Raw genomic sequence first — 144,179 nt, 5'->3', positions numbered from 1 at the left:
AAAGAGAGAGAGTGTGTGTCTGTAAATCACAGTCGCTGCCAATCACACCTGTATCCATCACTCAGTGGGACTTCAAAGCCTTGTTATTTATACACCTGTCTGTCTGTCTGTCTGTCTGTCCGTCCGTCCGTCCGTCCTCCTTCACTCCCCTCCATCCGGTTTAAATCCCGTTTATTGGCCCGCGGTCGTGAAAGTGATGACGCCTACGTGCTCGTAGGTTAAATGGGTGTTTTTACGCCTTTTTACAGCCAGCGGTTACAAATCAAAATGTGTGTGTGTGTGTGTGTGTGTGTGTGTGTGTGTGTGTGTGTGTGTGTGTGCGTGTGTGTGTGTGTGCGTGCGCGTGCGTGCGTGCGAGCTAATATCTTTGACGAGGCATAAAACCTCAACGTTTACAACCTTTGGCAGGCCGAGTTTCTGCACCGGGGGTTAAAGGAGCAATGCAACCATTTCTTGTCGTCTCACTCGCTTCGGTGCTTTTGCCTCCTGGTGATTGTGTGTCAATCAAAAAGCGATGCGTGTATTTTTTTGCGATTGTATTTTTTGATGACTCGTTGTAAATACGACCAAATCCCTCCGTCGAGCTCAACGTGGTCAGTTTGGGTACTTGTGTGACTTCCTGTCCGAAATTGGATGGGATCACCTGATAGCCGTCCGGGGATGAGAGCTGCTGCCCAGGAGCTCCGACACACATTTCTTAAAACTCAAATGTTGGATCTCTTCTTTGTGTGTTTTTTTTAAATTAAATGAATCAAACGTGGAAGCATTGACTCTAAATCCCAGAATTAATTAGCACTTTTGGACACCTCCACACGTGAACAGAACTTCAAAATAAACTTGATTTGCACGTGATTTGTTTTCTGATCTTAAAAATGTTTGATTCCACCTATTTTTTTTTGGTTCTCCCTGGGAAACCGACACGTTTGCTTTTAAACCGACGTGACATTTCTTTTCCGTAGGAGCGAGGTCGCCCCACCGAACGCACCAGATGAGCCGAGGCTAATATTTTACCAGCGTGTGTCCCGCGGCCGGTTGTGTCCTGTGCAGCAGGACGGGGGTGACCGACGTTAAGTCGGCCTGAGCTTCCCAGAGTCAATCTCTCTCCGAACGGAGCCAGACCGATCAATGATTACCACTGAGAGGTTTCAGACACCGAGTGCACCGTTCAGCGGCTCCAGTCGTCCGGGGCAAAGACACCGACGGGGTTTTTTGGGGTTTTTTTTCAAACATGTAACATGAACTTTGTGTTCGGAGGGATCCTGCACGGGTTTCAAAAACTCACCAGTCACTTCAACAGAAGTCCATCTGAGAGGTTCTGTTCAGCTTGTTTTGGTTTTTTTTTTTGACAAAACTATTTCCAGATTTACATCAACGTCTCTGCAAGTGGTTCGAGTTAATCGAATTCCTTCTCGGATCCGATCGGCTGACGTGACCCTGAACCGTCCCTTAGTTATGATGCTGTAGGCCTCCGTCATCCACAGAAAAAAAGAGCAAAACGTCGGCCGGCCGGTGCGACTCGTGGTCCACGACTTCTCCAACGTCAAAGACTCGGTGACTTTGACGTTGAACGCTAGAAAAAAAAAAATTTAAGGAAAAAGAAATCGAAGCGAAGGTCGACGAGGAGTCTATTGTCTGCTAACAGTTTCAAATGTTAATAGGAAGGTGATGGTGTCATTTAAGGAGATCCATCATACAATCAGGCCTGACCTTTTCAGCATGAATTTTGAATGTGAATAAACTGAGCAGCGCCGCTGAGCGAGTGCAGATATTTTTTAACAGCGATTCACAAATCATGAAAAAAAAAAAAAAAAAAAACTGCAAATCAGGAGCGTCCTAATCACCCCCCCCCCCCAAAAAAATAAAATTAGCTGAGACAGATTCAAAGAATTTCCCTAATTCCTCACGCAATCAGCGCAATTGATTCGAAATACGTGATAAACTGCCTCTGAAACGTGGGCGGAAAGAAAAAAGGGATTAAGAACGTGTGTGAATGAGATAAAACACAGGAAGAGGAAGTGAGTTGAATTACTGTGAACTCGTTGTGCCATATGTGAGCGGAGACGGCATGTACAAAAAAAAAAGAGAAAGGAGAGCGGAGGAAGCAGTCACATGTTAGGAGAGGGGAGGAGGCGGGGTGGAGGGGGACTGCCCATCCCCTCGGCAAACGTCACGGTAACGCCTCCCCTCTCCTCCCCTCTCCTCCCCTCCCCTCCCCCTCCCCACCCTCCCTCCACTACAACTCACATGACTGCAGCAGCCCTGTTCTGTAACTCCAGTCACGAGGATAGAGTAGTATTACAATAACCAGCCGACAGGGGCGTGCAACACACACACACACACACACACACACACACACACACACACACTGAGAGAGAGAGAGAGGAAAGCCACCAGCCAGCCCTAATAACCCTCAGTAAATATTAACATATTAACGCTCGCCTCTGTAGAGGAGATAAACCTTATCGTGCACCGCACCAGAAACAAGCGAAGCGGTGATACAGTGTTCGATTTGATTTGTTTTCTCTGTTCCAAGTTGCACTTTATCTTTCCCCTTCTGTGTCACTCAAGGACTTTGAAGCAAGCGGGGCATTACGAGGCCTCTGAGGAAAGAGCTGCAAAGGTTTTACAGCAGAACAACAGCGTGGCACGCGTGCATGTGGCTGCGCTGCTCTGAAATGTTCCATTTAAAACGATCTTACATGTGTTCTGCACGCACCTTAATAATATCATTGCATTTTGTTTTGAGGGGCGCATCTTTAAAAATGCAAATGTTCCTACATGCACTAAAATCCTTTGAAACTCTGACATCTCTGCTGTTGTGACCGACGTGTGGCTGCATGTGTCTGAACTGATACACATTTTATCCTCTTTTGGGATGATTAAATTTGGAAACTGATACCAGAAGCGATTACAAAGCCACAAAAAAAAAAAACTCCAGAGGCATGCTACATACATTATGCTTGAGTGACGTCATAAGGAGGACACATGGTGTGCCACTGTGTTGCCGTCACTTCCTACTTTTAAGGGATGTTTTTGGTGCATTGCTTTCCTCATGATTGGCTTTCATAAGTACATTGAGGAGGAGGGGGGGGGGGGCAGGCGGCTGCGGCGGGTGGGGGTGGGGGGGAATCACATCATGTCTGCACTATATGCGTGTTATGTGATAACATATGTCACTGCTGCAGCTTATAGTTTCACCGGAACCCTTCAGACACTGAATTAACCTGCTTTAAACTGGCAATCAGCTGTGACGGATCCCCCCCCCTCCTCCTCCTCCTCTTCCTCCCCCCACACACACATGCACCACCACGACCATCCTCCCCTATGTCCGTGCAATCAGACAAACGATCAAACCCGGTGCACTCATGTCACACCGTGATGCAGCAACCGCCACCGGGGTGCCCTTTTATATTCCAATGACCGCCGCGCGCGTCGTGGGTTTTTACGTGGACGGGGATAATCCGTGCGTCTTTACGGGGAGCGCGACTCCGTGCAAACCAGCAGGGAGACTGAGATTAGACCTGATAAATTCCCTGGTGTCGCGAGAGAATTAGAATTTTTCACAAAATCCAATTCGGAAATCTGCTAATTTAAGAGTTTTCTGTCATCTACACAACAAAGCACATGTCATATTACGCAGCCAGTGAGATACCGCTATTAAATACTTCATCCTAAAATATTCGGCATACATTTTATGTTAAATGCATGACTTCATTTCGGTGAAATCTCAACTTCTATAACTGGTAAACACCCTCTCTCCCGCCCTGCGCCGGGTGCTTTTGTAAGAGATTATTTTGGGATGTATAAGAGAACCAGTTACACAAGTTTCTACATAATAATAGCAGATACTACTTGGCGTGTTTACTGTATACCGAGCTCAAGTAAACATCGTGTAGATTCATTTAAACTATTAAATAATGTTTTAGGTGTTATGCATGTTGGCCCACGAGACAGGAATCCCTAAATTTCCGTGATTTCCGAACGCACTTCGGCATCTTGACGCTTCCTCGAGAATACAGTGCAAAAATCGCACCCCTGCGACCCCCAGTCCCCCCCCACCCTCCCCCCTGCAACACGGTCAGTTAACAGGTTGTCATTCATCATCACCCCTTCCGACACACAGCCCGAGGATCCACCGTTTTCGGTTTACCAAAGCAAACAACCGTGTGAACCAGACGGACGTTTTGTAACTGTTGCCAAGCGATTACGCAAACGATTACGAAAACGTAAAATTGCACCAACTTTCTCAGCTGACCCAAAAAAAAAAAATAAATACTGTCTGATTGATATGTCAGTGTTCTGCAAAATATGATTTCATAAGTTCATCGTAAATTGATCAACTCGGGGGGGTGGGGGGGGGGGGGTTGGAGGGGTGGAGGGGTTTCTCGGCTTTGAAGCGCCTCGAACAGCCTGCATGTACCCAACACAGAGATCCAGAGATCCCCAGTTAAGCCCGCGGTGCTGTGGCAAGCAGCTTATAATGAAGTGGATAAATAACATTACACAGCACTGATGTATTGCAGAGCTGCAGCAAACAGACAATTTATTAAACATCCGCTTCAATTCCGCGAAAAAAGAAATAATACATAAAACAATGTCCAACCGTATGAGTAACGCATCAAACTAAAAAAAAAGACACACGAAACGGTTTTTTTTTTTAAATTATTATTATTATTATTCTGTGTACAAATTTCCAAAGCCTTCGTATCAGAATCTCTCAGTATCATATTAGTCCTCAGGCTAAGTCCATGCGTTCAGGGGCGCACCACGTGTCCAAGTCTCCGGCACTGAAATTAAAACTTCCCTCAAGAATGCGTCAAAAGTTTCCAAAGCGCCCCTCTGCATACCAAATAATCCTCCCCGAGCAGCAGCACACCGGCTGCTCTCCGCTTCCAGCAACCACCACAAACATATATTCGGGGTTTTTTTTTTTTCATCCGTTAAAATTCCGGATAGCTGATGACAATTCCTCCAAAAAAAAAAAAAAAAAAACACGTGAAAGCCAGACGTCAAGACATTCACACGCACACACATGAAGCCGGACCGAGGCGCCGGTTCGCACCGTGCCGGGGAGATGCTGCTTGACAGGCGGGGAGAAAAGGCTCACACTCAACCGGGCATAGCGTGCGCCACGGCCGGCGACGTGCAAAGACGCGCCGCGGTCCGCGAAGCCCAAAGTCCCGCGCGTCCGAAGAGACCCGGGTCTTACCTGGCTGCCGGAGTTTTCTGTCAGGTAATTGAAGACAAAGGACGAGAGTTCCTCATCTAATAGTGGAGCGCAGTCCGCCATCTTCTAGTGAATGAGGTGCCGTGGAGTCAGAGAGTGGAGTATAGGAGGAGGAGGAGGAGGAGGAGCAGTGGGAGAAGCCGCCTGCAGGGGGCGCATCTGTTTACACACAGACAAACCAACATAAAAAGACATGCGGTTCTTTAAAGTGGGTTTTGGGGATCTCCGTTGGGGGGGGGTGGGAGGGGGGGTTGGAGCCCCACAAAAAAATTAAATAGGATGACTTTACTTTCATTGTCTATTATTTTTGCATTGCATTTAATTACAGTGATTTATTAATAAGCACAATTTTAATAAATACATTGAATTGCAGGTGTTTATTTTAGAGCACCAAAAAGTATTCAAAGTTGACAAGGGAATTGTTTCTACAAGTTTTTTCTAATATAATATCACAGGTGTTATTAATTATTTGCATTAATTACGTGTTTACTTGTAAGTAAAGACATTCAATCTGATATTCGGATCAATTTTACCATTAGTATAAACACCGATTTTGGTAGCCTCAATCTAAAAAAAAAAAAAAAAACATTTTAGAGGCTCACAAATTCAGTTTAGAGTCTAATTTCTCCACTTTCATTTGGGAAAAAAGAGTCTATATGATTCATTATTATTATTTACCCTCCAGCGAACACAAAACAAAACCGGTTCTCCAGTCGGAAGCTGCAACTTCAGTCATCATCGCAACGACCTGAAAACGGCCCGTTGCGCCGCTGCCTTTTGTTTCCGACAGGAACAGACGCTAGAGTGTCTGCAGCATCCTGTCAGCTGTTGCCAGGCAACCGCAAACTCAAACCGCTGTCAGTCATTTAGCTTCCAGAGTTGATGACGCGAGCTGATGTCGCCGTAACTAGAGATCTCCGATTCAGTCGAGGCTCTGCAAGCTGATGCAGCTTTGAGTGAGGGGATCAGTTTATTTGAGTTTTAAATTGTTTATTTTCCTCCACATCAAACTTTTCGTTCTCTTTTATTTAATTTATGCCTTTAGAAATAACACACTCGGTGCGGTTTAACTATCGACCTGACACAAAACAACACGTCGTTTTCATAATTCGAACACACAGAAGATAACTGTTAACCCTCCTGCGCTGTTCGTTTATTCGGTGCAGCAATGATGAATATTTAATCATCCAAAAGTTGTCAGAAACCAAAAAAAATCTCAATAAATATAGTTTGTACTTCATCACCAACACCATTACTAACAATTCAATCGGAGTTATTCACCCCTCCATGGATCACAGTTCAATGAGGATAACTCACTCGTTTTTCATGAAAAATACATGTTCAAACTATTTTTTTAGGTACACTGTAAAAACCTAGATATAAATTGCACTAGTCAACCATAACATGTATTTTTTTCCCAAATGTTATTTGCATTTTGAAACTTTCTTTTTTTCCATGGGGTGATGTAGATAAAAAGAGATGAGACACCTCCTGATGAAGGCTGATGAAGGATGATGAAGGATGTTCTCCAGAGCCTCCAGGGCGGTCATCCTTTAGTTTCTGTTGCTCATGTTGTCCTACGATGAGCTGCTGAGTTGTATCTGCAGAGTGTATAGTTGGTGGGGCTCCTAAAACACCATTTTGTATGTTTTGGCCATCTCCTGCTAAGTATGGGTGGAGTTTTCCCGCGGGAAATAAAAAAGGTTCCCGTCAAAATAGTATCTGTATTTCTTGCACAAGTGGTAGTTAGAAAGCCTTTTTTTTTTTTAATATAAACCTGCAGGGAGGGGTTGCAAATACATTATTTTTTTTTATTATTTTACATTGATTACACTAATTAAGGCAAGCAGAAGAAGTTTGATGCAGAAAAAGTACTTTAAAATATTTTTTTCTAGATTTTCAAACTTCGAAACGGGTCAATTTGACCTGCAACGTAACAGGAAGGTTAACTATCAACCTGAAACAAAACAACATGTCATTTTCATAACCAGAGCTGATTGGCTTTATTTGTGCATGCCTATCTGGCATATTTGCGAAACCAAAATTTTTGCAGCCTTTTTCACCAAAAAATAATTTTGTTGTGTAAAACTAAGTGTGTCTGACCACTTTCGTGCTACTGAGCATCAGGGCATGCAATGGATGTTAAAACGAGCGTTGGAGCTATTCATCATAGTTTTTGTTTGAGGAATATCGATGAATTTGTTCGTTACTTTAATTAATTTGAGTGATTGTTAATGCTTTTATTTTGAAGGCACTCAGGTGAATCTAAATATATGTGTGTATATATATATGGATGTGCAGGTAAGGCACCGGGGAGAGTTAATGGGTTTTTAACAGGGCTATTGTATTTATTTGTTTGTTTGTTTATTTTTTTTTTTTTTTCAGAAATGGTAAAATAGATTTTATGAAACGTTACACTTGCCTGGACGATTGACTCTTTTCCCTGAGTAAGATTGGTTTCTTGGTGCCTCAGTTTCTGCTTCAATTTGAACGTTTAATTTTGTATTTTATTTTTTCATTGTTAAGTCTAAGGACAAGTTTTATTCATGTAACTGTAGTTTGGTTAATTATTCCAAAAATGAATTCCACCCTAGTTTTGATCTCATTATGACACCGTGCTCCAACGTTAGTACATGATGTAATCTCAACTCTTATAATAATGGAGGCTTCATGACTTTTATGGCACTATGTGCTGTTACGCAATTATAGCTGCTGCAGATTTCAGACCAGGAGGGAAGCTGTAGCATTAAAACATACTTGCAGGCAGTAATGATAGTAATTCTGTCCCTGCAGAGCTACAGGGTTTTTTTCTTCTCTATATAAGTGTGTGTTTCATGTTGTTGTTGGTCAGCAATATTTGCCAGACACGACTGCTACCTTGGGGCAGTTCCTCTGTCTCACTTCTGTAGTTCTGACGATCATTTCATCTGCAACGGTATTATTTGCACAGAAAGAGGATCACAAAGAGTTCAGAAAACAAGCAGTCTGTTTATCAGACCGGTTTTTCAAGGAAAGAAAATGAAGAAATGAAGAGGATCGTTGACCAACCTGTCTGCTGGAAGCATCCGACTGAGTCTGCACACTGACGCTTGGTTCACATCGATCTGCAGTGTTTATCGCAGCTGTGTGCGATGATGAATTATTGATAACATTTTGAATGTGCTCTCCTTCAGATATATACCTCTCACCGCAGTACAGAGAAGTCTGAATGAGCTGTTGCCTGATTGTGTGACTGATCATGTTTCCTGCCAATATCTGATGGTGAAGTTGGCCAAAATGATGAAAAAGTTATGATGAAACGTAATTAAACTTTAATGTTAGGGTTATAGGTATGAATTAACCCAACGAGAGTCCTCAAGTGTAAAAAAAAATAATACAGAAGATAGACAGACTGATCATGTGTGCATGTTTTGCATACTACTGAATATAAAAGAGAGGAAGTGTTTATGTGGGAACAAGAGAGAAAAAGGGAAATATGTACATGTATTATATTATATTTGTGTGTGTGTGAATATATTTGTGTGAGCAAAAAACAAAATCAATGTGCTTTCATTGAGACCAAATGCATTCAACATACGAATTTTTTTGATAAATACAGCTTCAATTTAAAAAACACAACTGATGATCTCAAAAATGTGTCCGAATTTGCAGTCGAAGATAAACAACGTAAGTTCGGTCGCAACTTATCAAGTTAGTTCCCAAGAAAACAGATGTGGAAAATGTGATGTTTTCAGCAGCTAAAAAGAAGTTTATCAAATTCTTCCACCAGAGGAGCAGGAAATAGACGTGAATAAACTGCAGTCGTATTTAGTTTCGAGGAACTGACAAATTTTGGCTTTTTCGCGCTGCCTATTGCGCAACCGCACGCCGAACAGCCGGCAACAGTTCAACTTTAATGCGACTCATTACTCATTACTCATCACTCATGTTGATTTCAAAACTTGACTGGCTCTCATGTTGCACAACACACCATAACAGGAACAATGACTTCAAATAATCAATGTTGACGAGCATAAAATCTAAAAATCTTGACATTTGCATGTTTATATTTTTACTAGATTGAATTAAAATCAGATTTTTAATAAGATTGATGTTAATTACTAACTAGCTCTGAGCAAAAACAGGTGTTGGACTCCTACTGACCATTGCTGCCACACCCAATCTACTGGATTGGTAACTGCAAACCTGCAAGTACTCACAAGTAAAGTTTATACAGCTGGCATTGTGTGATTGCTTCAGTAGATTTACTTTAAGCCCGACAAACCAACCAAATATGCAAATATATGTAAATACGCACCACATAAACGTCATGTAACCTGAAGAACCAAACTGTCAAACCAGTATTTCCCACTGATCAAGAAGACAGCAGGTAAAGATTTACCACCTGAAGACCGTCAGTATTTCAGCATATGTTGCGCGTCCGGGGTCGATGTCCCCAAACAAATCCAATTTACCAAAACTAATTGCTTTGCGGGGGAACCCGGTGCCTTCAAGGACCCCCGAGGGTGTCGGACTCCGGGGCTGCAGACTGGTTCTTAATCTAGTCTGTTATCAAAAGCAACACCTTTTTGTATGTGTAAGACGAAATCAGAAACTGTGGTCACAAACATGTCGCCACAAGACGTAGCAACTGGTAAGAACAGTAGTAACCGCGGTTTGCCGAGCGGGAAGAAGAAGCCTAAATTATTGAAATGCCAACAAACGTTTCCAAGCTGTGTTCAAGTGATGTCCTCTTCTTGGGTTACTACATGTCCTGCAAACATTTCGGGCCTTCAGCCAGTCCCAGACTCTCGCCAGCGAGGTCAACCAGGGGAGAAACCTTCAACTTCTAACTGACCCGCATCGCTGGAAAATCATCAGAAGGTGGTCAGACGTGAGATACAGCCGGACGCTTTTCAAAACAGAACAGAACTAAGTGGTCTTTTAATATCCTCACTCCTTGGGGAAACTTTTGTTTATCTCTGTGTACGAACATTAAAGACTAAATGAGAAAAAAAAGAAAGAAAAAAAACACAAAATGCGCCGGAGACACGAGGAAACGGTGGGAGGCTTACAAAACAAATGTCCCTCGACCGAAAAACGAAAAACTCCACTGGGGATGACAAACAGTGCTGTGAGCTGCAGGCAGCCGGGGCGGCGTTACTGCCTCCGTATATCACCGAGCTGCAGCGGACCTCCGCTAAAACACTCCAAAACAATCCAGGTCTTAACTGTAAACCCGAGATGAAATGTGTATTAGAGGCGTCCGGACCGTCGGAGCTGACATTTCAATAATGTTCAGTCCTCGGGACGCGGCCGCCGCTAAGCAGGGTGTGTCAGAAGGGTCTTTAAGGCGTGTAGTATTTCATTGATGTGGATATTTCCAATAAAGATTCCTCTCATACCTGATTTGTTTAAAAAGTAAACTCTGCTATCACGCAACGGTCAGCTCGACCTCAGATTCCTTTAGAGATAACCGGACCGTCACACCTTCACGCTGGAAGGTGATGACATGTTGGAGTGATTTCTTTTTAAATGTGGTGCCAACACTTTTGCATAAAGCGTTTCTGAGTTTTTGCCAGAAGCAATCATTTCCAACGTGTTTTACTATCTTGTACCGTCATTTTTAATTGATATCTTCTTAAAGGATCACTTCTCCGAGCGCTTGGAGCTGTGCGAGGAAACCACAGCCCTGGAGCACCTTTTCTTTTCTTGTGAATAAAAATGTTCTCAAGTTTCCTTTTTTTAAATTTTTTTATTGGAAATACCTAAAATATTTGTAAAGAGACATTCAGGATTAGAAATCAAGATTTTGATGAATTGTTTTTTTTAAGTCGAGAACGTAACCGGTAATTGTGCACAGCAGCAAGTAGATGATCAACATTTTTTTTGTCGCAATGCAGCAGGTGAAATTTTTGCAAAGTTTTTGCACCGTTCGTTGCTCGGCGCGCTAAATATCCCAAAATAGTCATCGTCTGGAAACATCTTCAACTGTTGCCATGGGAATATAGTCCCTCTACAAAACAGGACAACCTGTTTAAACAAAACTACATACAACAAGGTACGTATCGATAAAAAAGATGAAAGTTGAATTTGGTTCAAATCTTCCTACAAGAAGAGATTCACGAAGGCAAAATATCATCTGACATCACACAAAATATTGGAGGGAATCATCAGGAAAGATTGTGCTTCGCTTACGGATTTAGAAAAAAATCTGGCACGACTCAAGAAAGGGAACAATACAAATCAGCCTCCTGGAGATACCAGTCCGGCCGGTAACTGTGGATTATCAAACCTCCCGTCCAACCGACCTTCACAGACCGCTTTCAGTCAAACAGAAATTTTGTAATTTTGTAAAAAAAAAAACAACAAAGTCCGTTTCCACCTCGGGTCACGTCGGGGTCCTCGGGTCAAGTCGTGGTCCTCGGGTCAAGTCGGGGTCCTCGGGTCAAGTCGGGGTCCTCGGGTCAAGTCGTGGTCCTCAGGTCAAGTCGGGGTCCTCGGGTCAAGTCGGGGTCCTCGGGTCAAGTCGGGGTCCTCGGGTCAAGTCGGGGTCCTCGGGTCAAGTCATGGTCCTCGGGTCAAGTCGGGGTCCTCGGGTCAAGTCGGGGTCCTCGGGTCAAGTCGTGGTCCTCGGGTCAAGTCGGGGTCCTCGGATCAGCGAGTGCCTGAGAAGAATTCAGTCATGTAGGGATGTTCCAAATATAACCGTCCAGCACGGGGAACACATTGGTACATTCTAATCTAGACAGGCAGCTCGCCAGTCAGTCAGCGAGGCCGTCAGTTATGCAGCCGGTCAGCCAGGAGGTCACGATGCCAGACACCATGTTCTCGCTGGAAGACAGATGTATTTAGTTTCACCCGTGCAAAATTGACCGACTAACAGTTAGTGCCGTTCATCGGGAAACGAGGATTTTTTTTTTTTTTTTTTTTTTTTTTACGTGTTTTTCTCGTTAAATGTATTTAACTTACTCGCGAATCCTTCGCTGAGATGATTGGTACGATATTTAAATCGAGAAGCGATCATTTCTTGTTAAAGAAGAGCACGGTTTTGGTTTAATATTCACCGCTTCGTTAAAGTTGAGGAACCTCGGTTGTCATGGTGACAATAAGAACCAAGATCAAAGCCAAAGTTCACTATATCGATATACAGAATACTTACAATTAAAACATACCCAGAAACACTCAAAACATCATTGTAGTCATATTTCATGCGACAATTTTAGTCAACAAACGGGCCGAATGTGACATCAGAGGGAGGGATAACGTCCTCTTCACTCCCACCACATTTAGTTGTAGTTATTTACTGCCATTATTGTTTTATCGGGTCAAATATTGTTCCTGAGCCCAAACATTTCACAGTATGAATGATTGGGCTCAAATATCTGTTTTCAGTATTCGGTATTTCACTGCTAATACTTTTGAGTTAATTAACAGTAAAACTTTTTGGGAACGTATTTCCCACCCTGTCATTGCTACGGTCGCCTAAATTAAGAATTTGTGTACTTGTAAACTTGAAATAGACGGCCGGTCAGGCGCTCCGAAGGCAGCCGGCCGACAGCCGGAACAGTGAAACACATTTAACTGTGAAATAGGCCAATAAAATATGTAATGTGTGCATTAGCGTAACACTTAAGAGGATCAAATATTTCCATAAGGAGCCAATAAATCACAGTAAACAGTTGTAGATGACTGATTCTAAGGAGAATCCATTTGGGCGCAAGTAATGGAGCATTGATTATGTAGAGCTGAACAGGAACTCACGTGAACGACACTCCAATCCAAGCGAAATCCAGACATGCAAATTTCTCAGGCAGTTTTTAGAAATTCAGATTTAAAGATGAATATCAAGGAAAGGTCAGTTTCCTCTTTTTAGCACGTGTTGCCTCAGTGCTAAAAAAATATTTAAAAAAAAGAAAGAAGCAACATCAGCTGTGTGACTCACCACCTCCCTCCACCTCCCTGTTGTCGGGGTCCTCGCCGTGAATTCATTTACATTTCTCATCCTTAAGGGAATCCTGCGGAGGACATTACTGAATCAAAAAGCCATCTGATTTATGGGAGTATTTAATGCAAGGAAGCGCAGGAATCACTGACACGTAACCGAGGGAATTCATTACTTGGTTGGCCGATCTGGTGAAGAGCTGCGGGGAAAAAAATATAAGTGTGCGTGGAGGGAGTGGGAGTGATCCAGGCTTTAATTCAGCCCGGGTGGCGTGTTCTTCGCTCGTGGTCGTGCTCGTTCAGTCATTTGCTTACTCACTCTTCCCTCGGAGGCCTCGCCAGCAGGCTGACCTTGACTCTCCGACTATCTCCGACAGCGGAAGAGGCCGACAGTCCACTCGTATGCTTCCTAACGTGTTTCATGTTGAGTACGAGGTGTACGTTTCACGCGTCTAAAAAGGTAAAGGCCGCACTTCGTCGTGTTGTCCGTTGCGACAGAAATAATTCCCCTCCTCACCTTTAATATTAAATGCCGAGTCAGCAGGGCCGAGCTGTGTTGTGGTGCCGACTCACAAACAAGCGGCCGTTGTCACGGCGGGAATAAACAAACTCCACTTACCGGCTCGCAAGTTGCAACCGTGCCAATCCGTGTCTGTCGCCTTCACAATTTTCGGGGATGGACGCGCGTGGTCGCGGTGACCTTGACCTTTGACCCCTGAAATCAAATCAGTTTATCCTTCAGAGAAGGTTTGGGCCAATTTTGACGAAAAGTAGACACGAAAAACGTGAGACAGCTACGCTTGGATATGCCGAGGCGTGACAGTTACACGTTTCGCTGTCGTCGTCGACCGGCGTGTCCATTGCACGCTTTGCAGGCGTGAAACCTACACGCGCGTAAATGTAACGTGATTACGAAAAGTAAGCTAATAGAGACACTTTTTTTTTTGCGTTCTCGGTGTAGCTGCTGTATATACTATGAGATATCGGTTTGACATTTACCTGTTGACACAGATGTTATCTCCGAGCTCTATTATGATGAGGTTGCCTTTCACATTGCCTGTTGGCAGCAGCTTGCGGCCTCTCGCGTATCTTTGATGTGATTTATGATATAGATAAATACATCGCGACACGATCATCGCTAACACGCTTACGAAAGGTCTGCGTGTAAACAGACACGAGAATAGATTTTATTTGGGTATGTAGTGACCCTTTAAAGACCACGGCCGTATTAATAGTCCATCGTTTGATGTTTGGCGACGGGTGTATCTGTGGTCTCTCTGTCGGTGTTCACACTACAGTCCCGAGTAATTTAAAATGGTGAAGCAGCTCTCCGGTTGCTGATTCTGATGGATGACGCTTCACGCACAGACACCTGTTATAAAAAAACACATCAGAAGGAAAACGTGCTGCCGGGTGCATCGAGGCAGCAGCTGTCCTCCATTAGAGTCCATCCCAGAGAGGCGCTGAACATTGAATATTTGGGCAAAAGAAAAATAGTTTTTGAAAAAAATGACTGTGGTTCTCTGTTTTATCATTGTGTGATATGTTCAGGCTTTTTGTTAAATGTTCATCCTTTTAGCTGCTTTTACAGACTTTTATTGCTCTTATCTATTCTATCTAATCTTTTATCCCAGCTCCTATTTAACTCGAACTTATTAGTATCATTGTAAAAAAAAACCAATTATTACATCTTTTATCTTTTTATTGCACTCATTTTTATTCTTGTTTTATTTAGTTTCAAGCTCTTATTATTGTTATTGTAGATTTTAATCTATCTTCTATCGCATTGGACTCAAAGTGCTTTTTTTAATGGCTTATTTTTTCCTTCGAATTGGTTTTAAATTTTGTTTTTTAAATTGCTCCTTAAATTTATTTTATTTTTCCGGTCTACGACTGTCTGTCTTATTGTTGTCAAGCACTTTGAACTGCACCAAAATGTACGCAAAGTGTTATAGAAACAAAGTTTGATATCTATTATGGAAATAATCTCCTCAAAGCCTCTTAAATAGCGTTAAATCAATCAGAACTTTACTTATATAAAGAGATGGAAGCATATATGAGATTTGACCCTGTGACTGAATATACCTTAGAGATATAATATACAGCCAGGTCGTTTGAACCGAGGTGACGTTTGGTTTTATCAGTTTTCCCAAACCAACCGACATCTTGTGTTTTTCCAAAAACATGAATTAAAACAGCTTTTTGCTCTTTTTAAATCACTCACAGTCAAGAAAGTATAAACTTTTTCAGCTTCCTTGATTCAATAGTTGGGATTTCAGGCTAACTTGATTCAGTTTTAATTTGTATTCTTAAGTGTGAATTTGTAATTTTTTTTTTGGGTATAATTATTAATACATTAAATGATTGTTTGTGTGTGATGAGAGTACACATTTGTGCTAAATGTCTGCAGTTGGGCTTTTAAAAAAAAATTAAAAAAAAATAAAAAATTTGTGTATATTAACCGATAAGTGTTTTAAATACACAACTGCTTTCATGTTTCTCCGTCACACACATAATGGTGCAAAAACCTTCCAAACAAGCTGTTTTGTCACTGACATTAGCAAATATTTTCAGGACATGAGTGTGCTGCTGCCTTCAAGTGCTGTTGTAAATACAATTGGCGGACAAGTGGACATGAACAGCCTTTCAGAGTGGCGCACACCACCAGGAAAAAACCCCAAAACAAACAGGCCGTTTTAAATGGTGATTGAATTGTAATGCGCTGAGAAGATGTAGGACAAGATAACATGGTGTGTTAAGATGGCCGCCATGCATCTTAGCCAATGAATCAATTACTGCATCAATGACATTGCTGATGTTCATATTAATACATGCTGCAGCACTGAGGGGTTTTGCTCTGCAGGGAGGAGGTGAATCACAAACACTGTTCGGTCCTTCAAGCTGAATGGTAAATATATATATATATATATATATATATATATATATATATATGTTACATGGAGATCGAAAATATACGAAAATACGAAATCAGTTGTTTTTTTTATTTACTTGCAGAATAAACAACAACTTTTCAACAATTTTCAGCTAAAGAAGCGAATAACGGCTTCCTGCAGCACCCAAGATGCAGCATTAAAATAGAAACAACAGTCTGACCTTCAATACCATCCTCACAAGCCACGCCTCTTTTCCCTTATTTACGCCCCCCCCCCCCCCCCCCCCCCCACCACCATGCAGATTTTAATTTACTTCAGCGACAGACTGCAGTGACTACGTGTGCTGTTGTAAACATGGTGTGAAAAACGTTCCCAAAAAAATCAAAACATCCCAACTTGTAGCATCTGGTCTGCGGTGGCCGTATTTTTCTCATCTGATTGGACAATAAATGGTGAATCCCCGGTCCGGGACGAGCTTACTTTGCCCAAGGCGGCGTACAATTATACATGAGGCACAATACAGTATATCTCCAAGTGTGTATATGGAGAATAAATACACCCACACATGCACACAGAGCCCCCGGGTTATTAGTTACTTGTTAGTATCTGCTGAGTTGACACTAAGCGTATATGCCTTTTATCTTTTTTCACACTTTCCCTTTAGCAGCTCATTCTTTAAAGGGTTATAACACACGGCCAGTTACACACAAACACGGCGACATGGAGGCTCGTGTTGTGCCAACACAGTAGCTGAAGGGGAAACGAAGTCGACCTCCATTTAAAGGCAAATCAACCGATTTAGTGTCGCGGAGACACGTGAGAATGAATGACTCATTTAATTTGATAAAAAAAAAAAAACAACAACAACATTGTGATAGATAATACACAGTACATATACCCATACATGCAAGTATACTGCTGTACTTTTACTGCAAACATGGTGGACAGCACTTAGGCATTGTGTTATATATAAACTCTACACGACTAAAATTACAACATATTAACTTTAACATCCAATGAAACATATACTTCCATGGCGTTTGACATTTCCGTAAACGTCAGCAAACAACGTCACAACTCGTGAACTCGAGGTTTGTAGAAAGTTTTGAGTTCCGACTGTCGTGAGTACCACAAGAGGGCGCCGTTCGTACGGGCTCTCCTCGTGCACGCGGGGAATACGACCCAATTTAAACGCACCCGAGAGCTGAAACGTGCAAAACAAAGAACAAAAAAGGGGACCGACCGAAAAGAAAAGGTTTGAATGTACACCAAAAAATGTAAAGCGACCGTTGGGTTGGCTCAGACATTTTGTAAAGTCGTCTTAAAGTTATTTTTTTTTAGACGCGATGTTTAATATTTACTGTTATAACCTCCATTATGTAATCCTGTCAAGCCCTCAAAGAAAACACGCATGTTTTTTGCCGAAAAGTTTAGGAAATCGTCTGAAAATTTGAAGCGGGAACATAAATATGAAATCTTTCCCGGTTTGTGATGCATCAAATCAAACGCAGGTCATAATTTACTTGCTGAGCTCAACCCCCCCATCACCCTCCTCCCTCACCGTCTGTCTGTCTTCCACCTCGTCTCATTAAAAATGTCTCGTCCATGCTTTTCGCTCACACCGGGAAGCGGCGATAATGATGCAATTGAATTTTACACCCAAAACAACATTATACTCCCGTCGCAGCTGCAGTATGTAACCGCAGCGATGCCTACAAAGCCGAGGATGCTCAGGAATACGGACGTCTTGAACTTGATCTGACATAAAATTAAGAAAACAAACTCTTTTAAAGTGATTATTTCGTTTGCAGGCGGTCCTTAAAACACTGAAACTGCCCCTTCAAAATCCTGCAGACTACACGCATTAAATCTCGCCGCCTCATTTGTCGATTCAAGTTCAAAGCCCTCCATCAACACCAGTGTTATCGATCCCCAATGCTATCAATCAAACTTTAATAAAAACGACATCATCGCGTCCTCGTGTAACGCCGGGTTCTCATAAAGCTGTCCGGAGACCTCACGGCAACAACACGCAGGCAGACGACCAAATCCATCCACGGTTTATTAGAGGAAGCCATGTCTTGTTTCTAGTTATCAATCAGTGGCCGTGGCCTATTTCATAGACGGGTCATGTGTTCATTGATCTGGTTGTGTTCGTTCAGCCCCGTCCGTGTCAAAGCAGGAGATCAATGAAACTCACACACAGTTTCCGTAGCGACCGAGGCTTTAGCTTCATCACCAACGAAGTGATTTGGATTTCAAAAGTTAATTCAGATAGTCCTCCCCCCCCCCCCCCCCCCCCCCCCCGACCTGTAAAGGTCAACTATTATTGCAGGCGACACTCATACAAGGAAGAAACCATGAAAAAAACAACAACAACCAAAGCCTTATTTTTCTGAGTGTATCTTTATTTCCATTTCTCCCTCTTCCTCCCTCCTGTAACTTCCCACCAGAACCTCCTTTTTTCTTTCCTCTTCATCTCCGTCTCTCTTCATCCACCCTCGCCATCCTCCTCCTCTGCTGTCATCGCCGACATCACCCCCCCCCTCCCCATCTCCCAGGTGACAAACTCAGGTGTAAAACGTGGAGCATTTACAAATGTCCTCATTTTTATGCTGTCTCACTGAGGCCATTTAAATTCCCGATAAAAGAGAGGAGTTTTATTTATTTTTTTAGTTCCTTCATCGTATCGGCAAATTCGACAACTCCCACAACAAACTCCTGTTTCTAATCACCTTTCGTTCCACCATTTCATCGTTTCAGCACTGCGGTCCTCTGACGCCATTAATGTAGCTGGAGGGAAGTGTTTTGAAATGTCATTTACAAAAGTTAAAAAAGTATTTGCATTAAAGAGCTCAACAAGAGCAAACAAAGACAAACCTTTAAATGTAGACACGTAACTGATCTAATAGTTGTATCAAACTTAGGATGGTATTCATGTTGCGTCCCAAATGAAAGCAATTTACTGTTTTACGAGGTGTTTTCTGGTTTCTGGATTTAGTCCAGTACATCACCAGCGATCCACGAAACGCGCTGCAAACACTCATTTTAACGATGAATTAAAAATAACCCGCAACCGTCCAGTTTTGAGCCTTTTCAGCGAGCTGCGAGTTCACTGACGTCTCAACTTTTCACGCATAGACAGTGGAAAGCGTGGCTATCACACGTTTTGCACGTAGCGGACCGGCGTGTCTATTTCACGCTCTGCGATGATACCCGGGTTGCGTGAACGGCAATTTTCCGTTAGAATAGAATAGTTGCTGTTCAGCTTAAGTTGGATTCTTGTGTCTCAGGCTGGTATTAGTGTGCATGGAAGTTGCAGGGAGGATTGAAGGGAAGTGAATCCATCGCACTGTCATCTCTGTCCGTCAGAGAACCATTACTCAACTGACTTCTGATTTATTTTTTTTTGTAAGTCTTGCATGTCAGCGGTTTTGAAAACTACGTCTTTTTTTTTTTTTCTTTCCATGAAAAAGTAATCGGAGATAATTTGATCTGAATTTCCCCGCAGCATGGACCACACCTCAAACCACACCTCACCCTTCTACGTCTACAAATACCAAACCATCCCGCACACCTTTCTGTTCTCATTCTCCGTGCCCCACCGCCCTCCCTCGTTGTCCTCCTCTCCCCCTCATAGGTATCAAAGGGAGCTACGCAGTGTATTCCCAATCAAGCCTTCCCCAAACTGCAGTCTCTTATCCAGCTTCATTGCCTTTTTACAATATCATAATCCATAAACAAGTTTATCACTCAATCCAGGTGGTGGTCCTGGCTTGTGTTTGACATTAGTGTCTGAATCCAATCCTGGATCGGAAGACCAGAAGTTTATTTAGTTGGCAAAATACGTTTCCGTGTACATTGTTCCCAATTACATGAGAGACAAATCCCAAACACATAACAAACATTAAAGTGTTCTCGTAGTGCAGCAAGCAGACCGAATCCGCCGCTACTGGCGGGGGTCACAGATGTGCAAGGTACATCGAGGTTGACGAACAGCAAATGATGCGTAAATAACAGATGTGCAAAATGCAGCCAAATATACAAATAGTCTAAAGAGCTTATATTAGGGTCCATGTGCAGATTACTGGAGTGTATTTGGTCTTTTAAATCTGGGCGCTGATCGAGCGTGCTCGTATATCAGAGGAACGCACGAAAGCTCGCGGAGGATGTCGTGTTTTTGACCACCAGGATTTAATTTGACAGATTTATATACGGCTTGAGGCTAAAGGTGTTTCTGTGGCGGCAAAACTGTGGAAAAGTGAGTCGGTTCTGATGTTAAAAATTCCACATTTACGGTGCGCAATTACCAGTCAGTGAAAGATTGATTAACGGGTCAAGGTTTAATTTACGACTAACATGCACCCATGTTCCCATACATCTTTTCTTCTTATTTATTTCTATTGCTTCAATTTAGGAAAACCACACGAGACGGAGATTTATGGCAGTAAACGTTGGAGGAAAAAATAAATGGAGTGAGATTCTAACCCTTGGCTCCATTTGGAGACCAGCAGCCATGTTTTATGCCGATGCAGTAACGCTGCGCCCCCGCTGCAGTAAATCAGAGGCCGTCTGCACTGATGTAAACACGACGTCTTCGACTCGCGCGAGTAGATGTAACGTGTCATTTTTCTCTTTAAGTATTCTAAGAAAATTAAACTAATCCTTCTCCGTTTGTATTTCCTCCCACAATGTGCTACTGCATTTCCATTTAAAAACTTTTTTTTTTTAATTTTTTTTATCCAATTGGTCAAATTCGTTTTTAACTATTGAATAATGCCATCTGGTCTGTTACTTCCTGTGGACTTTTAATAATCTGTTATTTCTACTTGAGCTTCTAGGATTTAGTCTTTGCCTTCAAGTTAGCACGATAACTGGACAGAAAAATTTGGTATTTGACGGTGGGAATAAAAATTACCCGTAAGCCCTTTTAGCTCGACAGGAACTCATTATCCTTGTTAGGGCTTATGGTGTTTACATTCAACATACTGATTACACTGCAAAGTCACAGCTGTCAGCCTGCACACACACACACACACACACACACACACACACACACGCACACACACACACACACACACACACACACACACACACACACACACACACACACACACACCACATTGAGCTTTCCTCTTCCTGCCCTCCACTCATTACGTCACGCAACATTACGCAGTAAATCTATCGTATGTGTGTGTATTGATTCCACGCGGGTTGCTCAATGATCTCCAAACAAAACAAATGTAAACACACACACACACACACACACACACACACACACACACACACACGTATTAGGTAACAACTACAGATGCATCCGGATCAAAGCCACACAAACTGCATGTTTTTTTTTTTTTTTATTTGCCCGGACACAGCTAAGGCTTCTCAGGTCATGGCTATACCCCCCCCACCACCACCACCACCACCACCACCACCACACACACACACCACACACACACACACACACACACACACACACACACACACACACACACCACCACCCTCACTTTCTCTCCTTCCATCTGCCACATACTGATAGAAAGGCTTAGCAAGCATCGCATTTAACCTAGTCATCCCGGTGTGTGTGTGTGTGTGTGTGTGTGTGTGTGTGTGTGTGTGTCAGCTTTTCCCTGAATATAGGGAGAGATTTAAAAAAAAAAAAAAGGCAGGAGATGAGAAGCGTTTACATTTACTCATCATGTAAGACAAAAAAAAAAAAAAAAAAAAAAGTCCATTTGCGAAGGATTTTATAGCCACAGAGATTTAAAACATCATTTTTCCAGCATGTCGGGAGTTTTTAAAATGATTCATACTTGCAAATGCGATGCTAGCTAACGTTACCGTTCTTGTCAGCGTAGCTGCGAACTCGGTCACGGTTTAGTAAAAACAACTCACTCACTCTCGCTAGCCTTTTGCGATGCGTGTCCACAAATTTGGGGGCGGAGCTTCTGAAGGAGCAAAGAAGGGGAGGGGCGTATTTACGTGGCAGCGTATTTACTGTCAAATATAAAGTCCAGACTCCACCTGAGCTGCTTATGAGGGAACTTATTTTGTAAGGAGATATTTTATGTTATTTAAAAACATCCTAACGATGCAAAATATGTCAGTGAGATTTGGGTAATGTGTTGAAATGACGCACCGAGACGACTCACTCCGTTCGTGGAGTGAGATGGAGTGAGAAGAATCGAGAGAGTGTGTCAAGAGAAAAGAGTGACACAGTCAGAGAGAGAGAGGGAGAGAGAGAGAGAAGTGGAGACGGATGGGAGAGCGGACGCTGCCTCCTGATTGGCTGAGAGGACCTCTTGTATCTGAGTGGAAGTAGCGAGAGCGAGGAAGAGGGAGTATAGACGTTGCCGGGCCGACACGTGATGCTCCGTCACATGACTCAACACTGTCTCCCTCCATCAGCCTCTCTCTCTCTCTCTCTGTTGATGCTGTGGCCTTTTCCCTCTTTCTTTTTTCCACTCTGCCCTGCTTCCATTTTCCCCTTATTCATCCACGTCGCATTTTTTTCTCCGTCCCCCCCCCCCCGTCCTCCCTCCTCACCCCTCCGCCGTCTTCACGATATATCTCTAACGAGATGAATTTGCATCGTTTATATAAGGGTGCGGTCTCTGCAAACGAACCGGAAAAAACAAAAAACAGATGTAAATCTAGGAAATGCATTAACGAACACGCCGCCGTTGTCTTTACATCCTCGAATCTCCAAATGTCTCTTCAAAATGCTAATTTTCAGATTAAAATATGCTTCAGTGACTCGGCAGTAATCAAGTAGAGCCTCGTCTACAAACTCTCGTCTTTGCTCTTTATTTATCGGTTGTGTTTCCTGTCTTTCTCCGTTCATCTGTCTTTGAGTCCCCCTCCTCCCCCCGCCCTCCTCCCTCCTCCCTCCTCCCTCCTCCTCCCTCCTCCTCCCTCCTCCCTCCGACTCTCTCGGTGTCACTCGTCCAGGTTCAGCTGCTAAATCTGGTTGGCAGTTTGGTTTGTTGAGCCTCTCCTCTGTGGCCTCCTCAGATGAACCCAACACTCCTTTGTGCCAGCTCACTAGCCCAAATACAAACACGCAACACAAACCCACCGACAGGCTCTCCGTACTGTGAAGACGGATATTGAAGAGGGTGTATTGGTTTTCTTTTCATTTAATTTTTCTTTGTCATTTTTTTTTTTTTTCCAAAGTTAATCTCTGCAGCTTCGTTCAAATTCTGCTCTTTGAAATAAACTCGAGTGCGAGTGAACAGAAACTTATCGAGCAGCTGATCTTTAAGTGTACGAGTCAGTAACTAAATGTGATAGCGACAAGTATATATTTTACATTCCTGTCTCGTACACTTGTCGCTCTGTTCTCAAAGGTTCTGAAGAAGTAACTGAGGCATGCTGGGAAATGTCAACGAAGCTGCACGGTAAACACCTGAGAGAAGTGTTGAATCGTGCTCCTCAACAACCGGCGAACGAACCCCGAGATTCAGACGAGCGAAGTTAAAAAAATTAAGAATACTCGAAAAGAACAGTATTGTTTAATTAAACGATGAGGCAGAAAAATGAAGTCATTTCACACCTATTAACCATCAATTATCTCACTTTTCTCTGCACAGTGTGAACCTCCTGTACTGACTTTAAAAGCCGGCGTTAAATATAAAATATGTTCCGCACAATTATGAAAGCGGGTCGTAAAAAAGGAAGTGGGAACTGGTGTTATATATTTGGATGACCTGAGGGAGGAGCGAGCGCTCGATCTAAATCGATCTGATTGGAAACCATGACGATACTACGTCCCGCCCACCGATAGCCGTAACCCGACTGCACCACAGGGCCTGTCAATCACACAGACACGCCCCCCCCCCCCCAAAAAAACAGGTCTTTCTGAATCTTGTATTTTTAATTAATGACGGGATTATTTTCAGATGGACCTCCAGAAAACTAATAACAAGGAGTGACTTTAGCTAACAACACCGAGATAACTTGTGTAAAAAATTGTATAGACATCGTATTTGATGAGAGAAGTTGAGTGTATGGAGCCGGAAGGCTTTTTGGAGCCGACCTCTAGTGGCAGTCGGTGGTATCGCAGCTTAAGGCGCTCCTGCTTGGGCTTAATCTTTCAGACCCGGAAGCTGCGGACACTTTTATGTACAGCAAGTGATTTAAAAGGGTGTTTATGACTGCAGCTTTTTATTTTTTGGGGGGGGGCAGAAAAGCCAGAAATCACAGGTTTAATAGTCGATTTTCCGACTCGCGTGATAAACAGGGAGGGTGGCCAGAGTCTCGTCGTCCCTTTGGTTTTGTATTTATGCATGAGGAAGACCTAAGACGGTCCACACCTTCGCTGAAATCAATCCACGGCACCGCCGAGGACGCGGTTTGCATGGATTGTGCACGTCGTACGGAAAAATAAGAGGAAAGAAGAGTTTCTCCGATATGAGCTCTTCGGTCAACACAACGGGCCGACGGCAGCGGCGCTGATCCATATTCGGCTGTTTGCTTCTGTCACGGCTGTCAGAGGGGAGGAACGTGAGCCGAATGGCGGCGATGCCCGTAAGGAGTATTGATTGGGAGTCGACACACCTGCGAGTCAGAGCCCTCCGCTCGACACGCGAATGCCTCCGCCGCATACGTTAGCGGCGAGGGAATAAAAAAAAAAAAAAAAAAACCCGACCGTCAATGTAACCGGAGACCCGTAGTAACGAGGACGGGCTGAGACGGTTGTTAACTCGAGGCGTCTCCGAGGTGAGACGACGACACGAACGCTTCCAACTAAAATACGTACAAATACTTTCAACTTTTGTTTGTAGGATTCACAAAAATGTAAAACTCTAAATAACTTTCAACCTTGAAGTCTGAACTGAAGTTCAACAAGACTCTGAAATCGAATCTAAAATACAAAAAAACCCAAAAAATAAAAACGTTTTTTACAGCCACAATCAGAATAGAGTTTATTGTGATGTTGGTCAAAAAGTTTTGTGTATCCAACATTTCACAAAGGAAGAATATATTCATGACAACGTACTTTGTTTTTTGTTGTTGTTGCTTTAGTCTATCCAACCACTGGACTGTAGACGTTACAGAACAGATATTAATAATATTTGGAATTAAAATTGAGATAATTAGATAGATTGAAAAGTTTTGAGCATTTTCACAGCTGGTTTTTTTTGTCTCAAATGTTTGAGTGTGTGTGTGTGTGTGTGTGTGTGTGTGTGTGTGTGTAACCAGGGTGTTACAGTGTTGACTAAGAGTGTGTGTGGGGGGGGTGAAGGGGGGAGTGTGTGTGTGTGTGTGTGTGTGTGTGTGTGTGTGTGTGTGTGTGTGTGTGTGTGTGTGTGTGTGTGTGTGTGTGTAACCAGGGTGTTACAGTGTTGACTAAGAGTGTGTGTGGGGGGGTGAAGGGGGGAGTGTGTGTGTGTGTGTGTGTGTGTGTGTGTGTGTGTGTGTGTGTGTGTGTGTGTGTGTGTGCATTACGAGAAAACATGAGTGTTTAGGTCTTTGTATGAGAAAGAATGTGCAGACACTGATTCATCTGAATTCTTCTGTGTGTGTGTAAGAACAAGAAATACAAGAGTTAACCGTAATGTGTGTGTGTGTGTGTGTGTGTGTGTGTGTGTGTGTGTGTTGGGGGGGGGGGGGGGGCGCGTATTTGTGTCTACGTGTGTAGGTCAGTGTGTGTTTGTGTGTGTGTGTGTGTGTGTGTGTAAGAACAAGAAAGACAGGAGTTAACCGTAATGTGTGTGTGTGTGTGTGTGTGTGTTGGGGGGGGGGGGGGGGGGGGGGGGGGGGGGCGCGTATTTGTGTCTACGTGTGTAGGTCAGTGTGTGTTTGTGTGTGTGTGTGTGTGTGTGTGTGTGTGTGTGTGTGTTGTGTGTGTGTGTGTTGGGGGGGGGGCGCGTATTTGTGTCTACGTGACTGTGAGTGTGTGAGTCTGACTCAAAGCAGCGTGTGTGTATTCTGCGTTGGATGTGTAGCATTCTTGTCGTTGACTTTTCAATGGACCGGTGTTTGTTCAGGACAACTTCTGCTCTTCAGCCCTGGGAGAGGGCGCACACACACACACACACACACACACACACACACACACACACACACACACACACACACACACACACACACACACACACGCCTTTATGAGGACGAACCTACAACACAAACCATAAATCGGTAAATGGCCTCCGATTAACTTCCTCATTTCAGTTCCTTGGAATTCTCTTGGAAACGATCCGATCAGATTTGAGGTCAAAGCTCAAAACGACCGGCCGGCCCGAACCAGGAGAGCACCGAGCTCCGCCTCGCCCTCGGCACACACGGACCGAGCCGAGCCAGACGAGCTGCTGACGGTCGGAAACTACACGAGTAAACGTACAGGTGGGAAATGAAAAGAGATTTGAGATTGAGAAAAAGGTATATGAATATTTAATAAGGTAAAACAAATAAAATAATAATCCCTCTGGAAGAGTTTGTATATAATAATTGAGTGAGTAAAGGACTGGTGAGGACTAATGTTGTGGAGCGGTTGACTGACGGTGAAACAACCAATCACAGCACAGCGGGTCTTCCAGCGTGCATCCCTCCGGCCGATCCAAACTAGCACCGGCCGTTCTCCAGCGCAACGGTTTGGTTATGTGAGATTAGGATTAGTCGTGTGGCAGCATATTTTATTTATTTATTTATTTTTTAGGGCAGGCACCCAGGGAATCTCTACAAGTGAGTTGGTATTACCGAATACAAAATGTTCTTCTTGTGTATCCTGATGGATTTTCCAATAATATATATATATATTTATTTAAAGAAGAATATTCGTTACCGTGGCTGCTCAGCTGGTATAAATGCTGTAAACCAATCAGAGGGGAAAGCCTCCCCAAGCAGCTGGTTGTGTAAGTTACTCTGGTGTGTTTTTCTACATCATGAAAGTCACTGCTCAACACACACACACACACACACACACACACACACACACACACACACACACAAGACGGGTAGATTCGGCCCGTCTGCTCGGGTTAAGGTCTAGCAGGGTCATAAAGGCAACTTCCTGGATTTGTTTTTCCCTCTTTATGGACCGGTGAGGACAACCTGAACTCACCATCACTTTTTTTTATCTCTGTAAAGTGAAGGTGACTCGTTGGAAAGGAGCCAAAACATTCAAAGAACTCACATTTACGTGCTTCGTCTGTTAATGTTTGATTTCTTCCTCCTCACGGGGACACAACTGTTCGATTTCTGCGTGTGTGTGTGTGTGTGTGTGTGTGTGTGTGTGTGTGTGTGTGTGTGTGTGTGTGTGTGTGTGTGTGTGTGTGTCTGAAGTGATGTAATGCACAGTGACTGCAGGGAGCTTGAGCAGCGTGATGTTGCATGAAATAAAAAAAGAAAAAGAAAAGAAGATATCACACATGCTGGCTGTTTCCTGAAACCCCACAACCTGTAGTGCGTCGTATCACGTCGCCGTGACGACACGCAGCTTTTAAATCCTCTGGAATGAAAGTACAGCGTGTTCCTCCCAGAAAAAACACCAAACGCCGAGCGCGTCTCGAATAGATATTTAATGCAAATAGATAGCACGATGTTCGGCCGTGAGTATTACAGGGAACGATGAAGGTACGGATGAATAAATGAGTATTAAAAAAGAGCCGAGAGCTTGTTTGCGACACTCAATTACCGAATCCAGACTTTAACTTTCACAAAACCAACGGGTGACGTCGCTGCTTAAACAAGCACATCGCTTATTCAAGTATGTAAGTTAAAAACATTTTTTTTTTAATTAAATACGTTTCCAAAGTTTACTTTCATAGATTACGTGACTTTGGCCTTCCCCTCGGTGAAAGTCCATCACTGTCACGCCAGAGGCCACCGTGTCACACCACGTCACAACGTGGCAGTGAGAGATGCTGTGGGATGAGAACTAATAATGCTGCGTCATCATCATTATCATTATTATTATTATTATTAATAATAATAATAATAAAAAATAATATACAGTCAAAGTTTAAGGCATTCAAATGCATCATCTGTGACCGGTTCATTATCAGAGTCCTCTGGTTCATTTGATTGGTTGAAAAAGGCTTCCAAGAACAACCCCCCCCCCCCGCCTCACCCTCCTCCCCCACCTCTGTTTTTGTGCCTTTCTCCTCGAGGTTTGCCCCTTTGAAAGACATCTCTCTCTCTCTCTCCCTCCCTCTCTTTCTTTATGCTGCTCTCTGCCTCCCTCAGCTTTATTTTGGTTGAGAGAAATAATCCCTGAGTCACGTGGAGAGAGAGAGAGAGAGAGGGAGAGAGAGGGGGAGAGAGGGGGGGAGAGAGAGGAAGTATTTCTGAAATATATCACTGGATTCATGAGGTACACACACACACACACACACACACACACACACACACACACACACACACCAAAGACAGAACAGAAAGAGGCTGTGATTGTGTGATCTGCAGAGGGTTATAAAGAAATCATGCAACTGAAGCCCGTTTGAACCGAACTGACAGGGCGAGGGAGGCAGAGGACAAGTGAGAGAGACAGATTTGGAGGGTTAATAAACACACACACACACACACACACACACACACACACACACACACACACACACACACCAAGCCTCTTGCCAACCAATGGAAACAGCTGTTGTTGGACGGCCACCAGGACATCAGATTAATCCGAGTGAGGGGGAGGAAGGAGTGATGAGAAGGAAAGAGAGAGAGAGAGAGAGAGAGGAGGAAGAACAGAGGAGCAGAGAGGAAGACGAGTTAAAGAGAGAGAGAGGGGTGGGGGGCGAGGGAGGGAGGGAGGGGGGGGGTGCAGACAGACGAGAGAAAGAGTGGAGGTGATGGGATGGGAGTGGGATGAGTCATCTTTGAATAGGACGTGAAATGAGTGCAGCATGAGGAAGAGGACAATAAAAGAAACCGATTTAGAGTCTTTAGGTTTAACGTAAAGCTCCAAGAAGAAAGACGAGGCTCGAATGTTTCAGCAGATTTATGCAACTCAACGATCAAACGGGCTGATCAGCGCGTGTTTGTGCGTCCGCGTAGAAAACGTAGCCGCTCGAACGGCTGCAGGGGAACAGATATTTAACTGATCATTTCAAGCAAGAGGACTTTTTTATGTTTTACTTCATGTTACCGAATTTTTTTTTTTTTTTTTTTTTAAATGTCGTTTTAATATCTGGACGTCTGAATTACAAAATGTCTTTGCTGGAAAAAGAAAAGAGCTGATGGTGAAAGGAAAGGAAAGTGGGTTTAGTTTATGAGGAACGACTCTCAGGAAGGTGAGCAGGAAGCACAAATGAAGGGACGTGATCTAATGACCCAAATACACCGGAGAGAGACGGGGGGGGGGGGGGGGGGGGGGGACAGGGGGGAGGGGGGTAGGACCAAAAAAAAGAGTGATGGGAGGAGGGGAGGTGGGGGGGCAGAGAGAGAGAGAGAGAGAGACTATTCCTCAGGCACCTGCTCCTCACTCACTCCAGTGAGAGAGAAATCTCCCATAATTACCTCAGAGCCCACAGGACCACACACACACACACACACACACACACACACAACACACACACACACACACACACTACACACACACACACACACACACACACACACCACACACACACACACACACACAGGAGGGGAGGGAGGGGAAATCCTCAAATAACCTCAGCAAATCCATCCAAAATGTTGCAAGCCCTCAGCTCATGTGTTCGCTCACTCAAACAAACAAACAAACAAATACACAAACACACACACACACACACACACACACACACACACACACACACACACACACACACACACACACACATATACACACACGTGGGGACGACCAGAAGATGCTGAGAGGGGAGAGAGAAAAAAAAAAAACGAAACTAGGTTAGAGAGAGAGAAAGAGAGAGAGGTGATGAGGACAGAGAGAGAACGAAGAGGGCGATCAAACTGAATAGAGAGAAAGAGCTGACACACACACACACACACACACACACACACACACACACACACACACACACACACACACACACACACACACACAAAGAAATGAATTAAAAGAAAAAAGATGAAGGATTTTCCTCTCATGCAGATTTGAACAGATTAAATAGAAGCTGGTCTACACTGTGTGTGTGTGTGTGTGTGTGTGTGTGTGTGTGTGTGTGTGTGTGTGTGTGTGTGTGTGTGTGTGTGTGTGTGTGTGTGTCCCTACGAGGCAGTCTCTCTTACACAGCATAAAGTCACATGTCTCCAATCCTTCAAAATAAAACCATAAGAGAAAATTTTCATTTAAATATGAAAAGGAAAACTCTAATTCTGAAACACAACACAATTTGGGCTGCTTTAATCAATATCTAATATCCAATTAGAGTTTTTCATGTTTAATTGAAGAGTACGCAGAGTAAAACTGACGCGTGTTTTTCTTAACACTAAAACAGCGTCGGCAGTCGGAGTTTGATTCCCAGCGGGCCGACGGTGCTACGAGGCACTTTGGAGCAAAAGTGCACAAAATGGCTGTTAGTGCTTCTCACAGTTTTAGCTCGAGGTCACGTTCAGTTCGCTCTCTCTGACGTTTTCTGGTTTATTATCAGACCAACGCCAGCGATCACTGCTTTCACCGCTTATTTACAAATTCAAACCAGAAAGAAACAAGACTTTTCTGACGATTCTCCTTCGACGAGTCAACTTCTCAAGCAGCTCTTTACTGCCCCTACTGGTCACGCGCGTATTGCATCTCGCAAAAAAAAAAAAAAAAAAAAAAAAGGTGTAAAAGTGACCAAAGAAGTAAAAGAAACACACACAAAAAAAACTACAGCATTGGCCCGGTGTTTTTAAACACGACATCACGAACTGCTTAATCGCGACTCTAAATTCTGATTGTGAACCTGGAGGTAACCATAGCAACGGGATTCATCTTCACTTTACCACATGGCGAAGCAAACCGAACCGTGACGAAAACATGCCTTTAAAAAAAAAAAAAAAAAAAAAAAAAAAAAAGGGTAACCGTGACAGGTTTGTGTCACACCGGGCGATATCTGTTGCAATCAAACCTTTTAACGCCCGCCGTGTAAAACTCGTAAAAACCGCGTTGGTAATTTTCTTTCATCGTCAACAGCAAATTACCAGAAGAAATCAGATATATTATCGAAGCCGGTGCGCGACCCTTTAAATCCTCCTGCGTGTCGACAGATAAGTCTTCAGTGGCTGTTTAATGATTAAATCTGCTTTTAGCTTTTGGTTTTGATCTGCAGCTTATCGCGGCCTTGTCGAGCACATAGCTGAGCAGGTACGACCGTCTATCAGAGCAGGAAGTCGTAAACGACTCAGACTTTGAATTGTATTTTTGAAGGCGTCATTAGAACAGAAATGCCACTTAGGACACGGTGCGCTGTTTGTCTTCGTGCTTACGACTCGGTAAACGACTACGTTTATGGCGCCTTGCGAAGTCGAATTCAACCCTTAAAACTCGTATCCTTGTCGGTGAGATTAGTATCGCGTGCACTAATTGGAGATATAAAACTGAGGGTCTCATTCTGCAACTACATGACCTACTTAATGTCACAATTTATTTATTTATTTTTTTCCCTAAACTGACTGTGCTGGATAGTTTACCAGAAATGTGCCAATTATCGACTTAATTAAAATGACATCTTAAGTGTCCCGGGCTGATTCATCTGCGGCCTCTTCAGGCCCGAGGTGAAAATAGCGGCTTTGGTTTTGTCAGGTTACAACTCTTGTAAACCTTAATAATCCCCGTGGCTGACGATCCCTGATTGTATGATGAGGGTACATGTACGTATTTGCATCGTTAAAGGCCGTGACTGCGACTCCCCCTTTTGTCTACTCGGTTTCATACGAAGTCGGTAAGTACCGTTTATTTTTGATGAAATTGTGTTTCTGTTGTGTTGCAGTCTCCTGAAGGAGAAGAAGAGGTCACGACCAATTCACTAAATAGTTGCCTATTGTATGTAATTAGCTACGAGGCGCTAACCGCATGCTGACGCTTATAAATCATAATGGGAGGCATGGGAAAGCTGTGATTATTTCTGGCTTAATAATAATCTGGAGCTAACGGTGAAGTTTATCACGAAAGTTACGCTCGCCAGAGTTATATGGAGTTTTCTTTGCGTCGGCGGTGTAAAAGCCTGCGAAGCGGCGTTTAAAGTCCTGAAGGCTCCGACTCGCCGCCGAGACCCAGAGTGATGAAACCACTCGGAGGTGGTTGGCGGCTCCTTGCAGCAGCGCGCGGCGGGTTTCATCACATATTCTACAGAATGAAGCTGTGAAGTTAAATCTTCCGGCACTGAAGTGGTTTCTCACGGGAGATTAACGGAGGAACATCTCCTCACGGCCACTAACATCAACGGGCTGATAGCGGACTCCTTCCTCATTGATAAAAGTCGACGATCTTGTGACTTTTATCAGCCTAAACTAAGTATTTAACATCTATAGGAAGACGGAGGCCATAAATTTACTTTATTTTCTTATATTGTTAAATAGGAAATGCAATAATAACAACAAAAGAAACGTCTAAGGAGGTCAAATAAAATTAATGAAGCTTTTTGCGAATAGCAAACTTTCCAGATTTTAAAGTCCTGTATTGAATAAGTATAACTTGCTGTCCAATGTCCGTGCAGCATCTGATTAGTTCCTCATTTGCGCTTCATCTCATTATCAATACGACGTAGCATGTAGCCCACGCTAATGCAGCCCCCCCCGGTGTGTTTTTAGTGGGCCGTTATCAGGCTGAATGGTCTCTAAAAAGGTGATTGTGAAAACCAACTGTGCATGTTATTGTCATGAAAGTTGGAAAAAAAAAAGAAAAGAAAGATGACTTGACCCAAAGTTAATTTGAAAGAGTCACCTTTTAATCAACAGTAAAGATGTGAAGAGTTGGTGCAGGGAGACGGTTCTTGTTTCAGATTTGAATGGCTGCCTTCAGTTTCCACGTCAGACCTCAGGGGTTTTTATTTTGCAGTAACTCCGTCCAACTTCCTTTTTAATTACGGAGTCGTTAATGACTTTTTGGCCTGTGTGACCACGTCGCCACGTCACTCAAGCAAAGTTAGTTTCTGTCACCTCCAGCTGACAGGTGAGACCTTGTGCCTGCAATAAGATATCAGCCTCTTTCCCCGGAAACCAGATTCACAACGAGCCCCGAGAAGAACCCCTTGAGCAAGGCATCCAGCATCAAGACCCCGAGGACACGGGGCTGTGTGTAAACTATGAAAGATCGAACAAATCCAGCGGCATATTGACGAGACATTAGCATATGTTTACATTCATTTGGACTTGAACTCTTTCGGGTAATTCGATCAACATGCCGGATTAGTTGTTTTGTTTTTTCCCAGCAGGACTGTGAAGATCACACGTGTGAATTAAGTGTATTTTTCAGCTATCAAACACAATCAAATGAAAAAAATACTGCGTTGTGCTGTGAGAGAGCTCATTTATAATTCACTTCATTTTACTGCAATTTATTATTTCTCATTTTCTCCTACGTGTCTCTCGGTCAGGTTTGCTGTGTATTTGCCACATTTTTTTTTTTTTATCCTGTTTTCATGAGTGCAAAGACCGTTTTGTTTTTTTGCGTTCCTTTATTTAAGTACATTTGATCACTCGACTGTTGATGCAGGAGTCTGTTTATTCCCTCCAAACGAGCAATATAATTTGAATTGAAATGTTTTCAACGCATCTTTACCTCAATTAGCATCACTTTTGTTTCCCGCGCGTCGACTCGTATCTTTGTACTGACGGTGTTTGCAAACGTTGGTGCTTTCAAAAAAATCTCTCGGGCTCTGGGTCACTTTGTGTATCTGGACGCTGACGGTTAGTTTGCACCGAATTCAGACTCTCCTCAACCTCGCAGACGCAAGAATATATGCAGGAAGCCCGGCTGCAGTTAAAAGATCATGTGTAATAAAGCAATCAATTATTAAATAATCAATTCGTCAATAATCAATAAACTGCGGCAGAGCAAAGGTCATTCAACTGATAAAAGTAAATTATAACATCTAAGACAAAGGCAAAGGAAAATTACTCTGCCTTTTGTGTGTGTGTGTGTGTGTGTGTGTGTGTGTGTGTGTGTGTGTGAGTCACGTGATATTGATTTGTGAGCCTCTTGTTAATTTACATGAAGCTAATTAAGTCCCATAAAAACACTTACTAAAACTGAAAGTTCACAGTTTAGAGCTCATAAATCAACACACACACACACACACACACACACACACACACACACACACACACACACACACACACACACACACACACACACACACACGTTACATTTTTGTTCGGTTGAAACCTATTTAGTTTGGATGGAGTTGATCAGTCGGATCAGATCTGGTTCACGTTCAGCGTCTGCAGGCGGCGAGATATTTGATTCTGCGTATCGTAGGACAAGAAGAGGGGAAACGAAGGGACGCTGATGCAGTCAAAATATGAAAGTAGAGGAGAGGTGAATAAAGGTGTGGTGGAAGTGGGGGGGAGGGGGGGGGAGGGAAATTACCATAAAATATAGAGGAGGAAGAGGAGAACGGAGGAGGAGAGGAAGGTGAAGGGAATGAAGAGGAGAGCAGAGATTGGAGAAGGGGCGGAGAAACAGAGAAGAAACTGACTTAGAGATTTGTATTTTTTTTTAAACGGTAAAATGGAGATAAATAGTTGTAGAGGAATGACAAACAGGAGAGAGGAAGAGGAAGATGAAGGTCTCTCTCTCTCTCTCTCTCTCTCTCTCTCTCCGTTCACTTTCCTCCATCAGGCTTTAATCTCTCCGGGGTTGAGAGCATCAGAGGTCAACCAGAGGACTCTTAGTGAACGGTGGGAAAAGGATCTGTCAGCACATGCTCACACGTACAGTACACACTTAACATACACACAACACACACAACACACACACACACACACACACACACACACACACACACACACACTAGCACTTCGCTGCACTCAGGCCCTTAAAGAATGTGTCTATAAATAAGGTGTGACTATTAATACGTTTAAATCTAAATCAAATTACACAGGGAAATTACCACAGCTGTGACCGGCCCTCTATATGTTCTGTTATTTTTATTTTCTCTTTTATTTTGAAAGGAACCTCAGAAGTTAAGACTTTTTATTTTGTAAGAGGAAAAAATATAGAAGTTATTACTTGTGTTTAAACACCTGTAAACTCTTCTTACTGTGATCAAATAGTTTCCTCTTATAACACATGAAGGACAAATATTTGACAAGCGAGGACACCTAAATGTCAGCTAAATTTAAACAATGTAAACTGTAACACACACACACACACACACACACACACACACACACACACACACATGTATTTACAGGTAATGTACATAAGAACACGGTGCAATAAACATTACCAGCTCGTGGACGCACACACAAATGGACTGCGGCTATGCACTCACACACACACACACACACACACACACACACACACACACACACACACACTCTCTCTCACTGCTGTGCCGCCCCCCCCCCCTCCCCAAATCCCAAACCCCCCTCTCACAAGTGACTCAAGGACAAGTATCAGTGGTCGCAGGTCAGCTGGTTCCACCCGAGTGGCCGGCACTCTACTAGTATTGCACCCAGCTGTGTGTGTGTGTGTGTGTGTGTGTGTGTGTGTGTGTGTGTGTGTGTGTGTGTGTGTGTGTGTGTGTGTGTGTGTGTGTGTGTGTTCAGAGTCAGGGTTGGTTGACCTCCAGGAACATTTGCATTTCAACACAGCAGGAGCACGGCCGTGACTTTGAAGGGTGACTCTCTCTCTCTCTCTTTCTCGGTTTTAAGTTACAGTGAAAAAGAAAGTGTGTTCTCGGATATACTGTACCACTAATGCACAGGTTGAGAACCATGCAGTGTGTGTGTGTGTGTGTGCGTGTGTGTGTGTGCGCGCGCGCGCGTGTGTGTGTGTGTGTGTGTGTGTGTGTGTGTGTGTGTGCGTTGGCTTTGATCCTGTGGCTTGTCGCAAGTCCCCATTAGCGCTCCTATTGATCAGCTTTGGTATTACACGTGACTGTGTGTTGTGTGTGTGTGTGTGTGTGTGTGTGTGTGTGTGTGTGTGTGTGTGTGTGTGTGTGTGTGTGTGTGTGATAATAAGCCTCTATCTAATTCTTCTGGTACCAAGGCCATCTGAAGGGCACATCAGTTTCCTCCGGAGTGTTTTCTTCTGGATCGATGCTCTCAGAGGAGAGTGAGTAAAGCTGTGGTCACAGTCACGGAGGAGAGCCTCATGAAATACTTTTAAAAAGCAGCTTCTTATCTACTACGAACTAATTTACCCTATTTTTTAAATGTTGTTTTTTTTTATATATATTGAGTGTTTCCTAAAGGAGCAGGATGAAGGTTTTAAATGTTTGGGGGGACTCTGCGGTGACATCGGGCCTCCTGAGACAGTGTTTGGTTTGTCCCTTCTGGGCTACTATAGAAACATGGCGGTGCAATAATGTAATGAAACCTGAATGATTGATTCCCTGCACAACTTAAATATTGCACAAATGCCCAAAATCAAGATAGTAAATGACATTAAAAGCCCTTCTCTTCTCTCTACCGACACAGGAAGACGTAATTCATGTTTTTACTAAACTTCATATAAACACATAACGGGATATTCGCTCGGAAATGTTCTTAAAAAAAATAGAAATTGGTAAAAAAAAGTACTTTTTGCGTCCATTTTCAGCAGCTTGTTTTAGTGTGGATTAACAATGTTCGTGAAGTCAATCATTCAGCTCTCGGTCGGTCTAGAGAGTGGAAACCAGCGAAGCCTCACGAGGATGCCTGCGGGACTCCTTGTAGCTCCAGTTTAACCTTCTGGGATTAAAGCGAACAGTCGTATTTCAGTGGTTTACACTGAGGTCAGATGAACTTAGCGGTTAACTTTTAATGCGCCTTGTCAAGCGGGAAGTCGACACAGCGTCATGACTCGCGTGTTCGCTGACCTCCCTCTGAACACCGGAAACACCTCTTTTCACTTCTCATTGACCTTCTTTCGCCACTCGCAGTTCAGCCGCAACACATGTAATTCCATTTAAAACAGACGGGGCGGGATTGTGTGTGTGTGTGTGTGTGTGTGTGTGTGTTTGTATCATATTGTGTGCTAACAAGGGTCATTGTGAGGTCGCCGCTGACCTCCGAGGCTTCCTCTGATGATTTAATGTGCACACCCACGACCAGGAGGGAATTTACTGATGGGGGAAAATAATGATGAGGATATTCGTGTGGGTCCCATCGTCCGCCCCCCCCCCCCCCCACCCTCCGTCACCCGTCCCACCCCCTTCAGTCCCCCATCTAATAAAGCCGTGACTCTTATCTCTCCAGAGGTGATTTTAAGGGGCGTGAAGATGACAGCGAAATTATTCTGCAAGAGAAAAGACGAGCGTATCGGACTGCGGAAGCATTTATAATGTGGTTTTTCCGGATCTGTTCCGTCTGAGGTTAAACCAGGTAAACTTTAATGTGTGAACTGTGGATGGAAATGTTTTTCTTGGATTCTTGTTTTTTTTTTATGCATCTAATTGAACTTAATAAACACCTAAAAGTTGATTCACCAAAAACAAGCCCAAAAAAATCCACAAAAAATGAAAATATTTGTATCTTTTCTGTGTTGTAATCATGCGGACATTTTTTATTATCTCTCTGAAATTTCAGCAAGCGTGCAAAGATAATAAAGGTCACGGGGCGTAGTACCGTTGAGTTTCCAATCAGATCGAGTCGGATCCCCCTGCTCGTCCAAATATGGTCACTTCCTGCTCCGAACCGTTAAGAACTAGTAAAGATGGCGACGGCTTAATTCCCAAACCGGAGGCTTCGTAACGGCCGTTTACAAACCAACAGGCGACGTCACTGCTGGTTGCTGCGCAGGACAGATAGACGAAAAAAATCTGCTCTTTAAATCAAATTATTCAACATGTCTTTGCAGAAACAATCGTCTCAGTGATTCAGGAATATGCACAGGTCTCACTAATATTAATTGGAACCAAAAGACAGAGTCCCTTTGCAAACTGCTGCCAGCGTGCTCTCTGGACATCTGTGGATATTGTGTCTGGATGGAGGTGCTGTTGAATTATTCAACTCTTTATTTTTTTTCAATGCTGTGAGCACCTCAGAGAAAATTCCATTTACCTCTTTCATACCGAGGTGGAAGCAACAAAAAAACAAAAACAAAAAAACCATTCAGAGACGGATATCGAAAAAGTAGGACAAATATGTAAATCTAAAACAAATAATGATTCATGGTGTTCACCATGAATCATACCGTTACGTTACATTTACCATTAACGCCATTTGTATTTCATGAACGATGATGTCACAGTGATGTGGTGATATAATTTGCAGCCAATAAACATTAATCATTTTCCAAATCCATTGTCGAAGATCCCCCCCCCCTGCCGCCCCCCCCCCCCCAACACCACCACCAGTGTATTGCTCCCATATAACTCTATTATGACAGTTGGCCTGGAGGAATTCAAAACAAAAACGCCTCCAGTCTTCCCCATGGCCAGCCAACCTTCATAACACACACACACACACACACACACACACACACACACACACATGCATGTAATGGTCACACAGACGTGCAAAGTAACGGACACACACACACACACACACACACACACACACACACACACACACACACTGCAGTGTTTTCATAACGCGGTGTAAAGGTTAAGTCTGGCTCTGCTTGTTTAACGTGCACACACACACACACACACACACACACACACACACACACACACACACACACACACACACACACACACACACACACACACACACACACAGACGACGCCTCCGAAGTGGAAAAAAACAAAAATTCCCTGACGTTTCCTTTAACCCATGGCAGGTGTACGGGGAGGCGCCGAGGGTGGATGTATGGATCCAGGGGGGCCGATAGGCTGCACGAGAGGCTCGGGCCCTCGGGGTGAAGGGGGCCGAACAGCAGAATGAAAGTTGAAGGCGTTCGCTCACTCGGAAAAAGAAAAAGAAAAAAAATCCAACTAAAAACACATTTTTCTGAAGCGCGACATATGCAGATAATTTAGGAGTTCAGACTTTTACAGACACATGATGGTGATGGAGGTGAATAATATCTGAAGCTTTCCTTTGATGAAAAAATAAAATAAAACGTCCCAGTTACTTTTAGTCTTCTCCAAAATAAAAACAGGAGACGGTTGCAGCAGGAAAAAGAACTGCGAGGTTTCTGCAGACGTTCTTTTATTTTTTATTTTTTTGTTCCCGTTGTTTCTTGACTTCAATATTTTTTTTTTTTATTTCTGCGTCCCTCGTGTCTTCCTCTCCCTGTTTCTGTCTCTCAGCATGTGTCGAGGCCAGCTGGAGTCGCTTCAGAGAACAGCCTGAAGCCAGCTCCCAGGTAACACTACACACACTACACACACTACACACACACACACACACACACACACACACACACACACACTACGCAGTCATGAGAAAGTCTTGAGGGTGTGAGCACCTAAAATGTGCGTTGCTACTGTTCTTGAATTATTTGAGTGGAGGTCATGAGAACAGATGGGCGGCGAGGTTTACCTCCCAGTTTCACACCGGTTCTCAACACATCATCTTACTTTTTAACTTAAAATGTTATATCCGATAAAATCTTAACAAACTGCAACCAGCAGCGACGTCACCCGTCGGTTTTGTGAACGGCCGTTATGAAGCATCGAGTTTGGATTTTGGGCCGCCGCCATCTGTGCTACGTCGGAGCGGTTTGGAGCAGGAAGTGACCGTATTTGGGCGAGCTGGGGGGAGGAGCCAGCGGTGGATCTGAACGGTCTGAGATTGGAAACTCAACGATACTACGTCCCGCCCACCGGTAGCTGTAACCTGACTGCACCACAGACCTGTCAATCAAACAGACACGCCCCCCAAAAACAGGTCTTCTTGAATCTTCTTTTCTAATGAATGAGGGATTATTTTCAGATGGACCTCCAGAAAACTAATAAGAAGGAGTGACTTTAGCTCTAGTGGCACTCGGTGGTATTGCAGCTGAAGACACTTCTGCATCCGCCTAATATTTTCAGACCCGGAAGCTACGAACACTTTTAAATACAGTCTGCGTGTTGTTTCACATGCAGATAGAAATAGAATAAAATAGAAGCTGAATAGAGCAGAGAAGTGAGTCCCACTAGAAAAACGGGCTGTTGCGCATGCTGGTGGCATTTATTTATGGTTTAAACACTGTGTGTGTGTGTGTGTGTGTGTGTGTGTGTGTGTGTGTGTGTGTGTGTGTGTGTGTGTGTGTGCGCGTTCTGAATACCTCGCTAGACATGTTGTGCCTTTTGGGTGTGCAGCTTTTGTGCGCGCGCAGTGTATTTGTCTGCATAAGCATAAGCAAATTTCAGTGTCACAGTCATTGTGTGCGAGTTTTGTGTGAGTGCACAAAACGTGATAATGCATGCACGCATGTGTGTGAAGGTCAACGTGTGTGTGTGTGTGTGTGTGTGTGTGTGTGTGTGTGTGTGTGTGTGTGTGTGTGTGTGTGTGTGTGTGTCGTATTGCTCATGTGATACACTCTGCAAATAGCAGCGGCCCACAAAAGACAGCGGACACCAGCGGCTGCTCCCTGTGGTATGATAGAAATACAGCACACACATATATATATACACACATATACACACATATACACACACACGCGCACGCACACACACACACACACACACACACACACACACACACACACACACTCATTATTCCCTAACTGAGAATGATAATGCAACTGCCAGACGGAGGGTGGAGATGGGGCAAGGGAAGATAGTGGCGGTGGAGGAAAAGATAATAAAAAAAAAGAGAAAAGAAATAAAGTAGAGAAGTAAAAAAGAATCAAGAAAAGAAGCTGAAAAAATGGAAAAAGATGATGAAAGTAAAGCCTCTGTGGTCTCCTGGCTGAAACAAGGTTCTCCCCTGAATCATTTATCACTTGTATTAACAGGAAACCTACATCTGGACCAGGTGCTGTGTACATGGACATTTTACTCGTTCAGCAGCAGCACGAAACACATGAGTGTGTTTCCAAATAAAAACCTAAAGGTGATGAACGTTGTCAGGTTCTCACGTTTGCTGTAACCAGACCTCGCGTCCCAAATTTAAAAGCAATATTAAGGTGGATTTATGCTTGAAAGAAAAAAAAAGTTTTTTCTCGTAATTGGACTTTGGTTTTTCTTCTTATAGCTGTCCTAAATTTAAACAACACTAAAAGTCTACAGTGATGACATGAGCTCTGTGAGGCTGTAATTTGACGAGTCCAGTATTACCCCAAAGAGTGTAATACACCCATCAGCCCACTAGAGGGTGGCGTATCGTCTCGTGGACAGAATAGTCATATTATTTTATTTGGCAAATGTAATCTCATGCAAATAGTAGTTAAAGATAAATATTCACGTATATGTACTGGATGTTGTTACTGTTTTGTTTTTGTTAGTCCTCCATCTCTGACCTTCTCTTTTCTACATCCCAGTTCAAACTCTGCCGACCAGTCGTTGCCGAGTCTGTCTGGAGCAGGAAGACAGCAGGAGGCCTCCAAATGTCTGGAATGGCCTCCTCTGAATATCTAAGAAAGATATTTCAAATTGGCTTTGAACGTGTGTGTGTGTGTGTGTGTGTGTGTGTGTGTGTGTGTGTGTGTGTGTGTGTGTGTGTGTGTATACACACACGTGCATGCCCCCCCACCTGGTGAACAAACTATACCCTACTTCCCACATCTCACTCAGCTCCCACTCTCTCATTATCTGACCTTGGCTCTGACTGCAGCAAACACACCTGTCAATCTAACTGGGGGGGGAGGTGGGGGTCTCTTCTTCTTCTTCTGTGGTTCCCGGGTGACGCCGGGTCGGGATGAGCTCTGTGCAGCAGAGGTTTAATTCCCACTGTCCGATTTCACAGGCTGGTACTTGAATTACTTTGCAGTGTTTATATTCATCTAGTTTAATTAAGTTACTCCCTCGACTCCTTCACGCACATCATTTATTACTGTTACGATACAGATAATCATACCTCAACTTAAAAGTGAGAAGTCCAATTGAAAATAAAGCGATTTTATTTTTCAATTTAAGATGAAATGAAAAACACGAGCACGTCCATGAAAAAAAAAAAAAAAAAAACGTCTCGCAACGATCGTTCTTTGAGCTCCTGCAAAAATAAACTATTTCATATTTAATGACGATGCTGGAATTCTGAGCCACAAATAAAATCCTCCGTGTGTGTGTGTGTGTGTGTGTGTGTGTGCGTGTGTGTGTGTGTGTGTGTGTGTGTGTGTGTGTGTGTGTGTGCGTGTGTGTGTGTGTGTGTGTAAACGCTGCATCGCTGATGGTCACAGTGGTAACTTGTGTTGTAGAAATACTCATCGGATTCTGCTGCAGCACTTCTGCACGAACACACAGAACCAGCGATGGAGGAGCGGCGTGCTGCTGCAGCTGCTCTGCATCCACCACCACCACCACCACGACCACCATCCACCCACCCACCACCCCCAACCCCCCACCCACCCCCTCTCCAGAGACTTCATATTTTAGGCATGAAAGACACGAAGATCCCCCTGACCTGACTGCTTTTCCAACGGTGAATCACTGCACACACAAAGCCACCTCTCACCATCTCTTTATCTGCACTGATACCGAGCAGAAGCTAAAATGTTTAGCCCAGTTACCGTAATCCAGAGAGTAGAAAGAAGATTAATGGATGGCAATTTGCATAAATGAATAATCGCGTAAATTCAGGAAGGTGGAAATACTGAAACTTCTTCTTTTTTTTTTTTTACTCTATGCTGTAAATAAAATATGTTTGGAGGCTTTAGCTGTAGGTCAGACTTTAAAAGCAGGTTTCAGACGCTTATTTGGGACATGGAAGGAACTCTGGGAGCATTTCGGAGCTTTGAAATTCAAGTAAAACGAAAGTCTGGGGTTTGAAAACGCTTCCAAAAGCCTGAATTTGCGATGACGGACCTGCGATATGGAGCGATAGGAGGTCCGCAAGAAAGACAAAATCTGGAAAAGCCAAAGGAAATGAACATGTTGAAATATAAAGGGGAATAAATAAATAAATTAAAAAAATTGGAAATATTTAGAGAAATAACAAAGTTTTGTGACGAGCTGTCAACCTGACTTCCGGTTTCTATGCCGGTGCGTAATTGAAGTTTACCGACTGACAGCCGAGCTTATTGTCAGTCTGTCTGACTTCCTTCCAGCGCGAGCACCTGCGTCCGATGAAAGGCCGATAAAACAAAGCACCCTCTCTTTCTGATCCACCGCCACTCGGCGAGGCCATTTATTCTTTATGGTGGCGCTGCTATCGCTCCACGCCGTGATGGGCTCCTCATGTACTTTATTTTGCTTTTAGCCGCGTCGGTGACATCTTCGCAGCGTTTACCCGCGTCGAGCCTCCGTCCCTTTATGTACCTCTCCGTCCCCGTCTCCGAGAGCCCTGAACTTTATTGCACTAAATATTTCATCTGCGTCTTCGTCTGTCTCTCACCGGCTCGGGATTTTTCGGCTCGCGAGCGTTTAGGGCGCCGCTCATCTATCCCTTTTTTCCATCGTGTCTCCCGCAGAGTGACTCACGCAGCGAGCAGCAGAACTTCACTGTAAATCTCAGATGACTAATACAACAGCAGCGCCTGCCTTCTCCTCCCTCTTCACCTCCTCCTCCTCCTCCTCCTCCTCCTCCTCTTTCTTCACCTCAGCTTTCCATCACCTGCCTTTACCTTTCCGCTCCTCCTACGCCCCGATTCAGACTGACAGCGACTGGATAGAGATGAACAGCAGCACGAATGTCGATGAGGGGAAAAAAGCCCCCCACCCCACCCCCCCCCCACACACACACACACACACACACCACACACACACACACACACACACTTACAAAAGACTCAACTTTCAGCAAACATCTTACCTCATGCAGAAAATTGAGCATCTGAATTTCCACAGGTACTCAAAGCAGCTAAACAGAGAAGCCTCTTTTTCTCACCACGGTCAAATAATCCCGACGGCGTGTTAGTGAGTTAGAAATGACTTTCACACAGACTTGGCAATAATGTGCAGGGACGGAAAAATGAAAAAATAAAATAGGCGCCTCCAGATGCCAGATGCGCTACAAAGACAGCTCATTTAATTTATTTCTTGGAAGCTGCGATTTGTCCTCCAAAGTCATGTCTGTGAAACCGCCAGGAAATACGAGCGAATCAGGACAATTCAGGTTTTCGACCACCTTCTGATATTGATCTCGCTGAAGGCCCGGGACACGCTGGAGGCGGGGCCTGTTTTCAATTTCGAGGTCCGTGTTAACAGATCGGAGAAGCCGCGCCGTTTTAAAGAAAAAAAAAAAAAACACTTGAAAGGATGTGTGATCACGAGGCTGTGATTATATCACGGCGATACTTCCCTCCCCTCGCTCTGAACGCGGGTAAACAAAAAAACAACACCTGTTCTGGATAATTAAATCGTGAGCTGGGATGGATGGCTCGTTGGGTATTTGTTACACCCCCCCCCCACCCCCCGCCCCCCCCACCAAATATCATGAAGCACATCCTGTAACTTTTTTTGGTTTACCCATCCAGCTCCTCCCTCATCTCCTTCCTCTCCTCTGCACCTCCCGGTGGAGGGAGAAATGTGCAGATCGGGTACGGTAGCCGCGAACTCCCTCCGCAACCTCCTCACTCAACGCTGCAGATGCTGCACACACACACACACACACACACACACACACACACACACACACACACACACACACGTGTGCAGAGTTTCCCTCCCCATAAGAGCAGTCCAATCTATTATTGAGCAGACGGCCATCATTTCAGGCCCTGAAGGTCACCGGCATCAATAACTCGGCTGGTAGCCACTCGACTACAACACACACACACACACACACACACACACACACACACACACACACACACACACACACACACACACACACACCAGGCTGGTCACATGATGGAAACTCCTCCCAGCGACCAAATCCTGATTTAAACAAAAGCAGCCAATGTAGCAGCAGGAATCGAGGCTTCGCAAGGCAACCGAAGTTTTCTGGAAGTTCAACCAAGACGACCTCGTAAACCAGATTTCCATTTTTTATTTTTGAATTTTAAAGCACGAAAAATCTGCAAGTAAAAATTCCCTTTAAAGCAAGTTTCCCTCAAACATCTTAAAACTGAAATTAGAAGCGAGACTTTAGGTGGACTGCGATTTTACTCAACCGCCCAAGAGACGGGATTGAGATTCAAATTATGTAGGAAGTGGAAAAGACAGAAAACCATTTCACACACACACACACACACACACACACACACACACACACACTGTATAGCAGATATTACTGGTACTGAAGAACAGATGTTGCTTTAGTTGCCTTTTTTTTTTGCATGAAAATATGAACGAAAACGTAATTCAAAAATAATTTACTCAGAAAAACACATTTTATGAGAACAGGTAGTTTGTGTGTTTAAACAAATGAGTTCTGATTGATTTTCTTTAAATAGATAATAATAATAACAATAATAATAATACTGATGGTGTCCTATTGCTCTGTGTTTGTTGTGCTGGTTTTCAGTTCTTGTTTTATGCTGATGATGCTTTAATCTGAGGTGAATGTAGTCCACGTTACTTATCATCGGAGCAACACGACATGTTTGCTGCTTTTCTAAAGTTCGTAACTGCGTGTGAATATAATGACTACATGTCAGAGGCTATCTGGATTCATGAAATGAGTTATAGCTACTCTGTCCATGTTGTGTGGTGCAGTATGTCCATCTGTGTGAGGTCCAGCTTTTTACATCCAAATTTTAGACCAGTGAAGACATTCAACAAAAATAAAAGAGGCTAACAAATTTTAGACGGACTTTCAAAAGGCTGTTTGTTTGTGCAGACTTAGTTATTTTAGGGTTTGCGTTGGCGTGATGGTTAAAGTCAGGTTGACGGGTTCATTATGTCATTCAGGGTCCTCACAAAGATATAAGCACAAACGTGTGTGTGTGTGTGTGTTCAGATGTGGGATTAAAGCATTGTCATTGGCTGAAAGGGCTTGAAGGTCCAACATCTGACCGCTGCAGATTAACTGACTGACAGACTGCCCGCTTCGCTTGCATTTAATTCTACTACGACTATAATTACACCGACTGCTGTAGTTCGACGGCTGTTCGTGACCCGTCAAGTCGACGTATTTGAACTTAAGTACGCCGGTTAGCTTACGTAAACAAAAACAAAACAACAACAATAACAACTCAAATACGCCTCGAATAAAAACTACGACCAGCGGGGACGGAGGAGTTCCTCACTGGAGGAGACCATTATCACCGTCACGCCATCAGAAGCGGCGCCCGTACGGCCGACCGACAACCTCCCAGTTCATTAGTCTTTGATCCTGACATCCCGCCAGCACACCTATCGGTCATAGCCCCCCTCCTCCACCCCCTCCACCCGTCTGTCAAGCCTGTCAGGCCGGAGGCTGCACGCCACGCCTGGCCCGAGCTGTCAGCCGGCGTGACCTTTGACCCCCCAAAGTGTCACCCATCATCAGCTCCGCCGTCGCGGGCTTTCACACCTTTTTCATTTCACTTCCTTCTCCTCCGTCACGACCTTTTCAGCTTCACAACACACATTTCCCCCAAACGTTTTCTCCGAACTCGGCATTTCACCGGAATCCGCTCCGTCGTGTTTATTATTTATTTATTGTGTTAATTATTCTCCCTCCCGTATTGCTTATTTATCATTTCTTTGAAAGTTCTTCCTTCTTTTTTTTTTTTTCCTCTCTTTCGTAACGCGTCTATAAACTGAGGTTGACCTGCAGTTTGTGGGATGTTTGGTGACAGTTTTATTTCTTTCTTAGCTTTTCCCTCTCTTGGATCGTCCTCACATTTCGCCTCTACTTCTTATCACTCTCTTCTCGTGACAAGTGAAGGGCTGCAGAAAGACACGTTTCACCTTCTCTGCATCGCCTGCGTGGGTAAGAGGGATTCACAGGAAACGACGCGCGCACGTAATCCAGCTTCACTGTTTTCAATTTTATCTCCTGGGTTACAGCCTCTCGGTTTAGTGTTTACTCTCCTGCAGCACACCGTCGCGTTAAGCTGCAGCCAATCCGAACACAACGCTTCCTGCTGTCCTACTTTCAGATTAAAAGCGCTAAACTGGCAAAATTTGAGGTGGCTTTTACTCTGAAGCGCTCACAGGAAGACCTCGTTTGTCCCGAGGACGACGATCCTTCTTCGGTCATTTTTTTTTTTTTTTTTTTTTTTTTTTCTGACAGCACATCAGCTTTAAATCTGTCGGGGAGTAATGGGAGAAGAAGGAGCAGCTGCAGACGACAGGCGGCAACACCTCAACAACTCCTTTTACTGCTCGGGACAGGAGCAGCATGAAATCACATCACATCATAATCTGGCGCTGACAGTCTGAATTAATTAGAAGTTGTTTTGGCAGCACTGCAAACCGATAAACGAGCTGCTGTCACCTCACGGGACTGATATCTTAAGAGTTATCTCTTTAAAAGACGACAATGACTCTGCAAAACCGAGGTCCTCGCTAAGTCTGCAAGTGAAGAGATTCATTTCATAAAAAATGTTGTTAAAATTTCAACCGGCTGCAGTGATAAGACCTCGAAATGAAAAGAATACAACCAGTAAAAAGAGCACATACACACACTTAACACACCACAACACGCATGTTCATCCAAACACAGAGATGTCAAATAACACACACACACACACACACACACACACACACACACACACACACACAATGTAAACACATTAACACGCCCAGTATAAATACAGTAAGTATGTGTTTGTGGATACACGCATACTGAACCAGAGGTCATCGCCCCGCTCACCACTGAAGTGGAGTAGGAAAGCCCTCAAGTCTAATTTCACTATTGATCTGATAGGAAGTGGGGCAGCACGCACACGCACACGCACACGCACACGCACACACACACACACACACATTTTATATTTAATATTTTTTTTACTGCTATTTTATTGCTTTTTATTATTCTATTATTATCTTATTGCTTCCTGTATGCTGCTGTAGCAAACAAATTTCCCCTTGGGGATTAATAAAGTAACTACCTACCTGCCTACCTACACACACACACACACACACACACACACACACACACACACACACACACACACAAAGAGGGAATACAATTATACTATATCTATATCACTGATAGCTGTGATTATATTGAACATAACATTCATCGTACTCAAGTGTGATAACAAGTGGTCCCAAAATTTGAATATACGTTTGACAAAAAAAAAAAAAAGAAGACGCTTCCTGTCTAAACTCCACAGAAGATGTAATTTAAATAAGCATTTTAGTTTCAAGAAGGTCAAATTACTGAAAGTTTTTATTAAAAATCATTTGAGAGAAAAGTGGAAAAAGAAATAAATATTATTATTCATCATCTCGTGACTCACCACGCGGAGTCCCTTCGTAGGAGCGAAGGCATCGTCTTCGGAAAAAGGTACTTCTGCTTTTGATTATTTCAAGAGCATTTTGCTGATTTCACAACGTGTACTTAAGTCGAATTTTAAAGATGTTTTAAAGAAATGTAAAACATTGTTGTATGCAGCTGAACAGCTACAATTGAAGTGTATTGTTGAGATCAATAACAACAGTAGCTGCTTGAATTTAGGGGAACAGTTCAGTTGGCTGCAATAAAGTTCGATACCGCAAGAAAACTTATATTAATCACACAACGTCACAGCCAGATTATTAAAACGACATTATTTTGAGGAAAAGCAGGCGAACCTGAAATGTCCATATAATCCCTCCAAGCAGGAAGGTCAGCTTAACTACGGGAGGAACAAGGGGTCAAAGTTCAACCAGCATGTAAACAGTGATGGACTGTAATTTATTTCCAGTGTTTGCCTGTTTTTTTTGTTGTTTTGTTTTTTACAGGATGTCTGATCATCTGAGAGCTTTGGTTGTTTGTTTTTGAAGATCCTTTTAGAGATCACCACGTTCCCAAATCTCAGCATTTGACAAAATGTTGTCATCAATGAGCGCTACAACTTTGAAAATGCAAATATCCTTTAAGTAGTTGAGGATGAGACGAAGTAGCAGGTGCAGAGTTCATTAAGACTCTTTCAGCTCGCATTTAGGACAAATAGTGAAATATCAGAAATATAAATACTATAAATAGACCTGTGGAATCATTGGCTCCAATTTTGGCACCTGAATGTGCCACAAACAGGAAACACAGTCCGACATTAGCAAAAAAAAGTAGAGAAAAGGAAAGTAAAATCTGTTCCTGTTGTTGGTTCTGGCCGCTTTGATAAAAAAAAAAAATACACCAGAAAAATCATTTTTCACTCCTCTGAACTCGCTCATCACCAAACCTGACATGTCTGCAGCTGGCAGCAGCTCGCCAGGCAGTTTAATAGCTGACCGGAGACACACACACACACACACACACACACACACACACACACACACACACACACACACACACACACACAGACTGTGTTGCAGGAATGCAGTGTGTTGACTTTGATAAAAATCTTGGTAAAATCACAGCTTGTCCTCACCTGCCAGAATTTATGGTGGATATGCACACAGGTGCACGCACACACACACACACACACACACACACACACACACACACACACACACACACACACACACACATACACACGTGGACACACACATACAGATACTCATAATACCCTAACATATCACAGCAAAGATATCAAACAGCATAAATCTTGACAAGGTAGGAGGTGAGATATGCGTACCTTTGACGAACTCTCCCACCGGCCGTGTGCTGATTTACATTTTGCGCTTCCTAAAAAATGAATACCTGAATACACACAAGACGTGCGAACACGTAGTTTGTTGAAACATGTTCGTCCCAGATCAAAACGCAAGTTGTAGCCTCAGTGCAGAGCTCGACATCTGCACGCCAACAGCAGCTGACTTCTACTTAAAGCAAAGAATAGCTGAGTCGGTTATTAGTGAATTCGTGAACCAAAGTAATGAAAACAATTACAGTCAGCTGTGTGTGCGTCTATCTCCAAACATACATTCAGAGACATCACTACAAGATCTTTTACACTACTTCAAACTGGATTTCCCATCTTCACTCCACCTAACTGGCACAGGGTCCTTCATTTTCAGCCACACGTGTGTGTGTGTGTGTGTGTGTGTGTGTGTGTGTGTGTGTGTGTGTGTGTGTGTGTGTGTGTGTGTGTGTGTGTGTGTGTGTGTAGGCAGGTGTGTTTGTAATGTCTCAACACAGAGTGTTAATTGTCTGTGCCTGAAGACTGAAACATCACAGGATGCTTGCGTGTCTCCCATCAGGGAAAGATAAGACAGTAAGTACAGGATTTTACTGGCACGTGTCAATCTGCCAGAGGGCAGGAATTCTTTACGACTCCTCGGAGCCCCCTAGTGGCGACGGCCGAGTACAGCAAGGGGGACAAGAACGGGAGCCGGAGGGAGGACAGCCACACTAACTCAACTAAGAAACACATCTGATGTTACACTATCTCTAACAATTCTGCAGGTTAGTCGAGTCCTGAACGAGCTCATCCGTCTGTGTCAGAGCACGGAAAACACACACACACACACACACACACACACACACACACACACACACACACACACACACACACACACACACACACACACACACACACACACACAGAGAACAGAGGGAGCCAACTGCCTGTTTAAGACCTACCAAGCAAGGAAATGTTTGTCTTGTCTGCTATCTGCTGTGATTCTGTGGGAAAAAGAAAAAAAAAACAAGACTGGAAGCACAGGCTCCAAAAAAATAAATAAAAAACATCCCCGGTGTGTTTCCAGAACAACTGCTTTACCCTGCTGGACGACAAAACCACTTATTCACATGTTCACCTCGGATGAACTCCGCAAAAACATACATCTCAGGTATCTGTGATGACGTCGGGATCTTCGGAAAAATCATTTGAACGGTAAAATGTCCTTATGACTGTTGTTTAGCATAGTCAGCCATGTTTAAAAAAAATATATATTATTTTAATTTACCCAGAATTCAAAGCAAATTAGGGGAAATTAAATCCATGACTGAACAGCTTGGTGCAACAGATTCATCATTCTGAAGTCTGAATATTGAACTTCTCACAACATTAGCCAACATGTTGTTTTTATTTGTTTTTAATTACAGGAAATCTTCTAAAATACTGTAACTATACGTAATTATAAGCAGTAAAATAGAAAATAGAAAAGTGCCTGTTGTTTTCATGACTTTATGTGCAGCGTCCCAGAAACGTTGCACAGTTTCCAGTCACTCCACCAGAGGAAGCTTCCATATTTCCTCTTGCGCCACGTGCTACAGGTGTGATGAAACACACCTGCTGCAGAACGACGACTCGGCATCACAGAGATACGGCGAAAACATAATAAACTAAAACATAATAAATCCGCACAATAACAACGATGATTCGCCCTTTCACGTCGAGGTTCTGTTTTTATTTCTTCAGGAAATGTCGGCATCGTCATTGTTTTTTTTGCCGCTTAACCTGTCTGACAGAAGCAGGTGGCGTCACGTGACGTTTGCTCGTTTTGCCGTGGATTCAGTTGAGTAAATTGTTGAGTCAATATTGCGGAGCTGCTTCCCACGGACTCCGATTAGATCAGCAGCTCCCCCATCGCAGCTCAGAGCTGTTTGGGGTTTTGCTTGAAATCCTTCATGTTGGCTGCTTTCACTGCAAACAGTTTAGTTGTTTAGTGACAGAGTGTAAGTCGGCGCCGCTGTTGACATGTAAGCTTTATTATAACAGACTCTGAACGGCAACTGTGTGCACAGTGTGTGTGTGTGTGTGTGTGTGTGTGTGTGTGTGTGTGTGTGTGTGTGTGTGTGTGTGTCATCACATCTACAGGAAGGTAAACCGATGGAGGGGAAGTGTTTATGTCGGTCAGTGTTCAAGAAGTCGTCCCTGGAAACTCGCTTTATTAATGATATTTTCCATGTGCACACAATAACCTGCTGGAGTTCATTATTTCTGTATTTCTTATTTTCCCTCTCACTTATCTCAGGTGGGCAGAAAAAAGGTGACGTCACTCGTTCTGGAGAAATACTACTTTAGATATTTAATTTCTGAGCTGTGTTTCTTTTAGTTGCTCCCTTTTAAAAATCTTTTATCAGGTTTATACATTTTACACATCCATGTTTTTTTCTTCTTAGTGTCCTTTATGTATCATTTAAAGCACTTTAAATCATATTTGTGTCTTAAATTGACTATATCATTACACTTTTACTGCTTTTTTGTTTTTAACCATTTTGTAACAGAAGTTTCAGTGTATTGTTCATTTTATTTTGCAGAAGTGCTCAAATGCTATGAATGAGCACGTGTTTATTGTTTATAAAGTTGTGTATCTGCTGGTGTACTTATATCTATTGCATGTGTATATTTATTTGTGTGTGTGTGGCCGGCAGCCGGAGGAAGCATGTGCCGCAGGCTCGTTCCAAAAAGGCCCTCCGTAAGGAAAGGGCTCAGATTTAAAACACTTTGAGGTCCAGCTCAGAGACTGCAGTCACGCTCTCAGAGCCGTTTACACCTCCGTCACCATCGCAGCCAATAAACACTCGCCGGGAACTAAGAGTGAGACGGAGAAGACTGACCACGTGCTGGGAGGTTATAAAGGAATCTTTTGTTTGGAAAAAACAACAACTAGGAGCTAAGTGCAAGCTGTTGTTTTCTATTTTTAGCCGGTGTTGTTCTGCGGAGTCGCACCTTGTCTGGGAAAGCGCGGCGATGTGGTGGAGGATCCAGGTACGCTGACAGATTGTGCTGACACTCTCGTCTACGGGTGCCGATCTGATAACGTTCTCCAAACGGGTACGATGAGTTTAAAGAGTGCGATCAAAACTGCACGAGGGGCTGAAAATCCATCTGTCTCATCAAGATAAAGCTTTACAGAGACGCAGATCCTCTTCGGATTCGACTCGTTGGCCCACATTACGTTTCGATGGCACGTAATGTCGTCTAATGGGTGACGAACCAAACTCTGAGAGCGAACTGCTCCATGAAAACAGCAAGAAGCGGGAGTGAAACCAAGGTTTTCTTCTGTGTTACATTTTCATTTGGTAAATGCCAGCGGTGACGTCACCCGTCCGGCGCCATCTTTGCTAGTTCGGAGCGGTTTGGAGCAGGAAGTGACCATATTTGGATGAGCTGGGGGGGGGGGGGGGGGGGAGCCAGCTGGTGGATCTGATTCGATCTGACTGGAAACAATACTACGTCCCGCCCACCGATAGCTGTAACCTGACTGCACCACAGGCCTGTCAATCAAACAGACACGCTCCGCCCAGCTGTTTTATTTCACTAGAAATACATGACGTTGTAGAAGCTGTAATGCTTCAGGCCTTTTGTAAAAAGCTTCAGAGTTAGATCAACTTGGTCATTATAAATGCATTTATAAATGCGTCCATTTGCGTGAAATGAAACAGCAAAAGAAAAAAAAAAAAAGTAAAAATAAAGGATGCAAGGTGGAAATAAAAATGCCTGAAAACGCATTTTTACAGTCACATAAATTTAAGATCTAAATATGCACCCAAGGCCACGAGGGAAGGCTTTTATGTAAATTTTACGATGGGGCCTGTACTGTAATAACAGTCTGCAAATGATTTTAGATAGGTGGACTCTGACCCAACAACACCGAGGGATAAGTGCCCTCGTCTGGCGCATCTCTCAACGCCGTTTTAATTCGAGTTTTTACAGCCTGGGTTACATCATGAGACATTTCGAGGCTGCTTTATGAAGAAGCTCTGCCTGCCTGACATGAAGGTGCATTGGACCAGTCGTGTCCACCGCTGCGAAGCTGTTACAAACAGTTCCTTTAATATTCTCACATACGGCTGTTTCTCTGCCTCGTCTTTACGACTTACCTCTCGGAGGCACAGCGCTGCAGAAGAAACGTGTAATAAACAACGTTTTAATAGTTATCCAGTGCAGTAGGACAATCTGCAGCTACAGCCTGAGCAGTCTGGGAGTCGGTGTCCTGCTGAAGGGCAGTCCAACAATAGATGCAGGGGAAGGAAGTGTCCCTCCTTTCTGACCTTGGTAGTCAACCCAACAAACTTAAAAGTCGTAAAAGTATTTCCCCAAAACACCTGCCTGCCTGCCGTTGTTTGCTGATAAAGATATTCTTTGTCGGAGCGACCGGACGTGTTAAAAGCCCCCCCCCCCCTCCTCCCCCGTACATGACTATACTATTATCAGGGTGTCGCCCACTTGGACGCAGAGCCGAAATAAACACAAGTGAAGAGGCGGCTGGTGAAAGGACGCGAATGCCGCTGCCGTGACGGCTTCCTCCACTCGTCCTATCTGCACCTCGACATGCGCGCATGCCTGTCGTCGTACCAGCTGAGGCGGACGCACCAACACGCGTGTGGCGCTGCGATCTCCAGTTATCTGTCCACAGCATTCTCCGTCTCGCGGGCGTCTTAGGGACTCGACCTTTTACGAGTTATTGACCTCGAAAGACTTCGCCGGCTAATCGCCGAAGCGCCTATCGTGGCTACGTCGGCTTTGTAGGTTGACCGTGTGGTTGCTTGGCAACCGGGAAGCAGCATCGTAGGGAAGACGTGTCACCGACTGCGCTGGCTGTTAACAGCCTGCGTCCTCTCGACTCACAGCGAGTGATTGATGAGATCGGTTGGCACGACGACCGGAGGCCTTGTTTTCCGCGCTGGTTATTTGCGGCGCGGTAGCCTGTCGGGGGCGTGATGCGTGCGGCCCGCCCGCCCGCCGGCCGGTTGGCGTCCAGCGCGAGGACACGGTGGCGGGCTGGTGGGCTGATGCTCTCAGTCTGACGTCTGCCAGTTTGCCGGGTAACCGACTGGTTGACTAGACGGCCGGATGATTGGACAGCTGGCAGCGGCGGTAGAAGTAATCAGAGAGGGAGGTGGAGGGGGGGCGGTGGTGGTGGTGGTGGTGGAGGTTCATGATTGCGGTGATGCAGTTTGACATGTGGAACACTAAGTGTATTAATCCAGCGCACTGCAGCCCTGTCAGCATGCATCTGTCTACTCGCCTGACACAGGGCGCACACACACACACACACACACACACACACACACACACACACACACACACACACAACTATATGATTTTCATTGACATCGTCCCCGACTGTGTGTAACGCATGAATTACATGAGGATCAGATTATTGCAGCGCCGTTTGCTAATTTTAGAGTCTTATTCTGAACCCTGCTTGTATTTGTTGTATCTGCATCTTCACACGCAGTCAATGGAGATTTAAACGCATTCAAAAATGATGAAAAGCGTTCTGATCCGGAGAGATTCTGTCTTTAGCGAAGCAATGACGGCAAAAGAAATAAAAATTTAAAAAAACCTGATCCCAAAAATAAACAATTGGCAAAATTGCCAATTATTCTTTAAGATCATTATTTATGAAACACCTTGAGGACCCATTTTTTATTCCTTGGCAGCAACTCAAGTGCCTCTTTTTTTTTTCTTTTTTTTTTAATGTGGTGTAGACATAAAAGCAGAACGGCGGGCGGTGTTTTTTTTGGTTTTTTTATGTATTTTATATGCAGTGAAACGGTTTGACCTCCTCCCTCTTCGCTTGCTGTAATTTATCTGCGGCTGGTTAAAGGGACAGCTGCGAGTCAAGGCCGCGAGAAGAACATCTTATTGACGAAATCACTTAAGCTGCCGCTCTCTCCCTCTTTCATATTGATATACTCGAAGAGCTGCTCTCCTCTTTCTTGTCGCCTTGCAGCCTATAACCTTCTTCTTCTTCTTCTTCTTCTTCTGCTTCTTCTTCTTCTTCTTCTTCTTCTTCCCTCCTGCCCTGCGGTCCAGCCTCATCTTTACATCAACAGGGTCTTTAAGGGTTTAGTGATAAATGTGACCTTTTTCTTTCTGCTTCATCTTCTGCCTTTTTTTTTTCCCTCCTCTTCCTTGCATTATTTTACTTTTTTTTTTATTCCCCCCCCACTTTTGACTCCATAGTCCTTCAACTCCTTTTTTTATGTCATCCCTCCTCCTCCTCCTCATTTTACTCTTCCTCTCCTTTTTCCGCATGTTTTTTTTTAGCCTCCTTTCCTCTTTCTCATACTCCTCATCCTTTTTCTCCTCTTTCTTTTTTCCCCTCCTTCACTTTTTTCCTTCTCAGCCTGCTTTACTGTACCTCCTCATCCACCTCTTCTTCTTCTTCTTCTTCTTCTTCTTCTTCTTCTTCAAAGACAGATGGCCAGTTATCCTATTTTTTTATTTCGGTGTTTTACAGCTCAGGTGGATCTAGGAGGGGAATCGAAGCAGGTGAAGGTCGCCGCTGAGATTTAGCTCTTTCTAGGAAATAAGGGCCGAGAGACTGAGTCCAAGCAAAGGAGGACAGGAGAGAGGGGAAGCGAGGAGGAGGTCGCGACCTCTAGTTATTGCCTCGCTGTCTGTCTGCAGCTCCACGTGTCACAGATTACAGGTAACAAATCATCCGGTGCCGAGAACGAACTGTTGTTTTGGTAAAAGATTAAAAAAAGAAAAGAAAAAAAAGAAACTTCCTTTTCAATGTATGCGAAAAAAATAAATAACAGCTCTTCCTTTTTACGAAGCTCAGGCTCTTATCCGGACAGAGGAAGTAGTAAATAAGGTCAAAGGTCAGAGGTCACATCTCCTTGCCTTTTGCCTATCTTTGTTTCATCTTGACATGTAAGAAGATTTAACACGTAAACCTCAGGTGTTTTATAGATGCTCAGTTACGATGGGTGCGGTCGCATATAAGGAGATCAAGGTTCAGAAGCCTGGAAATAACCCACATATCATTTCATGGGAAATAAGATCTGTGCAACACACAAAGAAAAAATGTAATAAATGGAGATTTTTAGCAAGCTACTGTACATGAAATACAAGTTCAACCAGATGCATTTATATGATGTGAAAATGTGGCAGATATTTTTACCCTGATGTTAATCTTTTCTCATCGTCACCCTTTCTGCAAGTTCCCTGTTCGAAGCGCGCAGACAGAAGTGGGTCAAAAACACGAAGTCTATCTGACATATAGCACGCTGAGGATTTTGAAATCCTAAAACGCCAAACGTAAACAACGACGTCGTCGCCCGATGTTTCTGACAGATTTGTATGCCGTTGTTTTGAATCAAGTTCAATTCAGCTCAATTGCAAAACTGATTTTCCTCCGTCGAGCTGAAAGTAAATAACGCAACACACGGCGACGACTAAAAATAAAGCCGGCAACGTGACTCACTGCGGCTATTTTGAATATTCATTCAACGATATCAAATAACATAACAGCATTAAACCCGGTCTATATTTAGCTGCCTCCGCCTTTTAACCGAGATGCCACTCATCCGTGCTTAATGTCTGTGTATGTAATGTAACACACACGAGGCGGCCAATGAAGAGTGACAGTTCAGCCTGTAAGATGATAAGGGTGTGCGTGTGTGTGCGTGTGTGTGTGCGTGTGTGTGTGTTTGTTTGAGAGACACACACACTCCATACCTAATGTCAAATGCAACAACAACAATCACCTGATATGTGTGAGATCAGGAGGGTCTGAATTTAAATGGCGACACATCACCAGGCTGCAATTTTTTTTCGTTGCAGTGTGTGTGTGTGTGTGTGTGTGTGTGTGTGTCAGAAGTGTAACATAATGAGAAGGTGTTTTTATTTTCTTCATCTTCATTTAATCCTCGTAGCGCTGTACTATGAAAGAGAAAAGTACGCCTCCACGATATGCATAAGGGGGCGGGGCCACCGACGTGAAGACTTTTCAAATTAAAAGAGAGTCTTCACGAAGTGTTTATTTTTCAATAATAATAATTCTGTCCAGCAACGGTAGTGAAAAAAAAAAAACTGTTTCACTGCCTCGACTTCCTGTATCCTTTTCAAATTAAAAGCCCTCATTTCAAAATAAAAGCCCTAAAGCATTCCATACAAAGTGCAGCAAGGTTTTTACCTTGTTTTTTTTTTTTTCATACAAGCAAGTCTTTTATAGTGAAACTTTGAAGCTGCAATAATCCGTTTTCTATCTAAAACTCCACAAAGTTTAACATATGTAGTGACTTTATACGTTTTTCAAACTAAAACGACGAATCAGTGCAGCTTTAAAATATGTATGTTGATTGTTATACTTTAAAACTCACGATGGATTTGTGGGTTGATAAAGATGAATTGTGTGAATGACCTGTTAAACTGGGACATATTTCTTGCTATAAGGATTAATATCCAAAAAAAATTATGCTTGCAGAATCAGGGAATTATAATTTTTGGGACTGTTTGAATAAATAAATTCATTTTCCAACCAGCCGTGGACGACGCGCTCTCTTTCTTATGCAAATAGTGTGCAAATAATCTCTCCTTTTTATTTTTTAAACCCAAACACAACATTATAAACACGCTGCTGCGGTGCTCCACTTTCAGTCGGGTATTTGTTGCCTCATTTCCTCGTTTGATGACCCCGCGAATACACACAGGAAGCGTTCAAACAGGGTTGGCTTTTTTTTCCACACGTGTCGGCGCCTCGGTCTTGTGTGTGAAAAAAACAAAAGCGTGTGTTGTTTGTTCTGTACACACACACACACACACACACACACACACACAGGATACATAGTGCACAGGAATGTAGAGTAGGTTCAAACTACTGACCTCGTGCACTTACATTTATAGAGGGAATGTGTAGAAGCCACTTTTAAGATGATACCCTCCCTCCCCTCCTCCTCCTCCTCCCTCCCTCCTCTCCCCACCTGACCTCCGCCGAGTGTCACTACAGCTGCTGTGTGGAAACAAACTCGCATCTTGAGTCGGTGCTCTCACGGAAAGCTTCATACCAGCGAGGCTAAATTCGACGAGACAGAATATATAAATGGTCCGATGGGAAGTTTTTTCCAACACCAGTGTAGAACCAGTGACACAACGCTGACGTCACCCGTCGGTTTTGTGAACGCCCGTTATGAAGCCGGTTCGGAGCAGGAAGTGACCATATTTGGACGAGCTGGGGGGGGGGGAGCGAGCAGGTGGATCTGACTCCATCTGATTGGAAACCTCGGCGATACTACGCCCCGCCCACCGATAGCTGTAACCTGACTGCACCGCAGGCCTGTCAATCAAACAGACACGCCTCTCACCAAAAAAAAAAAAAACCACGTCTTTTTGGGGCTTATTTTCTTATAATTGACAGATTAGGGAGCTAACGTGTCAAATAGCAGCGCTTGAAAACCAGTAAACCTGAAATAAAAAGCCATATTAAGTGATATTGCAACACCTGGGTGAAGTCATGCTCTATCTTACAAAGATGCCATGACTTCATGATGCACTAGAAAACCTGTCGTGTGGTATTAACTTCAATTTCCTACCTGATGATGAGTTTATAATGAAACTAAAAGCTTTGTGGTGGTGGTGGCGGGTGGCGGTGGAGGGACTCTCTTCTTATAAGCTCGGCCTATCGATGGCTAAAGACCAAAAAGAAAACTAACAGGAGACTCACAGAGCTGTCAGTCAAGAAAAGACGGTAAATATGCCAATCATCTCTGGGTAACAGAGATGTGCACTGACATTATTACAAGCAGCGGCTTTAATAAAGGATCGACTGTCGATAAAGCGGTGGATGAAATGCAGGTGTGAGAGGATGACATTCATCGTGTGGAGCGCCGTTTTAAAATGGGACCAGTTTCCCTTCTCGTACGATGACTCATGGAGTATGGAAATATGAGTTTTTCTTTTGTATATGTTAAAATGTTGCATGAATCATCGTTTTAATCCTGATGACACCAATGTGTGTGTTATATATAAATATTGAGTGTGTGTGTGTGTGTGTGTGTGTGTGTGTTGTGTCAACTCAACACAGCACCTCTCCAACTCCTCAGGGGGTTTGACTTTGGCTGCTCCTAATTTCAGACATCAGCTGTCTCTCTCACACACACACACACAAACACACACACACACAAACACACACACACACAGTCACGTTTCCACCTAACCGTTGTAAGAACCTTAAACCAGATCTTCACCCTAAAACGTAATAAATTATTTTTTGGAGATTCACGTAAACAGCTCGATGTCGCTACAACATAAGCAACACACACAAATTACGCGTCACTGTCACAGGTGTGTTTGGATATTTAGATTATGCAGCGTCATAGACAGATGAAAATATGTGTATGTGTGTGTGTGTGTGTGTGTGTGTGTGTGTGTGTGTGTGTGTGTGTTTTCTTTCTTACGTTCCTCTTCTTTGATTATAAATCGTGACTTTTAGGATCAGCTGTAAATAAGGCAGCCACCATGCAACACACACACACACACACACATACGCACGCACATTTACGCACAAACGCGCGCACACACACACACACACACACACACACACACACACACACACACACTTCTTGCACGCAGAGGCGCAGATGGCTTGCTCTCAGCCTGAGGCTGCCATTAGCAACATGAACAGTTTGGTTGACCGTTGTTGCTCTGAACACACACACACACACACACACACACACACACACACACACAAACGTGCAGAGACAGGAGGAACGACCACAACGAAGACAATAAGTGGAAACATAGAGTATCCCGTATACTCCCGTTTAAGGATGCCATTGTGATGTCATATATCGTGTGTGTGTGTGTGTGTGTGTGTGTGTGTGTGTGTGTGTGCGCGTGTGTGTTACATTTCGCCGGCCCAACGGCTGATTTTCGATGCCGAAAGATTCCCGAGAGCCACACGACTAATTCATCGACTTCTCTGCAGCATCAGAACATGACAGCACGTTCAGCTCTCAGCTTTAGTCCATCATCCGCATGTGGAAAAAAAAAAAAAAAAGACCAGCAAACATCGTTTTTATATAATATATTTCTCCTTCTTGTATCATTTTACGTTATTTTTGTTGTTTTTCCTTGCAGCTTTCATCTCCTTATTGATTCTGCAGACATTCGATATTTTCCGCACCGCCTACCATCTTGATTCCCCCCCTCTCCTCCTTCCTTTATTTTTTTTTTTTTAAATTTCTCGGGTGAATCATCTTTCAAATCCCGGCAGAGTGATTTTTACCCTAAACACACACAGGCAGATGCTGGAAGCTCTAATTTATGATTGCGCGCAGGAATAAATCAAACACAATCTCTGTGTTGAGACTTCAGGCCCCGTGTGCAGTTCTTCTGTCGTCCTCTAGGCGACAGCGTGAGCCCTGTGTCTATTTTTAGCTCGGCCTCAGCTGGAGGACGAGATATTTATAGCTGGAGATCTGTGCACTGTTACACCACTGAGGTTCAGCCACACACACACACACACAGGAGGGCATCTACATGCACACTGAGAGCAAGACGAATTCATAAACACACACACACACACACTCGGTCATTTAGAGGCTATCAGGCGCCTGAAGGAGTTTTCCTGCAACACACAGAAAAAAAAAAAGAGGCACGCCGAAGTAAGCATGAATCACACGCATGTTCAACGCCACATTTAAAACCACACGTGAACAAACGCAGGCCATTCTCAAGTATAAGATATTCATACATACATACGTCCATTTTTTTTTCTTCTGTTACACACAAAACAAAACAAAAAAATAAATAAATAACACCCGAGCATCTGATCTTTTACTCTCGATGTGAGTTTGTTCACTAAGTGCCGCTTCACAGTCCAGCGCCCGCTGCAGCCGGCTAACGCTCCCCGCGGACACGCTCGCATTCCTCGGGAAGCTCCGGCCTCAAACACATCCGACGACAAAAGTACAAAAAAAAAGCAAAAAATATACAAAAGACATTCGATGAACTGAAGTGAACTCCGGTGCTGCGATTTCAAACCACAAAAGCAATAAAAAAAAATTTTAAAAACCTCTTAGTGACGTTTCCGCTGAAAAAGGCAAGTAAACAAATCAATCAATATCCTATTAAAGACTTCTGGAAAAATCCAGCAACATTTTGTCACGGTTATGTTTCAATATGAGGAGCAGTGTGTAAAACTCTCTTTCCAACAAAGCAGCTAAAATTGTAGTTTTAATCATCTAACATGTAATCCTTTCAAATATATATATATTTTTTTGCACTCGGGTGCACTCATTTCCATAAACAAATCCGCACCAGGATGCAGAATCTGTGGGCGGCGTTGGTTTTATGCGGGTAACAAGTCGGTTTAGGGAGGTCAAAGAGGTCATAGAGGTCAAAGAGGTCAAAGAGGTCATCTGTCGTTTCAAACCATGTTTGCTCATCGGACTGAAAAACAAGGACAGGGAAGAGGAAGTCTTACCCTGCATTACAATATCCATACTACCCTATCATTTATAGTGTAGTAGTAACAATGCAGTATGTTAAATGTAGTATGTTACATGCAGTATGTTAAATGTAGTATGTTAAATGCAGTATGTTAAATGCAGTATGTTAAATGCAGTGTTAAATGCAGTATGTTAAATGCAGTGTTAAATGTTGTATGTTAAATGCAGTATGTTAAATGTAGTTAAATGTAGTGTTAAATGCAGTATGTTAAATGCAGTGTTAAATGTTGTATGTTAAACATAGTATGTTAAATGTAGTATGTTAAATGCAGTGTTAAATGTGGTATGTTAAATGCAGTATGTTAAATGCAGTATGTTAAATGTAGTATGTTAAACGTAGTATGTTAAACATAGTATGTTAAATGTAGTATGTTAAATGCAGTATGTTAAATGTATGTTAAATGTAGTATGTTAAATGCAGCATGTTAAATGTAGTATGTTAAATGCAGTATGTTAAATGTAGTATGTTAAATGCAGTATGTTAAATGTATGTTAAATGCAGTATGTTAAATTTGGTATGTTAAATGCAGTATGTTAAATGTATGTTAAATGCAGTATGTTAAATGTAGTATGTTAAATGCAGTATGTTAAATGTATGTTAAATGCAGTATGTTAAATGTATGTTAAATGTAGTATGTTAAATGTATGTTAAATGCAGTATGTTAAATGTATGTTAAATGTAGTATGTTAAATGTATGTTAAATGTAGTATGTTAAATGCAGTATGTTAAATGTAGTATGTTAAATGTAGTATGTTAAATGCAGTATGTTAAATGTAGTATGTTAAATGTAGTATGTTAAATGTATGTTAAATGTAGTATGCCAAAAAAAAGTACCAGGATGTCCGATTACTACTTTCTGACGACCCACAATCCCCTGCGGCGCCGAGACAATAGGTGGTGCTGATGCTGACAAAAGATGACAAAACACTTTGATTAAAATGCTTTTTAAAAAAAAAAAAAAAAAAAAAAAAAAAAAATGCTTTAACCTCCTTCAAGGTCAATACAGTCTAAAATAGTCTGGAAAACTTCTTCCAGTCTGCTGCAGTGCAGAATCCCGTCTTTTCTTTCCCCTCCTCGTTTGTGTGTTGGGAGTCATTAATATTTGTCATCTTGTGCTTTCCTCTCCTTCAAGCGCGGATCAATAATGGGAGTTCTTCTGTCTCACTTCATCCATTTAGCGTCTCCTCACCTGCCTCTTTATCAGCAACGTAAACAAAGACTCAGCCGAGGAAACGGCTTAAAGCCACGCTAATGACGGACACGCGAGACATTAAGAGGGCACGTGCGTCTTGGATGTCCGCCGTCAGTCTGGCGACAGTAGAGAGACAGCGGAGGTGTCGACCCGGCAGACAGCGTGACGGGCGGGAGGAAAACAGAAAGTGGTTGTGGTGCCTCGCCAAACAAAATACACATTTTGCTGGGAACAGATAAAAAAAAATATAAAAAAAAAAATAATAAAAAAAAATGCTGTCAACACTTTTATTTCTCAGAAATATTTGCTGCTTTTCCATTCACGCAGCAGGTGAACGGAGCACCGAAGGCACTGCTGAACTCGCCCTCAAAAACAGACACGCAGCTTAGACACAGCCTGGAAATGTGTGTGTGTGTGTGTGTGTGTGTGTGTGTGTGTGTGTGTGTGTGTGTGTGTGTGTGTGTGTGTGTGTGTGTGTGTGTGTGTGTGTGTGTGTGTGTCCTCTCCCTGCAGCTTTCCATTGTTTATTGTACACCCCGCTGAGCCGAAAAGGTGCACGAAGATGAAAGAGGTACCTGTGAGCGGTTAAAAACTCACACCTGCTGCAGTGGAGGGGGAAAAAAACAACAAATAAATTAAAAAAAATAATAATTTGTATCAAAAATAAGAAAAAAGGGAGCAGATCGGTTGTGACGTCAGACAGCTGAGTCAATCTCCGCAACGAGGCAACAAAAAGCCGACAAAACAGGAAGAGTGTGTGTGGGTGTGTGGGTGGGGGGGGCGGGGGAGGGGGGAGGCTACAAGTAAACACCATCTTCTCAATGAACTTGCAAGAAGATGTAGTGACAGCTGTTGTGCAAACGTGGCGGGGCGACCCGGCCCGTTCACGCTGCCGAGTCAGAAACCTGCGACGAGGCCGTTGGGTTCCCGAGCCTCGCGGTGGTGGTCGGCGCTGAAGGAGTAAGACGATATCGTCGTCAACATCGGGGTCGTCAGACTTTGGGGTTAAAGAAAAGATGACGGTTTGACCTCCAGAGCATCTTGAGGGGAAAATTAAAAACAAGTTCGATGGGCGGGATCTTAACCAAGAGTTGCGCAATGGAATGAGTTTTAATCGGACATTATGATGGAAAAGCGGTCGTTGTTTTTTTTTTAAATATGGAGGATATATATTAACGTTATTTCAAAAATATTTAGCATATAGTCGATAGAGTGAAACACAGACGGCGATAGATTTTATTTCTTTTTTTTTGGAGGGGGGGGGGTCTGTACTCGTGTGAAATGACACAAGGACACATAACCGGTTTCAATTTAGTTATTTTTATTGAAGCCGCACGAACGAGCGTGAATACGCGAGTTCGACATCGTTAAACTTTGTCAACACTTTCAAAAGACTTCATCAAAATAAGTTAAAAACAACAATTGGGACCGAACGCAAATCCCCCAAAAAACTATAAATTATAAAACAAGAACTACTGCTGCTACACTGTAAAAAAAAAAAAATCAGGTCGTCAGCGTGTTGGCGTGACGGGAGGTTAATTATAAAATAAAATAAAATAAAAAACAAATAAACAATATTAACAGAATGTACAGAGTTTGGCTTGACTGTTCTCTCAGGGGTTTGTCAGGATCAATACTGACAAAAGGTAATGATGGCGGTCTAACACACACACACACACACACTTTTTCAAGTGAAACAGGCTCTCCTCAGCAACAACCAACTGAAGTCTCCAGGTCCCTCTAGTGGTGGAGATGTGAACAACAGCCTCCGCTGGTAATAAATGCAGACACGCTTATAAGGACAGTTTATGGCTCTTAACATTTTTCTGATCAAATACTGGAAGTTTGACTGTTCATCCAATTTTCCTGCAGTCACAGTATCTACATTTTTGGCCAAGTTTTTCTAAGGGGAGCAAGAAATACTTAAAAAAAAAAAAATAGATTAATAAAATCTGCAGCTTGCAGCTGTCAGTGGGAATTACAAAAAAATATATATAAAAAAATATACAGTTGAATAGATCTCAGAATGGGAAGTTTGATGGCGTTGCAGTCGCTGTTCGTGAACACATTTAAACAGCTGAATTGTTCCTTTCACCTCGACGCGGCCGTTGAGGAGGTGAAAGGAGGTGAAATGTTCTCGGGTTGAGGGATTTCTGTGTTCCTCGTCTATCCTCGAGGACATTTGGTATTTTTGGCGTGGAAGTACCATCACACACACACTCTCTCTGTGTGTGTGTGTGTGTGTGTGTGTGTGTGTGTGTGTCCTGCTGCTCTGCTCCATCCTGACATTCAGACTGATGGCAGCAGCTGAGCTCCAGCTGAGCAGCTGAGTCTCAGCCTCCCTTCACGTCGTCCACAGCAGCTGATGCAGCGCGATCGGACACGGAAGAAAAAAAGAAATAAAAATGCTCGAGACGAGCTGGTGGAACAGGAAGTCTGGTCGTCGACGGGAGGCGTAAAATTGTGTGAATGTACGAGTCTGGTCGCGCTCCACGGAGGATTAATTCCAGTCGTGTCATCCTCGGGTTTAATTTTTGAAACTACTGGAGAAGCTTTAAACCAATCAGCATTGACCGTTTCTGTTCAGTCTTCTGAGCGGAGACTGAAGCAGCAGATGGGCGGAGCCAAAGCTAGCGCAGGCGGCCCTGTAAACGTAAATATCAACGAGTAAACCGAGTGATCAAAATTAGACTGCCGGTCAGGCGACTGCCTCGACTTCCTGTATCCATTTCAAATTAGAAGCCCTCATTTCAAAATAAAAGCCCTAAAGCATTCCATACAAAGTGCAGCCAGGTTTTCACCTTGTTTTTTTTCACTGCAGCTTTAAAATATGTATGTTGATTGTTATATTTTAAAACTCACGATGGATTTGTGGGTTGATAAAGATGAATTGTGTGAATGACCTGTTAAACTGGGACATATTTCTTGCTATAAGGATTAATATCCAAAAAAAAATGTATGTTTGCAGAATCAGGGAATTATAATTTTTGGGACTGTTTGAATAAATAAATTCAAACTTCCAGGACAATCACGAGCAAGTTTAAAACGCTGCCGCGGCTAAATGTTTTCACGGTCCGGCCGACTTGAAGAAAATGCCACGGAGAGACATGACCTGCATTGGCTGAGCTGTCGCCATGGCAACAAGCATCATCAGGTGCTTTGGAATGCAGAAGTAGGTCGCTTCCGAAAAACCTGCCTGTACCATTTCAAAATCTTTGATTTAAATACGTTTCCGGGGGGATAAACAAAATTAAAAAAATAATTAAAAAAAACACAATCGTATTACAAATACGGAGAGATAATATAAGAAGGGACGAGTTGAGCTGATTTAAATTAAGTGCAGAGAGGAGAAAATAACGGGAGAAGAACCTCAAGATTCAAACTAACAAGATAACTAGTGTCTCCTTCCAACTCCTTCACGACTTTGGCGAGTGCCTTCGTCTTCTCCTTACATCCCCTCATCCTCCTCTTCCTCGGCCCCGGAGACATTTTACATTTACATCACATTACACAGTCTGAGATGATGAGAGCGCTGTGTAGCTGTCAGTCTCAATACAGTGCTGCTCCTGCCTCCAGGTGAGGAGGAGGACACACACACACACACACACACACACACACACACACACACACACACACACACACCATTTTCTCTGTTTCCAAGTGTTGCAGTTACAAAAAGACCCTCTAACGACAGAACATGCAGTCTATTGTTTTGTTTTTTTCCAATTCGAGTGTCCGTCTTTGCCGCTGAGAATCATGGGAAATCAGTGAAGGGTACGCCCCCTCATCCCTCCACCCGCCCCTCCTCCCCACACACACCGCCTCCACCTCCAATGAGTCTCTGAAACAATTCCTTCCTCGTCTCCGGAGCTTTTTTTAACAATAGTAATAACAAGTTTTTCAGTGCAACTTTAAGCTCGTCCTTCAGCGTCGGTCCTTCCTGAGAGTCCACGAGCAAGACGCCAACTAATAATCCTTCATTTTGGTTTTTTTATCCAGTGTGTCCTGGTATTTTATCCTTCGTACAAGTCAACGATTGTGTGGATCAAAGATGATCCACCAAAACTTGCACTTTCTGATTGTTTTATAGATTTACTGTCCATACCAAAAAAAAAAAGAAAACCATAGGAACGTAAATATGTCTTGTATTGCACACATTCCCCTCATTTAAACCAGCAGCTTTCAACCAGTAATGATTAGTTGATGGACAGAAAATTAATTTTGACGATCAATTCATCATTGAGTCAAAATTCTTTGATTGCAGCTTTTTAAAAACGGGAATATCTTCCAGTTCCTTCAGTCCTTCATGATAATAATAAAGTGAATATCTTTACCCTCAATAACAAAAATGCACATTAGTCGCAGATCTACCATCTATTCATTATTTATGTTTAGCTAAAGCTAAGGATTCATCTCCACTCATGTCACAGCTTATTAAAGTATGTTTTTGTTGCAAAATGCAGGATTAGATTGTTGTTGTTGTTTTTAAATGTTGGAGCAGAAACAGCCTGAGAAGTCTTTACTTGTAAAAGCTGATGATGTTGAAACTTTTTTTTTTAGATTTTTTTTTTTTTTAGTTTTTTTAAAGCAGGTAGTTTGTGTATGAAGAGAAGCTCAAAAATTCCAGTTGTAAAATTGGATGCAGCAGTTAACTACCAGAATTTAGCATCTTTAGTGGACACACGGTGGCCATCGCATAATTATAGATGAAGAAACTGCTCTGGTGTCTCTTTAAAAACACTGATTTGTAGATATATGCTACTGTAGAAGTTGGGCTTCATGAGAACAAAAAAAAAAAAACGAGCATTTCGAAATGCAGTTTTTGGAAAAAAATCCTCGTCATCCTGCAAATCATGCTGATGTATGTGTTGTTGTTTTTTTTGGGCTACTTCCCTCCTAGCAGCGTGGGTGGTAGCTGCCGGGCGGACCCATCCCCAAAGGCATAATTGCGAGGTAGTTGGAGGGCACGTAGCCCCTCTGCCCCCCCCGCGCCTCCACCAGGCTCCAGTCACGATTCCCTCGTTTGTCGTGGGGCTCCAGGACACGAATTGGCTCCCCGGCCCGAATAGAAACTTCGTGGTTGCCCCTTGCTGTAAAGTCATAGGCGGCCAAAACCTGGAAAAATTAAAACGCTGGATGAAATACAAAAAGTACAAGTCTGCTCGGCTGCTTACGTTTTTTTTCATTCCTTGAATGTAAACGGGTATGTTAGCATTGTAGCATTGTAGCTTGACAACTTGGTCCTTTAAAGTATCAAACGTAACTTTAAATTTTATAGTTTTGAACTTCATCTGATGATGTGCTTTATATGCGATTTTACATTAACTCGATTAATACTTATATCAGCAGTAATAATTCAGGATATGTCGTCAAGATCATAATTATTTCATCAACATCAGCCGGCCTAGCTGGTGTGCCAACAAGCAAACATTTCACATTCCTGTGTGACAAGCTGACGTTAAAGCCGACGATGTTGGTATTAAATGTTAATGTCAGAAAGAAAGGAATATTTTCGCAAAGTTGAATTGTAATCCATTCGTTAATAACAGAGATAATGTAAGGTATGAATACTTATTAATATGATACAGGCATGTCCCCTACATTTTTATAACTGCTATTAAAAAGCGAAACGGCCTTAATTCATGTTCACGACTTCGAAAAATGAAAAAAAAAAAATGTCTGCACGCAGGTACAAATGTAGACACACAGACTCACACAGCCACAAATCATTGTAATATTCTCTGAAAAGGTTAAGCCCACTAGTTATGTCTTGACAAATCCCATCTCATCACCCCCCCCCCCCCCCACAGTCACAGAATGAAGGCTTCCTAATGAGCCTTGTGTTGGTATGACAGAGTGGCCCAGCAGTGCTAATAGCCGAGTTTAGCCGGCTGCTCTGTGTCATTAACAAACCCTTCACCTCGGCTCACCTCTCCGCTCCGACGTCAGCGCTGCCCTAACGGCCTACACCAATTAGCATTTAATTAGCATTTTGCCAGGCGGACATGGAGGAGGAGGAAGAGGAGGAGGAACAAAAAATAAATAAACGTAAAAGTGAAGAGAGTGTGGCCGTCGGCTGAGGAGTGATTCATGTCGGGGAGGCCGAGGAGAGCATTTTTGCTGCGGCTAAGTTCCTGATGGAAATGAGGAAAGAGAAGAAAAGAAAAAGTCCAAGACGAGCGCAGCGTGGCGAATCAGCACCTCTTTGTGTCGGCATATTGTCATGACAACCGTGGTGCGGAAACAGTTAAAAGGAGACCTGACAGGAAATGATGAATACTTGGCTGGGATGTCTAAAAGCTGTAAAGCCCCCCTGCTTTTCTTTTCTAGGAGTTTTGACAGAAATAGGATGGAAATCTAAATGTGCTTCGTCCAACATAAGCGAGAGGATGAAAGTCGGCTGGAGAGCGAGGGCGCTCTTCACAGCCCAACCGTGAAACATCGAGGTTTAACCTGTTCCCGAGCGAGCCGACGGTACAACCACGTCTATTAAAAATGATTTGTCCTTAAATATCCCATTTCTTACACATCGCTTTCATCATTTTCTTAAGGTTACACAGTTGGTGTTGTTGTTTTTTTTTTACAGCAATATGCTGCTGAAAAAAACACTTTGCTGCAGGAAGTTTTCTTGTTTTAACACAAAACCTTTCACATCAAGATATTTTTCATTTTATAAACGACGTCACAGATCGCAGAGAAAGTTGCTATGAAGCTTAAATGTTGCTGCTCCACCTTCATGTCTTTTAAGGACAGCCATACATCTCCTCTATTTCTCCCACGAAAGAACAGCATCTGTTTTTCTTCTTTTTTTGTGTGTGTGTGGAATACCTCCATTTTGTGCAGTGGAGAACATGTGATTTAGTGTGAATGAAAGAACCCAAAGACGTGAACATTTGTGTGTTATCTGCCATAATGTGGCCGGGGCCTGAGGGAGGTACATTGTTGTGTACGGGAGCAGACTCAGGGTCGTGTGGGATGGACACGAGGAGGAGGAAGAAGAGGAGGAGGAGAAAACGGTGTGTATAAGGTCAGTGGAGCAATCACTCATTTTAAAAGGCAAGGCCCTGTGAAGGCATATCTCTCTCACACACGCACGCACACACACACACATCTCCATCTTTCATGCACAAATACTCACATAAACCATCACAAATTTACAAGCTGCGACACTCCTCTCACACTTGCATGTTGTAAATGTAAATCAATGTAGCCACGCACGCACACCCGCACGCACACGCACACACACACGCACACACACGCACACACACACACACTTTATCGCAGCCTGCAGCTCTGCATCGCATAAATTAACTCACGACCCCTCACAGTAACCCACTCACAAGGTTAAGCAGCTATTCATGGACTTTCCCATATAAAAAAACAAAAAAAACATGCACACACACAAACACATCTTTCTATCTTTGTGAGGACACTCATCGATATAATTCATTGCATAATCTGACATAGCTATAACCTTAACTAGCACAACTTAGTACCAAACCTCAGCTCTAACTCTACCTGACTCTAACCTGTCCGGTCCTCACAGTTCAGAAGGTTCTTAAGGTACAATACTATTGATAGTCCTCACAAACATAGAAGAACAAGTACCCCCCCAAACACACACACACACACACACACACACACACACACACACACACACACACAGAGAGTCAGGCATGTGACAGGCTGACGCTTCCGTCACTGAATCCTGTCACATCGATCAGTCAATTCTTTGGACATAGCAAGTCTGTAGTGTTTAATTCAGGAAATTAAACACACACACACAAACACACACACACACACACACACACACACACACACACACAACACTTGGTACACCTGACATTACAATCAAATAAACCACCAAGATAAACAAGTAAACAAACAAATCGCACGTAAAACCAGGAGGCGAAGAGCCGAAGCAACACGCGTCGAACAAAATGAGACATCCTCGTTTCACTCAGCCAAGTCGTGACGTACTTCACATTTCGAAGTTCATTCTGGAAATGATTCGACCGACTGATGTTGTCACACAAACTTTGAGGTGCTTTTAAAGGAAAACAATTAATCCACTTTCTTGTGGAGTAAAGTGAGATTTAAAAAAAACATGTCTAAAAAAAAAATCAAATATAAATGATATTGTATCCTGAGTTAGGTATCATAATATTATTGTATTATGTTGACTCCCGCCCCCCCCCCAAAAAAAATCAACCATACAAACATTCACAATCACCAATTATTAATTCATTTAGTTATAAATACCCCCAACACGCCGTATTTTTCTACTTTTATCTGGTATAATTTTTCTAACGTTTATTATCTGGATTACCTGGAAACAAGGCTGGCTCATGACTTTGAGCGGCTGGCTCTCCTGGGTGTAGGAGTGTCGTCTGATTCCCGTCACGCCGTCCGGCAGGGTCAGGTGTGGCGAGGGGGGCGGGGCCTCCGTCGGCTGGTGGTAGCGAATGAGCTTCGAGGAAGGAGCGTAGCCTCTTCTGCCTGCGACAAGTTTTTACTGTTTTACGAGCCAATTCCATTTTCACTGTGTGCACTAAATATAAAACACTGGTTGGTTGGTACACTGATCAAATACTGCTCAGTAGTTGGTTCATTGTAATAACATCGATTGGCCGAAAGATGGCAGCGATGAGCTGCATTTAGGACGAGCTGCACTGGAACCGCAGTATTTTCTATTCGGAGATCAACTCCATTGCTTCGGTTTTCCTCCCTAAACTTCGAGCTTCCAGACATCTATTTGTACCTCATACATACTTTAGCTCTAAATCATACACAGCAGGAATTCTTCCTTCTTTTTAGCCATTTTCCCAGATATACTGCTCTTCCTCTAAACTTAAGACATCAGAATAACCTCTGTGGTCATCTGTGAGCCGGCTGAATTATGTGCTGCGTGGTTTAATTTGTCGTTTTGTTAATTAACATGGTAAAAGATGGTGTTTTAGTAAATTAAGCTTTTTCCACCTCCCGCATCAACCAGCCATCTCCGTTTGTCTCCGCGGGTGTCGGCCTCGCTGATGACGGCCACCAGCTCCCCCTTCGCCAGGTTCAGGTCCAGGTCCCGGCTGCCCACCACGGCGCCCATCACCTGGTAGATCTTTCCAGAACCGTGCTTGTCCATCAGCTGCTTCAGGCGGCGCTGAGACGACGGGCTCAGAGGCTGACGGAGGAACAAAAATCACAAGGAACGGGGAAACATAAGGTTAAATACAATAAGCTGGGAAGTCATCAAGAAAGTTGCAGAAGCACATTCTGTATCTCGTCACTGATGACTGATTTGTAATGACACAACGAGTCGGTAAATTCCTCAGTGATCACTGTAACCTCAAACAACACGTCAGTGGAGGATTTATGAAAGTTGCCTGGCGAGTTTGAATGTCAGTGTGACCCACTTTAAAGGCACACGACATGCGGTAAAACAGGAAATACGAGCAGCAGTGACACATGTCAAAAGGATTTTTTTTATTTTAAATGCCAAATCGTAAACACAAACACTCATCACTGCTCACACACTCCAGACGCAACAACAAACAAATGGAAAACACCTGGAGCTGTATTATATTTTTGCATATTGTCAAGTTACATTAGGAGAGTAAAAACCAGAAGAAAATGAGTCTTTGAGGTATTTTTATAACAATGATTAAGTCCAAATTGTCACTAGTAATTTCTGGCTTTTTGTCTATTAAATATTCCAATTTAAAGCGTACATGAAGTGATGTGAGCTGGGTAATAAAATCTGTGTCTATTTTTAGACTGCTGTTATGCAGGACGTGTTTCTACTTTGACATTTTTCCTCTTCACTGCTTGGAACAACTGCGTGTTGGAGAACTCGTGTAAACGTATTTTTTTTCTGGACGTGTCAATGACAAATAGCTCAAATTTGCTCTGCGCTCTAATCTGAGGCAGAAAAAAAAGAAAAGAAATGTGACTGAGCTTGTTTTTCTGACTGTCGTGTTAATGTGTTTGTGAATTTACGGTCTGTTGGACAGCATATTATCATTTTAGAAACCTTGTATTTGTAGTTAACCTGAGTTTTATAAAAAATTTGAACTAAATTATTGAAACAAAACACACAAGTTCTTCCCAGTGTTCCTGGACAACAACCCAGAAAAACCACAAAGTAAAAAAACAACACTCTCTCAAGTCCAACCTGGACGACCGGTGCGTTGAGTGTGTCCTCCACGCTTTGACATAAAGTCTGCAGCCTCCTGGCACCTTCCAGCACGGCAGACTCCGCCCACTCCCAGAATGCACCGGGGTGGAAAGAGCTGTGAGGGAGCTGGAAGGAGACGGATGAAGAGAAAGGAAACAAGACACATTTATCACAACCTGCTATGGAAACTCATCTTCTGCTTCGGCTTATTGTGAGGTCGTACCTGTTGTGCGAAGCTCTGAAACAGCTGCTCCATGTCGGAGGAGAGGTCTTTATGCAGACAGCTGAACGTCCCCAACATGCTCCAGATCATCTGCAGAGCCAGACCGTTGAACTGAGGGAGCTCGTTCAGGAGCAACGTGTTGATCGTCCTGACAAGAGAGGAGACCAGATGTTCTCAATTCAAAATGGAGGCCGAGCTCAGTCAATCTAAACTGCTCGGTAAAACTAGTAAATGATCAAATCTTGTCTGCTGGATTAAAGTAAAAACCCAAATCCTGAAACTACAACAAAACTTCTTGCCTGGCAATAACTCTGCCGTTTTAAATATCTGTAGAAATTCTAGTTACATAAATAACACAAAGATGCCTCAATACAACAAAGCTAAAAAAAAAGAAGGAAAAAAGAAGCTGTTTCTGGTGATCATCTCAATATCAACAGTTTGTTCTTAGCAGCCTGAATTTAGTGTCCACCACCACCAGAAGTTGTTTTTCTTCATGTCAGAACCACTAATTTAGATGTATTTACTGTATGTGACAACATTTCTACCTTGTTTCCCCAATATTGGAACTGCCTTTTGTCATGTCTCTTATATCCCAGTTGAATTTATGGAGTATTAGATTTGGATTCAGTGTTTTGTCGAGTCCATACTCTTAAAATCTCAAACAAGCAGCCCTTTAATTATTACCCCAGCCTTTCCAACCCATCCAACGACAGTCCTGCCTGTAGTTTTAAATCTCTCTGTACCTGTAGGTGCTCACCACCGCCTGCTCCTCGTAGCTCAGGTTGGATTTGGCTTCCAGCAGTTCGTAGTCGAGCAGCTTGTCCAGTCTCTTTCTGATCAGGTTCCTCGGGCCCACCAGGAGGTCGCGGAGGGCACACAGCGGCTTGTGGATCAGCGTCCTCATCCTCTTCTCCTGGATGGAGGAAGGAAGAGGATCACGTGATCATGGAAGCCCAGCATTACAAAACCGATGCGTTTAACGTATTCATCATTTCTGACAGGTGGGGTTTTTATTGTTGACATTGTTTTTGGTTGTAATGATTTTTGAGAGCATTTGTGGATTGCGCATAATGATGACTCACAAATGTAGGAAGGATCCACTGTCTGAGAGCAGTAGTGATCTCCTTGTAGCAGATAGGCGCCTTCTCTCCATCCATATCCAAGTCAAACTCCTCCGTCTTGCAGGCCAGGAACCCCTACAGACCAACGACAAAGAGCCGAGTATCACACGGTCAAAACGTGAGCAGGCTGCGACGGTTCATTTTGATCAACGACCGAGAAAGAAAGAAAAAGAAGGAAAATGCAAAAAAAAAAAAAAGGAGAAAACCAGCTTGGAGAATAATTTTAGGGCAGAAAGTTACATGGAAATTCATGTGTTTAACTTCAGGGACTTAAAGGAGCTCCTGAGTTTACACAGTGTGACTCATAAACATATGACATGTTCAGAAATAAATATCCAGTTATGTTCCACTTCTCCACCAGCGACTGGAAAGACATCAGTCATAGACGGGAGGAATGAATCAGATGTGCTGTTCATCCGTCATTTAAGACATTTAAGTATACGACTGCGGATCTGGCAAATTGTTGGTTGTACTTACAGTGAATATTAAAGATTAAATGAGTGGAAAATGCTGACACGTATAGGTACATGAAGAAAATGAACTCCAGACACGACCACATGTCTCGCAGATTGGATGGTTTTTTTTATTTTTTTTTATTTAGTGTATGTGGCAAATTAAACACTGATAGGTTTCAATATTCTGTTCGCAACAGACGCTACTTGAAAAAGAAAAACACACGTTACATTCATGTTTCTCAGGCCATCTGGGGTTTTACGCATTAAACACGGGCAAATAATTCCTGACAGAGATGTTTATTATACCAAAGATTCAAACCAGGAATTGCGCAAAGCCTCGAATTCCCATCTTTAGGCGTCTGGAGCCAAAACGTTACGATTCTTCTTATCAAAAACAAAAAGGTCAAAGCCGCCGTTTCATTTAACACTCGACAGGTCTAACGCTCTCTTTTCCTCTTTAATTTAGTTATATTTAATAGAAATAACAGTGTTAGGTTTAAACTCGCAAACAGCAAATCGTTACCGGTAAATAAACCCGGGATGTTTTGCAGCGTACCTGTAGGTGGTGCAGGTACGTCTCCACGTTCTCCAGAAGCTCCAGGATCCCGTTCTCCAGGACGTAAAAGAAACCTTCCAGGGCGTCAAACTCCTCGTCCACCAGCTGTGACACCCCGCAAAAATGTTTAAGTACAAACAAATGGCTTTAAATATGTAAAATGAATGCAAAGTCAGATTGTTTTATATCTCGACTACACGCAAATCAGGCCTAAATATGACTGAAGTAAAAGATGGAAGCTACGGGAGACGTGGAAGGACGGACTGGACGTCTTTGATCAGACCTGGAAGACCTCATCAGACTGTAGCCGTGCTTCGGTGTAGCAGAGTGAACAGATCACAACGCTGTCTCTCTCTCTGCTGGTTAATCATTGATTACGGAGGTGCAGCTGAAGGAGGTTTTATTGACAGAGGTTGCTTCACCCTGAAACGTCACTATAAATGTGTTGCTTGGTGTCTTGTGGAGCGTTAGGTCCACCTAACCCGGCCGGTGATCTCACAGGGTTACAGGACAGCGTCCTACCTTAGCTGCTATCCCGGTCTCGTGTTTGATCTGCTGGCTGAGTCTCGCCGTCTTCTTGGCGATGCTGTGGCTGTTCAGGCGGTTGATCTTGTCCTTGATGGTCAGGGTTTCCGTCTTCTTGTATTTGTCAGCTGTAACACAAGAAGATTTTATCGACTTTACAGCGGAGCTTCTTTTGTCACAGCTCTCCCCCCTCTGATGTCGCCACTGCGAGTTAACGTCACGGCAGAAAACCCGTCTTACCGACTTCTCTGAAGCGCTTGTACTCGTTGATGCGACAGTTCAGAGCGATGGAGGTGTGAGCGGTCTGCTCCAGCAGCGGGTACGCCGGGTGAGTCGGCTCCGTGTGTTTCTGGATGGTCTGCAGGAGGAGCGGGTAGCGGGCGATCCGCTGCACCGGCATCACCAAGAAGAAACTCAGAGAGGTGGCGTTGACTTCAGGCCTGGAGGGAAGTGAAAGTAACATGTTGTTTCTGCAGTTTATCCAGTTCGCTTTCTGTTCCAATGTGAAAGATGATAAATGAACCCACGCGGAGGCCTTGATGACTCTGACGATCTCATTCCAGAGGGCCTCCTTCTGCTTGTAGCTGTTCTCCACCACCGTGACGTGATTGTAGTTGGCCAAGTATTCCTTGTAGGCGGCTTCGATGTCCGAGGACAGGCTGAGGAACGAATCACCTGTCAGAAGGCAAGAAATATCGATTTTACTTCTTTACATGCAGGAACAACATTAAATACCGACAAATAATCATAAATTATAGATTAATTCTTATTGAGTGACCTGTTCTCTGCATCTATTTGAATTATTAATACGTGCGAGAAAGACAGCTCATGTGAAACACAATTTCGATGATGACTGTGATAGACTGTGTGTATAAAACAGCCCTCTCTTGTTGTCCATTTAATTGTGGGCACAGCCAACAAGCAAATTTAATCAACAGCCTTCCTGCTGAGAAACTATGAATGTTTGTCCTCAGAAGAGACACGTCTCGACATGTCCTGACATTTTATGTTTCTTATGCATTTTATCTAATTTCTTTTCTATATTTCTAAATGTTCCTTTATATCTGTTTCTATGTGAAACACTACATGTAATTATCTTGCTGTGAAGCACTTTGAGCTGCATTTCTTATATGAAAGGTGCTATACAAATAAAGTTTATTATTAAAAACATCCTTTATTTTCACCATCTTACAGGGAGAACAGTGGGTGTTGTTTTTAAAAACATTTGAGAAGATTGCTCGTGAGGTGAACACATTATTTTACTCTTTAACTTTGTTGTAAATAATGTAACAATAAAAATAATCCAAAAATAATATTGTGGCCTCTCAAGTGGCTGTAACACATGTAAATACGGCAAAACAGTATAGCAGATATTTCTGGGTATAGAGCCTTAAGAATGAACTCTCCTATGTGGATCTTGCCTCGACTGAACTTCTCACATGAACGTGAAAAGCCACAAATCCAACAAACAAAAGGTTGTTGAACGTGAATTGTTTCCTGTCAACGAATGGGGATCGAGAAAAAAACCCAAAACTGATCTAGAAACAGAAAACTGATCTGAAACCGACCTGTTGGAAACGTGAACAGACTCGTGTCATCAAATAGAGTTTTGGGGGATTAGACACTGAAGAAATAGGAAAGCGTCGACCCTTACACAGCGTCTCCAGGAAGTCCGGGTCTCCGGACTGAACCTGCTTCTGGTCCAACAGGCTGAGGAGACGGCTCGACACATCGATCACCTCCTCTATGTAGAGGAATATGCTGTCCAGGTTGGCTAGAGGAGGCTGTGGTGGGCATGGAGATGGAAAACAACAGACAAAAGCAAATTCATTTTTCTGTCCTGCAGGAATTTACTGTCCAAATGTAGACTGGATGGAGAATATGTGGGTCAGATATGGCACAATTATTAACCCTTATTAAAAAAGAATATGCAGTCTCTCGTGCAGTGGGTTCTTCTGTGACTGAGTACTGGTGAGAACAATTTGATCATATTCAACCACCTTGCCTGAATATAATCAATCAATCAATCAATCAATCAATCAATCAATCAATCAATCAATCAATCCAGCCCTTTTATGTAGAGCCCTGTGGCGGTATAGTAGGTCATTTAAAATTAAACAAAATATAGTTGATCAACTGGAAAGGTAACCAACAAAAAGCAACTTTGGAAATGCGTCCAAATACATAAAAACATGATAAAGCCTACATAACATTGCACATTTTTTCCATAGTCATCACTTAATGCCAAGTTTGAGGTTTATCGCAGTGCATAGCACAAAGTTAGCTATGTATGTGTTTCTGCTAGCTACTCCTTTATTTTAAAACAGAAAACAAATGCTAATGCAGCTGATGAACATCCATTTTGTTCTCCTCCATTTTATTCTAATGAGACAACAGTGGGCACACTAACTGGTGGGAGACGGAACAATCTGCACATTAACACTGAAAACAATCCAGCAACTTTTCTGCCTCACAATGCCACTATTCATTCCCATTTATTCTGCTTTTCTCTGCTCGGCCCTCCTTCGCGCTGCTGCTTCTCTCCGTCCGTCCTTCGTCCATCATATTCATTCACACGTATCTCCGATTCACCGCCATCTTTCATCTTATTTTACACATTTGCATGCAATGCCATAGAAAAACATGTCTGTCCAGAATCATTGTTTGCGCTACACACACACACCAAGGTAATTCCACAAGTGTCCATGGTTGGTTGGTACCTGTAGTTGCTGCAGGTTGTTCCTGATGGTCACCGTGCTGAGCTGCAGCAGTCGGAGGTAGTTCCTCTCCGAGTGGACCAGCTCCTCTATCGCCAGCTGCTGTCTGTGGGCTGCTCTCTCTTTAGCCGCGGCTTCCTCCTTTTCACACTTCTTCCGGGCCTCCTCGGCCTCCTCCTCGGCCGACACCGACCTCTCCTCCTCCGACACCGACCTCTCCTCCGAGAAACTGTCCTGGGAGGAAAGTCTGGAGATGGCCGGTACGGCTTTTGTATCCGAGAGTTCTGAGGAGTCGGCCGGCGGCTCCGCGATCACGGACACATCCGACCCGGACGTCTCAGTCTCTTCTCCGACTTGATCGTCCTCCTCCGCCGGAGCTTTCTTGGCGACCTTCTCGACGGCTCCCGCGGGCGACGGAGCGGTCGAGGCCGCTTTAGGGAGAGTCAGGGTGAAGGAGGGCTGCGGCCTCCTCGGCACCTCCATGCTGGAGATCACTGTCCAAGAGAAACACTGTTGGTTTTTTTTCATGTTTAAAACCTTTTTTTGGTTCTAACAAGTATCTCTTCATTTGTAATAGCATCTTCATTGACATCTTTCCAATTGATGAAATCATTTCAGTGACATTTAACAGAATTTTTGGAGGGGAAAAGGTTTCCCTTAAACCCATTTGTTTGTCATTTGGAGGAGTTTTTTTTTTCTGTCTTGAAACCGTTCCAGTCTTAAAATCTAAAATCTTACATTATTGATCATCTGAGTTTTAACTGTGAGCGGCAACAGCTGCGTGGTGTCACGACTTCGCATCCCAACAGTAGACCAGATGGACCACACTGGATGGACGGGGACACTGGAGGACGCAGATGTCATTTGTATTGACTGGTTTCAGCATGACTGAGCAGCAACAGTGCAAGAACACATATTTGATTTATTGATTCGTTGTTGTTGACTTGACTTGTGTTTCTAAATCAATATATCTTTGATCACAAGACATATTTGTCCGTATTAGTGTTATATCGTTTTTCTTAAGTTTTGTTTGGGATTATACATTCATATTGGGCTCGTGTTGTTCGTCATGATTAAACAGGTGCGTCATTTCTGGTTTTTCCTTTTTGGGATCAGGAAACAGTTGTAATTTACTAAACTTTTTTTTTTTTTTTTTTTAAATTGGGCAGATTATTAAAGCAGTTAAAAAAGTTGTTGAGGATTCAAAAAGAAATACCCCAAAACTGAAGTAGTAGTTTATCTTTTGGAAAAACATTGGCTTAGAGTTATGATTTGAATGTAATGAAAACATGCGAGAGGCCGAACTGGGATGCAGCAGTGGAAGCCCTCGCTGTAAGAGTCCATCTTGTATTTGCTCAGCTGTGTTGTCTAAAGAGGACATGTCAAAAGTTGCACCTCTATCAGGACCAACATCTGGATATCGGTTCTGTTCGGTGTAACCCAGATCATAAAACAATTTTTGAACTAGCAGACAATTTTCGTTTAAAAGGACAGTTTACAACATCTGTTATTCAGACCACAAATGTGAGTAAAGTCAAGAAACTCAGGAAGGAGAAAAAATTCTTTAAACATCTGTAGACAGATGAGGAATCTCTCACAGAAAAACTCCAGGAATGTACAGACTGACGTTTCATTCCTGCATTTGATTTAATGTTTCGTTTTAGAGACGGACAATAAAATAAAAAAAAACAACAACAACGGGTGCTTCTTTTAAAAGCCAAAAGAAAAAGAAAGAAGAAAAACATGTTGTGGATTACCCCTCGTGTTAACACGGTCTTTATAACCGCATAAAGCAGCAGATGTGATGGCTTTGTTTATATTGCTTACATCACACTAACACTCAGAGAGGGGAGATGCATTGTTGTGGACCCTCTGAGCTGGAAGGCCACGTGTCGGCCCACCGGGAGGCTGGCAAGCTGCTTACCGACAGACTGCCGCTGTGACGATTAGCCGGTACACGGTTGAGCCTTCTGTGGCTTTAAAGGAATCGACTCTGATGACAAATGTATTTTTGACTCGGTGATTTAATTATAATGCGTGTGTGCGAGGAGTTACTCATCACAACAGGCTCAGAGTTTCTTCAGTGCGTCCTGAGTCCATCGTGTTATTTATATCAGTTGTAATGCCCGGGTTTCACGCCTCATACCACAAACAAGACATTTTGTGGTGAGAATATTTCATAGTGCTTTTGTAGGTGATGTTTTTGTTGGGTCCAACTATCCGATGACACGTTGCACCGCTTCATTATTAAAGTTGCAGCTGCTGAGGTCTGTCCTCAGCTCTGCCGTTTGTCTTTCACTGTCTGTTTGACTTCGATGTGAAGTCCTGTTGCTGTCCACACCAGATGAACTGATAAGTTCCTGCAATAATATCAAACCTGATCTGACCAACGAGCACGTACGCAGAGTTTCACACGCGTTTGCACATTTTGTGACAACTTCTGTTTGTGCTTTTTGACACTCGCTTCTATGGAGATATTTTCGTCTGTGCTGAAATGTTTTGATATTCACAGCTGTAACTGAGACAAACAGGGTAAATGCACCGAGGTCGACATGACAACAACACCTTGTGTAGCTCTTAAAGTCTGAATTTGTATTTGAGGCGCTGCTTGATATTTCAAATTTCAATCATTTTAGTAGTTTTAGCTCGGTGTACCTAATAAACTGGCCATTGAGTATATATGAAAAGATGTTGCGTGTTTGCAAAACCTTTAAGTGTTTGCCATGTTTTTAAATTTGTTGATAATATTTTCTGGACACCACAGGACTGCATCATATTTTCAGATGTCCACCGACGGTCAGTATTAAAGTAGATTACAGTGACTGTGTTCATTTAGTTTGGTCTGATCGTAACTAAAAACCTTCCTTCTAACAAAAGGTTGAGGTTGTTTTTTTCGCAGCATGTGGCGACCCAGAGTTGGAGATTATTGAGATTTACAAGCTTGACAACCTGACAGAAACCAGAGTGCACCAACAATCACAAACTCTACCAAACATCTGGCATCACACACCTGGTTGAGTCACTGAAAACACTGCTGGTATTCAGACAGAATTTCACATTTGAAAACTTCAGTTTTTAATAGAAAAAGCAGGTTTTAAAAACTCTAAATGTAAAGTATTGCTACAGAAAATCACGTATTAGGTGCGATTAATAAACTCTAAAGAAATGACTAACTATGGCCCATAAACACATCAGAGAACAGACAAATCTAAGTCACAAACATCGCACAAAAACTATCCATCTCAAAACAACGGTGTCAGAGCTGCAAGCAGAAACCTCAGCAGCTCACGAGCTGAATCACAACTAGTGCAAAGTCACCGCAACCCTGACAACAACAACAACAACAACACCGAGTCGGAGTGACAGAGGAGCATTAAAAAAACATTTAGATGAGGCAGTCGTTACCTCGCGCAGGATCCTGAATTCAGCTGCGGTGAACCTCGAGCTCTCCTCTGTCTGGCTTCTTGTGCTGCGACCCGACTGAAGCAAAATCTGCTGCAGAGGAGACGCTGCTGCATGGAAAACACACACACACACACACACACACACACACACACACACACACACTGGTGTAACTTTCTCCGGTGACTCACACACACCAGGCTGCTGCTGCTGGGCCTCATGTGGCAGGAGTGTGTTTGTGTGTGTGTGTGTGTGTGTGTGTGTGTGTGTGTGTGTGTGTGTGTGTGTGTGTGAGAGAGACACACAAGAGTATAAGTGTGTGAGGAAAGGGGGGATGGGAGTGGAAAGGAGGGTGGGATGGCTGTTTTGTAGAGGAAAAAGAGGGGAGGGCAAAGGAGGGGAGAGGGTGGCCACACACACACACACACACACTAGCTGCTGAATAAGCTGATTGACTGCAGCAGCTGGTGGGAAGAGGAAGTGGAACTCACCCAGACGGAGGCCGATTGGCTGGCGAGTCTTCACCGTGGACCGACGGACCAATCGGAGCGACACCTCGAGAGGCTTCATCAAACGGTGGACGGACCAATGAGAACGGAGCACTGAAGTGATTGAAGTTTTCCTCCCCCGGGAAACAAAAGCACGGTGGGACGTCCCATCCTCTTTCCAATCGCAAAGGGATTGTCCGGATTTCCTGGCAGACGGTAGCAAAGAAAGAAGATTTACACCTCATTCCTTCAGGATTGGTTTCAGCCAGCGAGAAAAGATTTACGCAGAGTTGCGTCTCAACTTTACGTCAAAACGATCAAACAAATAATTAAAGCGGGGGCGTGTCCACCGAGCGCTCACTGGTTAGCGCAAAGGAATTCAAATTAAAGTTAAGGAGAGGACCGTGTTGAACGTCTGGGGAGTCCACGGCAGAGCAGAAGACATAAAGCTCATGCGATCATCTTTATTTAATATTAAGTTATGCCCACTGAGCAACCGCTGATTACTAGTAAAGGGATTTTAAATTAAAGTTAAGTTGTCATGTCCACGTAGCCAGAAACATAAAGCTGATGCATTCATTTTAATACAGCATCACCCCAAATTGAAATATCGACGCTTAAAGTTAAATGGAGGATGACAGAATTTCATTGGCGATGCTAAAAGCATAAAAAAAATAATAATAATAATTCAACCTAATCAAACGTTAGCATCGAGGAACCGTGAATGTCTGCCGGGACGTTTGTGCCAAACATAATAAAAGAGAGAACTTTGACCTGCTGGTGTTTGCCAGATGAAAAATAAATCAATCAAGAGATTACCAAAGTCCGAGGGGGGTTTTCATCCTCGACATCAAGTCTTATCGTCCTAAAGCAGGTTTTTATTTCAACATATATATAAAAAACAACAACTGTTGTTTGATTACGTGCAGACAGTCGACGTCGCTGCAAATCCCCCAAACAAGCACCGGGGTGGAGGTTTGGTACCGACGGAGCAGGCAGGACGCAATCACAACTTCATTCAGATGATTTAATAGAAGAAGAAGAAGAAAACTTGACTTGTTCTACGACTAAAAGAATATTCGGTTTTATAGGCGCAGCATTTGAAGTGTTTTATTTTTTTGTTGTTGTCTTATTTGTTCTTCTTTCAGGGAACCAAACGCACCAACTGGTGTCCGTGCGCCGCGGAGACCCGGAGAATAATTAGAATAAGATGTTGGCGTGAAGCCGGCCGGAGACAATGTCGGTATTCAGAACCGCGGTCCGGACGAGGGAGGCGAGCAGCTCGTCTGGTTTATCAGATCGGTATGTGAGGGAGGAATGCGGCGAGGCCGGACTTCTCTCACCGGCTTGACTTGGCAAAATGACATCACAGCTCAGATATGTAGCCGTGAAATTCTTAGAAAGCTTAACTTAAAACTTCGGCAGAGCGCTAAAAAAACCAAAAAAACCAAAATTGTCCCGTCTTTCGTGTCAGTAACGTAATAAAAGGGTCGGAAATGGGCCACTTTGGAAACCCGTGGGATCGAAAATGGTGAATCTAATAACTGCTCGAGGTCGTAAACCGCATGACCTACTGCAGATCGAATCAGGTTACTGCTGGAGCAGGCTCCTCTTGGGGGGGGAAAAAAGAAAAAACACTTTAATCCTGCATCAGGACAACGTTGTGATTGACTGAACTGTCTATTAAAGTCTGTTAAAAATAAAACACACTGAGGTTTTTGTTTTCCTATACCACGATCAGCTGGAGCTGAAAGCGGAAGTGGTTGATGTTCCCAGAACGGTCTGCTCACTCAGCATTAAAACAAACTTCCTGTCAAAGTCTGTTAATTCAGCAAAACTACAACGCAACGGGTGGAGAACTATTTAAAAGGAGATTTCTGTTGTTTTATTAGGCTTGGTTGAGTTTTAAAAATCTACTTTACATCACGGACTCGCAAGCCGCTTTGACTATTTGGTATATTTTCTTGAACGGGCTTCGTCCGCTACGGCTTTACACAAAATAATAATAAAGATAAAGCATTATAAATCGCAGTATTACCTTCACGCGACACAAGAAACAGCAGAAAAAGAAGATGGAAACATCTTGGTCAGCTTCTTCATTCCTGGAGAACACACACACAAAAAAAACTAATTCAGACAGACAAATATTTCTGTTTAAACTTCCTGTGTAATTTACTTTAAATCAGACAGAAACGTTGATTTAATTGGTCACACATGATGTTAAGTAGAGATCTAAATAGACATGAATACGACATGCAACAGAAAAATTACATAGATTGTGGAAATGAAAGTGACATTTCTGTCATTCTTATTTCAAGTATATATATAAATATGTGCATTTATTTCATATAAACTGAGCTCCACGTACAACAGGTGGATTTTTGGTTTTTATTCCCGTTATAAATTAAAAAGGTGCAGCCATGAAATTGTTGTATTTAAAATTGCTCTGGTTCTTTAACGTAGTGTTTGTTTGGGTTTTTTTTTAAATGCCAACAGCCCGGTGAAGAGGAGACGGGGGAGGACGGGGGAGGATGGGGGAGATGATGGGGGAGGGAGGAGGTGGGGGGGGGAGGCAACCAAACAACACGATACTTTGTTTTTTTTTTGACCGTTTCTCTTGAAGCACAACACCGACATGACTCGTAAATGAAAAGATATCACCAGCAAACACGACGAGAAGCGAGAAATGAAGCTTCAAATAGAAACCAAGCAACGTCTGGTTTAAGGTTGTGAAGGAGGAGTGAGCAATGCGGTCCGTCGGCTTGCCTTGCGTTTTAGATAAAAACAAACAACAACAACAACAACAAAACCGAGGGCGGCAAAGAGATGCGAGACAAATAAATAAGACGTTTACCTTCATGGCAGCCGTCCTCTCGTCGTGATTTTCTGATCGTGTGGTCCTGTGGAGGTGTCCTCACCCTGAACTCCCGCTCACCTGTTGTCAATCAGAAAGCCGTTTAAGTGTCGACGCGAACAAACAAATAGAACATCCGGTCACTTGCGTTACAAAATAAAAGCATGATAAAAAAAAAAACCCGGTGAACATCCGTTTTCTTTTCAGAGTAAAAGCCGATAGACTATTTGACCGGTTGGAGACTGTCTCTCTCAGCGTGCAAAAAAAACCAGACAGACATAAATAGACACAACTGAGAAACTCATGATGAATGAATAATACTTGTTGTCTCATATGATTTTACCATAAAAAAGTTTTACTGTAAGCTCAGTTTGTAGGTTTCCTTTTTATTGCAAATTCAGATTCCTACTCAACTCCATTTCAGAGAGAAATATTGCACATTTTGACTTTACTGTATTGATTTATTAGTTTTAGACACTACTTACTTTTCAGATAAAGACATTCTATTAAAAAAAATATACACTGCTAAAAAAAAAATAAAGGGAACACTTAAATACTTAAACAACAAGATGTAACTCAATTCAACTGGAATATTTAATTCATTGAGATCTAGGATGTGTTGTTTAAGTGTTCCCTTTATTTTTTTGAGCAGTGTATATCTATTTCATGTTTATATTTATTGTTTTGTTGCCTTAAAGTCATCATAACGACATGGCTGTTCATGCCTAGAATAATAAGTGTCTTGGGAAAGGTGTAAAGAAACACGTTCAAGTAGTTATAACTATTACTCTTATAAATCCTGTTGATATTTTCCTACAGATGAAGATCAGAGAGAAAGACAGTTTTCGGGTTTTTATTTTGTGTGAATGGAATTGGCAATTAATCTAAGATTTAGATCATAATCACGACATCCTGATTAAGTAAACACATCCATTGCACCTTGCATTATTTTCAGAGCATTCAAATATCTGCACATTTGAATATTATATAATTTGTTTTAGATATAATGTCAATTTACCCCGTTACTGTATAATAATAAACTAATAATAAAAAGTAAATACCTACTGGCTGTACATGTACTCCACGTCACCAGGGGGCAGCACCGCTGTTATCCCTCATGTAACTACGCCGTAGGTCAAAGGTAACAAGTATTTACAGTGCCACATGCGTGTTGTTGTGGTGTTGATGTTGGACATTTAAAACGGATCATTTCTTCAGCTTGTGTCTTAACGGTGGGTTTTTCACAGTTTCCCGGTGATTGTATCAAATGTCGAAGCTTCCGTTTTCTGATTTTGCAGATAAATATCACGTCGCTTCTTCCAGTTTAAAGCTAAGCTATCACATCCAGTTCCATTTTCGGACACCCTGTATTTGAGTCTTTATAACCTTCAGTTTCGTCTAAAACCTGCAACCAAACCAGGTAATTAACATGTTAAAGCACGTTTAAAAGGCTTTTTTTTTTTTTTCCGTTACGTTATGCTTTTTCACGGTTTCGATTTAGTTACTGATGTCCTGCACACAAACAGCAGGAGGCGGTTCGGAGGACACTTGTGATCGGATATCTTGAGAAAATATATCAAATTGTGTTTGCACTTCGTTGCCAGACTCTTGAAGTCGCATCAGAGAGAATATACAATATTTTGCAAAAACTGAAAGTATTGAAGCTGAATGAGAAATTACAAAAAAAAAAAAAAGAAATCATTGATATTTAAGTGAATTGAACAGCTGGTGCGTTTAGTTATTGTGTCTCAACATATGCGAATGGTATAATAATAATAATAATTTAGGAATGTTTATTGGCACTCAAAAGAATATATTTCACTCGAGGGGAAAAAAAACCTGTAACTGTAGTTTGTTTTACGTTGGTGGAGACATTTTCTGCTCGTTTCATGTCACCAAGTTCACCCGAAGACGTGTTTCCAAACCACGTCCATCACGAGAAGAACATCTGGATCGTTTCCTGACTGGCCGCGTTGGATATCCTGTCCGTTCCAGGTCTTCTTCAGCCTCCCGAGGCGAGATGAGGAATCTGAAGCTGCTGAAGAGCCTCCGGAGCGCCGAGCTGCAGGCTCCGGGCTCCCCGCGGTGTTTCTCCGTGCGGGCCGACACCGGCTCGCTGCTGATCGCTTCTCAGTTCTCCATCACAGAGTACGACCCCCGGACTCGCCAGGTGAGCTGTTGACTGATGGGGCGGGCGGGGGGGGGGGGTGTCATCGCCGGCCGATGGGTGGGAAAATATATTGTGCCGAAGTCGTCGATGCTCAGGTTTTTTTTTTAAAGTTTTATTCACTCACCATCGACTTACCTTCCACGTCTTTCTTCTGCAGGTCGTCAGCGAAGCCTCGCTGACAGCGGACGGTTTCCTCCCCGAGGACGGCGGCGGGGTGGTGGTCGGGCTGCAGGACCTGGCCGAACTTCAGTCCGCGTGTTTGGCCACGGCGGGCGGCGACGTCGTTCTCTTCAACCTCAACACCTGCAAGGTTTGGAAGGACTGAGAAGTTGGAGAGTTTTTATTTTCAGGTTTTAGCTTTTTTCAAGTTAAGGTCGGAATAAAGTGAAAGAAAATGCGTTTTTTTTTGTGTGTGTGTGTTTTTTTAATGAGCGTTGTGTTCCAACAGTTGGAGTGTGTTGGCAACGTCGACAGCGGTCTCACCTCGATGAGCTGGAGTCCCGATGGAGAGCTCGTCACTCTCACGACCGGTCAGTGTGTCTAAAAACATCTTCCATCCATCCAACTTAAGTCTTCGGCGTCATTTCTTAGTTTGGAAAACTCTTTAAAAGAAGAAGAAGAAGAAAAGTTTCAAATTTCTTTGAAGATAGACGAATAAAAATGAGTTCGGTCGACACGCTGCGTGGCTTTAGATGGACATCTGTAACCGTGACGACAGATCAGATGTTCACTGCGTAGACATATTTCGCAGCGTTACAGATGAGTGACATCATAACTTGTGTTCCCAGGTCAGGAGACGATCATCATGATGACCAAAGACTTCGAGCCGATCACCGAGGTCAGAATCCACCAGGACGATTTCGGTGAAGGTACGTTGGGCTCCAGATGTTCAGATTTCAGATTCAGGACCCAACTGAAGTGCAATAAATTATTTATTAAGTGTAAAAATATATATACATATATATATAGTTTTTTTTGTCTAATGATTTGATGGAAAAAAAGATTAGTCTCTTCCTCTTGTTTGCATTGTGGCTCCGGAAAGTCTCTTTTGTTTTCTGTCTTATTTGCAAGTGATTCCTTCTTGTTTTACTTTCCGCATCTAATTGACGACTCCCCCGTGTCCTTATCTTGTGACCTGCAACCAACTCAGTATTACCATACGAAAGCAGATACAAAGGGAATGGGGGTGACTGTCTACTGTTTGTCACACTGTATAAAAGCTGCCTTATGGAGGAGTGACGTGGAGCATTGCTGGGGGGAGCATTGCTGGACACCTCTCTTTGAGGGTGCATGTAGTTGCTCCTTCTTGCAAGAATTAATGTCCGATGTGTTTGATTTTGAACCGAGCCTCTGAGTAATTTTTCCAACATGATTGTTTTAGCACTTCCTGAAATGTGTCGATCTACATCGCTGACTTTTGCAGGGAAGTTCATCACAGTCGGCTGGGGGAAGAAGGAGACTCAGTTTCACGGCTCAGAAGGGAAACAGGCAGCACAGAGGAGAGTCCAGGTCGGTTTCTGTTCACTCAAAACAATCGGATCTTCTTTTATTTTAGAAAAACGAAGAAAAGTTTGCGTCAAATATGAACACATTCAGAAGTGTGTACAAAACGTGAATCCGCAGGAAGTGCAGCCGGCCGTGTCCTGGGACGACCGCCGGCCGCGGGTGACGTGGAGAGGCGACGGTCAGCTGTTCGCCATCAGCGCCATCTGCCCTCAGACCAGAGCCAGGAAGGTTCGGGTGTGGAACAGAGAGGGCGTCCTGCAGGCCACCAGCGAGCCCGTCAACGGCCTGGAGCAGACGCTCTGCTGGAAGTAAGAAGCTCTTTGAAACGACAACTTTATTTTTTTTTTAATCCATTAAAATCAGTTTGTTTGATTTTAGTTTTAAAAACAAAAAACAAGCAGCATCAGCAGTTTTCCCGCGACACGAGAAGCCGAATCTGAATCTCGTTGCTGTCGTTTCAGACCTTCGGGGAGCCTGATCGCGAGCACCCGGCGTCATCCCAACAAACACAGCGTGGTGTTCATGGAGAAGAACGGACTGCTGCACGGAGACTTCACTCTGCCCTTCGGCGCAGACCGAGTCAAGGCCAGTTTCGAGTTTATTATTAAAATAAGAAGAATACTTTCTCACTGTGATTATGAGCGTCCTGAGTTTCTAAAAGGAAAGTGTTAAAGGACTACTCCACCCGCGTGTGTTTTTAGGTGAAGGAGCTGCTGTGGAACAGCGACTCCACCGTTTTAGCCGTCTGGTCGGAGGACACGGCAGCTGGGGAGGACGGACGCGTCAACAGCTGCAGTGAGTTCAGACAAACACAAATAAACATTCGCCGCGGTGCCTCGTGGTGATGAACAAGAAAGCTGCAGACATTTTTGCGCAACAGACGATTCGTCCTTCTACTCCTGTGAATGATTATCGTTATCGTCTCTGCAGTCCAGCTGTGGACGGTGGGGAACTACCACTGGTACCTGAAGCAGAGCCTGAACTTCGGCCGAGACCCCCAGAAGGCTCCGGTGTGCGTCTGCTGGGACCCCGAGCGCCCCCTACGGCTCCACGCGGTGACCCGCGGCTGGACCGCCACCACCTACGACTGGGGCTGGGCGACCGAGCGCAGCCCCGGAGTGGACGCCGGCGACAACGCCAACGTGGCCGTGATCGACGGAGGTGAGGGGGGGGATCTGACGGGGGGGCACGACGAGACGAGAGGACGCCCGAGTTATTCTAACGCGACGTTAATTCCTGGTCTGAACTCTCGCAGATAAAATCCTGGTGACGACCTTCAGGCAGAGCGTGGTCCCTCCTCCCATGTGTTCACTCGAGCTGCAGGTCGGCTCGCCGGTCAACCAGGTGACGTTCCTGTGTCAGCCTCAGGGAACCAATCAGCTCGCGGCGCTCACAGATAGTGGACGAATCTTGATCTACAGACAAGGTGGGTCTATTTTCATCAGAATAATTTTGATTACTGTAAAAAAAACAAATTAAAAAAAAAACAGTTGAATGTTGTAATTTTTCCCTTCCAAAAAAAACAGAAGGAGAATTTTCATCTTATTAACACTTAATTAGACCCTCCAGGATTGCACAACGTTTTGTTTTTTTTGTGAATATTGTGTTAAATATTTTGGGATTTTGTGGCAGATTTTCTCAAAAATTGCGACATAATTTGCAGAGTTTTAAATATGTTTATTTTGCTGTAAAATGGAGAGAATTCGCAAGTCGAGAAAAAAAACATGATTTTTTTAAGCACCAATTACTTTCTTTGATAATAATCACGCTTTACATGACAGACATATTTTATTTCTAATTATTTTTTATTTTCTTCAACTTAGGGAACCATGGCGCTAAAACATAGGCCGACTGTATTCACAAAACTAATTCAACATACAGTAATATGTAATTATATATGTTATTATGCCGCAATACTTTCAGCACAATTCAGGAAATCTAGCCAACTTTGAAATAAGGGATTTTACTGGGATACTGAACCTGAAGCGGATTACACTTGATTCGATATAAACACAGAGGATTATCTACATGGACCGGTTTCTACATAATGTCGTTTTTAATTTTTAAATATGTATTTCCCCCCCTGTCAATCCAGATTCAGGAAATCAGGCGGGTCCGCTGGTCCTCCAGAAAACCATGAGGTGACGCAAACAATCTGCAGCGCTGCACATGATGCAAACGCGCATTCAGTCACTTCAATAATGTGTTTTAATTTGAATTTGTTTCTGTTCTTACCACGTTTTCGTCCCATCTTCCTGCAGACCGCTCGGTCTGGAGTACAACCCTTCGGCCCTGCGGCAGCTGCTGTGGGTGGAGGACGAGCTGTTCATCGGGGTCAAACCCGGTGCGCAGCCGACCACCTCCACCCTGGTGAAGCTCCGCCCCCCTCGGGACGACGGCGACGCGCCCGCCGTCCGGTCAGCAGTCTCTTTCGGACACGGATTTGTCCGTTAGTACAGAAATCATTGACGTAAACTGTTCTCTATCCTTTTTTATTCCTTTTTTTGTCTGCGTCGCCAGCGAGGTGGAAGTGAGCGGGATCGTGGTCGGTGTGGTTTATCGCTCGCAGACCAAAGCCGTGGCCCTACAGCTGGAGGACGGACAGATCAGGAAGCTGCACTGGGGTCAGTGAACACACCGAACACGATTCTTCTTCTGCTGCTCAGCTGTGTGCTTTCTTTATTGGAGGGGGGGAAATATTAACCCAAAACATGTTTTTTTCCCAGTATATGACTTCAAAACGCCTAAAATACTAAAATAAAACACAACAATTTAATAAATGACACAATCCCGACCTGTGTTTGACCAGTGTTTTGTGTTCTTACCTTCCTGTGTAGACGGTCCCGACGAGCGCTTATCGGTGGAGGACTGGCGAGACTCCAGCGGCTGCAGCGTCAACTTCCCGGTTCCCTGCGTCCAGATGTCCCTCTGCAGCATCGGAGGGGAGGTAGAAAAAACAAAAAACAAACACGAACGCACAGTTACAGGATTGTTAAAACAGCGAGACACACCCGAATGTTTTCCCTCCGCCAGGAGCATCCTCTCGGCCTGACGGACAGATCCCACCTGTACGCCGGAGACACGCAGGTACGTCTGTCAGCGCTTTGTTTCGTTGGGTGAAACGGGAAGCTTTACCGAGCAGCGACGAAATGTTTTGCGTGTCCGTTCCTTCGTCAGCTGGCCTCCAACGTCGGCTCCTTCGCCGTCTGCGACGACTTCCTGCTCGTCACCACGCACTCCCACACCTGCCGTTGCCTCCGACTGAACGCGCTCACCGTCAAAGGTGGGACGGAGACAAAAAAAAACAACAACGTCAAAATACAAATACACGATCACGGTCTTTCTCGCCGGTATATATTCGCCGGTACGTGTCGAGTTAAATCGAGCTTCTGACCCCCCGCAGGGCTGCAGGCGGCCTTGGCCTCAGACGGAGATCACAACGACGAGACACTCCGGCGAGTGGAGAGAGGATCGAGGATCGTCACCGTGGTGCCTCGAGACACCCGAGTGATTCTGCAGGTCACACACACACACACACACACACACACACACACACACACACACACACACAAAAGCGCTGACAACGGTGGTTTGGTACTTCAAACTAGAAAAATCTCTTTTTATGGAAATCAAAATATGGAGCCTTTTTAAAATGACAAATTTAGAGGTTTGCTCCCTCTGATTTATTTGTGTGTGTGTGTGTGTGTGTGTGTGTGTGTGTGTGTGTGTGTGTGTGTGTGTGTGTGTGTTCAGATGCCCCGCGGTAATCTGGAGACCATCCATCACAGAGCGCTGGTGTTGGCTCAGCTCAGGACGTGGTTGGACAGGTGAGTTCGTAGCCAGTTTGTATCCTGATGCCTGAAGACCGGCGGACTCTCTCTCTCTCTCTCTCCCTCTCTCTCTCTCTCTCTCTCTCGGTCTCGCTTGTTTTTATTTGTTGTTTGTTTCTCTCAGTCTGAGATTCGGAGAAGCCTTCGGGTGTATGAGGAAGCTGAGGATCAACCTGAACCTCATCTACGATCACAACCCGAAGGTACACACCGTAGATTCTCACCAAGCTCATTTAAAAGGTGTCCCAGTGGAGTTTCTTTTCCAGCTGAGACGGGTAACATTTGGAAACATGAACAGAAGAGCTAAAACACTGGAATATTTCTTTCTTTTTTTTTTTACATTCCTAAATTTTAAACAAAGTGTTTTTTTTCTGGGTTTTTTTTTCTTCTGCAGGTTTTCCTGGAGAACATCAAGACCTTCCTCACACAACTCGGCTCCATCAACCACATCAACCTCTTCCTCACTGAGCTCAGGTCAGACTTCATCACAGTTGATTCTCACATTAAAAAAACCAAACACACAACTCTCTTCTAACACCTGTTGTTTTTTTGGTTGGTTTTTTTTGGTCTTTGGTTCCCAGAGAGGAGGACACGACCAGCAGCATGTACCCCCGTCCGGAGAGCAGCAGCCCGGTGCAGCCGGCCTCCGGCCACAAGAAGGTGGACGTGGTTTGTGATGCGTTACGGAGCGCCATGGAGACGGCGGATGCAAATAAGTCAGTCCAAACTTCTACAAACGATTAGGTTTTAAAATGTCCATTTATCTGCATTTTATAATCGATCTCGTCGTCTCCGGTCCAGGTTCTGTCTGTCCATACTGACCGCTCACGTGAAGAAGACGGTTCCAGAGCTGGAGATCGCTCTGCAGAAAGTCCACGAGCTGCGAGGTGAGCACACACACACACACGCACGCACGCACACACACACGCACGCACGCACACACACACACACACACACACACACACACACACTCTCTCAATGCAGACGGCAGCGATGAGCGGCAGGAGGATGCCGTCTCTTGTCATTCTCATCGTTTTTTTTGTGCGTGTGTCCGTTTAGAAAACCCACCTGCAGCTCCGGGCGGCGTGAGCGCCGAAGAGGCGCTGAAGTACCTCCTCTTCCTCGTCGACGTCAACGACCTGTACGAACACTCGCTGGGAACGTACGATTTCGACCTCGTGCTCATGGTGGCCGAGAAGTCCCAGAAGGTACCGAGACGGCAGAGGAACGACCGACTGTCCCGAGTGTTTGACTTCTCTGGGAGAAAAAAAAAAACACAAAGCGTGTTACATCACAAAACTAATATTTTTTTATACAGTCTGTAATCCCTAATGAGGTGATTAATTCAGTAATTAGTCTTAACAGCCACAAATTTCCCTTCAATTAACAAAAAAATCTGTTTATATTCTTGAGAAAAATGATGTTAAGTACTTTGTACCCAGAGTTTTGGGATGTTTTTCCGGATGTAAAAACAAGCAAGAAGGTCCGTCACTTTTTTTTCTTTTTTTTTTTTACAACGAGTTGTGATGTAAGAAAGCTGCGATCGGAGGATCGGATTTGTCTGTAATGTTTCTCTTCAAACCTCTGCAGGACCCCAAAGAGTACCTTCCCTTCTTAAACATGCTGAAGAGACTAGAGCCCAACTACCAACGCTACACCATCGACAAACACCTGAAGCACTACAGGAAGGCTCTCGTCCACCTCAGCAAGTGTGGTCGGTCTCAGTGATTCTCTGCTGCTCTCAAAAATGAAATCTTTCAAGATATCGAGTTACTCTGTAAAATCCACAAAGTGTTGACCTGATATGCGTCGTGTATTTTTGCGTGCAGGAGATGAACATTTCCCCGAAGCTCTGCAGCTGGTGAAGGAGCAGAAACTCTACAGCGAAGCTCTGAGGCTGTACGCAGTTGACAGCGCTCACTACAAGGTGCAGACTCAGCAGTTTTTTTTTGTTTTTTTTTTAAACAGATTTTTTTTTTTTTGTTTTGTTTTCAACAGCGTAACACTAAACGTTATATAAAACCTGACTTTGACCCCCCTCCCCTCCCCTGAACTTTGCCCTCTGACCTCAAGGCCCTGAGCTGCATCTACGCCGAGCACCTGGTGGAGCAGCAGCAGGCGGAGCAGGCCGGCCTGTTGCTATGGCGATGCGGAGAGCCGGTCACCGCCCTGCAGGCGTTCGCCGGCAGCTCCAGCTGGAGGAACGCCATCTGCGTGGCGCAGCAGATACCGCTGCCGCCCGACCAGCTCGCTCTGCTGGCCAGAGACCTGGCAGGTAACCATGACAACGGGCAGTCGGGACCGACAGACAGAAAGTGAAGGTAGACAGTCGGGTGGCCACGGTGAATGTTTGTGCTTTCCTTCCCTTATAGAGAAGCTGATTGAACAGAGGCGCTACTCGGAAGCTGCTCTGCTGTTGGACCAGTACGCCAAAGTAAGAACATCTGCAGCGACGGCACAGCTGGATGAAATGATTTCTGATGAGTCAGCGTTTCTGCATGAGCAAAATATCAAGCAGATAAATGTGGAAAAACTCTTCAGCATTTGATGTTTATAGTTGTAACACAACCCAGCATCTACAGGTGTGAAAGTATCGGTTCCTCTGTTTCCAACAGGACTGTGAGGAAGCCATTTTGGCTCTGATCACCGGTGCAGTCTGGGAGGAGGCGCTCCGATTGGTCAGTAAACAAACGGACCCATCCTTTCCTCCTTTTACACTTGTCTTTGTTTTTGTGTTCAATGCATCGTGATGAAAAATCTTCTTTTCCTGCTTCAGATTTACATGCACAACAGGCAGGATATCACTGAAACCAACCTGAAACCGGCTCTGTTAGAAGGTAAGAACTGTTCAGACATGTGAACATGTTAAAGGCCTCAGAGGATCGATGTCAAACTGGTCTGAAGTATTTGGAAAAAAAGGAGTTTTGGAAAAAAAATTTAAAAAAAAAACTGCTGAAAACGTACTTGCAGAAGGAGGCGAAGAGGAAAGTCGTGAACAGACGTGTCATCGAGGGGGCGGGGTTAACGTTGTCCTCTCGTTGTCTTTCATCAAGCTGGCAACACCCACGCCGCCTTCCTGGAGGCTCAGGTAGCGACGTTCACCCCGGCACAGGACCCGGCTGGCTGCGGTCCGGGAGCAGAAAGCCAGACTGGACCTGCTCGGTGAGACTCGGTCGTATTCTGGACCCAAACATGTCGGGTGACTTTCAGGAGGACTTCTGTATTCGTTTTCAAAACATTTCCAAATGAAACTGGTGAAACAAAAACAGCCGCTACAAGCCTGCAGTTGTTTTTCCAGTAACTCTGTGTTTCCTCATCAGACGAAGACGGTCCGGACTGTCCCGACGCCGAGCTGTACTCCGAAGCCAGCACCGCGATGACCGGTTCCAAATACTCCCACAGTAACTCCCGCATCTCCTCGTAAGACAAAAACCCCACCCCGAGCTTTTAAATGAATCCAGCTGTAAAAGTATCTCCGCTTTTAACGTCGACGCTCCGCTCGCAGGAGATCGTCGAAGAACCGGCGGAAAGCCGAGCGAAAGAAGCTGAGTCTGAAGGAGGGAAGCCCGTTGGAGGACCGAGCGCTGATGTACGCCCTGAGTGACATCATCACCACCGTGGACAAGATGAAAGGTACGAGACGCCGGACGAGAGCGTCCAAAAATCCAGTTAGAGGATAAGTTCACAGTTTCTTTCTCCAAACAAATAATCAGAAGCAGAAACGGAATAAATTGCAGACTCGTCCTTTTAAAGTAAAAAAAAAAAAAAGAAAAAAGAGATGAGCTCTTATTTTTTGGTAAAAATCGCAACTTTACTGAACTTAGAGATGATAATACACCCACGGCTTATTCTGTGGTCTCGTCGCCTACAGAGGAAGTCCACAGCCTGCTGAAGGCCTTGGTGCTCTTCCAGTTCGACAAACAGGCCGAGAAGCTGCAGCTGGGATACGAGGCGGCGCTGCAGACGATGGAGGCAGCGGTTCCCGAGGTGTGGCCCGACGGCCTGCAGAACAGCCAAGCTCCGGTAAAACAGAAAAATACTTTGTCGTTATTATCAGCACCGTAAAATGCCCTTTTTCACATTTGGTTTTATCTCATTCACTCGTCATTTTTTTTTTTTGTGCTGGTTTTCGGGTAACACTTAACAGAGTTGTGACAAATTACAGAGTAAAGTTCAGAAGAAATTTTCAAAATAAAAGTTGAAGTCATGCTCTTGTATGCAGAATTGACCTTTTTTTCATCCACTATTTCCTTTCCCCAAAAAGGAATAATAGCTTGTATTTTAACTATATATATATATACAACAATTTTTAGTTGTTTTTTTTTTGTATATATATATATATACAAAAAAAAACAACTAAAAATTTAAATATCCCTCCAAAAAATGAGTTAAGAATCGAGATACGTGCGCTCACGTGCATGTGAGAGGAGTGAGAAGACGCCATTGTTTGTGTTGATAATTGAGGATTTTTCCATTTCATTCTCCTTCCCTGCAGCTCACCGGGCCGAACTCCACTGCGAACAGCATCATGGCTTCTTTCCAGCAGCAGCAGAGACCTGCAGCTGCACAACAAGGTCGGCAGAATTCGTAGCGTTGAAATTTGCCGTCTTGACCTCTATTCAGCACGTAAACATTCAAGGTCACCGCGTACGCGGCTTGATGGCATTTTTTTTGTAGTGGACGTCTAATCAAACACTCAAGAAATGAGTCGGCCGAAACGGGTCTCAATGCGTGGAACCATAATTTCTCTTTTTAACTATTTCTCAATTTACATTTTTTTTTTGTAGATGCTGAGATCCCGACGGCACCAAAGATGAGAAACGGCGTCAAGTGGAAGCTCACTGTTCTGAAGTAAATTAGTTTTGTTTTTGTAATTTTTAGTTTTTGACTGTAAAGTTGAATTATGTTATAAATAAAGATTCATTTATGTCTTCCGTTGTCAGATTTTGTTCATTCTTTGGAGGTCACAAAAAAAAACAACAACATGAGTTCACATCCATTTATTTCCATTTATTTACGTGGCTCTGCTTCACAGCAGAAGATGAAACTGTTCTTTTCTTAGGTGTTTTATTTTAATCTTTTTACAGGAAGAAGAACTGCTTTATAAAAAAAAGAAAAAAAAAGGGTGGCAACCTGCTGGTTTGTTTTTGACAAATAACAGCAATTAAAAAAAAACAACAAACTGACATGAATCCAGTGGAGGTGGATGTCTGAACTAAATCCTGCTTTGTTGTCAGATGATCTTTAAAGTTTGACACTTTTCATGCGGACGTCCACTCGGTGTTGATGCTAAATGTAGTCCATCGAAGCAGCGCTGCTGTATGTGCTGAAAAAGTTGCGTGTTAATGCAAGCAGAGCTTCGCTGCAAGTCCCTACATGCACCAGGATGCATTTGCACGTGACGTCTCACCCCCCCCCCCCTCCCCCCCCCCCAAAAAAAAAAAAAAAACAACACAAAAAGCAACCTGAACCTTTGATAAGTTTCTCCTCTGGCAGCACCCACACAAGAAAAAAATAAACTCACAAGCAGCCAAGGCGATAGCATTCGCAAAAGACAGGAAGGAAGATGCAGCTACTAACACTGATCATATCAGCAGCTGGTAAACACTTCAAATCCAGAAACACCCATTTAGTATCAGATGACCAAAAAACACTCACTCGGTGATCGGCAGACTTCTCGGCCTTCTGGTTTTAATTTGTCGTTTCCGGTTTAACTTCGGTATCCTGAAGAAGTTTGAGGAGAGAACACTCATGCATAGTATAAAACACACACACACACACACACACACACACACACACACACACACAGAGCTGTCTCAGGTTTAAATGTACTACATATCTGTACACGACAAATAATGATGCTGGTGCCAGAAGAAAAACATCCAGCAGCTGCTTCCCAGGAGATGTTTTAAGGCTTCATCGCTTCAGTTGACTACATCTGCCATCAACACTGATTTGGACAACCACATAAGACACTTCCATCTTCCATCACACTCTCTTAGCCCGTCTGGCGGCGGCGGCAGCGCGCCTCTGGTTGATGGCCTTGGTGGTGACGCGCAGCTGCCGCAGCCGCAGCCGCAGGTCCTTCGGGAGTTTCCCTCCTTTAGCCAGAAAGTCCTTCAGCCTCCGTTTGGGCATCTTGGTGAGGCGGAGGTCGCAGACGGTGGGGTAGTAGTCGTACATGACCTGGCAGGTGCGGGAGGAGGGGAGGTAGCCCTCGGCGCTGACCGTGACGCGGTACTCACCGGGATTCAGCAGCCGCCAGTAGTCGCCATCGGCCGCTGAGGGAGGGTGAGGGTGAAACAGAAAGCGCGCCGCGTTCAATACGACATCATTTTCGAAAGTGTTTATTTCGGATGAGAAGCGAGAAAAAAAGAGGCTGCGATAATAAAATAAGTCGGGGTTGGTTTTTTTAAACCTGGATTTAAAATCTCGCGTTGGAATAAAAATGCACCTGATCTAATGTGATGATCGATGTCGTCCACTTTGATGATGGCGTCTGCGATGCCGGCCTCTGTGACCTTGTCCCGAACCACACCTTTAATTCCACGGTGGACCTAAAAAAAACAAAAAAAACAAACACGAGGAAGCGAGGAGCAAACAAATAACAAGATTTTGTTCTTTTTTTGGTTTCTTTTTTCTTTTCAGTGAGGAAATGTTTACGGATTACAGGAGGAAGAATAAGAGGACGATACCTGCTCCATGTAAACCAGCAGAGACTCCCTGTTGTTCTCCCACTCGATGGGAAGCTCGCTGGCGTGAGGAAACTTATCGCAGGACAACTCCACCGTCACCTCGAAGCAGTTGGTGTGCAGGTAGCTGAAATCGTTAATACCTGCAGATCAAAAACACAAAAGGTCAGATTTATTCAACAGTTTTATTTCCCAATCTGATGAAATATTCATAGTTTTCCCGGTGTTTTAGTTTCAGTTATTTTTTTCCCCATTTCCCTACATTTAAATCCGTCATCACACCTTTATCCATCCACTACCAAAGAATGCAGTGACATTGTCACTAGTCAGCAAAAGTAAAGTCTTTTTTTTTTTTTTAACCTTATTAACTTTGAAAAAAGCCTCTTTATAAAGTTTGAAATAGGGACGTATTAAACGTTTTATATCTTAAGAGTAACGAGACCTGTTTGAAAGAAAGAAACATTTCATAGTCTGACGGTTGTTTAACTTTTATAAAAGATCTTACGTACATGAAGTTACCTGGACAATTAATATGAACAGCAATCCAAATCATCTACGTTGCTATAATAATAATAATAATAATAATAATAATAATAATATGTTAATTTAAAACCCTTTTTTCAGCTTTAAAACACACACACACACACACACACACACACTTTCTTACTTCCTGGTACGTTGTGCCAGTCGGCTCCGTTGATGATGTTGTTGTATCGGAGGAAGTCTTTGTTGTGGCACGGCCGGCGGTCCGGGTTGGACATCACCTGGTCGGATTGGATGGCGAGAACACGTTAAGTCACGCTGATCTGAGCGACGAAGAAGAGGAAGAAGAGGAGGAGGAAGAGGTTGAACCTGATTGGTGCTGGCGTACGCCGTGGCCAGCCAGCGGAAGAAGCTGTCGTCGGGGGTGGGCGTGCGCTCGCGAGGTGCCCAGTCCCGGGTCATGTCGTACGGGTAGGTGACCACCAGCTCGCCGCCGTGGAAGCTGGCGCTCAGGACGAAGGGGATGTTCTGCATCCAGCTGATGACGGCTCGGGTCTCTGAGGCCACCTGGTGATGACGGAGATCGATACACTTTTTCCAAGACTTTTATTTATCATTTTTGCTTCCTTGAAGACTTGAAGTAAACAAAATATTCAGGTCACATCCAGCAACAGAAATAACACCACAAGAGAGGATGAAGATATGAAGCTGATTTTAAACAGATAAACAGATAAACAAACGTACAAAGGCCTCCTCGGAGGTATACTGCTCGGGGATGGGAAAGTAGTGGTTGATGAGCTTGGACCGGTCCGTCTCCAGCTCGATGGCGGTCCACATCACCGAGTTGAGGTCGGCGAAGTTGTGGTTCATGTCGATGCCCTCGTAGCTGTAACGTCCCAGGGCCCAGCCCGCCAGCTCCGAGCCCTGCGAGGAGGACCGACCAAAACGGGGAAAGAATCCTTTCTTAGTTCCGTTCACCGAGATCACAGCGACAAGAAAATCTCAGAACCGATCGCGGGTTCCCTCGGCACCTTTTTGAAGGCCATCTCGTATCCGTCGGGGTTCATGGAGGGCAGCAGGTGGATGCGGGTCTCCTCGACGAGCCGGACGACCCGCCGGTCTCCCCGTTTGTACTCTCGGCACATGTACTGCATCAGGTTGAGCAGCAGCTCCCGGCCCAGCACCTCGTTGCCGTGCATCCCCGCCACATAGCGGAACTCCGGTTCTCCTGCAGGGGGCGCCACAACACAGACGCAGGATCGTAGTTCAGCACGCAGGACGTCTGACGTTATTGTGCTTTTAAAATATGTCGTAGCTATAATTAAATATGTTTGACATTTAAACACAATGCAGGGCACAGCGGGCGAATCAAATATCCTTCACGTGTGCAGACGATACACGGCCGTGTGTTGCATTTAGTTTTTTTTGTACTTTTGCAAACTTCAAACTCCTTTCTGTGCAGCAACGATGAAGTTTCCGTTGTTTTGGAAGCCCGGTCGCACAGGTCGGCGTCCTTCTCTGAACCTGGAACCATTTCCTGTTTGTTTCCTCACGTATCTCTGAAATCTCACACGTCCTCCTGAAAAGCTGTTGACGAGGAGGAGTTTGAGTTCCTCACACCGGGGCTCTGAGAGTCGGCCGATCCGGGGTTTGTTCGGATGTTTTTCTGGCACAAGTTCGGAGTCTGAAAGTGGTTTTGAGGCTGAAAAAGCGCATCATCCTTTTTAACATCGCAGCTCTGAATCACCGGCAGCTTTTTAGGAATCCAAACAAACGGAATGAAAACAATTTTGTTTGATTATCTAACTGCTGATGGGAGGAATGATAATTATTCTGTATTGTGTCACTCCTAATAAAGACGGGTTTCACTTTAATAACTGAAGCTGGAAACGTGACCAGATATCTTGAATCAGTTTGGGTCACTAAAATACATATCTGAAAAAAAAAATCGGATTGGATTGGACACGGCCCTCCAGTTTTTTCTACTCCGCCTGCACCGCCGTGTTTTGGGCGGGAAAAAGTTTCCGCTCCGCTGCCGTGCGGGCCGAAAGGAAAACACATCGTACGCCTCGGAGCAAATGAGGAGGAACTCCAACTCTGTGCAGGTTTATGTTTTCACACAGCGGGCGGACTGTCTGCGTCGGGAGGGTTGACATACAGTGGAAACCAGTGTCCCCCCCCCTCCCCTCCCCTCCCCACCTCTACCCGCCACCCCCGCTGACCCTTTGACTGCTGTAAATACTGTAGGATTTAAAGGAGCCGCTCTCAGCGGTCAAACTGCAAAAATATCTCACCGACCTTCGACTCGTGAAGAACGAGTGAAAGACGAGAAATCGCAGGCAAAAAAGATTTTGAGTTTTTCGTCCCAGATGATCTGGATTATTTTTTTTTTTTTTCTTGGTCCTCTCTCGTTTTGTTGATCTCGTTCTGAGTCTTATTTACTTCCTACAGTGGTAGAAAAACCATGTTCATTTTTCACATCTGTCAGCGGTCAACGGGATTTAAAGAGCAACGGTCAGAGGAAGAGGTTTTTGTTTTCAAAGCGTGCCACCTAGCTCGTGTTTGCCCGGGTTGTCGGAGATCTCCATGACGTAGAGCTTCAGGCCGGTGTAGCTCTTCCCGATGCTGTAGATGCGGGTGATGTCGGGACACGCCTCGTTCACCGACTTCATCAGCTGGGGAAACAACGCGAGCGATTAAACGATATCTGCTGACAATTTATCGGGATGTCGGCTTCTTTTTTTAAGCCTCGTCAAACTCGTCAAAAGAATTGCGTTAATTCTCAGATAAGACACCAAAAGATACGTCGGGCTCATCTTCGGTACGTCCCCACTCTGTCCTACCTTTCTCATCTCCACATAGTTGTGGTGTCTGAAGTCCAGTTTGTCTCTGGACCCCGCTGGTTCTGTCTGCCATGGATAGATATTATTAGGATCTGTAAAAAAAAAAGGGGATGGGGGGTGTGTGTGTTATGGTGAGTGTTAAAAACATGGACATAAAAACCTGTTTCCAGCTTCACGTTACCTGGAACCGTGCAGCCCAACACCTCGGCTCTCAGGCAGATGTCCCCCTGCGTCCCGTTCTGGTACCAGGTCTGCGGGTTGATCCGAATGTACCGGGCCACGGCGGAGGTGTTGAACAGGGCGAGGACGGGCGTCTCCGCGTCCTGGTTTCCTTCAAATACCTGCAGCGCACGGAAGACAGGGGGCGGATTATTAAAATCTTTGAGAGGAAAGAATTTAGAGGAAGAGCTGACTTGACGGAAAAGAGACTAACATAGTTACACTAATAAATAGTGCTCTTACATGTTGGGACTCTACGCAGGAATTTAGTGTCGTTTCAAATCGCACATGACCGGAAACAACCTCAGCATGTGAACACGTCACCCGCCAAAATATCTGCAGCTTTGATTATTTTTACCCAGAAATCAACGTGGTTTTCGTGCTCCTCTGTTTAACACACTCGATAAACACACCGATTCTTCTGTCCAGCAGCGAAAAAGAAACAAGGTTTTTGTACAGGAACAGCTGCAGCTTCCTCAGACGCCTTTATTTTGAAAGTTCTTTAGTCCCGCCCTTTCCTCTACGTTGCCAAGATGGCAAATTCTTTTATTTATCTTTTGGACCGTTTTCAGTGCATCATCCTGGTACTTGCAGGGCGCTCAAAATAGTGAGTGTTAGTACAGAAGTACGCCATCAGGAACACAGTAGAAGAAACATCCTTCTTTTACCTCCGCTTAAAGCAAACCTGCTATAAAAACATGTTTGTTTTTTTTAAGTCTAGGTACACGACTTGTTCTTGTGAAAGGTCCTTTCAGGGACACTGCATCATTAGAAACATTCATTTCAACTCATTTGGGATATACTTATCACTTTTTCCTCACTTCGGTTTTGCTCCCCTAAATTAAGCTACACAAAATACAACAAAACCAAAACCTGAATAGTGTTCAAAAATATAAGAGTTGTGTCGCTGTAAAACCTTGAAGATCAAACTAACAGCTTCTAGGAAAGTCGGTTTGGTAACGGAGCAGGTCGCTAGGAAGAAGCCACAAATGAATCGGTGAATGATTCACTGAATAATTCAGTGTACACACCAAGAATCATGTTGTTGTTTTTTTTAAACCTTCTTCCTGGTTTACCTCGTCATAGTAACCAGCAACTACTGTAAGCTGTTATTGACTTTTAAACCAGCGTCTCTGTCAGCTTCAGATGGAAACGTGTGATTAAAATCACCAGAAAATGAACAAATATTGAAGAAAAAAACAGGTGAGACTGGAAGTCGTCAATGCTGACGTCTTTTTAATTCAAGGGGTGATTTCACGGAGGACTTTTTTGGGCCGGCTGAAGTCGAAAGGGGTCGTGGTTGCCGTGAATTTTGAACATTTAACTCCTGAGGGAGGCTGTGGGGATGAAGGTGGAAGTGAGGGAGAGGAGGGTGTGGGGTAGGACGTTTTCTTTTTTTTTTTGGGGGGGGGGGGGAAGAGCAGGTTTAAATGTTAAAATGACTTCGTCTGTTTCTCCTGCCGAGGTCTAATAAACCTCCTTAACGCCCGCCGCCGCTCTCCAACCCTGCCGGCACCCAACACCCATCCACGTCTGCGAGGAGCTCGTCCTCGGCCCCCGGCGCATCACACGCGTCCTCGGCGTCCCCCCCCCCCCACGCTCGGCTCGGCGGCGCTCTCGGCAGGAGGTGTGGGGGGGGCGGGATCGGCCAGGTCGACTTCCCCCAGCGCGGCGGTGGTCGAGGACGAGGCGGCGGAGCCGTCCAGCGTCTCGGAGAGATTCTCCTCGTTGCTGTCAGGTCCCTCCATCACAGGGACACCTCTGCAAACAAACAAACAAACAAACAAACAAACAGTTGTTTATGAGTTTAATCAGACTCGGCAACTTCCTCAATGACCGTACAATTTATATGTATATCTGCCAATTTGTGCATTTTTACACACAGTAGACTTACTTAAAGAAAAATAGAGTCCCAGCCTCAATTTAAACAAATATTTGCAACAGCACTTTTTTTTTTCAGGGCCAATAATTTTAATCACTTTATTAATTGTTTAGTCAATCAAATAAACCGGGAAATAGCCAAGAAATCCTTTAAAAGTTTCCGAAACCTCCGACAACATTGTTAAATGGATAATTAGTAGAATATATATCAAAATAAAGAGAAAATACACAAAAACATTAAACCTAAAGTGGTATTAAAAAGAACTAATTAGCTAATTTTCACACAGGAGAGCTGTAAACAGTAGATGTTCAGCTTTTTTTTTTTGCTTAATAAAGGAACACAATAGATTTTTTTCATCATTAATTGAGACACTATCCTCTTTTAATCTGTACAATAACGACTCTGCAGAGCCACTCGTGCTAAAATGAATTATTCTCCCGTAAACATCATCTCAGTTTTTCACTTCAAAAGGATTTAGAAAGAAGATACAAAAAAATAAAATAAATACTATTTCGGACTCTTGGAAGTCTTGGACTAACTTTAACCACTCCTTTTGCTGCATCCCACATACAGAGACCGTTTTAGTTGATCACATGCGGCTTCAACAAAGATTTGGATGAGATCAAACCTAGAACACCAAAAAGACAAGGCGGATCTTCCTACCTGCGAGACATGAACTCCTCCTCGAAGACGGTGACAAAACTGCGCAGCCGCATTATAATATATTGAAGCTCTGTGGTCGCGTTCTCGAGCTCCCTCCGAAGCCTTTTGCGTCTTTTAAGCAGCGGTTCCAGGAGTTCCTGTGGCAACTGGAAGAGAAATGCACCGTGGGAAATATGAACTTCACTGGACACGAGATGTTCTCCAAAAGCAGAAACAAGTGGACTTCGCATATGTTAACAGCAGCTGCACGTTTTACACCTTCGAGCACTAAAACGATCAAATTAAGGTGAATTATTTATGTGTGCGTGTGTTAACTCAAGATTTCTTTTTAGAAAGAGTTTTTGCTCAAAAATAAAAAAAATAAAAGTGTTTACTTACTTCTTCTCGCCATCGTTCATAATCCTCCTGCTCATTGAACACGGCGGTCTGCAAGCCGTGAAGCGCTGGAGAGATGAGGTGAAACAACTGCAGGTAAACCTGCCCGTGGAAATGGGATCTCGCTAAGAGAATCTGGTCGTTGTCGATGTCGTTGTCGATGTCGTTGTCGATGTCGTTGTCGATGTCGGTGTCGGTGCCCCGAGTTTCAACATTCCTCCCTTCGCCGCTTCCTTCCATCTTGAAGAGATCTGGACTCAACTACACCCGTTTTGTTTTTTCCGTTGTGAAGTTGTTGTTTTGGTTTGGTTTTTTTTTTGTTTTTTGTTTTTTAAACGCGACCGCTCCGTAACGTTCGCAAAACACGTGCATTATTGTAACCATGACGACGGACGCTGAATTAGAATTAGCAACGTATGGCCAAAAGTAAACGTGCTCATTATGTAGAATGGACAGAAGCCACCAACAAATATATTAACAGGAATTTGAGCCTTTATTTAAAGTTCACCTATTATTCAAACTGACAGTAATTAATAACCTGTCCTTTTTTTTTTTTTTTTTAACTATTTGTTACCTAATTATAGATGATAGAGAATTCCAATACAAGCAAACTTAGCCTGTATTTATTACCAATTTGAGTTAGTACAATTAAACACTTTCCCATTTTACTTTAAATTGCAGTATTGAATTAGGACTTTCCAATACAACAATACCCCAAAAAACAGTCAATTAAAGGCCACAGCAACTTAAAATTCCCAGCACATAAATAAGAAACAGAATAAAGTGTCGAAAGCATTTTTAACATACCTATGGATACCAAAGCATCACCTAATTTTCTTTAAGAAAAGAACTCATTCAATGAATGCAATTGAATCATTCGAATATCCTCCATTTCCATCTGATGACATCAAGCACAATTAGCCTATCTTGATTACGTCATGAGCACATGACATACGTACATGTAACAAACACAATCACAGTGTTTATTCTTATGGCTTTAAGTTAATTCCGTTCCAGCTTTCTAATTACACTACAAAGTGAATGTCTTAAGTTTCTAAACTTATACCATTTAAGGTTTTAAATGTACAAAGGAGGAGAAAGATAAAGAGTTGAGATGTTCACTCACGGCCTCTTCGCTGCCGTTCATACACGGCTTCCAGACCAGCGTGTCGTTACTGAGCTGCACCTTGTAGCTGTGCACAACGTCCCAACTGTAAGAAACAAGACATGAAGTTGGTTTCAGTCAGGCGGAAAGAAACCTGCTGTTGATGCGTCTCGAAATGATGCCTTTGCACAGAAGAAAAGAAATTGGTTTTGGTGTCGTTTTCTATTTGACAGCGATGTTATTTATTTATTTTTTTTAAATGCAATCACAGATTTTAGGAGTAGGAGTTTCCACCTCTTTCTACACGCACTGACCTCCAGATGGAGTTGCGGCCCTGCAGGACGACGCCGGTGAAGCGAGTCAGTCGGAGAGCGTCCACCTCCAGCCACTGCTTCTTGTCTTTGTACTGAGCGCACCAGGCCCCGTCGTAGATGTCTCCGTCCTCTATCCCAGACTACAGCAACACACACACAAATGAAATGCACAGGGACCGTGTTGCGCTGCAGGTACAAGATGACCTATTTCTTGATTTATTTTTTTTGGTCCGTACAGTATACCTGGATGTTGAGTCGGCCGCGGTGGGGTCCCAGGCCGCGGCGCTGGTAGGACGAAGCCCTCAGCTGAGTGTCTTTGACCTTCAGTGACTCCAGACCCAGTGGAGGACATTCTGCCACTTCACTTGTAACTTTTATGATCGTGTCATAACAGGAGCAGGAAGAGCATCAAAGTAAGAGGGAGCCCAAGGATTTTCATTTTTGCACAATGACCAACGGTTTAAAGGCGTTATAGGTTTGTCCCACGTCACCGAGACAGAAAAAGGGCAAAGTTGTTGGACTGTGCGGATACGAGTCCATTAAAAGTCACAATTTCAGAGAAACTTTCGGTGGTTCATTCGGACGGTGGTCGAGAAAAATTCAATTTTTTTTGTTTGAATCAATTCACTTTTGAATTTCAGGTCAATTTTGATGGTCAGTGTTTGTTCAGAATTTGAAGATTTTTCCCTACTGGCTGGTCTCATCTCCTTCATGACGAGTGAATCTTTTACACATTTATTTGTAGTATTTAGTGCCATTGGACATGAAAAAAAAAAGAAAGAAAAAAAGACTGGTAGCCAAATCTCCACAGATTTTTACTTGTAATTGAATGCTGTTAATTTTGAAGTACTGACACTTTTACGAGACTTCTTTCAACACTGATGGGTTTAAACGTTTGAGCCAAAGAAGGAGTGCAGGAAACAGAGAAAGCAGGATTCGTCCTGGAGCCGCTGAAGTTTCTGTAAAGCTGCCGGGTGTCCGTGTTAAAGCCTCAGACAGGCTCTCATTGTCTGCTCGGTTCAGCTCAGTTCAAACTGCCTCTTCCTGTCAGGAAGCTTTACTGGCCGCGGTATAGAAGCAGCATAAAACCGATGCTGTAAAGACCCTTTACCTCCCTTTTGCCTTGTAGTCCTGCAGGATCTCTTGTGACTCAAAAAAATGTCCTTTTGTTGCTGCTGACCGCTGGATTCCTGCCAAACCAAAGATTTCTCCTGAAATCAGTGAAGCTGAACTACAGATAGTTGAAAAGGTGACAATGATGAAGAGAGTTCCCATAAACTACATTAAACTCAGATGGTTAACTGTGGAAGTAAAGTTAAGGAGAGAAAATAAATCAAGATTATTTGTTGTTTTGGGGGAAGATTTTAAGAAAAAGAAGAATATCAACACTGCACTGAAAAATAATTATTAATGCAAATAATCCTGTAAAAAAACAACAACTGCCAATTGTCCAAAGGAAATGAAAGTGTCAAGAGATTAACACTAATCACAAAAAACCCTGTTTTGAGGGGGTTTTTTTTGTATTATTTGCATAAAGACAGAATTGTGACCACCAAACTTCTTCACTGTCAAGTAAGAAGAGGGAATATCAGAAGTTTGACACTTAACTTTCCCATCATGCAACTTTCTCTGGCATATCACTCCTAGTTAATCTCACTCCAGCACTGTCTGACAGGCCTGAACGGATTTTAATGAGCGTCAGCTCTGATTTGACTCGACAAGTTGCCGACTAAGCATTTAGATTTTTTCCTCTCCAAACCCCCGATGTGCTAATCTACCCTGCTTCGACCTTTCCCTCCATATACGCGCACATTATACCGTACATACAAACGTCCTCGGCCGGCTCTATTTTTTTTTCTTCTATGATTAGCTTCATTACATAATAATGTAAAAGAGTCAGATATACAGTACGACTCACATCAGCACCGTGGCGAGAAAGGAGCTTTATTAGGAGCGTTACAACCCGTCTGAGTGGCATACTGTATATCCTCCGGATACGTACGTGGGACTGTTACTGCGGCCGCTGACCGGCGTACACTCGTTTTGACCCGAGCTTTTGCTTTCTCAGGAAGCTTCGGCTTCTCGGTGACGGCTTTGGGTTTCTTCGGGACAGTTTTGGGCTTCTTTGCCACCTTGACGCTCCTCGTGGACCTCCGAGCTGCGAAAACGCAAAACACTTTGATCCCCCCAGCAGAGCGCACATAGACCGAGACCGTACACGTGTTTGTGTCTACATACAATATGCCACCATTTTGAATAAAGATACATTTATGGTAGTTGGCTTATCTTAAGACAGCAGCCACTACACCCAGCCAGGAAATAGTCCACCAGTACACGACCATAATTCATAATCTGATGATTTTACACCTTTTATACAATTAAAATGGATTCAACTAAGACTGTATGACTTTTTCCCCGCTCTCTAAAGGGTTCATCATCAAGAACAGGGAATTATATTTCCAATAATGTTGAATTATTGCTTAAACAATGACAAAAAAAACAACTAAAAACATCTCTGTGCAGTGGAATAATACTGTCCAGCATACCTGCACATTACAACGTGACCGGTTTTGAAGTGAGGCGTCTCTAGTTTTTGTTGTTGTTGTTTTTTTTCCTGCTCTGAAGGATGTGATGAACAACATTTGGTTTTCATCAGTCGGGAAACACAAAGTCACACTTACATTTAAAGTTTTGGTGACTTTGTCAGCGTGACAAATTGAGTTTTTTTTTTTCTTTTTACACCACAATTGCTGTTTTTTTTTTTTATGGTAAAAGACACATGAAAGCAATGCATCATTGGAGAAGCTGTAAAAAAAAAAATTTTTTATAAAAAAAAAGGCACTTCAGCAGATTAGTGCAACTGCCCTCGTGAAAGTTTTTCCATGAAGGAGAAATCCAATACAACAAATATCACATTTGAAAAACTATAAAACCTCACAGAAATATCATAAAAACTCTTTAATGATCACTTGTAGACAATTTTTTTCCCTTCTAGATAAAGAGCATTAAAGTACTAAAATATAATGAGAAATGGAAATGATGAGTTTAACATCCACTCACCGAACTCCAGAGGACCTTCCTCTTCCTCTTCCTCAGCCTCCTTCCTGGACGCCGTTTCCCCCGAATCCTCGGCCGGGCGTCGAGTCGTTGTGGCGGTTTTAGTCGTTGACTCAGTCGACCCGGTTGTGAATCCTGCGGTGGGAACCTCAGCGGTGTTGGTTTTCCCTGCAGAAAAAAGCCTCTGAGTCGTAGTGAAGGCTGCGTCTGAAACCTCAGTGGGTCTCACTGCCGTTGTGTCATCAGACAGCGAGGCTGGAAGAAGCGCAGACGAGCCACGACTCAGCAATAAAAGCAGAGAGAAGTGCAGAAAGCCGGCCATAGTAACTGTTGAATGACACTAAACACTCATTCAACCTCTCTGACCTGCACTTCAGAAAACCAAGTCAAGCCCTCAACAATGGCAACACAACTTCCTGTTACACACATCATTTAAAAAATAAATCTTAGGATGATATATTTTTGTGATAAGAAACCCTCGTAAGGAAAATAAAGAATATATACAACATAAACTGCAAATAAATCCTCTAAAATGTGAAGATTTGCTGCGGAGTGTAAATCAGTTGTGAGCAGGCGGTCCAGTAATACAGGACGTTTAAAGACGAAGATTTGGGTTGTGTGAAACTCTGATTTCCTTACATTTCCAAAATGTTTGTTATTTCGAAGACAAACCAACAAGCTGAGAAAATAGCTGACAACTGGGCAGCCCAAACATTTTTTTTTTTTTTTTTTTTACCAAGAAAGATACAGAAACTACTTCTCCAGAAAATACCGTGTCATTATAATACAGCAAAATCACAAAGAAAAAAAAAATCCCCTTAAGACTGTTGATTGGCGTCTAAAATTGACATTAACACAGCGTGTTGTCATCATTTGGCTCTACGATCTTCAATCTACTTTAGGGTTTAAAAAGCTGGTGAGAAAGGTTGCAGGAGGCTTCCCTCAGTACATATTACCCTCAAACTCTAAGACGCTTTAAACTGAGTATGTAGCGATCACTTGCTCTTATTTTGAAGGGTTTTGCCTCCTCTTGTGTTGCTGACTTGACTCTCCTCTCTGCAGAGAGGCTGAACTAACAACCATCAGACCAGTTGATCCAGGGATTAAACTCAGTCAACCCTCTACAGACCTCTTTCTGGGGACACAGGAAGCAGGCAGCGACAAAAAAACAAACACTTCAAAGATATTTGTTGGAGGTTGTACAGTGACTTCTTAAAATTCCTTTTTCATCTCAAGAATTTGAGATAATGTTCTGTCTATAATTATTATCAGAATAATTCTGTCTCTCCAACGTAGGTGACATTTCACTGTTCTGGTTAAATAGCTTTAATGGCACAAACAGGAGGAGTTACAGATGACCATTTTTTTTTACATCCAATAAATTATCGGAGCCTAATTTGTGTGAATTATTTGTAATTCATGCACATACCCTGGGAGAAGCTTCCAAAATGAAAAGCCCTTAACATTTGGTCACGTGAAAAAAAAAATAAAATAAAATAAAAAAAAAAAGGCGCGCGTGAAGGTGGACAAAAAATACCGGACAATAAGATGATATAAAATGATTATTCACATTACTGAAATGATGTCAGCGTGAGTCCTCTGATGACAACAGAAAAGATGCTGTTTGAAACCCTTCACTTCTTTCCATGACTGAACAAAAGACACCAACACACTATTTAACCAGGTTCTTCCTGAAAAAAAAGCAACAACAAAAATGCTATTAAAAAATATATATACAAAAAAAATTTGAATTTTCAAAAACAAGAATTGAATCTACTATCGACACTCGTCACCCCGAACATCCGACAGCTCCACAGCAGAACCTTATTTATTCACAGCGACTGAACGTGACTAATAAATGACAGCACAGCGCTTTTTTTTTTTAACCACGAGTAAAGTTACGGATTATTTGTACAATTTGTCTCTTTCCCATTTTTAATAACTTTGAAAATCTTTCCTGCCACATTTATAAATCACAGTAAACAAATACTGCTTTGTAATATACGCATTTAAGGATTTCCATGTTGCACAAATTGAAAACTATTTGATCGATTGAACATTTTGAAGTCCAACGCTGACCTCGCAGGTCGAGTTAAAACAAGGTTCTGCTGATTAAAAACAGCCGTCAGCTGTTTGCTTTTAATGAGACGCTCTTTGCTGGTTTTTTTTATACATATATATCCCACGCATCTCAATCTTTCAGTCCCACGAGGACCTGGGAGGGATTAAAAGGACAAAAAAAAAACAAAAAAAAAAAAAAAAAAAAAAAACAGGAAAGAGATCCGAGTCCAGAAAGTGAGGAGAGCAGCGGCTGAACGTCAACGTGTCCTCGTCGCGCTGCTTTAAGGCTTCCAGAGCTTCAGCAGGCCGTCCTCGCTGTAGGTGGAGATGAGGTTCTGGTGGGGGTGGTGGGCGATGCCGATCACATCCTTCTCGTGCACCTGGAGACGGGGAGGAAGACCCATAAGCAACATCGAGTTAATAATAATAATAATAATAATAATAATAATAATCATAACAATAATAATAAAGTTTGTTTGTATGGCACCTTTCATACTAGAAATGCGATGTGATTCACGGAGAAAATTACACGCAGTTTCACATAAAAACAAGACATAAAGGAACATTTAAAAACATATAGACAAGAAATGAGATGCTTGAGAACAGGTAAAATGCTTAAGAAACAGAAAATATGTACAAAATTAAACAAAAGTAAGAGTTCAAATATAAAATAAGCAATATACATTTTAAAGGCACAGTAGTTCAAAGTGTAAGAGAGCTTCAAGAGTAGCTGGTTAAAGGCAAAGAGATATGCTTTGAGCTTTCTTGTAAAAGTATTAACGGAGCAGCTTCCCTGATATCTAACCGGTGCCGAGCGACGTACCGTCAGCGTTCTCTCCAGTTTGCCGGTGACGGTGCTGAAGCAGTAGAGCACGAAGTCTTCGCCCACGCAGTAGATCCACTCGCCGCGGGGCGACAGAGTGCAGCACACGAAGTCGCCGCCTTCCCTCTTACCGGAGCTGAAACTCCTCACGATCTGTGGAAACGCAACGAAAGCGTGTTTACATTCATATTAATGTCTTCAAATGAAACATTTCAAGCAAAAAAAAAACCAAAAAAAGTAAAAATGTCGAAACCGACCTGTCCCTGCATGTTCATGATGACCACCGTGTTGGAGCGGTTACACACCACGAAGTGCTCCGGGTTCTTCGGCAGCAGGAGGACGTTGTTGACGGTGATGTCGGTGCCGGCGGACGTGCCCAGAGGTTTGAAGGTGTTGGAGCACTCGGTGGTCTTCACGTTCCACACCTGAAGGTTGAAGGTAAAAAAAAAAAAAAAAAAAAGGGAGCAAAGATAAAGGAGTCGTCGTGAAGGAGACGTATAAATAAGAGATTAAAAAAAAAAAAGGGTGAGAGGTGAGGAAAGGCACGGCTGCCGTTGTTTTCTTTCTCTTACCTTCACGGTGCCGTCGGAGGAAGCGCTGATGACGTGATGGCCGTCGGGAGTGAACGCGGCCTCGTTGACGAACGACGAGTGGCCGCGGAACTCCTTCAGAGTTTTACCCGACTTCAGTCCGTGGATTCTTGTGCAAAAAACAACAACAACAACACAGTTGACGACCTTTATTTCAAACACATTGACGGGGGGAGGGGGGAGGAGGGGTCTGAACAGGAAGACCTTAAAAGCTCGTAGGTGTTTTTACCTGATGGTCTGATCGAAGGCGGCGCTGAGCAGCTGGCTGCTGTCCTTACAGAAACTCAAACATGTCACTCCTTTGCTGTGGGCCCGTTCGAATCTCCTCAGACACTGACCGCTCTGGATCTTCCAAACCTTCACGGACACACGCAGCACACACGAGTGTGTTCAATGACAGTGTTCGAGAAAATGAAAACAAACCGCAAACTGAGACAGATTAAGTCAATTTGAATGTCTTGTCCTCTACCTTGATCTTTCCATCCTGGGCTCCGGTCGCCAACATCTCCGTGTCCCGACTGAAGCACATACACAACACCGCGTCGTCCATCATCATGAAGTTATCCTGAGCCTGGTACTTCAGATCCTGTGGGACACGACGCGTAAACAATTACCACAAGTCAAGAGAAGTCATCTGAAACAGGAAGTGGAAATAATCAGGCAGTAGATTCTGGTTTATCTGGTTTTCTTAATATACCTTTCGGATTTTGCCGGTGGTGAAGTTCCAGACCTCGATGAAGCCGTCCACAGAGCCGGTGACCAGATACTGGCCGTCGGGGGAGAACCGGGAACACTCCACGTGAGATTTCTGCCCGAACTGTGCAGGAGAGGAAAAGCGAGTTAAGAACACTTCGAACGTTAAAAGTCGTGAAATCAACCACAGGATTTGAATGACCAGCGGGGGGTCTGGAAGTACCTTGATGTGTCTGCTGAGCTGAGTGGGGAAACGCTCCTCTTCCACATCTTTAACGGCAGCTTTACCCCTGAACAAGTCGATGGTCATACCGGGAGGCAGGAGGCCCTGATGCTGCTGCCACTTCAGAGACTGGAGGAGGAGAACGGCCACAAAACAGTTCATTGTTTCTGATCTCTACGTCCTTTTCTCTCTCTGCTCTCCCCTCATTCCCCAACCGGTCGAGGCAGATGCCCCGCCCACCTCTGAGCCTGGTTTCTTCCTGTTAAGAGGGAGTTTTTCCTTCCCTCTGTCGGAGGTTTTTTTCACCCTTGCTTATGTGGGAATTGTTGAATTACTGGTTTTCTCTGTATGATACTGTCAAGTTCCGCTGTAAGGACTTTAATGTGCCATGAAATAACCCGTGTTGTGATTTGGCGCTCTATAAATAAACTGCTCCACTTCAATCGAGAAGCACGGCTACGTGCGGACGTTGAAAACACGTCAGGATTAAGATGCGAAATTCGTCCCTTTTACTGACGAGCTGACTGACGAGCTTCAGGTCGCTCACCTGTCCCAGCAGAGCCATGAGACGAGAGGGCGGCACCACGCTGACCTCTCCGGCCAGCGCCTGAGCGATGGCCGCCCGCCGCTTCTCCTTACTGCTGCCGTCCGGGTACGCCTGGATAGATAGAAACCAACGTCAGTTTAAAATGCAAATACATATTTGCATTTTTTTTTTAGCTTGCTTAATGTTTAAATCACTTGTTTTTAAATGTCCTTTTCTTTCGCCTGATGTTTTGATGCTTTTAATGGTTTTAAGTGAAGCACTTTGAATTGAATGTTGTCGAAATGTTCTGTACAAATGAACTTGCCTTGCTGCATGAATAAATAAACGTCGCATCTTTTGTTGCACGTTGGGGTTCGGACTCACCTCTCTGGGATCGAAGTAGGAGCGAGCCAGCAGGTTCTCCAGGTGGATGTATCTCTCTGGCTGCGTCTGTTTCAGCATAATCATGGGGTCCGTCTGTCTGAGGAGCGAACGGGCCGCGCCGAGCTCTCTCAACTCGATCAGCTCCAACACAACCTGGTCAGAAAAACAACTTCAGACACTTCCACTCTGTTCCTATCTTTGGAGAAATCTGCCCGCATGACAACAGCAGAACAACAACAAAAAACAAATGCTGGGAGCAAAATGTATGAATCAAAACGTGAAAAACATCTGGATTAAGAATGGATGAGCAAACTATCCTCATGAACTGGAAATCAAGGAACACCATACACATTACACACTGGAAAAAAAAAAAACTTCTAGTAGATTCCTTCTCTATTCAAAAATTCTGCAACACAACCTCAGACAGTCAGTTTGGTCGTATCAGTCATTTCTCACAAATTCGATCCCATCTATCCTGTTATCTTACTTTAGTTTTCTTTTGCATATCCACAATCGTAATTTAAGCACACTCACGCTGAAATTGACACTCAGACTGACTGATTCATAAACACAACAACAACAACAACAACAACCTGTAACTGTATCGACTGCTCTTATTGTCTTTTTGTGTTGCAATTAATACAAAACTACGACACAACTTGATTAAAACCGACCGCAAACCTCACCTGTTCATAAAGGTCTATCAAAGTCTTGTCCGGCAGCTTGAGGGACTGGATGGCTTGCAGGACCGTGTCCCAGTGGCCGCTGTTGATGTCCGCCACAAAGCTCTCGATGCTGTCCACCGTGTTCAGGGACACCGTGGTCTCCTCCTGCAGGGTGGCCAGAGTCCGGTGCAGACTGTTCTCCTTCAGGTACTGCATGATCAGACGGATCACGCTGTGGAAGACACACAGGATGAATGTCAAAGTCATTTGGATAAAGACGGCAAAAGCTCAGCACTCGGTTTTACGCCTCAGACGTAAAACAAGTGGTTAAAAGACAATAACTTGTCAAAATGGGTCAAATTAAGAAGTTTTCCAGCATATTTTCAACCCTGAGCCGGTACACGTTTCTAATTTCATGGATTTCTTCGCAAGAAAGATTTCTGACTGTAGAAATATGTTTAAAAATTAAATAAATAAATAAACTTGCAGGATTTTAACCTCAAACCTGCAGCATCTGCTGGGATCTGATAGGAATCAACTATCTTTCTACTATTTAGATCTCGTGCAGAACTGACACTAAATGAGGTATATTTAACGTGACAAAACAAATTGCAAAAACTTTAATGATTTGTTTGCACCTTAAATTTCGGATAATTGACTGAGAGCAGAAATCTACTGGACGTGCAACGTTAGCTGATGCTAACTTACGCAAACTGTCGTCTTTCAATTTTGTTTTGACTACTTTAAAGTAATAAATATAAATAAAAACAACAACGTGATCTAACACGCCGAATAACAAACTTAAAGTACATCCACTTCGCCCACGCTAAAAAAAAAAAAAGAAAAAAAAGAAGCGCAAACAGTAGTCATTGTAAAGCTAGAAGTTAGCTTGTTAGCTTAGCTTTAAGTGCTAACGGAGCTAAGGATGAAACAGGCCTCACGACCAGAAATAATGATTAAATGTGGAGGAACTAGCGGACGGTTTATGCCAGAATACACGTTGCTTCGACAATAATTATACGGACGACTCACTCTGCGGATTCCACCTCCAGAGACATGATTATTTATCTCAAAACAGCAGCGACAAAACACTCCAGAGTTTAGCAGCGAGAGCGAGAGACACGCAGGGTACACACGGAAGTAGGTGGGAGGAGCTACGGCCCTTCAAATTAAAAGTCTCCTCCGAGACGATGATCACACCGATATAAATCATTTCAACAATCCCCAAACGCGCTCAATGATCTACTGTGATAAAATAAGCAAGTTCTTATTCAGATATCTGAACCAGAAGTTCACAATTTTTTTTTAGGTGGTAACAAAAATAAATAAATAATATAAACATATATTACCAGATTTTCAAAAAAGGCCCCCCTAAAATGTCTCAACAATTAATTTACATCATAGCACTATATGAATGGACGCAATAAAAGCAAAACCTAAATAATGCAAAGTGACCGAGTTAGCTTTTGCAACCTATTTACATATTAAACATTTTTTAATTTATTTAAAACTGTAAAGTGTCATTTTCAGTCTACAATCTGATATCTAAAAAGTCGAGTAATTAATTTGTTTTTTCAAATGTAAGCATAATATGTATTACATTCATGTTAATTTGGTTCAGTGGAGTTCAGTTATATTTCGTTTAATTGCACTTATCCGCCCATCAACTCATCCCTCCCTCCCCGATAACAAGCCTTCGTGTGGTTTAATCATAATCAACCCTGACATCAGTCATTCTTAAAATCCCAGTGGCCCCCGGTGGGATCCCTGAAGGGACTCAAAAGGACATTATTCTCCTGCCAGACTAGTCTGATGTGTAAATATATCAAGATGTCTATTTCGCTGATAGACTGGGGTTTCCCTCCTGCCTCCTTATTTGAAAGTCAAAGCACAGGAGCATCAGTGTCCCCAGGGACTCCATAGAGGATCCAATAGAGGATATATGATGTAATCTTTATGAGCCTTTAAGTCTTCATAAGCATCAGTGATGATGTTATCCTTTGCTTCAACAGGGGGTGCTATCTGCACGGCTATGACTCCGAGGCCCCTCTTGACTCCCATCTTTTTGCCAGTGAAGGTCTTTCAAGGTTATGATGATGATGCACGGTGCAGCACCACTTCAGTCGGCGGGCTTGGGTTTGATTGTTTCGGGGCAATTGTGACATAATCCCAAATGCGAGCTCCATCCACACCAGAAAATGAATTTTGGCAGTGAGAACACAGCAGATCCCTGGCTTGGTTTTTATTTGCCTTTTTTTTGCAGATGGCGGGAATATATTTGGGAGGTGATGAGGGGGGAAGCGGAGAGGATGTGGGGGGGGGGGGGGGGGGGGGGGGGGGAGATGGAGGAGCACGGGGGGGGGGGGGGGTGTTTCCACACAACAACCACAAAACCGCAGCCGTTCTGAATATATTAACATAAAAGCAGAATAAAGACGTCAATATAATTTTCTTCTGGCATGACAAAGCAGAGTGCTGTTTACTGAACGCTCTCCAGCGAGGTAGACGCCACCGCGCCGGAAGAGTGACAGCAGCACAAAAAGGCTGTAATGTAATCACTTCTTCCGTCCCAAGAAAAACAAAAAGCTAAATCTAAATTTATAAGAGGTGCCATTTTTATTTTTGGTGGGAAACAAAAGTTACCGCTTTTCCAGCATAATTAGAAAGCATTACCACCACAAAGATACTTAGCCTTTCTTTGGTCTGTCAGGAAGACAAAAGCATTTTGTGGGAAAAAATAACAATTAAAAAAGTGCTGTGTTTTACCCCTTTCGGTGAATGTCGTCAGCTACTCTGAGACTTTCCAAATGTCTTGTTTTCGTGCCCCAAAATAACGGGAAAACAGAAAGTACTTTGACAGTTTACACTCGACACACTAGAGAAAAATTACTAAATTATGACATTCATGAGCAAAACCGGTCAGCTGTTCCGCAAAAATATAAGCACTTGGACACAATTCACTGCTTTGAAATCTCATTTTTTGTGTGCAAAACAACCCCCCACCATACAGACTGTGTTGCATCACCACAGATACGATCTGTAGTGTTCTCATGGAAACCATTTAAAATGCTAAAATGAAATGACCACTCGGCCACGCTGAATACTCACAGTACTCACTCACAATAATAACAAATCAAAGCAGAGAGTCCTGTTTAAGGGAAGGATATCAGGAGATGAAAACACTTCAGAGAGAAGCAGCAGGGTTGAGAGGGATGAAGCTGAGGAAGACGTGGCGGAAGAAGAGCGTCCAAGGATCCATGCAGGGTTAGATCAGTCATCTAAGACCATTTTCCCAGCAGAGAGAAGCGACTGTCTATAATAATGCATATGACAGAAAGTCCAGATTTAAATTGTTGCTGTCTTCACTTTCCAAATATTTACTGCATGTTGAATTTGTAGTATTGACCCTGATGTACACAGTATTTACTATGTTCTTAAAAGCTATAATAGCAACACATGCTGGGCTTTAGGTACTTTTCTGCCAGTTTTGTTTTATTCCATGTGGAATATGTCTTGAGGAAGAGAGGACCAGTTTCAGACACCCTGAGGTTGCCAATTATTACAAAAACATGCAAACAAACTCAAAGGGGTAACTAGGAATGCCTGCTGTGTGTCAGCTGAAATTCAGTCGCATTACTTTTTTAATGGGGATAAAAACCAGATAATAGAAATTTCTCTATTTTTGCAATGTCTTGTAAAGAGTGAATGGAGGGTTGTGTGTCATCTTTACAGCATCAATGTTGGGAGGGAGGGGATTTATGCAAGCAATTTACTAACATGCTGAAATTCCAACCCCAAAAAATGTCACTGCAATAGAAAACGGGTGCCTAAGTTTTAGTGCACATGTAGATCTCGCACAATTAAACCTTACTGCAGCAAAGAGGTTGTCAATCAAACTGACAGGCCCCCAAAAATGCTGCTTTTAATGCCTAATATCTAATTTATGACAGGATTATTTTCAGATTGACTGCCAGAAAACTAATAATAAGAAGTGACTTTAGCAAATGACACCAAAGTGACCCGCTGTTCTTTTGAGGCAGCCCCTAGTGGCCCTCGGTGGCGTTGCATTTTGGGGGCACTTTTGCACTGGCCTCATTTTTCAGACCTTGAAGTTATGTCCACTTTTATATATATATATATATATATATATATATAGTTTATAGCACACAAAAAAATATTTTCTCTCCATTATTGAACGCCTTATGGTTAGTGATGGTTTAACGTCAAGCTACTTTAATGGAGAGCGAACAGTCAGTACTTGCACGGGTAGAAGCAGAACTCATGACCAAGGCTGTAGTTTTTCTTCATTAGACAAACTCAGAGGTAAATGGACCACAAGCAAGTTGCTCGAAAACAGCGCACACCAGGCTGATGTTAGCATGAGCTGGAAACAGAAATCTGATTGGTTGGAGTTGAAGGAAAACACATCCACATCTACGCCACACTACTTACACGGTCTTATTTCTATAATGTTTCTTTAATGTGAATATAAATAGAGAATGGACATTAAAATGCTATTTGTGTTTTTCCCACATTTGATCATTTCACAACACTTTGCCGGCTGAAACGGAAATACATCCCAAACTAAAAGCTCTGAATGACAACCTGCTAAATCAGATGACAAAAGTCTCATTGCTTTGTTTGGTTTTGTTTACGTCTCGTTGAGAGCTTTGCCCTTGAGTGTACCTGGCGGCCAAACACAATGAACAAGGGTCCATTAATTTGCTGCGGAGAAGCTACTCGCAGCTCCTTGCTAATGGCTGATTTCTCCGCCAGTCAGTCAGCCCTCGAGTAGTAAGGAGTGGCTGTACATGTGTGTGTATGTGAGCAGTATTGATAATAGGAGGTGGTGGGGGGTGGTAGTGGAGGAGTGTTATTGTCTAAGCAGTAAATCTTGATGGATCCTGCCCCTGCAGGCTGTTTGGCGCTCAGGTCTGGGAGTCAGTCCTACATAGGCGTGTCATTATTCTCAATGGATGCATTAGAAAAGCCAAAAGGGACTCATTTTGAAGCCTTTATTGATATTTTCAATCTTCTTTGACACAAAAAAACAGGAATAGAAGTGAACCTGTAGCTGCAGAACAGCATTCAATTGGTTGGAGAGGAGGCGCACGAACCCGCACAAAGACTCTGAATTGAGTTTTGTTCGTGGCGTATAGCGCGCTCGCATTACAATTACAGGTCATCAAGGTGATAAAGCACAGAGCTGGAAATGGGATTGTTGCCCGTAAGGCGCCGTGTACAAGGCGGCACACGTGTGAGCTGATATATGTTGGTCCCTGCGTGGTCTGGATAACAGAGATATGCAGCAGAGCGCGGATCTACAATGTAAATGGAGGCTATCCACTTACTGGGTGAATGCTGAAAAGCTCCAGGAGGCTGTGTTGTATTTAAAGGAAAAAAATAAATAGATAAATAAAAAAAAACACCCATAAAGTGCTGACACAAGTGGATAATTTTGAGTGGGGTTCTGTTTTCACTTCACTGGCCTATCTCTGCTCGCTCCAGCGTCTGAACACACGTATGCCGACAACATGAAGTGTCATTTTTTTTTTTTTGTCAGTGAATTCAATGGAGGACTTTACGGATATTCAAGAAACATACCAGAATTCTTTCAGCTAGAATGTAGATCAAATGCGGCGTGTGATTGAGACATCTGGGTGCTTTTTGGGGGGTCGAAGTGAATACGATGAGCTTTGAAGTGGGAGATAAAAGCCATTGCTTTAGTTGTTCGCTTTTCTTATTGGAAGACGAAAAAAAAAAAAAAAAAAGTCCCATTAATACTGTGATGAAATATGCCTCAAACAAACTGAGCCATAAAATGTGTTATTTCCCTGCATGTGGGCGTAAGTGTTCGTATGTCCTCTGAATGGCCCCAAACGGAGTTGGTGCGATGAAAAGCCTTTACTATTAAAGCCTCCTCCGGATATGACGACGAGAACTCAAAGTCCTTAGAGTCTCAACAAGCTGGAAATAATTAAAATAAGAGCACACACTTAAAGAAAGTCTCTCCTTGAGGCCGTTCATGGTGATGCGCTTGATTGCACACAAGAAGTGTATCAATTGGGTTAAGAAGGAAAAGGAAACCATGTCAACACAACATGGCACCAGACCCAGCCATTTGGAGAGAATGCTAGAGGCACCACCCATCCATCGAGGTGCCCCAAAACGAAGGAGGAAAAAGAATTACTACTACTGCTATTTTAATACTATTATTTCAAAATATTACAAAAATAAAGCCTTTTCTATTATTGCAATTATTTATTGATTTTTAAAAAAATTTATCAATGTAATCTTGGTCACTCTTCAAAAGCACTCTTGAAATATTTTAATCCCACCCTTGCAAATCCCAGGCCCCCTGCTGAGACCTTCTCTATGAACACAATGAGTGGTGGTGGAATTTGCTGCAATGTCAGTTGCACCTGCTAAAATCCTGCCGATGGCACCGAATTGGTCAAAGCTGGCTCTGCAAGCGACAGTTGCCAGCTCTCTCCAGAAATGCCAGAAAGTGGAACACTGTGGCCTTTTTCTAAACAATATTTGCATCCTATGACTGTATTGTTTTAGAATTTTCTGACCAGCCTTTTTCTACCTGAAAAAAATCGTAAACATAGGAGAAAAAAACCCAACAGAAATAGGATACCAGGTTAGAAGATTAACTAAAAACTTGTAGCATTTTTCTTATTTGGTTTATAACATAAATTTCAATTTTTTTTGCTCCGCCTCATGCACACTATGAGCTCTAGCATTTTTAGTATTTATTCATCATTAGGTTTCTCCAAAGTCTGAAAAGGAACGGCATCCTTCTGATCTCCGACACTGTTGGTTGCCACAATAAACCCCCCCGTGACAAAGATAGGAGCCATTTGGTGAAGGGGTAAATTCTCCTAAATGCAAGGTGATGTTATGACTAAAAGGAGATTCTCTCTTGTGTTTCAAGATGAACCAGGTTTCAAGGGTGAGAGTTAACACTTCTAAACACATCTGGAAATGTAGAATAATTCAATGACACAAGTGGCCAAGGAGGAAGTTCGGAGGTGAAAAGGTTTGGTGCAGATCTGCACATAACAATCTGATTCTCCTCGATTGCCAATGACTGGTTCTGCTTTAGATATCCGATTCTCTCGTGAGGTAGTAGAGTTGGAAACGCACTTCACGTACGTGCTGTAATAGAAGTGATAGAAGTTATAGAAGTGAAAGTTAAAGATAGACATCCTAAACTGGGATCTGTCATCCAATCATTGATTGGTGGAAACCGGGGAGTTGCTTTTCTCGCCGTTACCTTCGAAAACCAGCATCAAGATTCAAACGGACAACCTTCTCTCACCATCAGAGGATACTGTAAAACCCCTCCGAAGTGCAGAGCCACAAAAGGCTCTGATCACTCTATTGACGCCCACAATTAAAACCTAATTGTGTTCAGGAATCCATTTAACAGAGCTCACGGAAGGCAAATCTGGCACGTTGGAATGAGGTTATTATGCAAAACATAGAAGACAAAGGGAGGCTATTTGCAGTTAATTAACGTGGTAATTTTCGTAGTAACTGTCTAATAATTCATACAGCAGACGGGATGAGGATACTTTGGCTTTTTTCTGCTTGCTTTTACTGGAGCAACAGCCTCGTTTGTAACCCGGCTTCAGCATTCATTTGTATGGCCCTCACTTTTCCCAGGGAGATATTGATTCCACAGGTCTTGCTCATTGGCATGCAGAGGCACGGTAATAAGTAAATCCATCTTGTGTTATTCCCTGCAGAGGGGAGTGAGGCCCTAAAGGGAGCGAGGGCAACATATTCAGGTCCAATTTTTGCTGTCTTTTGTGAAGCATTACCATCATATTGTTGTCTCCTTTACGGTTCCACCGCAGCACCAACACATGAAGCACCAAGGGACCCAGACACATTTTGGGATATTCGCAAGCAGACAGAAGCCAATAATTGAATATATTCGTCCGTGGTGGTTTAATTAACGGGTGCTGCTGGAGTGGAACAAAGCTAGTTGATAGGATATAAACAGTCATAAGTCAAAAGACATAAGTGCAGTTCATGAGAAACTTACACCCAAGCTAATGTACAAGGGGGATCATTTTGCATTCTGGCCCAACATGCAGCAAACCATGAAAAAAAAAAGTAACAACAGTTCATGTCTTGGGTGTCTTCGCTGTCCTGTTCTTTCTTTTTGCTCCCCTCAACCCAGTCAGACTGTCAATACCGAGTTCTACTGTCACTTTCTGAGGCCGAAAAACATTCAGTGCATGAAACCTGAACTGTGGTGCAATGGCACTCCAGTTCTCCAGCAATTTGCCAAGTTCTCACACACAGCAACAAAAACTTCAGTCACCACCACCCACCACTCTTCAGCTTCGGCTCCAAAAACTTCCTTCAGTTCCCCAAAAATGAAGTTCAAGCTAAAAGGTTGCCAAATTTGACACTCTGGAGGAGATCCGGCACAAATCGTAGGTCGGTGCTCGGTGCACTTAGAGAACGGGACTTCCAGGGAGTGTTCCAAGTGTAGCGGGAGTGCTGGGATGGCGTCCAGATTTAAATCAGGCACAGTTTGTTTTGGCTGCTATAAGCGCAGTCTCTGAACTTTTCTATCGCACATGTCAACGGTCCACTTGGCTTCTGACACCCCATTGGTTTTTAAAGAAATTCCCAGATGTTTCAACTTTTACTGATTGTAGCTATTTCCACTGTTCGAAAGGAACATGTCTCAGCATGGGGCTGGTTTCAAGCTGAAATAATGGCCTGTCACTGTGTCCCATGTCAGTTGTCATCTACAGAGACAGGAAAGGCGTGCATGGTTCCTTTTCAAATATTGGATTGGGCGGAAAATCACTTGACTGTTCTTCAGGGGGGGGAAATGGTACAAAAAAATCTGAAATGTCACTGCCTCTGCTCAGGGCCATTCGAAAGGTCAAAGCCTTATAATGAGAGGCAAGTGGCTTCTTTTTTGTATCTACATTTGAAATTTATAATTTATTACGGATACTAGAACAAGGATATGATCAGGTGAAGTAACTACAAGTCTTGTCTTTAGCACTACAGAGCTATACTGAGATGTTTTGTATTTACCTCTCAGGGTATTCATATTCAACCCGGTATCACAGCAAATTGGGAAATAGAGACACCAGTCCACTACAGCAAACGCTTTGGCCTCTCTAGGCGTGACAGTTTCACGTTTTCCTTTTGTGGACGAAAATGAAACCTACTGCACGTGTACAGCCATGTGCTTTACAGGAAAATTAAACTTTTAGGAAAAACACATCGTTGCGATTGGGATAAAGAACAGTTGGGGTTACAACAAAATCAACATGGTTGGAGTTAGGAAACAAAAAAAAAACTCAAGAACAATGTTGTCACCTCCGAGATGTACTTGGTCTCATGATCCTATGTTACATTACTTTTACGTGCGTGTAAGTTGCACACATACCAAAACGTGAAACTGTCACGCTTAGATAGGCCAAAGCGTGGCTATCTCACGTTATGCTGTTGTAGACCGGTAGACTGATCCTGTTTTTTCATATTACAACACTGGCAGACAGTAAAACCCTCTAAAATTGACAGGAGTGAAACAGGGACATTGTTCCTCTAGCAAGACTTCAAACTTGACATCTCGTACTCTACAATAAATCTCATTTGCTTTGCAGTGTACAAAGAAAAGGTCAGTCTGGATTAATAATGTTCCTGCCATCTGGTTGTACATTTAAGATTTATAAAGGATATAACGATGGATGTGATTTGTATGCGAGTGCACCTCTATAAATCTTATACACCTAGAAATACAAATGTAGGTTTTTGGAAGTATTACAGGAACCATCTATCTGTAATGTTAATAACGTACAGCATGTTGATATGTAAAAAATGTTCACATGTTGTTTATACTCTGTTTTTAGGGATTAAACACAAATTCAAAAACAAGCTTCTGACTGAGGGAGACATTTTTTCCTTTCCTGCGTTTTTGAGGATGAATGCTCACTGATGCAGAGAAAAACATCTGCGAACAAAAACGTGGCCTCGTGCACCCAGATTTCCTCAGCATACGCACACACACACACACACACACACACACACACACACACACACACACACACACACACACACACACACACACACAGGTGGACTGTAGTGTGGAGCAGAAGAAGCGATGTGTGTGAACATCCGTCAATCTCTCCCCTCCCCACCCCGGAGCTTCAAAGGGGAGCCCGATGAGCAGGACGTGAGGAGAAAGCGAACACGCCGGCTGCCGCATCATGTGGTATTATCTTCTACAGCTGTCTGATGCAGCCGGGGAGGCCGCAGACATCGATCGCTTCAATCTGATCTCACGTGGCTGCCATCACATTGCAATGAATCTAATAGCTTTTTGATATCTGACTGGAAACAATGATTTTTAACTCGGGTTTTAAAAGATTTTGTTGCTGATATTTTGCTGTTTTGAATGTACAATGTGCATCATAGTTTTCTATATTTGTTTACTTATTTATATGAATTAAAGTAGTTCTCAAGCCACCCTTGAAGCAAATACTAATAGATAACGTATATTTTGTTAATAAAATGAAGCTCAGGTGGATTGTGTGATCATTTATTTTGTTTTGCTCAGTCACTCATGAGAAGCATCATTACAAAAGGTTTCTGATGCAAAACCATTTGTCTCCTGGCTCATTGAACGCGTGGAACAGACTGGGCTTTGTTATTTCGAGCTTTTGCAGCTTCGAATGCTAATTACTGACTGAGAGACAGAATTGGCTGGAAGCTTCAGAAAATGTCTGAAAGTTTAATTGATTGTTTTAGTCATTATATGGATGTTTTTTTTTTTTTTTTTTTAATCTGATGTGCCTTAGAGTTAAAATCATACCTAATCCTTTAATCTACTTTTATCTAAATCTTATGGACCTGTGGAAGAGCAGACTGAATTCTTTTTAAGTAAGAAACGTTAAGTATTTGGTATTTGTATGTGAGTGGATGTGTCTCTACTCTGTACTCACAGTGTACATAGAAAATCCATATTGAGTTACACATTCTCAGACATACAGAATTTATAACCTTTGTGACTATTTTTTACTCTCGTTTATCTTTTTTTTTTCTTGGCTGTAAAGTACTGTATGTAAAAGAAAAAAGTGGCAACTCACTGCAATTGTTTGGTGAACCGTTGTTTTGAGGCCTTGAGTCTGGCATTTTGGCGTCGCCATCTTTTGGAGCTAGAAGCGACCATATATGGACTTGAGGGTGGGGCTTGGAAGGAGCAAGGTGTGGATTTGACTGAGAACCTGAGGACACTATGCCCCGCCCACCTATACTCAGCAAAGTGACTGCACCTCAGACACGTCAATCAAACTGGGCATGACCCCAAACATACCTCTGTTCGAAGCCAAATATCAATGTTTTTTTTTAGACGGACCACCAAAATTCTGATAAGGAGTGAATCTAGATAACGACACCAAGATGACTTGGAGAACATCGAAGACATCGGAGAACGACTTATTATTTTTAATCAGAAAAGTTGACACTTTTTTAATGGGAATCTAGCTAGATGTTTTTATTTTTTGGAGCCAGCCACTTTTCAGATCCATAGACTATGTCCATTTTTATACAGTCTGCAGCTACATGGTATTTTCCTTTGTTTCATTTTTACAATAAAATAAGAAACATTTTAAATATATAATGTTTACAACTGGATACAGGTTCAGACACTAATATATGTAAAAGAAATTGACATGTCACGTGTTACTTTTAGACAAGACATCACTAAACACATCAGTCTTTGCACTTTTCACTCCTCACTGATCTACACGGCTTCCCCTTCAGGCTGCACTGAAAATAAAGAGCGGTGCACAAGCTGCTGCAGCTCCGAGCGACTCTACATTCCTTGTAGTCAATATTTATTCTGAAAATTATTATCCATCTCGTTTTACTGATTCGGTTCTGCGACGAGGCACAAGAAAAATATCCTCACGCTTCTTCTGGGAAAGATTATGTAACACTAGACATCTTTTGTGGCCGAGGAGAATGGAAAAGGAATGAATGATGTCAGAGAGCAGAGGTGTTTCTAAACCTCCATTCAGTGGAGTAAAACAGCTTATACAACATGAGAACCCACGCAGCCCTGCGCTGGAGAGCTGGTAAAAACTCTAGAGCAAATGCAGTACAGTAGGGTGCCACTGTTGGTTTCTTCCATGCAGAGAGGAAAAAAGCCTGCGTTCCCACAAGTTTATGACTGCAAAGTTGTTGGTGCAAAGCCTCTGAATCTCATGTTAGCATGAAAACCTAAACTCATAATCGTTTGTAGGTTTTCAAGTGTTGGCCTGCATAGATTAAAGAAATGTCACCGCTTCCTTTCTCAATCCCGTGGCTCTGCTGTAAACACTTCCTCCTAAATAAAAATGGCATTTTGTCTGCGGGGGAACGAGCCTTGCTGTCAAAAATGAATGAAATCTACCAACTATTCTGTTTGCAAAGGCCACGGCCTGTTAATGAGAACAGGGTGGCATTTACAGATCCATCGTGCAATTCCTGTCATTCATTAGGCTCTATATTCTTTGATTAAGAGAGTTATATTCTGATTTTTTTTTTGGACAAAAATAATCCTCAACTCAAGATGCACTTACTAGCTTTGTCCAGAACTTCCCACAATTTCTTCATGTCTGTATTGAGTTGGTTCAGCTGTGAAGCAAATGTTTTTAATCTGTGTTGTCTTTTATTTGAGCAAGAGGGAGTAATTGCATCAATGGAAAAAGGTAGTTTGACAAAACTGCTTGCCGTCTTGTTTTACCTACAAGCTTTTTGTTTTTCCTCTGAACTTTAAAAAGCATTCATGCAATTTGTATATTCTACATTATATGAACTCCTATAAAATCAAACGTTAAAAACTGTGCGTATAACAACCAAAAACTGAACCTGATTTCAATCTGGCCTCCGTCCCCTTTGATTGTGCAACGATCCACGGCTCTGAGCGCTCCTGAAGTCCTGTAACTGCCTCGGCTTCATCTACAAATCACGGTGGATCTCCTTCACAGAGTCCAAAAATCGACCCTCCAGCCTGACCGAACGTTTTCCCTCAGACGCCTCAGAACGTCAGTCGAACTCTATGTTGACACTCTGACTGTGGGGGATGAATTCATGGTGCACAACCCTGAAATGAAACCTGCAAGCAGGCTTTAAAGTGACGCTCCTGAACCCGATGTGCCCTTCTTCAATATTGGACGGCGGCCTTCAGCCGCTTTCAAAACATGAATGCCCCTCAAAACACCTCTTAATGCTTGCTCTCTGCTCGAGTATCAAGTCCTGTGAAGTGAAATGGAAAATGTTCATATAACAATGGTCACAAAAATGAAATGTGGACATCGCGCACTTTTCTGTTGCTCAACATAAAATCGTGTTCCCGATAACCTGCTGGCAGTGAGAGTGAAGGCAGAAATCGGTGCCTCGGAGCTAAATGATACGTTCTGTTGACTCCCAGTAAAGCCCGGCTCAGTATCCTGCAGGGAGCAGGAAGTCTCTCTTGTCCTCATATGAACCCACTCTGTTCGTAGTTACAGTGACGTCATACCACTACATTGACTTATTCCCCAGCAGTTATTAAACATCAGAAAGATCTTTAATATACTTCCTATTTTATTGCCTTCCTTATTTATATCCTCCCCCTGACTTTTCATTTGTTATTTCTTCCTATCTTTAGATCTGTTTCTCCGTGAGTCTGACGTCTCTATTCTTCGCTCTTGGAGTGAGCTTCTTCCCCCCTCAGGGATCAATAAAGTTTATTTTGTCTCATCTTGTTTCTCTGGGGAAAGTTGACTGAGCATGCATTTCTTTTTTTATCACTAATGTGATCAGGCTCAGTCACAGTTAAATGAAATCACACCAGGATGCTACCCAATAAAACCCCGGTCTGTTGAACAGTGACTGAATGGCTCCACTGGAGGACTTTATTTTTTTATATATTTATTACTTTTTTTTTTTAGCTCATTCTGATGGAGTCGTTTTTGAGGCTGAGGGAGGAAAGTCTTTCTTATCCATGTTTTAATTTTGATATATTTACTTGTTCTCTCAAATTAGCTTCAGTAACTTACAGTATCCAGAAACGGGCTTTTTTTTCTGCAGGGTTGCTCAATGCCGTTCGTTTGATTTGGATTTTAAGTATCCTGCCACTTTTTTCTTTTCATTTACTTTATATTTCTGCATCATGGTGTATTAGAATCTCATTATACACGTCTTTGGCCCACGAAGTCATTTATTTATTGGGTTTCACGGCAAATAGCACAACCACAACACAAGATACATACTGTGCATCACACATTGACCTTTACCTTAAATATTAATTTTGTTTTTATTCGGGTTTGGTTCTATTTTTGTATGATGGTTACAAGGTTTTTAAGAGTGCATAGTGCAGTCTTCATTATACATAAGTTCTGCGTGTAATCAGTTTTAGCAATGCTGTTTATTCATGATTTTACCATTATAATTGTGTTTAGGAAAGTGCTGTAGAAATAAAGTAAAACATTTACTAAGTAAAACATTTTTGCAGCTTTTGCTGAGAAGCACATTTTGCCAAAGGCATGAATTTGAACTTTTTCAGCTGTGTTTGTCAGAGGGCGAGGAGAAATGTTTCTGTTTTGGTGGAGAGTTTGCTGTGTAGTGGCTTTAACAGCACCCTTCAGTAACGTCCTGGTGTGCTGACTACACTCAGAGTACACTTGTACATCACTGCTGCGAGATGAGAAGTCAAACCACTGGAGGTCAGCAACAACAAGACTTTCAGCTGCTGCTACATTTCTCTTCAAACTAATCTGGGTGTATTTCTCTTTAAAACAAGTTGCATTTAGCAAAGAACTGAACTTTATAGGCTCCACCTACTGCTCCTTCTCCTTTCTCCCTCGTAAAATAGCTTTTCAGAGTGCAACTCCTGAAATCCTCTCAGTGTTCATAATTTGTGAACAGATGTGGATTTTAAACATGGTCGGGGTCCTCCCAGCACACTTCAGTCTTGCTCTGTTAATCGCTGTCTGAGCCCAGACAATCTGGGAGATAAACAATAAGAGACGCATTCAGGGAATCACAGCCGGGCGGTTAAAATGTTCCCCGTGCTCATAAACAAGATTCCAGTCAAATAGCATCATATGTAAGTCATTATAAAAGAACCAACCTTCATAAATATTCATCAAATAGACTAAATGCATCTTTTATTTTGCCTGTAAATTATCTTAAAATTCATTTTATTTCCACATTTTAGTCAATTTGTCTTTCTAACTATAAACAAAACAAAACAAATGGGTTCCATTACAGATCATAAAGGGTTTAATTGAATTTTAGGGTGGACTATAAATCTGAAAAATGAAGTATTATAATGGAATATATCTTTCATTATAGTACAGCAATCCCTTCCATTTTTACCCACAAAACCCACTGAAATGGCACATTGTACACACACACACACACACACACACACACACACACACACACACACACACACACACACACTTTCCCAACCTAAACTTTTTATCTCTGTAAATGAGATCGAGCCCCGTCGCTCTCTACTTGGCTTCGATCTGACCTCAGCGGCGTGACATTTCTCCGACTACTCAAAAGTGTATTTCTAATTAACCCATCGCCATTTAGACTTTTTTGGGGGGGTTAGCGGTTCCCTCACAGCACAAACTGTATTAATAATTCATAAGTGGGAGATCAAATATACACCTGGGCCCAGAGTTAGATCAATGAACTTGAACTGATGTATCAACACACGAAGCCGGAACCGGATGAAGCATTTTTTCATTAAAACAGACCTGTATTTGAGTTTGTCAGCAAATCAATCTCATCTGAAGCATATCTACATACCATTTTATCTGTGAAATACTATAAAGGAAAGGGTTTTGCCTTTGGAGATATGTACCTATTTGCTTTTTTTTTTCTGAGAGCAAGATGAAAATATTTACACCTCTCTTTTTGAATGATCGTGAAATTGCAGCTGTGAGGCGTTTATTACTGTAATATACAGTACATGTAGCAGAAAGTGTTGGCTGTTTACTCGATCAACCTTTGCTGTGTGTGTTAGGACCCTGTAAAGTCTTGTGAATTTAAATTGGTGAAAAACAGGAGTAAGGGGCAATACTTCATCTTATGTATTTGTCTTGTTTTGTGTCAAACATATTTTATTACTTTCTGTTTACAACAAGCAGCAACCAGCAGTGACGTCACCCGTTGGTTTTGTGAACGGCCGTTACGAAGCCTCGAGTCCAAATTTTGGCCGGTGCCATTTTTGCTAGTTCGGAGAGGTTTGGAGAGGGAAGTGGCCATATTTGGACGAGCTGGGGGGAGGAGCCAGCGGTGGATCTGATTTGATCTGATTGGAAACCTGACAATACCGCGTCCCGCCCACCGACAGCCGTTCATTAGCGCAGATGTTTTGGAACGCATGTAAGAACTGGAATCAAATGACATCTGAAATGTCAGTGGAAAAAAAAATAAAACAAGACTTATTCTTGAATTTTTTTTTAAGCAACATTATATATTTTTTGTGTCAGCTGTTACTATTCAAACAACAGCAAACATGCACGGGCAGCCACATCTAAACAGATTCAATGAGGGATTAAAAATGATTCAGAGCTTCCTGGAAAGCACGGCTTTACTCCACTTACTTCATGTCACTCCGTCCCCACCGAGGGGTGAAACGTAATATTCACCAGAAAAATAAACCAGTCTATTAGATGACACTTTGGAGCCAGAACAAAAGGCACAAAACAAAAACGCTGCAGCGCTTTGGTGACAAATTGGCTCCTTTAGCTTAAGCAGATCTTATCTGAAAAGGACCAGATCTCATCATCGCGCTTCTTTTATCGACTATCAAACTCGTTCTCCTGAAGGCGGCCTTCTCCGCTGCCGGTCCGCAGAAACCCGACAAACACAATCAGAGAGGTTCGGCGGAATTTCGGGGGAAAGATTCGTCATGATATTAAAGGTCATCTCATTTTGCTCTGATTAACTCGTTGCTTTGTCTTTTATCTTTTATCCTCTCGCATGGCAATAAATCTTTTTGTCCTTCTTCTTCCTGCAAGCACACACATTTTTAATCAATCTTCTGTCTCGTGAACTTAATAGGTTGGTGTATCTGAATTACTGTTCCCTCCTCTGTGGAAAACGTTCAGGTAATGCACCCCCACCCCCCACCCCTCACATCTCATTTTCTATAGTGGAAGAGAATTAGTTTAAATCCAAATAGAGGAAATCCCTCTCACAGCTCCAGTGGAATCAGGCCTGGCTGTAAGTTCACTATGCCACCACTCCATTATGCTTAATGATAGACTCCTAATATCCGTCTTGTTGAAAGGCACCATGTGATAAAAGTATGGATTTCACAGTGCAATTTATACCGAGGAGTCAATGGGACTCAAACTAGTCCCAGAGACAAAAATCGATGGGCTGTGCTTTGGTTTGTGGTAAATTATGGAACATTTGATACCGTTCGTCTTTACAGCTGATGGGTGAGAAAAGTCCTAAATGCAATTTTTAGGTCATGCAATATATATATATATAAATCTATTTAGATTAAAATACAGCCTCAACAGTCTCCAATGCATTAAAATGTATTTCATATACCTGGAATGATTTCTTCTTCCTCTATAGTCAGTGATATAGCCCTGATCCAGCAAAAATGTATAGAAATATAATCTATAAACATATTGGCATTTATTGTAATTGTAAATCAATATATTGCAGTACATTTCTGTGTATAAAACAAACGTATTGCAATTTATAATATTACATTTTGAAATATATTTGCTTTCTGACAACAATAAAAAAAAAGAAAGAAAAAAGGGTGATGTAGTATATTCAGTTAACTGTTAAAATATATATATTTGAAGTACACTGGCACGTAATGCCGGATACCAGCCAGGTATCACGTCACAGCATGTGATACACACGTCAGTCCACTAGAGGGTAGCGTGTCAGTATCACCTTTTGTCTCGCCAAGGCATGAGAAGGTCATGTGACGGAGTTCATGTGACCAAGTAGAGGACTTTCTCCAGAGAGAATTTGAGTCTGTAAGAAAGCAAAACTCAATGTGGATTTCTTTAAAATAACGTAAGAAACTTGCTTACATTACGTAACATATTTCACTCACCACACGTACGTTCAGTAATGTTACTTGGGTACTATTTTAACCCAAACATCGATCGTTTCCGAATCATAACCACGTGCTTTTTGGTGCCAAAACACACCAAGACCAAAAGTGACACTGACAGTGCCCTCTAGTGGACTGATGGGTGTATTACATGCTTTATCACTGTACATTGGTCCTATCATTAAGGATAAAGACGATGGAAAGCCTGTCGCTGGTAATACGATTACGTCTTCACTCAACTGCTACAAGACAAAGTGGCTCACCATTATATTACATTGCTTTTCTTTCCCACAAAATATTGACCAAGACTTAATAGTCCACTGCATTTGGCTTAAATGTGTTGCCTGCTACAAAAAAACAAAAACAGAAATCACCTCACTTTCAAATCTTGTCTTTTCTCTGAGGAAGTCTTTCTGAGCCACACTTGCAGGGAGAGAGATTTCAGAGGGCATCAATACTTCTTTAGACACTCTTAATGGGAGAGTTTCTCCAATGCTCTGGTGTATCTGGTGTATCCATTAGGCCATTAGTGTGTGTGTGTGTGTGTGTGTGTGTGTTTGTGTGTGTGTCCTCTGTATCTCCCCGGTGCAGGTAAACAGCTCTTGTCACGGACGAAAGTGTTGTGATGCTTCCTGAGCCGTCACTTTCCTCCCTGCAGCTGGTCCTTCCCCGAGGATCCGCAGACTGCCCCCCTACATCCCGTGTCCTCTCGTTCCGTGTGACAATAAAATAATGGCTGTCGAATAGCTAGTTGATAGTGTAATCACATGCTGCCTTCGGGATGCTGCGCACACGGCGGCAGGTCTCCGGTGGCGACGTCACAGCGGCAGATAAGTGAATGTGTTCCTCTCAAAATAGAGCCCAGGATGCCGATCGTGCTCGCAGCGGAAGGGGACATACTTTTATCCTGCGGCGGGACGAAGAGTCGCGCCGTGAAATTCACTCGGCTTTTTAACCGAGTTGTGATGAATTTTGTTTTCATGGAAATTTGGAACACAGATCTTTCGCTGCGATCGTGCGATTTCACAGATGAGAGGAGTTCACAGCCGTCCCGTGAAAAGCTTTTATTTATCGATTCGCCAGCGGCGGATTAAAAGTGTCATCTCAATATGTGCTTCCAGAGATACATGGCGTTTAAGACTTTCACAGTAAAAATGTGACTTTTTTTTTTCATGACTTTCAAGGCCAAAATAATTGCTGTGATTGATTGGTCCACTTCAGCCTTCGGGTCTGGGGTCACAGGTTGTGTCTTTGTACGCTTCAGCGACAGAAGCGTTATGTTTTCAGGTCCTCTGTATGTACGTACGTACTTACGTAGGCTGTGAATGAAATTACTCACTACTAGATGGGCAACTTGAGTTCCCCATTATTGTCCAAATTTATTGTGAGAAATATAATACTTTATATGGTGGACTCAAAGTATCCCACAATGCATCTTCAAAGCAGTGTACAGACGATGGTGACTAACCAAAGCTTGATTAAAAAACAATCAAAAACAAATCAAAAGTTGATCAAAAACAACAAAACACAAGAGACAACAGCGTGAGGAGAAGGCCAGTGGAGAAGAGGCAGAGGCTGTCAACGTCATTAGAAAAGATTGTGGAAAAATGTGAAAAAATAAATCACAGAAAATGGAATGTTTCAAAAATAACAAAATTGTTGTTAAAAAACGACAACTGAGGAGCTCTTTCCACTTGGTTTAACAATGTTATGATGAGGTTTCAGATCACAGGCTACGTTGTTGTTTAGAACTATTAACACAATTCACAATATCAAATTAAATGATTTAAATTTACATGAACGCGTCTATTCTCTCCTTTATAATCCGGTCTTGGCCACCGTCGCCTCCTCCACAGGCTCCAGTGTGTCTCCATCTCTGAGGCAGATGTTGAGCACAGCGGCACAACAAGAGACGACCTTCACTGCAAACGTACGGTGAGCTTTCCAGAGCCTCGGAAAATATCGATCGCCACCCGGTCTTCATAACGCCGAATGCCCTTTGGATCACAGAACGGGCCTTTGTATGGTGCCGGTCAAACCCCAGAACTTCTCACTGATTCCAGGTGAGGTGTTGTGTGTGTGTGATGGGCTGTTACATCCAGGGATATCCACCAAAGCACTATTTTTAAAGAACTCAGGCATCACGGACTAACCCTCGGTGTCTGTCGGATATGTCCAGAAACTGACACCGGTGGTCACACAAGGCTTATTTTCTGCACAGCATAAAAACAGCTTCCTGTTAAAACAGCACTGAGCCTCTGTAATCAATGCTGCCAACAACCCAGGCAAATGATGTAGATCCAGCTCGACGTGCAAAGCCGTCACCAGTTCTTTGAGCCTCGTCAGGTGGTGGAAAGCAGATTAGCCTGTTGTTTGTTTTGGAGCCCGATTACATGGACATGGATGTCGTTCACCGAGCGACGTGGGATGCCAAATACTCCTGAGGCGACACGGTGAGAGGTTGCGCTTGGCCAGCCAAGATAGAAACACAAGACCGTCGAGGTCGGAGCCGAGCCGGGGTCGAGCGGAGAGCGGAGGAGGTGGAGGTGGAGGTGAAGGTCAGTCTGGATGAAGCACGAGGTCGACGTAGGCACTCGGTAGTTCGGTACAGTGTACGAAATGTCTGTTTACACTGTAAATAAAGCTATTGAAACGGTTACTGTGGTGTCATGGGATTAAATATGTGACCACACAAAAACGAGCACTTTTATTGGATGTACAATGAATGTGTGCAGCAGTGCCAAAGTAATCACGAATAACTTTTTTGCAGCAGCTGGCCGTCGCTCAATATTGGACTAATTAGAAAAACATTTTGTCCCAATTAGTCACGTAGAGCCAAAATAACTGGAAAATAGAGTCAAGGTTGGATTTAGGAAACCTTCTACTTGATGTGAGTTTCAAAATATTCCTTGGTTTGCCTTTTTGCCTGCTGCCTAAGACCTACTGTTTTTTTAATTTTTATTTTTATTTATTTTTTACTTAAAGTGTTGTTCTGCCCTTGTTGGAACAACGTAGAAATCCTGTCTGTTTTTGAAAATTGTATAATTGAGTATCGCATGTATTTTCAAAGGTATTTCCTGGTTCAACTTTTGCCCGCCTGACTTACACATACAAAAAAAATTCACGTCCTCCTTTTATAAAACAGCAGGAGGTCAGATTGTGGGTTGTTGCTTGCTTTGATGAAACACAGGACCAGCTCGCTGTCAGGCGGCTCTCCCAGTGAATGTCGATGACTTATTGTATGTCCGGTGAGAGAAGAGGAGTCGAGAGGCCTCTGTCCACCCTCCAAAAGCTTACGAGTGCACTTTCATGTTCAAACTGCCGAGTTGCTGAAGTGTTTCTGGGAAGGTCTGTGTCTCCAAGCAACTGTCAAGTTCCCCGCCGAGGGAAGCCGACCATGTGCAGCAGTAAGAAATTAAGTCACTGGTCCCAAATTAACTAAGCTCCAGATGAATTAAACATGAATATCTCTCTTTAGTTGGCAATCCGCAGAGGCACAGTTACTTCTGTCAACGAGACAGGGTTATCACAGACTCATATTTTGGAAAGAAGCTGCTGTGATTGTGTTACTTTGATAATGTCAGAAAAATCATTTTAATCAAACAGAGGAATCAAGATATTTTTTCCCCCCGATTTGTGTGTTTCTATTTTTCATTGTTCACACACCAACACGTTATCATGGCAAGGCGTGAAATAGACACGCCTGTCCACGACAGCAAATCGTAAGATAGCCACGCTTTGGCCTCTCTAAGCGTGACAGTTTCACGATTTGTAAGCATGAAACTTACAAAAGTAAACGTAAAAGTAACGTAACGAAGGAATAAAAGGACATTTTTCAGCGGTATTGGGGGACAGGAGGGATGGGTGGATGGGGTGTTGGTGTTGGTGTGAATCTGAGACTGCAATGCGGGAGGCAGACATTCCAATCCAGGAAGTAACAACGATGTTCTGGAATTGTTTTTTTGTTTCCTAACCCACCATGTCCCTTCTCCGAAACCCAACCATGTTTTTTGTCACTAACCCCAACCCTATGCTTTTCCTAAAAGCTGCACTTACCTGTAAATCGCATGACTGTATGCATGCAGTAGGTTTCGTCCACTACAGGAAAACGTGAAACTGTCACGCCTGGAGAGGCCAAATCGTGTCTATTTCACGCTTTGCCGTGATACTGGGTCGCAACATGATATGCAGTGAAAAGTAGAAACATGTATTGCTTTTCTGTCAGTTACGTGGGTGGACAGTTGGCTAAAGGAAGCATGAGTATCATTAACCACTCGGTTTTTCTGTTTCGTCCAGATAAGCCGAAAAAAACGTTACATGCTTCACTTCCTGTGAGCTGCTGGATTTTCTTGGAGTCAAAAGACACCCGAGTCTTATCCCAACATCCACCCTCTCTCTCACACTGACATGCGTTCCTGAGACGTCTGCGATGAATCAGGAGCTGTCCGACTCTGAAAACACAAAGCGCCTGAGGGCTCGCTCTCTCATTTATGCACACTTCCTGTTGGTCTGCAAAGCTGCTGACTCTGCTTGAAGTGAAAAACTCGTTTGTCAAGGTTATGAAAAGATGATGATTTGGGTTCAAATAAATCATTTTACTTAAGCGACAGTTCATAAGTTCTGCATTAGTGTCGCTCTTTACTTTAGCATTTAACCTACATAACGTCTAATTATGATGTTTTTTCTTATACATTTTCCATGTAGATAGTCACAATACCATTAATAGTGTTTTTTTGTATTCACAAAGTTTGAGTTAATGTCCTTTTTCTTGTAGTATATCACCTATTTTATCATGTAAATATGTCAACTTTATTTTGAACATCACAAATTATGATTTTTGTTTCTCAAATTTAAACGTCACATTTTAAATCTTAATATATTTTAACACATTTCAGAAAATCTCCAAGATGTCATTTGCATCTGAAAATGACTTCTCTGTCCTGGGTTTTGGTGAATGTCAATAAGCTGATTTTGGCTCCATATTAATTATAAATCAGCTTTGAAGAGGAAATAATCCTCACTTGGTTTTCTGCATGTCCAAACAGAGCACAATACTACGCAGCAAGACTCAGCCATCATTCAGCGACCCCACCAGAGGACAGAAGGTCCAAATAGCAGACGGACTTTGGGAGCCATTTAGCTGCAGCGGGTGGATGTAAAGGTTAGTTTCTCACCCCGCTGACAGAGACCTCGGTGCACCGCGCCGAACGACAGCTCTTCATTGAGACGGATAGATGTGTGACCTTTGTTTCAAGGTGGCGCGGAAAGACGAATGAGAGCACAGGGGGAAGATGGAGCGATCAAGGCGATCATTGTTGTCAGGTCAATCTCCCTCCATCAGCCATGAGGGGAGGCAGTCAACGGCCATTAGGGTGTAATTCCCGGTCCTGGGCACGGGATTGATGAACACTTATTTCGCCCTGAGGCCACTTGAGAGGAGACGGACTTGTTCTTTGCCGTAGGAGTCAAAATATTGATCATTTTGAGATGTGTTATATGTTGTGATTTGATGTTTTTCAGTGTGTGTAATTTGTACTTTTCACTTGTTTTAAGAATTTTGTTTTCCCCCCAAACAAATTGTAGTTTGAAACGAGGTTTATTTTGCTTTTTATTTTTAGACCATTTAAGTCCGTTTATGTACAAATAAACAAAAACAAAAACAAAAACAAAAATCAAAACCCTCCAACACTTAAACTGATTCTGTAGATTGCATAATAAAATATTTGATCCTGCACCTGAACTAAATGACACAAACATCATGAATGTCCATGAATTCTCTAACATTTCCTCATAAAATATCTACAGGCTGATCAGGCCTCGATATAAATCACTGTCACTGCAGCTGTGTGCTTACATTACACTGTCCTGCATCTCTGATGATCACACACACACACACACACACACACACACACACACACACACACACACACACACACACACACACACACACACACACACACACACACACACACACATACACTCATTTCCCTGTGGTGATGGATGGCCAGAACAAAAAAAAAACATTTCTCTCTGCTGGCCTGAATCCGCTCGGCGTTCAGAGACTCCGTATCACAAAGACACTGACATCATCTTTTGCCGTTTGAGAAAGTAATCCAAAAATTTTTTTTTTTTCCTGCTTTGCTGAGAGAGAGTTGAGAGCAGCGAGTGTACGAGCTGTCTTGTTCCTGCACCGTCACTGCTTGAGCCGCTATGAAGAATACTGTCACGCACAACTGCGGTGTGAGCTCGCATCTCCTGTCGAGGAGCTCAGACACCGTCACCGCTCCGCCGTGGCATTTCTCAGTGTCACCACATGCCAGCTATACAGAGGCGTCAAGTGGGTGGGACAAATGTCAGGTTTCTATAACCTTTATTTAGTCGGGAAAAGGTGATTCAACTGCAATAACGTGTTGCTTGAGATTCACACCGGGGGAGTGCCGGACTTAAAATGCAACCTCTGGAGGTTTGTGGATTGAAAAGGCGCTCCAAGAGTAACAGATATTTCCCTTCAGTTCAGGATTTGAAGGTAACACTTCTAAAAAATATACCTGTTTGAGCTTTTACTTTGCAAACCAAAATATTACTTTTACCCACAGGGAGGTCAAAGGTCAGGCTGAGAGGCACAACAGCAACACTTTTGGAGATGTGATGGATAAAGTAGCTGCTGTGAAGTAAAAAGTTGCTGGTTTAGTCAAATTTAAAAAAAATAACACCTGATTTATAACATTCATGTGTTAAAACCTGCTTCAACTACAGATATGAATACTGTTGGACCCCCTGTAGCTACAAACAACAAGCAAACACTGGTAAGACATACTGTATATGACAAGGAAGCAGATTCATATTTAAATATAAATTATATTCCAAAAAAAACACATGTTTAGCCGTGCTGGCTGACATTCAAAAGCACAATAATTTCAAACACCATTTCATAACATCCATTAAACTGAGGTCTTAAGCACGGAAATGCAGTGCAAGTGAGGTTCACGGTTATAATCGACGGGCACTGTATTAGTTTACAGCAACACAAGGCGGCGCTACGGCAAACAAATAAACAAAACAACAACAGCAGATCCCTGGTCAGATTTCCCAGAACTATTATTTCATAATCGTGTTGCAGGAGCTCTCACACGGGCGTCCAATCAGCACACACCGATACATGGAGGCGGGATGACAGCCCTCCTTGGAAGAGACAAAGCCTAAATTATCCCGAGATGATCCCCAACAGGTGTCGCTTCGTACCTGATGGTTTACGATGCCGTGTTCACGCTGCACGACTGGAATTACAATATATTAGCTTAACCTCCAACCAAACATGAACTTCCACGTCCTCTGACATTTCTGTAAATGTCAGCAAACACAGCATCAGTTCTTAATATATTTTACAGAGGTGATAGTAGCTGTAATCTACGAATGTGGTCATAAAGAAGAAAAACAAAGTCGACTGGTGTCAGTATCTCATGATAAATGATATAAAGTGGTTATGATAACAAAATGAGCTAACGACCTAAAAAAAAGATTATTTCAGCAGTTTTCAGCTTTTCAATGTTTTTAGACATAATTTAAAGAAGCTCATTGAAAGGTTGAGACACAAAGAACTGAAATCAATGTCTGTAAAATCTGTTGGAAGGCCATTCTTTTTATTTACCATTTAACGAATGGTTGCTTTGGCTTTCACGGATATTTTTTCTGTTCACACAATGAGTCTGCGCTCGTCCGTCGTTTGAAAAGACCTCACTAATGATGAGAACGGACATGAGAGGAATGACACAGCATGTCACAAATGGCTCGTTTCTGCTATCGCTACAACAGCCTCTGATTTCGCAAACAGCCTGTAATTTCTCCCGCGCGGCGAGCCGGTGGTCGAGAGAGCCGGCGTAGACCTCACGATTTGGCCTATTTATAACGCGTCTGTGTTTGTATGCGTTCGTAATGAGAGTCAGTGAGTCTGGAGTCGCTTTCAGCTGGGCGGGAATGACTCTCTGCCACCATTAGTGGAAATGTCAACACTGAGGTTGAATTATTTACCGCTACGATAGACACAGTACGCTCGCAGTCACGCCAACTTCCCTCCGCGCACATTTTCGCGGAGAGCGTGAACTTCGTGCGGCCGAACAAACAGACCTCCTTTGTGATCTCTGCTCGTGTTAAAAGGCGGCCCTGAAGCTAAATTGTCTTTCAGGCACACGTCGAAACATGTCGTCCGTCTCGATCAGGGGTCGCACATCTCGTCTCTAATTAGACGTCTCGGAGAGACGAGGGTGATGGAGCTCGCTGGAACTGCTGTGACCGGGGTTTTTTATCAAAGCTTTGCAGCCGATGCAAGATGGCATTCTGTCCGCGATGCAGCCTCTGGTGTTCGAATCAAAGATTTCTGAGGATTTAGTTTCTTTATTTTCAGTTTTTTTATTTGTTTGAGATAAGTGCAGTTAGCTCCACAAATCACAAATAATTTGACACACGGCAACAGTCATGGCCAAAGTTGGTCATAAAGCAGTAATTAGTGTGATTTGTATATGATTAAATGAAAGTTATTTAATTCCAGGAGGAGAGAGATGATCAAAAGGTGAAAGGGAAAAAGGCAAAGGAGAAGAAGAAAATTCCATTAAAAAAAAACCAATTCATAAATGGCATTAATCAGATATTTAATAAAATACCTGGAGCAGTTATCCTCTTCATTAGTTAAAGGTGAATGCCATAAAATAAAAACCTAATAAATGTGAAAACAAATTCCCAGAGTTGCTGGAAAACCAACTAAATTCTCTCTACAATCGATCAAATCTTTAATCCATTTGTTTCCACAATTTGAGCTGCCATGTAATAAATTAGCAGATTGAGATAATATGTTTTTAATGATGAATGGATTGCAAACAAACAAAAAAAAAGGGCCACTGAATGATTAAATACATTTATAAATGAATCAACAACAAAATCCCTCCACCACAGATTAGGATGGTGATGCAGATCCTGTCAGGAGATGCTTTTTGCCATTCAGCCGATCT

At 43.1% G+C, this 144,179-nt stretch overlaps 5 protein-coding genes across 8 annotated transcripts in view; 1 reads left to right on the top strand and 4 right to left on the bottom strand.

The window, feature by feature from the left end:
• The window catches only part of ppargc1b (peroxisome proliferator-activated receptor gamma, coactivator 1 beta), an 85,436-nt gene extending 80,095 nt beyond the window's left edge, over positions 1 to 5,341 (bottom strand). Inside the window, exon 1 of one of the 2 annotated variants that reach the window (XM_069169411.1) lies at positions 5,210 to 5,341. In XM_069169411.1, coding sequence (XP_069025512.1) covers positions 5,210 to 5,290 — 81 coding nt within the window. In that variant the 5' untranslated portion in view covers positions 5,291 to 5,341. The other variant, XM_069169413.1, reaches the window with a different exon arrangement.
• Positions 5,342 to 67,268: 61,927 nt separating this feature from the next.
• On the bottom strand, positions 67,269 to 87,886 carry arhgef37 (Rho guanine nucleotide exchange factor (GEF) 37). 3 transcript variants are annotated; one of them, XM_069169479.1, is made up of 18 exons: positions 87,861 to 87,886; positions 85,956 to 86,036; positions 85,140 to 85,203; positions 83,105 to 83,307; positions 82,617 to 82,974; positions 79,215 to 79,705; positions 78,149 to 78,278; positions 77,022 to 77,169; positions 76,735 to 76,934; positions 76,492 to 76,622; positions 75,970 to 76,074; positions 74,920 to 75,033; positions 74,581 to 74,750; positions 73,838 to 73,985; positions 73,612 to 73,740; positions 72,426 to 72,621; positions 71,776 to 71,945; positions 67,269 to 68,561 (listed from the first exon to the last, which is right to left on the bottom strand). In XM_069169479.1, exons 6-18 carry the CDS (start codon positions 79,692 to 79,694, stop codon positions 68,343 to 68,345), a joined length of 2,340 nt encoding a protein of 779 aa, XP_069025580.1. In that variant the 5' UTR covers positions 79,695 to 79,705; positions 82,617 to 82,974; positions 83,105 to 83,307; positions 85,140 to 85,203; positions 85,956 to 86,036; positions 87,861 to 87,886; the 3' UTR covers positions 67,269 to 68,342. The 3 variants fall into 3 exon arrangements, with proteins under 3 accessions (XP_069025580.1, XP_069025581.1, XP_069025582.1); XM_069169480.1 differs by having other exon boundaries at positions 82,617 to 82,723; XM_069169481.1 differs by having other exon boundaries at positions 82,617 to 82,720.
• On the top strand, positions 87,090 to 98,392 carry elp1 (elongator acetyltransferase complex subunit 1). The gene is given in 37 exon segments (XM_069169477.1): positions 87,090 to 87,187; positions 87,951 to 88,125; positions 88,283 to 88,435; positions 88,574 to 88,655; positions 88,914 to 88,994; positions 89,549 to 89,634; positions 89,749 to 89,939; positions 90,093 to 90,216; positions 90,333 to 90,426; positions 90,562 to 90,792; positions 90,887 to 91,057; positions 91,727 to 91,772; positions 91,893 to 92,048; positions 92,152 to 92,255; positions 92,469 to 92,578; positions 92,665 to 92,718; positions 92,809 to 92,914; positions 93,035 to 93,150; positions 93,385 to 93,458; positions 93,586 to 93,664; positions 93,856 to 93,935; positions 94,043 to 94,177; positions 94,263 to 94,348; positions 94,521 to 94,669; positions 95,052 to 95,175; positions 95,291 to 95,388; positions 95,535 to 95,736; positions 95,834 to 95,895; positions 96,077 to 96,139; positions 96,238 to 96,298; positions 96,515 to 96,564; positions 96,566 to 96,623; positions 96,782 to 96,881; positions 96,967 to 97,094; positions 97,333 to 97,484; positions 97,957 to 98,035; positions 98,249 to 98,392. Coding segments are annotated over 36 exon segments (3,903 nt in total). The 5' UTR covers positions 87,090 to 87,187; positions 87,951 to 87,975; the 3' UTR covers positions 98,317 to 98,392.
• A 542-nt stretch (positions 98,393 to 98,934) lies between these two features.
• Positions 98,935 to 112,313, bottom strand: LOC138210377 (probable carboxypeptidase X1). The gene is made up of 14 exons (XM_069169483.1): positions 111,098 to 112,313; positions 108,281 to 108,390; positions 108,038 to 108,177; positions 107,745 to 107,829; positions 103,661 to 103,820; positions 103,480 to 103,571; positions 103,188 to 103,311; positions 101,668 to 101,864; positions 101,381 to 101,560; positions 101,006 to 101,203; positions 100,821 to 100,917; positions 100,157 to 100,296; positions 99,916 to 100,018; positions 98,935 to 99,742 (listed from the first exon to the last, which is right to left on the bottom strand). The coding sequence occupies exons 1-14, from the start codon at positions 111,414 to 111,416 to the stop codon at positions 99,450 to 99,452; spliced, it is 2,238 nt and encodes a 745-aa protein (XP_069025584.1). The 5' UTR covers positions 111,417 to 112,313; the 3' UTR covers positions 98,935 to 99,449.
• Positions 112,314 to 112,404: 91 nt separating this feature from the next.
• smu1a (SMU1 DNA replication regulator and spliceosomal factor a) lies at positions 112,405 to 118,185 on the bottom strand. Its single transcript, XM_069169482.1, has 12 exons — positions 118,092 to 118,185; positions 117,081 to 117,291; positions 116,395 to 116,547; positions 116,032 to 116,142; positions 115,485 to 115,613; positions 115,266 to 115,385; positions 115,038 to 115,154; positions 114,798 to 114,925; positions 114,551 to 114,677; positions 114,236 to 114,403; positions 113,979 to 114,131; positions 112,405 to 113,535 (listed from the first exon to the last, which is right to left on the bottom strand). The coding sequence occupies exons 1-12, from the start codon at positions 118,115 to 118,117 to the stop codon at positions 113,437 to 113,439; spliced, it is 1,542 nt and encodes a 513-aa protein (XP_069025583.1). The 5' UTR covers positions 118,118 to 118,185; the 3' UTR covers positions 112,405 to 113,436.
• Positions 118,186 to 144,179: the final 25,994 nt, after the last annotated feature.

Source organism: Embiotoca jacksoni, unplaced genomic scaffold (genome assembly GCF_022577435.1).
Source record: "Embiotoca jacksoni isolate LCO1_2020_lvr unplaced genomic scaffold, fEmbJac1.0.p SCAF_45, whole genome shotgun sequence".
Lineage (NCBI taxonomy): Eukaryota > Metazoa > Chordata > Actinopteri > Embiotocidae > Embiotoca > Embiotoca jacksoni.
The sequence above is the reverse complement of the archived record's forward strand: the minus strand, read 5'-3'. Positions and strand labels throughout refer to the sequence as shown.

What these genes read in the sequence shown, in the direction of transcription:
- smu1a (XM_069169482.1), bottom strand. Translation starts at nt 118,117, where the DNA reads ATGTCTCTGGAGGTGGAATCCGCAGA. An exon ending in AGCTCAGCAGACACATCAAG is followed by an intron (nt 115,386 to 115,484) that starts GTACTTCCAGAC and finishes TCTCCTGCACAG; the next exon opens with TTCGGGCAGAAATCTCACGT. An exon ending in CCACCGGCAAAATCCGAAAG is followed by an intron (nt 115,155 to 115,265) that starts GTATATTAAGAA and finishes CGTGTCCCACAG; the next exon opens with GATCTGAAGTACCAGGCTCA.
- LOC138210377 (XM_069169483.1), bottom strand. Translation starts at nt 111,416, where the DNA reads ATGGCCGGCTTTCTGCACTTCTCTCTGCTTTTATTGCTGAGTCGTGGC. An exon ending in GCGGCCGACTCAACATCCAG is followed by an intron (nt 108,178 to 108,280) that starts GTATACTGTACG and finishes GTGTTGCTGTAG; the next exon opens with TCTGGGATAGAGGACGGAGA. An exon ending in CGATCATCACATTAGATCAG is followed by an intron (nt 99,743 to 99,915) that starts GTGCATTTTTAT and finishes ACCCTCCCTCAG; the next exon opens with CGGCCGATGGCGACTACTGG.
- arhgef37 (XM_069169479.1), bottom strand. Translation starts at nt 79,694, where the DNA reads ATGGAGGTGCCGAGGAGGCCGCAGCCCTCCTTCACCCTGACTCTCCCT. An exon ending in AGAGTCATCAAGGCCTCCGC is followed by an intron (nt 76,935 to 77,021) that starts GTGGGTTCATTT and finishes ACTTCCCTCCAG; the next exon opens with GCCTGAAGTCAACGCCACCT. An exon ending in ATGGCTGGTTGATGCGGGAG is followed by an intron (nt 71,946 to 72,425) that starts GTGGAAAAAGCT and finishes AACTTGTCGCAG; the next exon opens with GCAGAAGAGGCTACGCTCCT.